A 144,179-nucleotide genomic window follows, 5' to 3' on the forward strand; every position below is an offset into this window, starting at 1 on the left:
AAGAAGGAACTACTGCAAGTGGAGGCAGGAATAGAGGTGCTTGAACGTAGGAGCCGGGAGGTAGAGGGGGGCCCAGTGAGGTGGCAACTGTTAGTGGTACAACAAAATTATGCGGCCCTCTCAATGGATGAGGCCCACCAAGCCTGGCTGGCGATGCGTAGCAGAGTGTATCAATGCGGCCCGGCGGGAGAATCAATTATCGACTCCGCGGCTATTGCCGAAAGCTTGGCTCCTTATTATGCGGAACTTTACGCTTCAAAAGAATGCTGTAATTTATGAATTAGCTGCCGTCATAGGTAAATTTATCGATGATTTACCGTCTAAAGATGTGTTGGTTGAGGTGCGAAAACAATTGGAGCTGCCACTGACAGATGAGGAGTTGGGTACTGCGCTGGGAGAACTCAACCCCGGGAATGCCCGGGACCCAACGGATTCCCCATTGATGGCTCGCTCCCCCGGACTGGAGACATGTGGAGGTGGTGGTATTCCACAAACCAGGTAGGCCCCCAGAGCAGCATGCTTCATACCGTCCCATCTCCCTCTTGAATGTGGAGGCGAAGGTTCTGGCCAAGGCTTTGGCCAACTGTCTTCTGCCCCACATTTCCACTCTGGTGCACCCCGACCAGGCTGGGTTTATGCCCCAGAGGGCGACCAGGTAGGTGGGCACATGTGGCGGCCAGCGGGCAACTGGAGGAGCCAGCTGCACTGTAATTGGCCAATATGAACAGGTGTTTGACTTCCTGAGCTGGGTGTACCTTTTTGCCTTGCTGCGAAGGCTCAACTTCGGCCCGCGCTTTCTTTCCTACCTAACTCTACTATATGCAGACCTGACGGCGTCGGTGCGGGTGGCGGGAGCACTTTCTTCATCCTTCTCTATTAAGCGGGGTACACGGCGGGGCTGCACCCTGTCCGCATACTTATTTGCGCTTGCCATGGAGCCGCTGGCAGCCTGGGGGCGCATTGACGCTCAGATCTGGAGATTTGAATGGGCGCCGGGCCTGTTCGATAGGATTGCATTATACGCGGACAATGTCCTTTTCTTTCTCACGGCTATAGATAGGACGGGGCTGCGGCTATTGCGCATTCTGCAAATCTTTGGGGACACTCCAAGACTCTATATGAACCCTCATAAGTCAACACTATGAATTTTAAGGGATCACACTGGAGTAGGAGCGTGGGAGTCCTCGGTCCAGCTGGCGGCGGGGGAGCTGCAATACCTGGGCATGTTTCTATCAGATATACCAGCAATTTCCTGGGAACGCAATCTGGTCCAAGTGTGGGAACGCACTCGGGAAGATCTTAAGTCCTGGTCCCATATGCCTCTGTCCCTATACGGGATGGTGGTGCTTCCTCTGCTCCTCTACCAATTGCAGAACCATCCATACCAGATCCCACCCGATGGTTTAAGCAAGTGAACGCACCACTGGGTCAGTTCCTGTGGGAGGGGGGAAAGGTGCGGGTGGCCTTGCGCAGATGTTTCCTTTCCACCTACTGTGGAGGGCTGGCGTCCTCGGATGTCCTCTCTTAATATCAAGCTTCACACTTGCTGGTTCTTAATGAGTGGTGGTACGGTGATGAGGGCGGCCCGGCATATGCAGTTGAGCGGCAGCTCATGGAGCGCCATTCCCTACATATGATATTATATTTGTCGCTGCCATCGGTCATGCGAGCAGTTTTTCTGATTTTGAGGCAAGCTCTACGCCACATGGGGTGGTGGAACATTTTGACTCGTGAGACCCCCCCTCTGGGACAATGGGCTTCTGCCTCAGCTAGCGGCCTTACAGAGTTTCCGGGGTTGCAACGCAATAGGTATCTCGGTCCTTGGTGATGTCATAAGGGGCCGGACTCTCAAATCTTTTAAAGACCTGCAGAAGGAATCTTCGATGCCGAAATCCCAGTTTTACCGCTACTGCAATTTAGGCATGCCCTATCCCCTAGTTTAGAGGGCCTGGAGTAACTGCCGGAGTTCAGTCCATTAGCGGTGAAGGTCTTCATGGGAGATCTCACTGACCTGAAGATCTCTCGAATTTACCAATCCCTGGTCAATCACTGCTACCCCACGCTACAGAGGCTTCGGAAAGCTTGGGAGGAGGATGTGGCGCATTGGAGGAGGAGGATTGGACCGAGGCCTTAGCAGCCCCGCGGGGGCGGCAATAGCGATGCGCCTTCGGCTGGTGCAGTTGAAGTACCTACAAAGGGTCTACTTCACCAAAGTGCGTTTGTGGAAGGCAGGGCTGATCGCCTCCTCTATGTGCCTTCGCTGTAATCGGGAGGAGGGCACATTTATTCACACGTTCTGGAACTGTCCGTCTCTTAGTCGCTTTTGGAGTTGGGTATATTCCAGCCTCTCTGAGGTTCTGGGATGGGGGCTCCCCCGCGTGCTGCAGCTTGCCCTACTGCATGTTATGGAGGAGGTAGGGGGTAATAACTATAAGCGACACCTCATGCAATTGGGCTTTACACTGGCAAAAAGGGATATTGCCAGGACATGGAAGGCACCTAGGGCCCCATCGGTGGCTGCATGGAAGAATGGGCTGGACTTCTGTATGGGGCTAGAACAACCCATTTTGATTGCTAGGGGGTGCCCGCGCAAACACTACAAAATTTGGAAACGGTTGGGAGATTATCGGGGTCTGATGTTGGAACCGCCGCCGCCGGTGGTAGAGGCACATTTGTCAGAATTATACATATGCATACTTTTAGACCAGGGGGCAAATTGTGGGAGGGCTCAGAGGGGCTAGCATTTCCTGCTGTGTCTCCAAGTGGTGGACAGGTTTATGTGGAATTGGCGCGATCTGGGGGGTGGAGGGAGGAGGGAGGAGGAGGTAGTTGTTAATATGTGTTTGGTTATTAAATGTCAAAGTCATTATCACTGTATGGTTGAATTGTGCAGTTGTCTCTGGGGTGCAGAGCCCTGCAATATATGTGCAACTTGACAAATAAAATTTGTTTAAAAAAAAAGAAGGCACAAGCTAGTTCAAATGGTCAAGCCAAATAAATATTATAGCACTTAAGGGTGACAAATGAAGGTGGGCTTCTATGCGTCTCAGTCATTGTATGTGGAGATTGTTCAATGTATTACTGATAAAAATTCATATACTTTTACTTTATTGTAATCTTAGGACTTTTGAAAATAAACCAAATAGTCATATGAACAAACGGTCATCAGTGCTGAAATACTTTGACCATTAATTCATACTAATATATTAATTGAGGAAGTTGTGAGATCCTCCAATCTATGCATGTGTAATTAGAAAGTATCTGCTAGTGTACCTGTTTATTTGTAAATATTATGATATATTATTAACCTAGCCATACCGTTCGGTTTAGCTTTAACAGTTTGGACACAAAATGCTTTGAACATCTTTTTAATATTTAATAACTAATAAGGTTCACAATCTGCTACTATTTAGCATGCAGCTTGATTAGAATGTTAATAGTAGTCTGGGTAAAGTCCAGTAGTATTCAAATTGTTTGTATTCACTAAATGTTCTGCATTGTAAATGAAGACTATATGGTTAGCAAATAAGTATTTGCTTAGTATTCTGTTAGTGTTTAAGAAGTATCACTCACATATCATGCCACTATGCAGACTTTTTCAGATCTCCGTGCTCTGTGCGGAGCTCAGAGTGGGAAAAACTCAGTAAAAAAACTCCTCAAGTGCAGCAAAGTTTAGTGCCCAGCTAATAAACATAATTATTTTCTTCATGTTACTTCTCTTGCCCATGTCTGAGCCAAGCAAATTCATAGACGAGACCAGTGTGTCCCTGTGTTTCAAATTTGTGAATGTGATTTAAGGAACATGTTCCATCCAAATCTTAAATTCTGCATAAAAACCTTGCTTAGAGTGATTTTTCAAGAGTGATGCATTGTGTTGCAATATGCCCCACACCTACTTAGTTTTGAAACTCTATCTTGAAGGATTATGCCAGTCATGTAGCCAAGAATATACGATAGCTCTCATTAAAGGCAAGAATATTTGTTTTCTTCATTTTTTTTATTTAGTGCCAAGGGTGCTTAAAATGCATTAAAAAAAACAAAAAATGTACAATGTTTACATTCAGTGGTCTGGGTAAGAACATTCACATTACATTTATTTTAAAGAGTCAGATTTACTTTACAAATAGTAAGCAATTTCATATTCATCATAGCTGTACAATAACTATTTATTAACTGCTTAATATTGCTCAAGTTGTGATGAACTAATGTTTCATGGCTGATATTGGAGAATGATTTGATGTAGGAGCCCCAGACTCGAGGAAGCAGTACTTCATTGTCATTGGAGGTGATTCTAAGCCGTTGAGATGCTGTCGTCATTCTTCGCCAAATCACAAAAGTCGAACCTTCATGTTTCTTTACAGCTGGTGAAGCTTTACTATTCAATGATTTCTAAATGTTCTCTGCAAGTCCTCTGGTGGGATATGGCATTTCAGCACTGAATGCTTCTCAGAAAGGAAATGGCGAGGGATCCTCCATAAATGTTGTCAGTGATATCAATCACAGTGGTCAGAATCAAAAGCTGAAGAGATGGCATTTAGTCTGGAACCTGAAAGTTGAAAGGTACAAGGTCAGATTGGTCAAGTAGGCAATTTCCCATCCTTACAGTCTAGCAAGCAACGTGGAGGTACCATGGGCTCATAAAATATCTTTTGCCTTGTTTTAAACGTTGGCTTGCAAAGAACTTGAATAACTTTAACCAATGTAAAGGGGGAGTTAGCTGGGAAGAGATTGGGCCTCTTTAAACACAACAAGAGGAAAGACAGTTCATAAAAATGTGCTGCCATACAATATTGTACTCCAGTAGCTGCGTCGTCTCTTCTCCAGTGTCACAACCTCTCCCATGCAGGAGCTACTCCACAAAATTCTAACACTCTTGGAAGTCTTTAAACAGCCAGTAGGTGTTTTGTAATCATACAGATTATTTATAACAATTTGACCGCAACCTGATAACCACCAGTCTTAGACTCTAGGGGGCAGATAATGTTACTTACCCATCGGGTCCCCCTTGCATCTGACCTAGATTTGCAGAATTATTTTGCTCTTCTGTGGCAATCCCAAAGCATCCATAGTGGGATGACAGCCAAGCTCTTGGGGGTCCATTCCCACATGATGCACATAATGAATTCATATAAACAAAGTCTTTCTCTTTTAAAAGGTTTTGCACCCAATCTTAATCAACATAAAAGTGTTTCTTTGATGATGAGGACTTGAATGACCCTACCCCAGAATCGCTCCTCCTCAAGCACCAATGGGATTTGAGCCTCAATCTCTCCATGTCGTATGTTGATTACATTTTTCCCCATGACGCTTAAAAACCTTTGTATTTCGTTCTTTTTCTACACAACCAACTGTAATGTAATTTAAAACATTAATCAAAGGTCTTCTATCAGAAGTGGCTCTGGAATTCTGAAACTATGAAGGGGCGATTGTATTTTTGAATATATAGGACAAGAATATTGTGGCACAGTAAAAGAGTGGACAAAATATCGAGGGACAAAATAATGAATGGTAAATGCATAGAGGAACGTATACATTTGCCATTCTTAACACCACATAAATGAAGATATATGTGTATGTTTTTTTGGTACACCGATGTGGAATTAGGTGCAGAAAATCTATACACATACCTTTTGATATTTTGTCTCTCGATTTTTTGTCAATGATATTAGTGCTTCACAATATTGATATTCAGAGACACATTTGGAAGGCCAAATTATGGAACACAGTGAAAATGATGCAGCAAATGTAGTGCATTCTGTGACAATAATATTTTGCTGTTTCATCACACATTAATGCTATTCTCGCAAGATGTTCTGCCTCTCTAGTACCAATTTAACACGGGTGAAACAATCAGGCGAGTAGTTAACGTTTGCCACGGCGCAGCACCATGTGTGATTTTTGATCCTTCTAAAGTAGCAAAACAATTCTTTGTGGAAAACTGCAAAGTGTGTATCATAGGGTGGATTATTTGGCAAGTAAAGCAAACCCATTATTGTATGGAAGAAGCCCCTGGATACCCTCTAGGGTGACAAGCACTGCTCTACAAATCCACCTTACATTTACATTACATTCCAGCGACCTCATTGAATAGTGACGGTTATTTGTGTGATTCTTTCAATTAGATAGTACTCACGCTCTCTCTTTTTGACAGAAAAAAGCATCAAAATCTTACCTCGCTCTATGCAGAAAGTATGAACTCATAAAACCTGAGAGTGCTTTTCATCATTTTGATCATGTTCTCAAGCTGATAGATAGAGAGAATGGAAACAAGAAGGCTATTTAGACATGTAAAACAGTTGATTTATTTTTCTCTAAAATAGCAAACTGTGGGCATTACCAATAACCGGTTGATCCTAGGTAATAGGATAGGATAGTATTTATAAAGCGCACTTATACCAGCTGATGTCAAGGCGCTAAGTGAACAGGGAGAAGTAAGCACCAACAACCTGCTAGGAGGCAAATAAACAGGGGCCTGGTGTACGACCCGGGCATTTAGTGACTCGCAAATTGCTCTCAATTGCGAGTCGCAATTTGTGAGTCGCTAAATGCCATGTACAACAGTGTCAGAGACACTGTTTGTCATTCCCAATGAGGTTGCACATAGCATGCCTCATCAATATTCATGAGGCACTCATAGTTTGCAACCCCAATAGGAATGGCTGGCCTTCTCAGGTATGGCGGCCTGCTCAGCTCAACAGGCCTCCATGCCTGAAACTGCTTTTCAATAAAGCATTTTTTTAATGCAGCCCGTTTTCCTTAAAGGAAAACTGGATGTATTTTAAAAGAACATGTAACGTTTTCATTTTCCCCTGCAATTGCAAAGTGGAAGGGGTCCCCTGGGGACCCATTCCCATTTGAGAGTGTTTTATCACCCTCTTGAAGAGGGTGGTAAATTGTGAGTGTTTTGCAACTGCAATTGCAGTAGCAAAACATTCTTACATAAGGTAGCAAGTCGCAATTAGGAAGGGGCACTCTTGGAATGCCCCTTCCGATAGTGAGTTGTAAATCCTATTTAGCGAGTTGCAAATAAATTGCAACTTGCTAAATAGGGTTTGTACATGGCCCTATTTGTTTTTGCATGCGCAAATGAGTCCATAACCCGTTTGCTCATGCAAAAATGGGTCGTACATCTGGCCCCATTACTTTAAGAGCTTCTTAAAGACCGGAAGTGAGTCTGCCTTGGAAATCGGAAGGCGCAAAGATTTGCAGAGTTTTACGGCTGCCAAAGAGAAGGAGCAGCCACCCCACTTGCACCTGCGAAATCTGGGAGTGACCAATTTTTTAAGAGAAAAAGATTTTTTTATTCTTTGCTCAAAGCCAATGCCAGCCGAATCTTTTGCTTAATTTAGAAGTGGGGCTAAATTTGATCCTAGAGTGAAATGGAATTTTTGAGCCCATAGTTTTTTGCTCGTCCACAAGTAGGATCAACCCTGTGTTTTTTGTTCTTGTCTCGCACAGAAGAGGTTAGTCTAGTAGTCAGAAGGATGATTGTTTTAATTAATCCCTGTTTCCAACAGGAGATAGATTCCACCTCTGTCTGTTTACACTGTGCACTAAAACCAGCTTTGAAATTAAGAGATCAGCTGTAGCTCTCTAAGGGTTCCAGTGGATGAGAGACATATTGAGTTGCTACACCATTCACTCATTGCTAGTATCGTAAAGAATTCCTTTGTTTCTGAGAATGGAGCGCATTTTCCACAGGCAGTTATTCCTGTGATATCTTGCAAATTTACTTTGATTTGTGAAGATAGAATGGAAGAAACATAGTTTGAGAGAGAAGGAACATGAACATGATGGTATGGTATTTTAAAGAAGACTCAAATGTTTCTCAGCTGCTAAGGTGGGGATGTTGAAGACATCCCTGTGTTCCGGTGGTGTTACTTCTTCAAGTAGTTTATATGGATACTGAAAATATAATAAAAAAGATCAGCATTACCAAGACCATTGTCAAAAAATGTAGACTGTCATGAGTTTCACAGAGACGGAAGTCATGTAACGCTGCACATCTCAAGGTACTAAACATTTTAAAAACCATTTGTACAAGTAACTACATGCTATGCTTGCTTACCATTTTGGCATTTCACATCCATAGCACTTTGTGTTTATCACCTTCTAAAGTAGAAGATAGGTGTGAGTGAAATATTTCTATCTGTGAGTAATAGATCAAAGATGCAGAAACAGTGAATAAAGGTGAGCTGGCTATGTACAAGTGTGCTGCTACCAGAAGTGCTCACTCTGCTCTTTACCCAAGAAATCTTGTGTGACTCCTTCTAAACAATACAGTTTCTACCTGAAATGAGGCGCTAGGGGGCGCACAGCGGAATGGCTTGGTGAGACCGCAGCTCCGCCGGACAACCGAAGGAAACGCGGTCTGTGCTCGCCCCGAGGCCTGCAATGTCGCCGACGGAATATGGCCCCGACGTGTGAATACATCAGGATGGTGAAAAAGCGAGTTTGAACTCCAATATCACGAGTGGAGTAGAGAAAACTGCGGACAAAAGAGAGTGGGACTGTGCGGCGATTCAAGATGGCGGTCGCCGCGTCTGCTGCCGACTCGTACAAGCCCAGAACTCAGAAGTAAGCAACGCGGAGACCAGCAACACCGTTAGCGCTGTACGTGTGGGCTGTGACATGCGGGCTGAGACGAGCACCGGAAGGTATGGATTCAGTGCCGGACCGTAAAGGCTGGGGTACGGCTCCTTTAAGCGCCCGGGAATGCACTGAGGCAAAATGGCAGCGCCCGTGTAACCTGTGATCGGCAGGCGAGCATTGCACTTACTATACGACCAACGTGATATGTGGGACTGGGGGAAGACTGCTCACTGTAAACCAACCCTTGGATGTGTAGGCGGCAGTGGCGTCCAGAGCACGCGCGGTGCTTCGCGGCCCAGGAGGCGATACTTCGCCAGGCGCTATGGCAATGAAAGGGCGCGAAAACGCACGGACTGGTCAACCCTGTATGCAAGCGAAGCCTACGGACTAGGACGATTCGCTGTGGTGCCATTGGGAGGATACGGACTTGCAGTGGCTTTTGATGCGCCGTGTCGCTCCATTCATGCACCTGATAAAGCTAACACTGTACTCAGCGTCCAATGATTCATCAGGGCTGAAGGCTGCTAGCCCTTAAACAAACATCGTGGGGATCAGCCATCCTGCTGGGTATTGCAGTGGTGCCCCCCTCAGCCCCATTACAAGATAACACTTTGCACCCCACCAGGCAGCTCAAACCACGCCTCGGTTGGACATCGGGAGCGGCGGTGCTAGGGACCCTGATTTGCACGCGGTGCACATAGTTAAATATCGCTTGGCAGCAACGACGGCGGCATCAACCAGGATCACCAGGTCCTCGCTTCAGGCTGTGGAACCAAGACCACCACTGCCAGTGAAGATGGTTAAGCCAGACAAACAGCAGCAAAAGATTTCATTTGAAAGCAAAAAAGCACCTAAACCCACGGAGCAGATGGCGGACGGCGAGGTGTCGACCGACCTGGCGCCGAGTAACAATATGGAGAAGATACTGCTTTCCATTCAGGCGAACTTACAGGACATTAACGGCAAATTGGACAACTTGACATGCACGATGGACGGCATGTCTGACAAACTGGAAAAACATGGCGAGAGGTTGGAAACGGCCGAAACCAGGATATCAACAGTAGAAGATGAGTCGCGCGCCACGACCAACAAATGCGCCGGCATGGAACGCATGTTGGAAGTGATAAAGGCGAAGGAGGAGGAATTGGAAGCGCGGTCCAGGCGCAATAATGTGTGTATCACTGGCCTTCCTTCCGGAAACAACAAACACCGGTCGCATGGAGGTATACATAGAACAGTGGTGCAAAGATCTCTTCGGTGCAGACGCGCTATCTCCGATCTTCATAGTTGAGAGGGCTCACAGATCCCTCGCGCCTCGTCCACCGCTGGGAGCTCCACCACGGCCCATAGTGGCGAGAATTCTTAATTATCGTGACAGGGACACCATCTTGAGGCTCGCACGTGAGAAGGGAACGATCACCCATCAAGGTAACACTTTAGAATTCTACCCGGACCACACTTTAGCGGTACAGCAAGCAAGGAAAGAATTTGCGTCTGTGAAGGCCAATCTCCGAGATCTCAACATCAGTTACTCCATGTTATACCCGGCAAATTACGTGTGTCTTGGAAAGGTAAAGCTGTACTGCTGTCGACCCCTAAGGCCGCGCAAGAATTTGTGAAAAAGGTGATGAAACAGAATAAACTTAATGCACGAGTGGAACAGAAACCGGATTCCGACTGAGGGGGATGGACAGATGGGCAGTACTCCCGCGAAAATTGTGGTAAGACGATCTCTGATCATTTGTGGTTTGATGTTCCCAATAACTGGTACGGTCATGTTCACGGCGTGCAAACCCCAGGTGGCATCGACTGCCAATTTCCGTGGCCTGCACTAACTGTTTCAAAGGGCTGTCAGATATGCAAACTATTGCTTTGGGTGTAATCGTTGGAGGCCGCTGGGCGTGACAGGACTAGAGACTGGCCCACTGTGTAGCCATGAGAACTGTATCATTGCTACGCTCATTAACAAGGCGTTGTTATGCATTAATCCTAGCCTCCAGAGGGCCCTTTATCGCTATGGGTTGCACATCACTGGCATATCTGCATTACGACCCTAACTTACTTCTGATGTAATGAGGAAGTGCCTTGCTGGCTGATTGTTAGTGCTGGCCAATGGGTCTGCACACGCCCTCTATACTGTCCCGCTCCACTCGGGACTGTGTCACTCTGCATGATAATGTTTCACGCTCCTATGCGTCCTGTAGACCACTGCCCGTTTGACGAAAGGACCAGGGTGAACAATGGCAAAGGAGCACATGACCTGTGATTTGTGGTGCGGCCATTACGGCCTCATGCAGTGTCATAATACGGAAGGTTCGATATGACCGGGTGAGATATATGTGCACACTCTATACCTTGTTATCAGCCTTACACAAAGCCCCCTAAATCGCTGGCATCTTCATGCTGGACTGTCATGCTCTACGAGGTCACTGATGTTACTACTCACAGACTGTATCCAGGTTCCTGTTGGTGGTGGGTGGGATAGGGGCAGCCAGCCATGCCACACATGTGTGAATCGATCGATAAGTGAGTCGTCCGCATCCATTAAGTTGGGTGTTGAGTTGTGCGCCAAGCGGACCTCTGCAAGGGTATCCCCCCACGTAAGTTCTGTTAAGATGGGAATTGTTCTGAAGTTCTCTAGGTTGAAGGGTATGTTTCAGAAGGGCAGATTTGGGTTGCTGGAGTGGGTGGGGGGAGGGGTAGGGGTATTTTTCATGACAATGTCAAGTTCCTGTGTTTTGTATGGCAAGGGGCTAATAGGTCACACGTGACCGCACACATTGCAGTGCGTATGGATTCTGATCATGATTGTAAGTTGTTGCTAGCTTGGACTCAATGGCCTTATCGATGACTCCGGAAGGTAGAGGTACAGGTAGAACACATTTAAATTTCCTCACGTGGAATATCAGAGGCTTTACACAACCAAAGAAAATAAGACAGGTGTTTGCCTACCTAAATAGATGGGACATAGATGTGGCTGTGTTGCAGGAGACACACATCGCACCTAACACACATCAGCACATAGGCAAACGCTGGGCGCAGTCGTCCTACACTGCTACTTACTCCTCTTATTCGAGAGGGGTGAGCACACTGATCCGGAGGGGTGTGAACTTCACAGTACACCAATGGGAGATATGTTATTGTGTCCGGCACATTACGTGGGCAACGACTAACGCTCCTTAACGTGTACGGTCCGAATGTGGATGCACCCGAATTTTTTCAAGAAGTGTGGGGGCATTTACAGACACTCACAAACACACACATCATATGCGGGGGTGACTGGAATGTGGCTATGGTGGATGGTGTAGACCGTTCCTTACACTCCTCGGAACAGCACAAGCAGGCAAGGACGAAACTTGTTCATATGCTGACGGACCTGTCGTTAACAGATCTTTGGAGACACAGACACCCTGACACACCGGGGGCCACACACATTTCAGCGATCCACAATAGTTGGTCACGTTTGGATTACTGGCTGGGCACGGATAGCATTGCACTGTGGGCACAGAACTTGCGCGTCCTACCTAGAACACTGTCAGACCATAACCCTGTATTGTTAAAACTCACGATACCGCATTACGCACCACCCCCGTTTCACTGGAGGTTCAACTCACGTGCTCTAGCTGATAATATTTACGCTAAAACCATCAATAAAGTGATTAGGGAATATTTTCAGATAAATGCACCAGTGGTGGAGGATCCAGGGCTGTTATGGGAGGCATTTAAGGCCACAATACGGGGCGTGTGCATGAGCACTACAATAGGCATATTAAAGGACATTAGGCAACAGATAAAGCGCTGCGAGACGCGAATGAAGGAGCGAGAAATGGCCTTTGAGACCACTCACGATATCACCCTACTGGGGGAACTGCGTCTAATACACACAGAACATCAAACATTTGTTGACGATGAAATAAAGTATATAGATCGAAAACACACGGCTAGATCTTTCGGTGAGGGCGGTAGACCTGGCGGCGTACTGGCAACCAAAATATGCGAGGGCAAGGGACACACGGCTATACTGCGCATCAAGTCTAGGGATGGTACATTACAGACACAAGCCACGGACATTCTGAATGGCTTTGTTGACACTCACGGGGCACTATACAAATCACAACCGATAGCATCGGCGGAGGAGATTTTTAGCTATTTGGAGGATGTGGCAATAGGTTGGCTGTCGGACGGCCAGTGTGGTACTGAAAATTCTGGACCCCGCTATTGTGTGGTACCGAAGCTCTGCATCCGTGTCATAAATATCATCGTACCATGACCGGTAATGATTGGGATACTATACATCAACATTTGCGTCATGATCGAGTGATGCAATCACCCTGAAATCGTAGTTTTCGTCTTTGAACCCTCGGGTTCCATTTTGTGAGCGGCATCCATTTTGTGATTGCCCTTACCTAGTCAAAACGACCAAAGGCCGAATTCGATCTAAAAGGACACGTACACCTTTGCTGACTCCTCTGTGACCTGGGCGAGTTGACTCCACTGCCTCAAGCCAAACCTGTTCGGGCAGTTCCTTTCCCAATGGCCGAACAAGATTAGTATCAAGGCATAACATGTCATAAACCGTTCATCGCATACAAGCTATGTTTTATCTCACACACACCTTTCCCTGTTTCTTCTTTATGACCTGTTTTACAAGGAGGAGGTGCCCGATTTTATTAGGGGTCTGTCGATATCTGATGAAAGTTCTGGGCCTTGCCGGATAATCTATCACGAACTGGACAGACTGAAATGTGGGCTTGTCATCGTGACTCTGCTTTTTCTTTGTAGTGAAAATATGTATATGGTCAAACTGTAAAACAAGGAGTTCTTGCCTGAAGCTCAATATTTTGTATAAAAAGAGAAGGCTGGTTCTGTAAAAACGAGCAGTCTCCTGAGAACATACATGCGCTTCATGCTATTGTACTTCTAGGATACCTGTTACTGGTTGCAGCCAATAAATACGATCTTTGCCATCACCTAGAAGACTGTGTTTCTGTGGTCCAAAACAGGAAGGACTCGAGGTCTTTGGGTGTTTCCCCTGGCACCGCCGGGTCCATAAAAACCCGGTACCTCAGTTGGCACCCAACTCGGGCGGTATCAAGTGGTACCGGTCCAAGCCAGAGGTTCGTGAGGAGCTTCGTGTGAAAATTCCGGAGGACGGCCAGCCACTTCAGCGACCCCTGTATGTCGACGTGGTTCCGAAGGTCTTTGCTGCGAGGTTCCCTGCGTCCCGACGGCTACGAAGGACTGCTGCCCTGACTATCGCCCTGTTTTGGACCCTTGATGATTGGTAGAGCGAAACGATAGACGAGTCTTCTGGTGACGTCATCGATCATCGATACTTCAGTTAAGTATAAGTGGAGCGTCTCCCAGTCCTTAGTTTGGTTCTTTGTTTGGTATCCTTCGGATACGCTTTGATTTGGAACTTGCAAGCGCCAAAGCCGAAGGACTCGTGTATTCACGAGACTATCGTATTCGATAATCCTTTGCAGTTTGAAGCCAGACTAGAGAGCGAAGATGCCTGGTCTTAGCAGACTTGGAAATTTGTTTTGCCTTGGTTGTAGTAGGGACTCCCGATTGGAGGACTCGTGTCCGGTTCCTCCGATTGGAACTCCAACGTATGAGCTCTATGTGAAGCATGGCGTAGGCCCTATCACATATAATGAAGTGTGGATCCGATACACCAGAAACGATGGTGTCTTAAAATGGCCCCAATATGGTAGCTTTGACACAGAGATTTTAGATAATCTGCAGGTAAAACTTTTCAAGAAGAAAGCCCGGCCGGCGATGTTTGATTCCTTTCGCCTATGGCGCAAAGAAGCCAAACAGAAAGAAATGAAATTAGCAAAGAAAAATAAACAAGGTATGTCGATGGTACAAGCTGCCGTGGCGTTCAGGGATAATGAGGAAGAGCAAGAGAGTGAACAAACACTTAGAAGTAGGAAGTTAGCGGTAGACAAGGTCTACCCAGTTTTGCCACGTAAAGGACGAGGATCAAAAGAAGAACTCGATAAAGATCCTTTAATGTCTCATTTACTGAGTTCACCACCGCCTTATGCGCAGAGTGCTACAGCACCCCAACAACCTCCCATTGTTGGTCCACAGGTTCTACCACAAGCACAGCTCCTCTTCAGCTGGTTCCTACTGCTCCGGCGCAGCCCTCTCAAGGGTCGCCGCCTTTGCTACCTACTCCATCTGTTTTTCCTACAACTTCGCCTACTGCTCCAACTGCTTATCCTAATACTTCCTCTATTACTGCCTCCACCTCTGCTTTACATCAGCCTGTCTTTTCCGGCGCTTATGCCTTTCTGTCAGTTTCTCCTTCTGTTCGACAGAGAGTAACAAACACTGTTACTGGCCTTTTCTCACCTTTCTCACCTTTCTTTGGGTCGCCTAATACGACCCCTAACTCAGAACGAAGAAAGTTGCGGAGTCAACTGCCTGACTATCGGGAGAGAGAATTATTGGATGAGTTAGCGCGCAAATGGGTTGTCGATACTGCAAGACATGATGAAGAGTCTATTATAGAAGTCTTCCGCCAATGCGAAGCATCGAAACAGAGATATGTTTTTGAACAAATGTGTGTACTTCTCCGCGAAGATCTGAAGGGAAATGATCCGGAACACGATCTGTCTGAGTTGTACCTTGTGCGGTTCAGGTTCGCGGAGGGCATGATTGTGGGCACCGATGTTGAACAAGCGGTTGCGACATTATTATCCTATAGGAGTAGAGGGGGCACTTCCAGATCACTATCTGAATGTGACGCACCAGGTAGGAAAAAGGCGCGACAGTATCCCATGAGAGAGGTTCCCCCAGTTTGGAGGGAAGGTGACGCAAATGCTAATCCAGCCATTCCGCCGCATTTTCAGCGTGTGTGGGTACATGTTCCTTGGAAGAGATCTGAAGTTTTGGCTCTTAAACAGACATTGCCTGATCCCCGTAAAAATCCTGCAGGATATTATAAGGAGTTATCACAGACTGCGAGCTCCTGCATCATGAATTTAGCCGATATAGACATGTTGTTTGGAAATGTTGTTCCACAGCCTTTATGGGGAAAGATTCGTCATACAGATCATGATCAAGAGTTAGGTGACACATGGGTTAATATTGCAACTGCTGATGCTAGACAAGTTGGTGGTGCTAAACCTGAGCCTTTAGTAGCAGAACTTCCTGGTAGGATTATTACGTATATGAAGACTTTAATGCCCGAATTGCGTGTGAATTGGGACAAGTTGTCTGCGTGCAAGCAGAAGAAAGATGAGACTGTGTCCGACTTTTTCACGCAGTTCGAGGAGACTTTCGTCGATAATAGTGGTCAGGATATGGCTACTGAGGGTGGCCAGAGATTGTTTGTTGACAAATTTGTACATAATTTGCTTCCTGAATTATGTAATAAGTTGAAGGATTCTGAGAGTGCTTGGGCCGTTTCCACATCAGCACAGATTTTAGCTACGGCCGAGTACTATGAAAATCTGCGCAAAGATGAGCTAGAGAAAGCGGATAAAAAGACTAAGGAATTGAAAACTATAGTCCTTCTACAGCAAGCTTATCCACCTAGTACTACTAGTCAGCGTGACTATCAGCAACCCCAGCAGTATTCGAGAAACTCGCAAAGAAACGAGTCTTCTCAACCACGTTTACAGTATGGACCGAATCAGTGTGCGTATTGCAAGGAAGAGGGTCATTTCGAGAGTAGTTGTCCGGTTTTGTTACGACGTATGAATGGTGCTTCTGGTGCAAGAGGTCGAGGTGTTCAACAGGCTCCTAGAGGTAGGGGCCGTGGAAATTTCCCCCAGAATGCTCCTTCTTTCCCGCCTCAGAATTCTATGAATAGTTTTGACCAGCAGAATAACGCGTTCGCCAGGACAGCTCAGTACTATGCTGATGACTACTATGCAGAAAACGATTATGTATGATTGCTAGGACAGCCATGGACAAAGAGAGGGAGTTGTTTCAGTTCCAGTAGATCAGAACGGACCTTATGTTGAGGTGATTACATCAGGTGTGTCAGAGCCTTTTCTGTTAGATACTGGTGCTACAAAGAGTTCTATTATGCACTCAAAACTCCCTGGCGCACCTTTGTCTGGCGAAATGAATGTTTCAGTAGGTTTTTCTGGCGCCCCGGTTAGGAACCGATCTCTAGTCCTATGTCCTTTTCTGTTGGGCCATGTGAATTAGAAGCACCCCTTATTCTCACAACAGGTTGTGGCGAAAACTAGTTGGGATTGGATCTGTTGAAAAGATTGTATGCAACCTTGTACTGTTCTCCTTCGGGAGTACAGCTTACACTGGGTAAGAAAGTGGTTTCTCCAATGTACATGTCAAGGGAAAAGCTCCCAGCAGAATTGTCTTCTCTTCCGGATACACTTTGGGCTACTGGCTCTAATGATGTGGGTCTCTTGGAAATAGCGCCATATGTTATAACATTGAAAACTAATGTTAGAATGCCACGCATTCCCCAATACAAGATCTCTAGTGAAGGTGAAAAAGCGTTGTTAGCGATCACTTATGATCTGATTGAGAAAGATGTCATTGAGGAGACAGCAGGCAACATCAGTAATAGTCCTGTTCTGCCGGTTCTGAAGCGTACTGATCCTTCCCAGCCACCTGTGTACCGATTTGTGATTGATCTTAGAGAGGTCAATAAGATTGTTGTGCCACAATTTCCAGTCGTCCCTGATATCACTGCCCTATTGACTATGATTCCAGCTTCAGCCACTTGGTTCTTGGTGATTGACTTAAAGAATGCTTTCTTCAGCATCCCTATTGCCGAGGAGAGCAGAGATATTTTTGGCTTCAATTTAGGAGGCCGAAGTTTCCGCTTCAAACGCGCTCCTCAGGGCTACTGTGAAAGTCCATCAATATTCAGTCAGGCCTTGAAATCGCAGCTTGACACGATAGTTTTACCCGACGGCGCTACCCTTATTCAGTACGTCGATGATTTGCTAATAGCTGCAGATACTGAGGATGCTTGTAGGGAAGCCTCATTGTCGTTGTTGCGTCATTTATGTGATCTGCACCACAAAGTCTCTCTTTCAAAGTTGCAATATTGTCGACAAGAAGTGACCTACCTAGGTCACCTCTTATCGAAGGAGGGAAGGAAACTGACCCCAGAAAGAATTCAGGCAATTGCAAGATTGAGTGTCCCAAGGACACAGAGAGAAGTGCGTGCTTTCTTGGGCATTACATCATATTGCAGGCAATGGATATTGAATTTCTCCTTATTGGCCAAACCTTTGGTAGCATTAACTCGTAAAGATACACCGAAACCCATTCCGTGGTCTGAAGAGTGTCAGAAAAGTTTTTCCAAATTGCGTGATGCATTGTGTTCGGCTCCTGTGTTGGGTACCCCCGACTACAGTAAGCCTTTTACATTGTATGTCCATGAGAAAGAAGGTTGTGCTTTATCAGTTCTGACACAATCTTTCGGGGACAAACAGCGTCCATGCGCATACTTTTCAGCGACTCTAGATCCGGTAGCTAAGGCATTGCCAAATTGCTTGAGAGCCACTGCGGCAGCAGCTGTCTGTATTCGACAGTCTGCTGGGTTAGTAATGAATAACATGCTAATTGTCATGGTCAAACATGCAGTAGACATTTTGCTAAACAGAACAAGGACACAGCACTTAACTAGTGCTCGATTGTCAAGTTATGAGCTGACACTGTTAGCAAGTCATGTACATATAAAGAGGTGCGACACACTAAACCCAGCCACGTTATTGCCCATTCCAGTAGAGACAGATGAAGTCGAGGAACATGAGTGCTGTTTTAGGACAGAAGAAGAGACAAGAGGGAGAATAGATTTACAGGACACTCCTCTTCCTGAATGTGATGATACCTTATGGGTTGATGGTTCATGTTTCAAGTTGCCGAATGGCGATACGACTGCAGCATATGCTGTAACGACGTTGCATACTATTGTTGAAGCTGCACGTATCCCCCACAATTCCGCGCAAGCAGCACAGTTGATTGCACTTACAAGAGCATGTGTTTTGGCAAAAGGGAAACGAGTGAATGTGTACACGGACAGCCAATACGCCTTTGGCGTGGCTCACAGTTTTGGACGTTTGTGGCGAGAACGTGGGTTCCTGACTTCGCATGATGCTAAGATCCAGCATGGTCAGTTAGTAAATAAGCTTCTCGAGTCACTGACCTTGCCATTACAAGTTGCGATTGTGAAATGCAGTGCACACAAAAAGGTGACGGATGATGTTGGTCGTGGAAATGCATTTGCGGATGAAGTCGCGAAAGAAACTGCAAGGAATGTAATGAGCCGAATGTATGTTGCAGGCCCTGCGAGATGGATTGGTGATGTTGGTATGTGTGAAGATACGATTGAGAGTGTGAAGTCTATCCAAGCCGAAGCCACAGAGAAAGAGGTGAATGAATGGAGAGAAAGTAAGGGTAAATTGGATGCGAATGGTTGTTGGGTCGAATTGTCTGAACATCAGAGATGGTTGTTACCCGATGCGTATGTGCTTGCCGTGGTGACAATGGCTCATGGAATGGCTCACATTAGCGTGAAAGGGATCTGTAAGTTGTTGGCTCCAGTATGGCAAAATGTTGGGATCCCTAAGTGTGCAGAGAATGTGGTCAAGAATTGTATGGTGTGTCTGAAATACAACCCTGGTAGAGGAACCCCAACTCCAGCTGGTCATTTTGCGCCTCCAACGTATCCGTTCGAGGTTTTGCAGCTAGATTTCATCCACATGGAAAGGTGCAACAATCTGAAATACGTACTCGTTGTTGTTTGTGCCTTCTCCAGGTGGGTGGAAGCATATCCCCTTAAGGACATCACTGCCTTAACCACAGCTAAAGCCCTTGTCAAGGAATTCTTCCCTAGGTTTGGAATGCCTAGAATGGTTTGGAGTGATAATGGAAGTGAATTTGTGGGACGAGTGATGAAGAAAGTGTGTGAGGGGCTAGGCATACAACAGAAGTTCCACGATGCAAATCAACCCCAATCAGCTGGACTAGTAGAGTGCTATAATGGCACTTTAAAACTGAAACTGGCCAAGATTCAAGCAAGCACAGGTCTTAAATGGCCTGACGCCCTGCCCTTGGCACTCCTATCCACAAGAATGACTGTTCACTCTAGAGTGGGACTTAGTCCACATGAAATTGTGTTCGGCCGCCCGGCCAACATATGGGGAGTGCCAAGGCCCACCAGGTTCAGTGAAATAGAGCATCCTGTACTGCTTGACTATCTGTATGAATTGACGGCTAAATTGCGTGTTTTACACCAACAGGTCCACGACATCCTACCTCAGGCCTCTGAAGCTCCAGGACACCCTATCGATCCTGGAACCTATGTCCTCGTGAAAAACTTCCAGCGGACAAAGAATGATGAGCCCCGCTGGACCGGTCCCCACCTAGTTCTCCTCTCCACAAGATCGTCGGTTCGAGTGGAAGGAAAGAAAAACTGGATCCACGGGATCCATTGCAAGAGGGTCCCGTTACCTCTGCCTTACGACCAGCGGGTCCAGGAAGGGATTGCTGACTCTGAGACCGAGACTTTGCCTCGCTTCTTGCTCTTTAGTGATGCACAGATAAAAGGAACAAACTCTGTACGCGAAAGTGACGACATTCTGCAAGGATCTGTGCCACCGTCAATGCGATTGGACACTACAGAGCCTGAACTTCTGTTTCAAGACCAAACGGCACCTGGTACCAATCGTTATAATTTGAGGCTGAGACCTATGACTATGGACAAATAAACCTTTTTTACTTTTTATTGTGCAGCTCTCTCATCTAGGAAACTTGCTCCTTTTAGTTTTTTTTGAACCGCCATCCGGTTCTGCTGCTAGGGTCGCGGTTGCCACAGTCTTTGGAGTGCAGCTGGAGACGGTTAGGTCGACAGTTCTGGTCGGTTCAAGAGAGTTACCCTGGACTGACAGAAGCACTCCTTAGCAGAAACAACCTCCCACCGCGGGCAGCAAATTAGGGAGGATGGAGTTTCCCAACATAGAGAGACCTGCCAGATCAACGAACTTTGAAACCAGAATATGCACTGTAATGGCAAAAACACGATTTTTGATAGTATGCATTTTTATGTTGTGTAGTATAATGATGTTTTTAATTGGCTATGCTTTATACACCTTTCGAGTTTCATTTGCACCCACTACACAGCCCATACCTCCTCCTACTGTTTCCTCGCATTCTTTTCACCCCCTGCCCGAACATGAGTCCTCTAGGAGATTAGAATTTATAAATAACTCATTCGTTCAGCTCCTACACCAACACCAGTTTGTAGTGAACACGACAAATTGTTGGGTGTGTGGACTTATGCCGCACACGACAGATAAAGGTATCCCTTATTTTGTCTCGCCATTTAGCTACTATGGTTCTCTGTGGGCATTTCAAACAATGTTCCTATTTGCCCTCGAACCATATTCCTCACGTTCCACAGGAAGCAACTCGAGCAACAAGGCACTAGTTGCGGGAATCAGAAATATGAGTAGAGATATCGACACGTATAGAACGATTCCCAGAGACGAATTGCAGGCTTACAGTAGATGGAATATAACAAACTATGAAATTTCCTTGAGTGAGAGCCAGCGAGCAAAGAAGTCCTCCCCAATCTGGATAGTACCCCATCAGGGTCACCTATGTCTGCAGGGAAATGGCAAAACCCCAGAGCTCAGCTAGGAAAGAGCGTCTGTACCGAAACATATGTTTTCTCGTCTCAGACCTCCCCTTCATTCTTAGCAGCTAAGGGTACATATTTCATCTGCCATGATAGAGCATATACATGGCTGCCCCCTGACTTTTCGGGCACATGTTTTATCTCGTTCCTGCTGCCACCCACCTACACGGCCGCGGCAGATTACCATAGGACAAGGACAGTTAGGGGTGTTGTGAGTAAAGACGACACTGCGGAACAGGAGTTTGGGGATTTCGCAAAAGGTTTTCTGCCATTTTGGGGGCCTATGGTGAACAACCAGAACATTCGCCAATTGACGAGGGTAGTTGAATCCGCCGTGATTGAAACGACTGGTGCCCTTAGTAACTTGACTGCGGAGCTCCAGTCGGACCGCCTTATGACTCTTCCGAACAGGGTTGCCCTAGATGTCATACTTGCAGATCGTGGTGGGGTATGTAAGGTGATCCAATCCAGTTGCTGCATCTTCATCCCAGATAACTCTCCGACAGTATACCAGGCCATCTCCAAATTGCATAAGATCTCTGAGTCCATTCATGTGGACAAAAGAGACTGGTCCTTAATGGGGTGGTTCTGGGAACTGATATCTGCCTGGGGATGGAAGATTCTGATAGTCATTGGGATGGTCTTAGCCGTTCTGTTTATGTTCTGCCTGTGCGTGCAGTGTGCTCCTGCAATATGTGCCCTCTGTGCTACATCATGTGTAAGGAAACCTGTATCAAGAGGTAAACTAAGTAATAGGATGATGCTACAGAAGCATCTCAATGACTTTATGTATACAGACCTAGACTCAGATTAGCATGAGTATAGGTTATTGCCTATATAAGGGCAAAAGAAGGGTCTGTGGTACTGAAAATTCTGGACCCCGCTATTGTGTGGTACCGCAGCTCTGCATCCGTTTCATAAATATCATCGTACCATGACGATTTTGGTATCGGCAGACCGGTAATGATTGGGATACTATACATCAACATTTGCGTCATGATCGAGTGACGCAATCACCCTGAAATCGTAGTTTTTGTCTTTGAACCCTCGGGTTCCATTTTGTGAGCGGCATCCATTTTGTGATTGCCCTTACATAGTCAAAACGACCAAAGGCCGAATTCGATCTAAAAGGACACGTACAACGTACACCTTTGCTGACTCCTCTGTGACCTGGGCGAGTTGACTCCACTGCCTCATGCCAAACCTGTTCGGGCAGTTCCTTAGTATCAAGGCATAACATGTCATAAACCGTTCATCGCATACAAGCTATGTTTTATCTCACACACACCTGTCCCTGTTTCTTCTTTATGACCTGTTTTACAAGGAGGAGGTGCCCGATTTTATTAGGGGTCTGTCGATATCTGATGAAAGTTCTGGGCCTTGCCGGGTAATCTATCACAAACTGGACAGACTGAAATGTGGGCTTGTCATCGTGACTCTGCTTTTTCTTTGTAGTGAAAATATGTATATGGTCAAACTGTAAAACAAGGAATTCTTGCCTGAAGCTCAATATTTTGTATAAAAAGAGAAGGCTGGTTCTGTAAAAACAAGCAGTCTCCTGAGAACATACATGCGCTTCATGTTATTGTACTTCTAGGATAACTGTTACTGGTTGCAGCCAATAAATACGATCTTTGCCATCACCTAGAAGACTCTGTGTTTCTGTGGTCCAAAACAGGAGGGACTCGAGGTCTTTGGGTGTTTCCCCCGGCACCGCCAGGTCCATAAAAACCCGGTACCTCACCAGAGGGAATATTTGGCGTTACCCATTACGGTAGAGGAAGTGACTGACGTGATCAAATCACTTCCGAACGGGAAGGCACCTTGCCCAGACGAGTATACAAATGAATTTTATAAACAATACGTAGATGTGCTTGTGCCTTTTATGGTAGAAATGTACGGTGCAGCTTTCGACCGGGCAGAATTACCCCATACACTTCGGAAGCTGTGATAATCGCCCTTTTAAAACCCTCCAAAGACCCGGAATTGTGCAACTCTTACAGACCGCTATCGCTTATCAATACTGATTCCAAAATACTCGCGAAATTACTGGTGGTTCGGCTGACTCCACTGATGACGAAATTGGTCCTCCCGGACCAGGCAGGGTTTATCCCTACGCGGGCAACATCCCATAACACTAGGACACTGTTTGCCCTCTCGCACTATCTTCAGCCTTCCACGAAGGCAGTGGCAGTCATGCTCAATGCCGCCAAGGCTTTCGATTCTATTGAATGGAGCTATTTGATTGCTATTCTGCAGAGAATGGGCTTCCCCAAACGTTTCGTACAATGGGTATCGTTGATATACACCAATCTGTGCGCCCGAGTTCGAGTGAATGGTTACGTCTCTGACATCTTTAATATAGAACGAGGTACCAGGCAAGGGTGCCCGCTTTCACCCTTGCTCTTCACGCTAGCACTGGAGCCATTGGCCTGCCTGATCAGACAGAAATACAAATCGTCGGCCCTGCAGTTCCCTTCCAGACCACTTCATATCTCGCTGTACGCAGACGATATGTTGTTATACGTTCGCGATCCCAACACACATTTAAATCGGCTGCTGCGAGAGTATATCAAATTCGGGGGACACTCAGGATTGGCCATAAACTGGTCCAAATCCTCCATTATCCCTCTAACGGATACGACGACTCCCTTTGACACTGAATATCCGCTAGAGTGGCAGAAAGATCCCATACGGTATCTGGGTGTGATGTATCATAGAGACCCTGAGGTGATTATCAGGTCGAACTATGGGTCAGCGATCTCCAAATTGGAAGACAAGGTACAGCGTTGGATACAATTGCCACTATCTTTGGCGGATCACATAGCGATCGTGAAAATGAATGTGTTACCTAAACTATTATACCTTTTTAATAACATCCCTATCACACCCCCTGGAGAGGTTTTCCGCCGCATAAAATCACTCGTACTAAAGCTCATATGGGCAGGCAAACAGGCTCGCGTGGATCTAACTCTTCCATATATCCGGGGAGGTTTCGGGGTGCCGGACTTTCTATTGTATTATTTATGTGCCCAGGCCCAATATGCTGCTTATTGGTACCACGAGTTACCGTACATCGCTCATACTGCCATTGAGGAAGGGGACGGGGAACCAATCCCATTGACCGCAATCCTGTCTCATGTCAGACAACCCCTTCATGCTCAAGACATCAACACTATCGACACCACAGTCAAAGCCTGGCAGAAACTCGGGCAACTGGCGCATAAGACCCCGCTATATGCACCTGCAATGCCATTACATCACCATCAGGCGTTGTTGGTCACAGGTGAAAAAGTGGGCATGTCACTATTACAAGTGGGCATAGAAAGAATGGGTGACCTGTTTCATGAGGGCACATTTCTTGACATTGAGGACCTAACATATATTCAAAACAAGTCGCCCATGTTCCACTTCACGCACCTCAGATTGAAACGCGCACTGAAAGAACTTTATCCTACATTCCCCAACGAACCAGATAGTTTAGACACACTACAGCTGCTCATTGAAACCCAAGACTTATCGCACCTAGTATCAAGACTATACTCCACAGCACAGGCTGAGATACCACACACCACTGAGAAGGCTAAAGCACGATGGGACACGGTATTAGAGGATTCACTGACAGACCAAGAATGGCAGCAAACTTGCGCATTAACACAAATCCTCACTCCTAATGGCAACCTCAGAATTATCCATTAAAAGTGTGTACATCAGGCGTACTACACGCCTGCGCGTATGTGTAAATTTGGCCTACAAGTAGAAGACAGGTGTAAGAGATGTGGGGTGGAGGGCGCAGATTTCGCACACTTGGCTTGGTCATGCCTAAAGGTCCAAGACTACTGGGTGGAGGTAACCACAACACTCTCTACTATGATAGGGGTAGAGGTAGAATGCACAATACGGTCCTGCCTGCTAGGAATCGTACCACATCTTAAAGCCGCCAAACGCAAATTTTGTGTGATTTCCCTACTGTTGGCCAAAAGACAGATTGCACAATGCTGGCACAGTAGGAAAGTGCCAAAAGCATCCAGATGGCTACACGACATGTCCAGCTGTAGAGATAAGCTGTTAATATACGAGGAAGAGCTACCGGTGAAATCTAGGCCCAAGAACTTTTGGGACTACTTCACGGATTATATGGGTACACTGGATGTGGACGCGCGTGAGTGATCCATATACATGAGTTACAATGTAAGGGTCGATGTTGTGATGGTTGTGTGCCGTACTGTCCCGTCGGATTGTACATGTCATGAATCATACAGATTACACTGTTGTGACAGCTGGATTGTAATGGTCTCATTTTCAGGTTTCTAAGTAATTGTTTTCTGTTTGTCGTTGGACATCTACAAAAGAACCATAAAACTGTAAGACTTCATGTAATGCATTAAGCCGCCGGACCTAGCGTTGTCGGCTGAAGGGCTGTGTAACTCCTTCATTGGCTTGTCCTATTTCTTACCTCGCAGCCGGCCCCAGGGTTGTAGGCTCCTGGCTGTGTACGATTATCAAATGACAATAAAGGTCTTGCAAAAAAAAAAAGAATACAGTTTCTACCTTATCTGATAAATACCATCATGTCTGCAAAGGGCTCACCTACCATTATATATCACTCTCCTCCCCTACATTGTAAAGAGCATCAGGAAAGAAATTACTGTTGGGCGTGGCCAAGCAGCCTAAAATGGTGGCCGCGTTTTAAGCAAGCTGGTGTCAGCTCTGAGAATCCTGCTGAATCTGACCCTTAGGCGACCTTTTTCGGTCGCAAGCACCCAAACAATGGTCCTTATTTTCACCCCCTTTGACTCACCTGAGCCCATCCAGGGAGCCTGTGATGAGAGAGATAATTTCGGTGATCGACAACATGGGTGTGCATATGACCTGCCGGAAGACTGCCTGCCGGTGGCAAATACCACCTGGAGCTGTGAACCCACAGTGGCGAATACCCCTTTGCATCAACTCCTGGATGAGCGAGGGAGAGAAGACAGCTGATTAGCCGGGGTGTGGGACAAAGCTGTTTTCACTTCCAAGTGGTAGCCCGTAATACCGGAACGGGTAAATTAGAGTGGAGGAGATGGGCTGCCTGGACGAGCCGACTATGGGGCAACCTTTTCTCTGATACAAAAATCCATAAGGTGGCCCGAACCCTTGTCCCCTTTGGCTTACCCAAGTCCATGCTGGGAGCCGGGGACAAGAGAAACGCATTAGTCCATACAACGCCCTGCCGTGAGACTGGCATGCCGGCAATGGACACAACCTGGAGCTGCAATCGCACAGTAGAGACCCACCTTTAACTCAGCATTGACTGTTGGGGCACAGCAAGGCTGAGGAGTCAGTCTCAAGAAGAAGAGAGATAAGGACCCCCTTTCACCTTTAGGCAACCACAAGAGTTTGTGACAGCCCAGCTGAGCTGATGGACAAGGGTAGATGAGACAGACTGAGCAGCATGAGACTCCAGGACTACGATTGCAGCCTGGGTGGGTGGAAACCCACACAAGACATCTCGCCCCAAAGCCAGAAGACCTGCACACAGCTTCCCCCTCAGGAGGTGACCACCCCAGGAGCCCAAAGGGCCTGGGACACTACTACAGAAAACACTGGGCTTTGACGGTCACACAAGTACAGCAATACTCCATCTCCCCATGGTGTCTCAGGAGGATAGAGGGGGTGGCCCCTGTCCTGGACCCTCAAGACATGGCATCATAGAGACAAGCGTAACCAGATGTTCCCTGTATCTCGTGTTAGGGGGGGACCCTCCTGTGCCCTTATGGCTGATGGGCCTGCCAGAGGACACGTAAGACCATCACCTGGAGAAATTCCTCATGGAATAGTACAGACCCTGGATCCTGGATTGTGAGTATTCCCCCTACTTTGTTGTGCAAAGGGCACACAGGGTGCTTGCCCTAAGGCCTCTACCGGGGGGACCTCCTAGAGCCATTGTCATCAGGGTACTGAATTTGTGAACTGATAATCTATCCTGTGGCAGGTACACCAACATCTAGACATCCATTGTATCAACTCCAGGGTTATGCTCTTCTCCGATTACACAACTAAAGTGCAGCTGCTTTGTAAATTATTCCTAGAGGTTAAGTAGAAAGTCAGGGCTGTGGACATTCAATATATACTGATGCAACCTGCCAAACTGAAATGAATGTCTCAGTGGAGAACCATTTTCTTTGAGAGCCCGGAAGAGGCATGGGACTGAGCAGCGGAGAGGAAATAACTGCCCATATAAACATAGGAGCCAATGACATCTCGGGAGACCGTAGGGGGTCAACCATCCCACCCTAGAAGGAAATGCAGCAGACTGATAGGAGGGCAACTCTGGTCACAACCAGAGGACAGACATAGGGCATCCTCTTCATAGAGCTCGGGTGATCACCGGGAAGGGGACCCTACTAGTAGATGATGAGAAGTTATTCAGCGTTATAGAGGGGAAGTTTGGTCCCCTTCCTACCTTTCCTCCATGTATAGCTACAGATTTCTTCTCATTCACTGATGGAGAAGAGACACATTGCCTCCTGAGAGAGGGGCTTGCATGCGGTGAAGCTATACAAGACTATGGTGATTACTTTCTGCCGACTTCCCCCCTCCCACCCCGTCCCACCCCACCGCTGTTACCTGTGCCAGCGAACCCTGAAGTTGGGTACTTTAGGGCTGATTTCAGTTGCAACACTATGCCTCACGCAAGACACATTACACGGCCACGGGCCCTAGGCAAACGGGCTCAACGACTCGCCTTTACCTCTGACAACAACACCATTACAATGGGCTTTGCACAATGCATTTCCGTGGCGGCAATGCCACCACGGAAAGGCATGCGGAGACTCCCTGCGGGGGCCCCTTGCGGGCCCCCGTGGAGTCCGTGGCTTGGGGGGTGCACATGGGGGGAACCATGTGTGTAACATGGCAGGCACCGTGCGGTGCCTGTCATGTTTCGCTTTGCAAAGTACAACGTGCACTTTTACCATTGCGGTGGGCGGAGATTCCTGCTCCGCCCGCCGCAATGGTAAACATACAGGATGCGCCCGCCTGTGTGGCGGGCGCATCCTAATGCCATTGTTGGGACCCCCGCACTGTGAGCAGGCGGTCCACTTCTCCGTTAGGGTGGCGGGCGGCCAAAGCCCGCCCGCCATCCTAATGGACCCCTAAAGGTTTTCTCCATGTACAACAAGGATAAATCCCATATATAGGGGGATCTATTATCTATTATAAGTTATCTATTACAAGGTCTAGTCTTTTAGCAATCTAATGCTGGGCAAGGTCGTATTACAACCATCATATTACAGCGAGTTCATATGGGGACCTAGGGCAACATCCTTTTGCGGATTAACACTGTTTGTGAACAGACCATAGGTTTTGTATATTGTACAGTTCTCTGTAAAAAAAAACGTAGCACTATCATATTGTTCTACAATTTGCACACAATCAAATCTCCTTAGGCCTTAAAGACGGGTGCCCCAAGAGGCAGTTATAGGCCTTTAGTGAGGCACTATACTCTATAACATGAGTTTTCATATATCAAGTAAAGACGAAGTAACAAGGTGCATCATGAGGATAGAAATCCCTCCCGAGCGTGCTGTATTAAGCCTGCCATAAAAAGCACCAAACCCTCATTCTGCTCATCAGATCCCATCCCTCCCAATTTTATAAACAACAAGAAAATTCTCTATAAGTGTTGGACTTGGCCCTTTTTGCAGGGTCATCCCTAAACTTTTTGCCTTCCTCCTCTATTTTTTCTGACCTGTTGTTGGCTGTTTTTTGACTCTGGGCACTTTACCACTGCTTATCAGTGCTAAAGTGCATATGCTCTCCCTATTGTAAATTGATGTATGGATTAGTGATTCCATGATTAGCTGATTTGGTTTACTTATCAGACCCTAGTACAGTGCACTGAGTGTGCCCAGGGCTTGTAAACCAAATGCTGTTAATGGGCTTGCAGCACTGGTTGTGCCACCCACAGAAGCAGCTTGTAAAAGTGTGTCTCAGGTCTGCCATTGCAGAGCCTGTGTGCAGTCTGCTACTGCCATGTTGACTGGGCAAGTGCACCCACTTGCCAGTCCCTAAACCTTCCCTTTTCTTCATATCAGACACCCTTATGGTAGGCCCCAGGGCAGGGTGCATTGTAAGTATAAGTTAGGACAAGCCCTGTTGTGTGTGGCATGTCCTAATAGTGAATTACAGCAATTTTCGTTTTTCACTATTGCAAGGATACCTGTTCTCCATGTGCCAGAATGGGCAGTTAGATTAAACCTCTTATAATTCTAACTGACTCAGATGACATGGTAGAAATTCAAGTTTAGTACGCCTGAACTCAGAATGATAAAGTACATATTTTAGCAAAGTTGGTTTTAACATTCTGTGTTTGAAAATACCACTTTTAGAAAGTAGGTATTTTCTTGTCTAACTACCCAAGCCTGCCTCTACTAGTTTGTGTATTCCTTGTCTGGAGTTTGAGTGACAGGGCTGGGGGATTCCAGGAGACAGGATGAGTCAGCCCAGTGGTGAATATAGAGATCTGCATCTAGATGGGTGGGAGGAGTTGCACTTGGGACCTGAATAGGGCTGTGCCTGCCTTCCACAATGCCGGCTCCACCCCCTGTGGTGCGTCTGATGTCTCTACCCTGCACTGTGAAAAGAGAGAAGGAGTCATGCCAACAGATGCTCCAGGGCTGTGCCTTTCCTCCACAATGCTGGCTCCAACTCCTGTGGGGCGTCTGATGTTTCTGCCCTGCACTGTGAAAGGAGAGAAGGAATCATGTCAACAGAGTGCTCCAGGGCTGTTCCTTTCCTCCGCAATGCTGGCTCCACCTCCTGTGGGGCGTCTGATGTTTCTGCCCTGCACTGTGAAAGGAAAGAAGGAGTCATGTAAATAGAATGCTCCAGAACTGGTTTGGACTAGGCAAAACCCCCTCTGCCCTCAGAGGACAAATAATTTTGGGGTATAAATATTGGGACCCTCATCCCAAGAAATTAGATCACTTTTGGACAACAAGAAAAAACCTTTGCTGAGGAGAGGAACCTGACGAAACTGAGGAAAGATTATCCCTAAGCTGAAGTGCTGCTTGGGGGACTGGCCTACAGTGGTTGCCTGACTGCCAAAGAAAGGTGAGAGGAACTTTGTGTGTACTTTCATCAACTTGTGTAAGGCTCTCCAAGGGCTTGCAACAGAGCTTGCCTCCTGCTGAAGTCTCAGGGACGGCAATTGCAAAAACAACAAGTGATGGACCGAATGTGGATCAATGTCACACATTCACCCCAGTCAAAAGATCTGGGCCCAAATCCATCGTTTTTTTGCACTCCACACCACCCTGGGTTAGACAATGGCGATATGCAAATCAGCTCTGACCCTGTTGCCCCGTGGGAACAGTCCAGTCCGAACTACAAAAGCCATGTCCTTCCCAGAACGGAATCAAGCATCCGAGGAACGGACCGGTTTCGAGGTAACACCTCTCATCAGCCCGGCTAGCTTGACTCCAAGTGGTGTGGAGTGCCTGGGACCCACGTCTGTGCATCCCCAGCGCACTTAGGGCGGCAATTGCAAAAACAACAAGTGATGGACCGAATGTGGATCAATGTCACACATTCACCCCAGTCAAAAGATCTGGGCCCAAATCCATCGTTTTTTTGCACTCCACACCACCCTGGGTTAGACAATGGCGATATGCAAATCAGCTCTGACCCTGTTGCCCCATGGGAACAGTCCAGTCCGAACTACAAAAGCCATGTCCTTCCCAGAACGGAATCAAGCATCCGAGGACCGGACCGGTTTCGAGGTAACACCTCTCATCAGCCCGGCTAGCTTGACTCCAAGTGGTGTGGAGTGCCTGGGACCCACGTCTGGGCATCCCCAGCGCACTTAGGGCGGCAATTGCAAAAACAACAAGTGATGGACCGAATGTGGATCAATGTCACACATTCACCCCAGTCAAAAGATCTGGGCCCAAATCCATCGTTTTTTTGCACTCCACACCACCCTGGGTTAGACAATGGCGATATGCAAATCAGCTCTGACCCTGTTGCCCCATGGGAACAGTCCAGTCCAAACTACAAAAGCCATGTCCTTCCCAGAACGGAATCAAGCATCCGAGGACCGGACCGGTTTCGAGGTAACACCTCTCATCAGCCCGGCTAGCTTGACTCCAAGTGGTGTGGAGTGCCTGGGACCCACGTCTGGGCATCCCCAGCACACTTAGGGCGGCAATTGCAAAAACAACAAGTGATGGACCGAATGTGGATCAATGTCACACATTCACCTGAAGGACTGGGTTATTTAAGACCCAGCGGTGCCAGGGGACAACACCTGAAACCTTCGTGGGTAACCTGCTCCGGCGTACAAATGACAGAGACACGGGACACTTCCTTCGGCGTCAAAGATTCGAGGTTTATTTACTGCAGGGAACACAGAAGTCACAGGAAGTACAACGAGTGTAAGTTCGAGGAGACTGCTTCAAATTGCTACTGTGGATCGCTCCTTTTATACAGATTTCTCCCATAGGGTTACATGGTACACAAAGGTTTACAACTCGGTTCCCGTAATTATCCCCGAGAGGGGTCACTTTGGTCACTTTGATACATTCAAGGTCCGGGGCATAAGTGCGGAAACATTTGGTGGTTCCCAACTGTAAAAACCCATCTTCCCACCATTAATACATTCCAATCGGCAGTAAAACAGATCGAAGAAGGAACAAGGACAGGTGCAGAGGAAGATGGAAACAGTGGGGAGATCGAAAAGGGTGTAAAAGGGGAGGTATCGGGAAACACGAGCTACAGGCATCAAAGGGACGTGTCTAATGAGATGCACGGCTGAGACAATAGACCGGCACGGCAAGATGAGCCTCGAGCGGGGCCATCTGCCTTACAGTATCATCCCCCTCGTCATAAAGACACTTTCAAAGGACATGTGTCTTCCGCGGATGTCTTGGGAATCCCAGGGTCGCGAAACGGACAACGTCCGTTCGCTGGCTACTTGAGGGCAAGAAACAAAATGGATGCCGTATCTAAGATGGAACCCGTGGGTACAGATGAAAAACCCACGTAACAAACGAACGGTTTAGGTTAGCACAGCGAAACTGCGCACACCCACTAAACTCGTCATTTGCGGTTCGTAGATACCAGACTCGACCATATTCGTGCGAGTCGAAAACACCACTTACAATCATCACGGAACCTCAGACGCTCCTTTTGCCGTCATGTAGGCAAGCACTAGTCGGAATCATACTCGATATTCATCAGACCATATAGATGTTGCTGTAACATAGCTCTGTCCAACCGAGCTCCTTTGGTAATAGGCGGCTGTCTTATACACGTCGTAGCACAGAGACCACATAAGGCAGGACCACACTGCACACAAAGGCAACACGTGAACAGGAATGCCACAACAACTCCAATAATCATCAGAATCTTCCAACCCCAAGACGACATCAGGCCCCAAAACCACCCAAGTAGCGTCCAATCCCCTACATCCACGTGTATGGATTCAGAGATCTTATGCAACTTTGAGATGGCTTGATAGACGGTCGGAGCGTTATCTGGAATGAAAATACAGCAGCTCGAATGGATCACCTTACATACCCCACCTCGATCTGCTAAGATCACGTCTAAAACCATACGGTTTTGTAACGTCATAAGCCTATCCGCCTGAAGTTCTGTGGTGATATTACCAAGGGCACTGGCAGTAATATTAGCTGTCGATTCCACCACTCGAGTCAACTGTCTCAGGTTCCTACTATTAACCATAGGCCCCCAAAACGGGAGGAAACCCTTGAAAAAGTCTCCTGCCTCTTGACCGGCAGTGTCCTCTTCGCTAATTACGCCTCTCACAACTCTAGTCTTGTGATAGTCTGCGTCTACAGTGAACGTCGGAGGCAACAGGTTTGCGATAAAACATGAGCCCACAAAGTCGGAGGGCAACCATGCATACGCACGATCATGGCAGACAAAGTATGTACCCTTGGCAGAAACACAGGGGACGAGACCATCGGCAGAATGTAATTCTCGGTGCAAGCACTGTCTCCAAGTCGAGCTTTCGATCTTCGGCCACGACCCATTAGACAAAAATTACCAATGTGGGGTACGACCCATATCGGAGGCGAGCTTTTAAGCTGTTTTTCACTCGTGAGCGCACTATACTCGACCTTACTCAGGACCCTATAGGCTTGTACCTCTTCCTCTGGGATGAGCGACGGCTCATAGATATCTCTATCTAAATCTTCTATCGCTATAGACAAAGGCTTATGATACGAGCCAGGGCCAAAGTGGGGAGAACGTGGCTCTCGACTGGGGTAAGAATCTAGTGCGCTTCGAAACATTGTTTGGAATGCTCGAGCTGAACCCTGGGAACTATACGGTAAGACCAGATATGGAATTCCCTTATCCGTGGTATGTGGCATCAGCCCACACACCCAACAATTAGTAGTATTAACCACTAACTGGTGCTGATGAAGGAGCTGAATAAAGGAATTATTTCGGAATTCTGCACTTCTAGCCTGCTCGTGTTCGGGTAGGATATGGAAAGAATGAGGGGATGCAGTGGAGGTAAGTTTAGGGTCAGAAGTAGGAGTAGGTATGGCAGAAGGTAAGAAGTACGACATCATATAATACACCCCACCCGCCAATAGTGCAGAAACAGTCAAAAGCAATACGAACATTTGAAACATAAAACATTTGGTACGAATAAGTTGTTGCAGTTTGAATCTTTGCGCCTGAGCTTCTTCCAAGTCCATCAGCTTTGAAAACGCCATCCCCTATGACCGTCCGCAACGTTTCTTGACGCACTTCGTTCTGTGTAGCAGTAGTCAATCCCTAGGAGTTCCCAGGAACCGACGGTCTTTAACCTAGCGTCAAGACCTACTAACCAGAAGGAAGTACACGCGCGGCCCTACGGCCTTTATTCACAATGTATATGCAAAATGTCTCAGCTGTGGAAGCAAAAATACATATGGAACGAAACTCAATATATACAAAAATAATTACAATGATACGGGTGTTCAGACTGATCGTGGAAAACGGGAAATGCAATTGTCAAGGGACAAAACGAAATCTTTTTATTTGTACTTAGTGCTGGATCGCAAAAAGTATCGAGTTTTCCCAGGACGTGTATGTTCATCAACCAAAGGATCCGATGAGGGAACAGAGTCCTGCTGATCAGTCGAATGTTCCGGTCTTGAGTCTTTTGGTGGCAAATGTTCAACAATGTCTTTCTGCTGCACTGAGGATTCTCCGACAGGTTGTGAGTCGCTAAAAGGTACAAAAGCCGGCAATCCCTCGGATTCAGCTGAAGCAATGCCCCTCCTCACCCACGAGTCTGCCGGTAAGGGTATAGGAACTTTCTACGTATGGGTGGCCTGCACCCAATTTTTTCGGCCTTCTAAACGGACGGCAGCTCTCGTGGCAAGGAGGACCTGGTAGGGTCCAGTGAAGCGGGGTTCCAAATTCTTCTTACGGGCAAAGTTGCGTGTTACCACCCAGTCTCCGGGCTGGAGCTGGTGGCCTGGACCCTCCGTCTGCGTCGGCAATGCTTCGTAAACCTGTTGGTGAATTAACCTCAGTTTAGCAGTCAGATCATGAAGATAGTCAATCAACATTGGATACTCAAGACTAGAGAACACACCCGGTCTAGGGACCCCCCAGACATTCGCAGGACGACCGAACACTATTTCATAGGGACTAAGCCCTACTCGGGAGTGTACGGTTGCCCTAGTTGATAGTAAAGCTAAGGGTAAAGCGTCAGGCCACGAAAGACCAGTCGTAGCCTGAATCTTCGCTAGCTTTAGTTTAAGGGTGCCGTTATACCCTTCAACCAAACCAGCTGACTGGGGATGATTGGCGCTATGGAATTTTGGATTAATTCCAAGGCCCTTACACACACTCTTCATCACACTCCCCACAAACTCACTTCCGTTATCAGACCATACAATCCGAGGCATTCCATACCGAGGAAAGTATTCCTTCAGTAGGATTTTCGCAGTCGAAAGGGCAGTATTGTCTTTGAGAGGGTAGGCTTCAATCCATCGGGAGAACGCGCAAACCACAACTAAAACATATTTCAGGTTGTTGCATCGCTCCATATGGATGAAGTCTAATTGAATCACCTCAAAAGGACATGAAGGGGGAGCAAAATGGCCAGGAGGTGTTGGGGTTCCCTTACCAGGATTGTACAACATACATACCATACAATTCTTAACCAACCGTTCAGCACATTTCGTGATACCATCATTCTTCCACACATGGGACAGCAACTTACAAATACCTTTCACACTAATATGTGCTAACCCATGCGCCATTGTCACAACAGCTAGCACATACGCATCCGGCAACATCCATCTCTTATGTTCCGACAAATCAACCCAACAACCATTCGCATCCAACTTTCCCGTACTTTCTTTCCACTTCGTCTTTTCAGTCTCGGTGGCCTCATCTTGAATCGCTTTCACACTCTCGATAGTGTCCTCACACATACTAGTCTCTGTAGGCCACTTAACCGAACTTGTCACATACATTCTAGTGCTAAGGTTCCGGGCAGTGTCCTTAGCAATCTCATCCGCAAATGCATTACCACGACCAACATCATCCATCACCTTAGAATGTGCACTACATTTAACAATCGCTACCTGCTTAGGCAACGTAAGTGCATCCAAAAGATCATTCACAAGCTGTCCATGCTGAATCTTCGTACCATGCGACGTCATAAAACCTCTCTCTCTCCACAACCGTCCAAAGTTATGGGCGACGCCAAATGCATATTGGCTGTCGGTAAACACCTTCACACGTTTCCCTTTCGCTAACACACACGCTCTAGTGAGAGCAATCAGTTCTGCAGCCTGGGCAGAGTTCTGATTCAATCTCGCAGCTTCCACAACAGTATTCAAAGTTACAACAGCATACGCAGTAGTCACATCACCATTCGGCTATTTAAAACATGAACCATCCACATACAAAGTTCCATCTGGATTTTCCAAAGGAGTGTTTTTAAGGTCCACTCGACCTTTTGTTTCCTCTTCAGTCCTCAGATAACAGTCATGTTCTGCTATTTCATCTGACTCCGTGCTAATTGGTAACAAAGTCGCCGGGTTCAGAACATTGCAACGTTTTATCTGAATATGACTTGCCAACAGCGTCAACTCGTACCCAGACAACCTCGCACTCGTCAAGTGCTGAGTTTTCGTACGATTCAAAAGAGTGTCGACCGCATGCGGAACCATCACCGTAAGCATATTATCCATGACCAATCCTGCTGATTGTCGGAGGACACCGCAGCTGCCGCTGTTGCTCTCAAGCAACTCGGCAATGCTCTAGCTACCGGGTCCAAGGTCGAGGAAAAATATGCACATGGACGTTGCTTACCACCAAAAGGTTGCGTTAAGACACTCAAAGCACAACCTTCCCTCTCGTGAACATATAATGTAAACGGCTTACTGTAGTCAGGGGTACCTAACACAGGAGCCGAACACAATGAATCACGCAATTCAGAAAAACTCTTCTGACATTCTTCCGTCCATGGTAAAGGAGTTGAAACATCCTTGCACGTAAGAGCCACCAATGGTTTCGCTAGCAATGAAAAATTTGGAATCCATTGCCTGCAATACGACGTGATACCTAGAAAGGCACGCACATCTCTTTGGGTTGTTGGCACAGTCATTCGCGCAATTGCTGCAATTCTCTCTGGGGTCAACCGCCTTCCCTCCTTTGACAATAAGTGACCTAGATAGGTTACTTCTTGACAACAATACTGGAGTTTAGAAGGTGACACCTTGTGATGTAAGTCACAGAGATGTTGCAGCAACGACACCGTAGCAATTTTGCAAATGTCCTGAGTATCTGCAGCCACCAATAAGTCATCGACATATTGGATTAAGGCCGCACCAGCCGGCAACGAAAACGCATCCAGTTGACCCTTCAAGGCTTGACTGTAAATCGATGGACTCTCACAGTAGCCCTGAGGAGCACGTTTAAACCGGAAGCTGCGACCACCAAGAGAGAAACCGAAAAGGTCTCTGCTTTCTTCGGCAATCGGAATGCTAAAGAAAGCATTTTTCAAATCGATCACCGAAAACCAAGATGCAGAAGCTGGAATCAGAGTCAGTAGCGCCGTGATGTCAGGCACAACAGGGAACTGAGGAATCACAATTTTATTTACTTCCCGTAAATCAATAACAAAACGATAAACAGGCGGTTTCGAAGGATCAGTACGTTTTAGAATGGGCAGTACAGGGCTGTTGCACACGTTTCCCCGCGTTTCTTCAATAACATCTTTCTCGATCAGATCATAGATGATCGCTAACAGTGCTCGTTCACCATCAAGAGAGATTCGATACTGGGGAATACGTGGCAATCGTACATTAGATTTCAGCTGAACAACATAAGGGGAGATGTCAAGCAGGCCCACATCATTGGGACCTGTGGCCCACAAAGATGCAGGAAGAGAACTCAATTCCGGTGGAAGCTTATCGAGAGACAAGTACATAGGAGAGACAACCCTCTCACCTAACGTAAGCTTTACACCCGCAGGAGAACAATACAAAGTTGCATACAAACGTTTTAGCAAATCCAGGCCCAAAAGATTTTCACCACAACCAGTAGTTAAAATCAACGGAGCTTGAAGCTCACGAGGCCCAATTGTAAGGGGCAAAGGGCGCGAAACTGGATTGCTAACGGGGGCGCCAGAGAATCCAATGGAAACATTTGTTAAGCCAGACAAAGGTGCGCCAGGGAGTTTCGAATGCATTATGGAACTTTTCGCTGCACCAGTGTCCAACAGAAAAGGCTCAACGACGCCCGATGTAGCAACTGCGATGTAAGGCCCTCTCTGATCAACCGGAACTGATACCACTCCCTCTCCTTGTCTATGGCTGTCCTAGTAATTACTGTCGTCAGTTCCCTGATCGACGTAATAATCATCTACATTGTACTGCGCAGATCGTCCTTGCGATGATCCACGGTGGTCAAAACAGTTATTGGAATTTGATGAGTTATGTGAACGATCATTTTGAACACCACGACCCCTACCACGTGATGTCTGCTGAGAACCACCACGACCTCCTCTAGATGAGTTACCACTGTTACGATCGTTTAGAACAGGACAGTTGAATTTTAAATGACCCTCCTGTCTACAATAGGCACACTGATTGTACCCTAACGAAGATCTTTGGGAAGAGGAGTCATTTCGAGGTTGCGACCTATTCGATTGCGACTGCGATCTATCTTGCTGAGAAGCATTCTGATTCGAACGCGGAGGATAGGCCTGCTGCAACAACACTTTGGTTTTAAGTTCTTTCGTCTTTTTATCAGCGCAGTCGTTCTCTTCTTTTTCTCTGTTTTCGTAATACTGTGCCGTAGCCAATATTTGAGCAGATGTAGAGACGGCCCACGCACTCTCAGAATTTTTTAATTTATTGCTCAAGTCGGGCAATAAGTTAGAGACAAATTTATCCACAAACAACCGTTGACCACCCTCAGTGCCCATATCCTGACCACTATGGTCGATGAATGCCTCCTCAAATCTCGTAAAGAAATCAGAGACACTCTCGTCCTTCTTCTGTTTACAAGCTGACAATTTGTCCCAGTTCACCCTCATAGCTGGCATAAGTGTTTTCATTAGTGTAATTATTCTTTGAGGGAGAGCAGTAATGAGCTGTTCAGGCTTAGCCCCGCCAACTTGTCGTGTATCGTCCGCAGTAAGAGCAGCCCAATCGCCACCTAATTCGTTTGGATGATTTTCCTGACGAATCTTAGCCCATACCGGTTGAGGTACGACATTGCCGAACAGCATATCGATATCGGCAAGATTCATTATCGTAGCGTCTACGAGCTGCGACAATTCTTTATAGTACCCTGCAGGATTCTTGCGAGGGTCAGGCAAAGATTGCTTCACCTGTAAAACTTCTGATCTTTTCCATGGGAGATGTATCCATACTCTCTGGAAATGTGGCAGGACAATAGGAACAGCATTAGCATCACCTGGCATCCACACTGGTGGAACTTCATGCATAGGAAACTGACCAGACGGATCTAACTGTCTCTCAACCTCCTCAACAAACAATGCTTGAGGTATCGGAGAGGGACGGAAAGATAGCAACCGCTCAACAGCGCGTCGAACGTTGGTATCCACTATCATTCCGCTCGAGAACTGAAGCTGTAGATCCGACAAAGCGGTCAACACATCGTCAGATGCATCGGCCGATATCTGGTCGCGCAGAACCTTGCACATTTCTTCGAACACGTACCTCTGTGTCGGTACATTAAATTGACAGAATGTATCAAGTACAGCACGTGGAGGATTTCTAAGAGGGTACGTCATCCAACCCATCGCCATGTTATATAACGCAGCACGTTCCCTGTTACCGGGAAGCTGACTACGTCTTTGAGGACCGTCCGAACCAGCGGACCCAAGAACAGGGCCAAGAGAATTGAAGAAGCTAGCCGCAACCGGAGAGGTACGACATCGAGTAGATGGAGAAGTATAGCATAAGGGATTAACAAGAGAAGAGGTAGAAGCAGAAGAATCAACAGGAGTAAGTAGAGTAGGAGCAGTAGCGGGAGCAGGAGTATGTGGAAGCGGAGGAGCAGTAGGAACAGCAGTAGGCAAAGGAGCGGGAACAGCCGGAAGAACGGGTACAGTTTGAGGAACAGGTTGAGGAACAGGTTGAGGAACAGGTTGAGGAGCAGGTACAGGGGGAACCACAGGAGGCGCGGTACCCTGTACATACGGAGGTGGCGACTTCATAAGATAGGACATTAAAGGATCCTCAACTAATTCTTCCTTGTTATCCGACTCCGTAGGCAAAGCAGGATAGCATTTATCTATGGACATACGCTGTAGCCTATCAAACACTTCCTTTTGCTTATCCTCCTTATCACGCTGAAACTGCTCTGCTTTCTTTACAATGGCAGCAACACCATCTCTCTGATTGCGTTTAGTCTGTCTGATCTCTTTCTGTCGGGCTTCTTTACGCCACAACCGAAAGGCATCAAACATGGCCGGCCTTGACTTTTTCTCAAACAATTTAGCCTCAAGATTATCTAAGATCGGGGTCTCAAAACTACCATGAGGTGGCCAACTAAGGGCACCATCTTTTTTAGTGTAACAAATCCAGTATTCATTGAAAGTAATCGGGCCTAGCCCGTGCTTACTGTAGAGCTCATAAGTGGGAGTTCCAACCGGAGGTATCGGACAAGAGTCCTCCAGTCGGGAATCCGTACCACAACGTCTGAAACAACTAAACAGAGTACTGCGACCAGGCATCTTGCACACTAGCCGAGTTCCACAAACGTCAAGGGTTACGGGATTTACCAAGTCCCTGCAAAGAGCAACAACCCTCGGTCTTTGGCGGCTGCAGTCGTCAAATATCACAACAAAGTACCAAGAACCACAAATGCAATGGAACCATGCAACAACTAAGCAACCACAACCAAGAACTCTGGGAGCGACCCACAAATACTTAACTCAAAGATCGATGGCGTCACCAGGAAGGCCCGTCAATCGTCTCGCTATACCAAGGTCTACGCCAGGCGCCAAAACAGGTCTACAGTCAGGGCAGCAGTCCGTCGCAGCCGTCAGGAGGCGGGAATCTTCGCGGGAAAAGTCTTCGGGCCACTTATTTCGACAACAGGATCGATGAAGCGGAGTGCACCTTCCCTCGGAGATTTCACACGAAGTTCCTCACGATCGTCGGGCTTGGACCGGTACCACTGATGCAGCCCCACGTGGGCGCCAACTGAAGGACTGGGTTATTTAAGACCCAGCGGTGCCAGGGGACAACACCTGAAACCTTCGTGGGTAACCTGCTCCGGCGTACAAATGACAGAGACACGGGACACTTCCTTCGGCGTCAAAGATTCGAGGTTTATTTACTGCAGGGAACACAGAAGTCACAGGAAGTACAACGAGTGTAAGTTCGAGGAGACTGCTTCAAATTGCTACTGTGGATCGCTCCTTTTATACAGATTTCTCCCATAGGGTTACATGGTACACAAAGGTTTACAACTCGGTTCCCGTAATTATCCCCGAGAGGGGTCACTTTGGTCACTTTGATACATTCAAGGTCCGGGGCATAAGTGTGGAAACATTTGGTGGTTCCCAACTGTAAAAACCCATCTTCCCACCATTAATACATTCCAATCGGCAGTAAAACAGATCGAAGAAGGAACAAGGACAGGTGCAGAGGAAGATGGAAACAGTGGGGAGATCGAAAAGGGTGTAAAAGGGGAGGTATCGGGAAACACGAGCTACAGGCATCAAAGGGACGTGTCTAATGAGATGCACGGCTGAGACAATAGACCGGCACGGCAAGATGAGCCTCGAGCGGGGCCATCTGCCTTACAGTATCATCCCCCTCGTCATAAAGACACTTTCAAAGGACATGTGTCTTCCGCGGATGTCTTGGGAATCCCAGAGTCGCGAAACGGACAACGTCCGTTCGCTGGCTACTTGAGGGCAAGAAACAAAATGGATGCCGTATCTAAGATGGAACCCGTGGGTACAGATGAAAAACCCACGTAACAAACGAACGGTTTAGGTTAGCACAGCGAAACTGCGCACACCCACTAAACTCGTCATTTGCGGTTCGTAGATACCAGACTCGACCATATTCGTGCGAGTCGAAAACACCACTTACAATCGTCGCGGAACCTCACACCCTAGTCAAAAGATCTGGGCTCAAATCCATCGTTTTTTTGCACTCCACACCACAGCAGACTTCACCCACTGGCTCCTCAAGAGTTCCCCTGAAGTGCCTGCAGTTGTGTTGGACTTTTTAGGGACTTGCGCGTCGCAAGGAGCTGGTAGCACGACTCAAGATCGAGAAGTGTGTCGCAGAGCTGCCTCTTCACAACATGAGGTGCCTCGCATCGCCAGAGGAGAGTATCGATGTTGCAGCAGACGCCGCCGCCTCACCGGGAAGCGTGTCGTAGGAGTAGAGGATCGACGTTGTATCAGTCGCCGCCGCATCTCCGAGTAGCATGTCGCAGGGCCTGTCGCCGCTCATCGCCGGAGAAGAGGATCGACATTGCAGCAGATGCCGCCGCATTACCGGGAAGCGCGTCGCATCAAGGAGAAAGCACCATCTTTATTTCTTTGCACCGGATATTAGCTGCATTTCCATCGTTGCAACACTTTCGTTGCCCTTCGTGTCGCATCTTAAGGTACATAGACTCAAAGTGTTGCATTTTAAGAACTAAAGAGAACTAAGCTAAAACGACCATCTTAATTTTAGGATTGTGAATTTTTGTTGGTAGTGGTCTTGTGATAAGCCTAAATAAAGAATACTTATTTTTTATATAAAACCTGTGTGGTATCCATCTGTAGTGTTGTCACTTGATTACTGTATGTGTTCACAAATGCTTTACACACTGCCTCTGAGATAAACCTGTCTGCTCGTGCCAAGCTACCAATTGGGTGAGCAGGGGTTATTTTAGGAGTATACCCCCCTTACCCAGACTAGAGGCAAGGGGCCCTATTTGTCACAAGTACCTACCTGGGCCAACTACAGACCCCCAAATCTAACAATAAGAAAGGACATTTTGAGACACACAGCTACGGGGTTTGTTTACTAATTACCTTGTCTCTTACTTATGCCAGAGAAGCCATATGATCCTCAGTTACATCTCTTCCTTCTTAGAATGAGTCAGGAGTCGAAAAAATCATTTGGGGTAAAAAGCGAAAAATCTCCTGTGAGTTAGGGGCTTAGATACTCTTTCACTTTTTTTTTACTTTGTTATTTATTTCCTCAAGAAAGATGTATGGGCCCATTACCCTGCTCAAGGACACTACATAATAATTGAAACAGTGAGATTATTTTTGTCCATTGAAACATCCCAAATAACGAAGATGGTTGAAAATAGTTGAAGAAGATTCATAAATGTGATCAGCATGGATTTCGTTTTTATGGTAATTTGTGTAAATGTGGTTTCTTAGATTCTTCATGGCTTTTTAATGGCTGGCATAAGCGTTTACATAAACAAGGGACAAGTTAGTAGGCTTGAGTGACAAAAAATTCCACAGCGCTCCATGGAGGTCCAGAAGCAGCAGAGTGAGATAAGTCACGCTGCTGATTTTTACCACAAGAAGTAAAACAGCGTGAACAGCACCACAAGCAGAGCAAGAGGAGCAAGCTTCTTTCTGCCAATTGAAAACATGTTTAACTTGAGTGGCAGCTTCCTCAATGCAAGTGGCCGGTTTTTCAACATGAGCAGTAACGATCTGCTGTGACCACCCATGTTGAGGATTCTCGCCAGGAGATAGTCAAGCCTTGGTGAGCCAGGAGAGAGGAAATACTCCACTCCATGCCACTTTGCAGAGTTTTTCAGATCTCCGTGCTCTGTGCGGGGCACAGAGTGGGAAATACTCTGCAAACTCCGGAAGTGCAGCAGAGTTTACTGCCCAGCTAATAAACAGAATTCTTTTCTTCATGTTGCTTCTCTTGCACATGTTTGAACCAAGCAAATTCATAGACAAAGACCAGTGTGTCCCTGTGTTTCAAATTTGGGAATGTGATTTAAGAAACATGTTCCACCCAAATCTTAAATTTTGCATTAAAAAACCTTGCTGAGTGTGCCTTTTCAAGAGTGTTGCAATACGCCCCACACCTACTTAGTTTTAAAACTCTATCTGGAAGGATTATGCCAGTCATGTAGCCAAGAATATATGATAGCTCTCATTAAAGGCAAGAGTATGGATTTTCTTTATTTAATTTATTATGTTCCAAGGGCACCTTAAAATGCATAACAAACAAAAAATGGACAATGTTTACCTTCAGTTAAGTGTGGGTAGGAACATTCACATTACACATATTTTTTGTCTTGAAAATTTGTATTGAGTTTTATAATATAATACAAGTTAATAATAAGGCATCAATAAGTGGTTAATAAATACAATACTAAAAAAAGATATCAATGGAGGTATAACATTTGCTGTTGAATAAAACAAATAAATATGGAATACATAAATAGGTATATAATAAGTGTTTATTTAAATAAATATGTAAAGAAAGGAAATGGTGAGGGATCCTCCATAAATGTGATCAGTGATATCAGTCACAGTGGTCAGAATCGAAAGATGGCATTTCGGCTGGAACCTGAAAGTTGAAAGGTACAAGGTCAGATTGGTAAAGTAGGCAATTGCCCATCCTCACAGTCTAGCAAGCAACGTGGAGGCACCATGAGCTCATAAAATATCTATTGCCTTGCTTTAAATGTTGGCTTGCAAAGATTTAAATAACTTTAAGTAAGGTAAAGGGGGAGTTAGCTGGGAAGAGATTATGCCTCTTTAAACACTACAAGAGGTAAGACAGTTCATAAAAATGTGCTTCCATACAATATTGTACTCCAGTAGCGGCCTCATCTCTTCTCCAGTGTCACAACCTCTCCCACGCAGGAGCTACTCCACAGAATTCTACTACTCTTTGAAGTCTCTAAACAGCCAGTAGGAGTTTTGTACTCATTCAGATTATTTATAACAATCTGACCGCGACCTGATAAACACCAGTCTTGGACTCTAGGGGGCAGATAATGTTACTTACCCATCGGGCCCCCCTTGCATCTGAACTAGATTTGCAGAATTATTTTGCTCTTCTGTGGCAATCCCAAAGCATCCATATAGGGATGACAGTCAAGCTCTTGGGAGCTCTATTCTCACATGATGCATGTAATTAATTCATATAAACAAAGTCTTTCTCTTTTAAAAGGTTTTGCACCCAATCTTAATCAACATAAATGTGTTTCTTATATGATGAGGACTGCTTTGAATGACCCTACCCCAGAAACGCCCCTTCTACAGCACCATTGGGATGTGAGCCTCAGTCTCTCCATGTCGTATGTTGATTTAACTTTTTCCCAAGACTCTTGAAAACCTATGCATTTACTTCTTTTTCTACACACCCAACTGTAATGTAATTTAAAACATTAATCAAATGTCTTCCATCAGAAGTGGTTCTGGAATTCTAAGACTATGAAGGGCCGATTGTATTCTTTAATATCTAGGACAAGAATATTGTGGCTCAGTAAAACAGTGGACAAAATATAGAGAGACAAAATATCGAATGGTAAATGCACAGAGGGATGTATACATTTGCCATTATTAACGCCACATAAATGAAGATATATGTGTATGTTTTTTTTGGTACACAGATGTAGAATTAGGTACAGAAAATCTATGCAAATACCTTTTGACATTTTGTCTCTCGACTTTTTGTCAATGATATTAGTGCCTCACAATATTCATGTTCAGAGACACATTTGGAAGGCCAAATTATGGAACACAGTGAAAATGATGCAACATAATGTAGTGCATTCTGTGATAATACTATTATGCTGTTTCATCACATATTAATGCTGTTCTCACAAGACGTTCTGCCTCTCTAGTACCAATATAACACTTGGGTGAAACAATCAGGTGAGTAGTTAACGTTTGCCACCGCGCAGCACCATGTGTTATATTTGATCCTTCTAAACAAGCCAAACATTTATTTGTGGAAAACTGCAAAGTGTGTATCATAGGATGGATTATTTGGCAAGTAAAGCAAACCCATAATTGGATGGGAGAAACCCCTGGATACCCTCATGGGTGACAAGTACTGCTTTACAAATCCACCTTACATTTACATTACATTCCAGAGACCACATTGATTAGTAACGGTTAGTTGTGTGATTCTTTCAATTGGATAGTACTCACACTCTCTCTCACATTGACAGAAAAAAGCATCAAAATCTTACCTCGCCCTCTGTAGATAGTATGAACTCGCACAACCTGAGAGTGCTGTTCATCATTTTGATCATGTTCTCAAGCTGATAGATAGAGAGAATGGAAACAAGAAGGCTATTTAGACTTGTAAAACTGTTGATATATTTCTCTCTAAAATGGCAAAACTGGTTGATCCTAGGTAATACGATAGGATAGTATTTATAAAAAGCGCACTTATACCAGCTGGTGTCAAGGCGCTAAGTGAACAGGGAGAAGTGACAGCAACAATAACCTGCTAGGAGGCAAATAACCAGGGGCCAGATGTACGACCGGGGCATTTAGTGACTTGCAAATTACGCTCAATTTCGAGTCGCAATTTGCGAGTCGCTAAATGCCATGTACAACAGTGTCAGAGACACTGTTTGTGATTCCCAATGGGGTTGCACAATACATGCCTCATCAGTATTCATGAGGCACTCGCAGTTTGCGACCCCAGTAAGAATGGCTGGCCTTCAAAGGTATGGCGACTTGCTCGACTTAGAAGACCTCCATGTCTGGGACTGCTTTTCAATAAAGCAATTTTTTTTAAATCCAGCCCCTTTTCCTTTTCCTTAAAGGAAAACTGGATGTGTTTACAAATTAACGTTTTTGTTTTCCCCTGCATTTGCAAAGTGGAAGGGTCCCCTGGGGACACCTTCTCATTTGAGAGTGCATTATCACCCTCTTGAAGAGGGCGGTAAATTGTGAGTGTTTTGTGACTGCAATTGCAATCGCAAAACATCCTTACATAGGGTAGCAAATCGCAATTAGGAAGGGACACCCTCGGAATGCCCCATCCTAATTGTGAGTTGCAAATCCTATTTATCAAATTGCAAATAAATTGCTACTTGCTAAATAGGGTTTGTACATGGCCCAATTAGTTTTTGCATGTGCAAACGGGTCGCTAACCCGTTTGTGCATGCAAAAATGGGTCATGCATCTGGTCCCAGGTCTTCAAGAGCTTCCTAAAGACCGGAAGGGAGTCTGCCTTGGATATCAGAAGGGGCAAAGATTTCCAGAGTTTTACGGCTGCCACAGAAACGGAGCGGCCACCCCACTTGCACCTGCGAAATCTGGGAGTGACCAATTTTTTAAGAGAAGATTTTTTTATTCTTTGCTCAAAGCCAATGCCAGATGTTTCCTTTGTCTAGTTTAGAAGTGAGGCAAAATTTGATCCTAGAGTGAAATGGAATTTTTGAGCCCATAAGTTCTTGCTTGTCCACAAGTAGGATCAACCCAGTGTATTGTTTTCTCATCTCTCACAGAAGAGGTTAGTCTAGTAGTCAAGACAATTGTTTTAATTAATCCCTGTTACCAGCAGGAGATAGATTCCAACTCTGTCTGTTTACTCTATGCACTAAAACCGTCTTTGAAATTAAGAAATCAGCTCTAGCTTTCTAAGGGTACCAGTGGCTGAGAGACGGATTGAGTTGCTACACCATTCACTCCTTGCTAGTATCGTAAAGAATTCCTTTGTTTCTGAGAATGGAGTGCATTTTCCACAGGCAGTTATTCCTGTGATATCTTGCAGATTTACTTTGATTTGTGAAGATGGAATGGAAGAAACAGAGTCCGAGAGAGGAGGCACATAAACATGATGTTATGGTATTTTAAAGAAGACTCACATGTTTCTCAGCTGCTAAGGTGGGGATGTTGAAGGCATCTCTGTGTTCCGGTGGTGTTACTTCTTCAAGTAGTTTATATGGATACTGAAAATATAATAAAAAAGATCAGCATTACCAAGACCATTGTCAACAAATGTGGACTGTTATAAGTTTCCAGAGATGGAAGTCATGAAACGCTGCACACCTCAAACAACTAAAAATGGAGAAAAAAAATTGCACAAGTAACTGCATCCTATGCTTGCTTCCTATTTTGGCATTTCACATCCATAGCACCTTGCGTTCATCACCTTTTAAAGTAGAAGATATGTGTGAGTGAAATGTTTCTATTTGTGAGTAATAGATCAAAGATGCAGAAATAGTGAATAATGGTGAGCTGGCAGTGTACAAGTGTACTGCTACTAGAAGTGCTCACTCTGCTCTTTACTCAAGAAATCTTATATGACTCCTAAACAATACATTTTCTACCTTTTTCTACCTTATTGATGAATACCATCCTGGCTCCAAAGGGATCATCTACCATTGACATATCACTCTCCTCAACTACATTGTAAAGAGCATCAGGGAAGAAATTACTGCGGGGGGGTGGCCAAGCACCCTAGGATTGTGGCCACATTTTTAACAAACTGGTGTCTGCTCTGAGAATCGTGCTGAATCCGACCCTTAGGCGACCTTTTTTCGATTGCAAGCACCTGAACAATGGCCCTCATATTCACCCCCTTTGGCCCATCCAGGGAGCCCGGGATGAGAGAGATCATTTTGGTGATCGACAACATGGGTGTGCGTATGGCCTGCCGAGAGATGGCCTGCCGGTGGCAAACTCCACCTGGAGCTGTGAACCCACCGTGGCAAACCCCCCTTTGCATCGATTCCTGGGATGAGCGAGGGAGAGAAGACAGCTGATTAGCCGGGGTGTGGGACAAAGCTGTTTTCACTTCCAAGCGGTAGCTCGTAATAGCGGAACAGGTACCTTAAAGTGGAGGAGATGGGCTGGGCGCTATAAGTAGCCAGGACTGCAACTGCATCCTGGAAGAGCTGACTATGGGGCAACCTTTTCTCTGAGGCAAAAATCCATGAGGCGGCCTCCGCGCTTTTCCCCTTCAGCTTACCCAAGCCGGGGACAAGAGAAACGCATTAGGCAAACAACGCCCTGCCGTGAGACTGGCATGACGCTAACGGACACAACCTGGAGCTGCAATCCCACAGCAGCGACCCACGTTTACTTCAGCATTCACTCTTGGGGCACAGCGAGTCAGAAGAAACAGTCACATGGAGAAGAGAGGTAGGGACCCCCTTTCACCTTTAGGCAGCCACATGGGCTTGTGACAGCCCAGCCAAATTGGCGGACAAGGGTAGATGAGACAGACTGAGCAACATGAGAATCCAGGACTACGATTGCAGCCTGGGTGGGTGGAAACCCGCACATGACGTCTCACCCCAAAGGTAGGAGATGGGCACACAGCTTCCCCCTCAGGAGGTGACCCCCCAGGAGCCCAGAGATCCTGGGAGACTACTACAGCAAACACTTGGACAGTCAAACAAGTACAGTAATACTCCACCTCACTGTGGTGTCTCAAGAGGATAGAGGGCGTGGCCCCTGTCCTGGACCAGCGTAGGCAGATGTTCCCTGTATCAGGTGTAGGGGGTGACCCTCCTCTGCCCTTATGGCTGGTGGGCCTCCCAGAGGGCATGGAAAACCAGCACCCAGAGAAATTCCTCATGGAATACTTCAGACCCTGGATCCTGGATTGTGAGTTTTCCCCCTACTTTGTTCTGGAAAGGGCACACAGGGTGGTTGCCCTAAGGCCTCCGCCGGGGGGGAACCACTAGAGCCATTGTCATCAGGGTACTGAACTTTGTGAACTGATAATATATCCTGTGGCAGGTACGCCAACATCTAGACATCCATTGCACCAACTCCAGGGTTATACTCTTCCCTTATTACACAACTAAAGTGCAGCTCCTTTGTAAATCTTTCTTAGAGATTAAGTAGAAAGTCAGGGCTGTGGACATTCAATATATGCTGATATAACCTGCCAAATTGAAATTAATGTCACAGTGGAGAACCATTTTCTTTGAGAGCCCGGAAGAGGCCTGGGAGTGAGCAGTGGAGAGGAAATAACTGCCCATATAAACAAAGGAGCCAATGACATCTCGGGAGACTGTAGGGGGTCAACCATCCCACCCTAAGAAGAAGTGTAGCAGACTGATAGGAGGGCAACTCTGGTCACAACCAGAGGACAGACGTAGAGCATCCTCCTCAGACAGGAGAATTTTGGTACCCTTCCTTCCTTTCCTCCATGTATAGCTACAAATGTTGTCTCATTCACTTATGGAGAAGAGACACATTGCCTCCAGATAGAGGGGCTTGCTTGGAGCGAAGCTACACAAAACTATGGTGATTACTTTCTGCCGACTTCATCCCTCCCACCCCTTCACACCCCACCGCTGTTACCTGTGCCAGCCGCGCCTGAAGTTGCGTACTATAGGGCTGATTTCGGTTGCAACACTATGCCTCACGCAAGACACATTACACGGCCACGGACCCTAGTCAAACGGGCTCAACGACTCACCAAGACCTTTGACAACAAAACCATCCACTAAAAGCTGTTGTCTTGCAATGTCAGTGGGTTGCTGGATAAAATAAAATGCACAACAATTCTCAATAGGTCCACAAGCTGACCCTGGTGGTTCTATTGTTGCAAGAGACATATTTGCTTGGGAGTAGGGGTTCCTTTTTGGTACAGCATGGCTTTAACTGCGTATATCATGTAGGGTTTACTAGGTGCTCAACAAGAGTTACCTTTCCCCTGATGGTCACACATGCTATCTGAGACACCATGGATAGATATGTGGTGGTTACTCAATTCCTGAATGGCATCCTATGGATGGTAGTGTCTGTGTATATTTCACCGAACCTGCAGGCGACCACAATGAAAGATCTGATGACAGTTATCACCACAGTCTCGGAGTGGGACCTTATTGTAGCAGGCCACTTCAATAATGTCATGCACCCACAACTTGATGTGAAAAGAGAGGCTCAACCCTGGTGCCATGGGTGGAGTCCCTGATGCTTTGCAATCAATCGAAAGCAAAGAACTAGTCAGTATGTATTATTTTCACTGCTGGACTCCGATTTCTCAGAAGGGTACCATCTGACAAGATTACAAGCAGCCTTACCTGTAGGATGCCTGTAGATGATTTCGCAGAGACGTTATGGACCAACTTCCCCAAATTCTAGGCAACACCTAGTGACTGTAAATTCACACAAAGGTAATTAAATAGAAATCAGGGAGGTAGGCCGGATCGTGGACGCTACCTGCTTCCTTGATTGTCGACCTGCGAAGCAATAAGGAGAACTTTTGTAATTACTGATTACTACTCAATCTGTCTAGTCCTAACTGGTTTCTATGAGTGACTATGGGCTTTAACGAGTCCTACCTGCGACTGGTTAAGATTTGGCGTCGCGTCCGTGTTGTCGTCGTGAAGGGAGGGTTAGGCAAGATGTCGAGATGTGTAGAAGATGGCTTGTTCTGCGTTAGTTCTCTGTAAGGGGAATATTCAAAAGGGAATGATGAGTTACTGCTTTACTATAATGTTTGCATTCTTCATACGTCCCTTCAAACTCTCTTTAACTTACTCTGAATTAACACCATGCTGTTCTTCACCTTCACTTCACTAATAAGAATCAAATTAAAACAAAAGACAAGAAAATGGCAAGCAAACTTAAGTATAAAACATCATCAACATTCTCTCTTTGATAATTCTCAAAGTCTCTATTACTTTTCCAAAGTCCTGGTAATTGTTCTTATCCTCGGGATTTCTATAAGTTCTAAGTCTTTCCAGGTAAGTCTTTAGCTTTTTCTGGATGCTTGCTTGCGTGGGGCGCCAATAATCCAAACAGAAAGAAAAGACGGTAACTTAGCTTTAAATGTTATCTTCTTTCTTCCAGGTGCTGTGCGCGGTGAAAGAAGACCTTCAAAAAGACAGCAGACCTTCAAGCTGAACGCTGTCCTATCCGGAATGCAGGCCGTCGTGGAGGGAGCCAAGGAACATCCTTCGGTGAAGCATGGAGACTGAAGGCAAAGCGTCAGTTTGCGCTGGGTGTGGCCTTTTATAGGGGAACCACACCCAGCCACACCCAAGGAAGGTTGACGCATCGCGCGCCAAATCCATGCGTGCCGTTTTTCAGCGTGCGCGCTGAAAACGGCAGCTCCACTCTCAGCTCTCTGTTCCTCCTGCGAGGCGAGTTCAAAACCCTTCCTGCAAAGATATCTACAATACCCTGGCAATCACGCTTCAATACGAGTATTAGGCTTACAACAAGAAACTCGTGCCATGAATCCAACAACCCTTGGTAAAGACAAATAACATTACAGTTAAATACACGAAAGAAAGACCTGAAATAAAGTATAATCAGTTCCTAAGTTCTTGCACAATCACACATTTACTCATTGGCGTGCTGGCTGCACGGGACAGGGGTGGGTTTCAAGAATGGGAAGTCTACATTTGTATGTGTGTGCGTGTATGTTCAGGTGAGGGGGGTGTGCATGTATGTTCAGGTGATGTATGTTCAGATGAGGGGGGTGGAATCATGACAGTACTCCCCTCTCAAGATCCCTCCCAAAACTTGTGGTACAGGTTTTGGTTTATTAGGATAACGTAGATGAAAGTTCTTGATCAATCGAGCAGAATTTTGAACGTTGGAAAGAGGTTCCCACGTCCGCTCTTCGGGGCCATAACCTTTCCAATGTATTAGATAAAAGAGTTTACCTCGGATTCTCTTTGCATCTAAGATCTTGTGAACCTCAAATTCAGGAACACCATCAATAAGGATGGGTGGTGGATTTTTAAGAAACCTAGTCTTAGAATTACAGGGTTTGATCAATGATACGTGAAATACTGGGTGGAACTTATACCTACCAGGTAGGGTGAGTTTGACACTGACAGGATTTATGACTTTTTCTATTACAAAAGGCCCGATATATTTGGGACGTAGTTTTTTGCAAATAGTCATTCTCAAATTTTTTGTAGATAACCAAACTTTATCTCCGATTGAGTATTCTGGTGATGGTTTTCTATGTAGATCTGCTGAACCTTTTTGACTCTCTTTTGCTTGAGCTAAATGAAATTGAGCTTGTTTTTGAACATGGACCAATTTAGTAATGTGTTCCTCTAGTGATGGTATGGCTGATGGGATGCTTGTATTTTCTGGGACATTCTTAGGGTGGAAACCATAAATGCAAAAGAAAGGTGATAGACTAGTGGAAGAATTGTCTAAATTATTGAAAGCGAATTCTAAAACCCACAAGATGTCTGACCACTCTTTTTCGTTCTCTGCTAAAGCACACCTAAGAAACTGTTCTATAGTTTGATTCGTCCTTTCGGTTAAACCGTCAGTCTGAGGGTGATAACCTGAGGACATGCGAATGTCCATGTTCAAAGTCTTTCCTAATTCTTGCCAGAAATGAGAAATAAACTGTGGACCTCTGTCAGAAATAATTACAGAGGGGATCCCATGTAACCTAATGATTTCCTTAGAGAAGGTGTGAGTCAATTCTCTAGCGGTAGGGATGCCTTTTAAAGGAATGAAATGAGCCATGCGAGAGAAATGATCTACCACAGTCAAAATGGTGTTGAAACCCTCTTTGGTCTCTGGAAGCTCCACGATAAAGTCCAGCGATATCGTGTGCCAAGGTTGAGGCGAAATTGGAAGTGGTAGCAAGAATCCACTAGGTGCTTGGTGTTGTGGTTTTTGTTGGATACAAATCACACAAGTTTCTACATAGTTCTTTACATCATTCAACAAGGTTGGCCACCAAAACCTTCTTTTGATTAACTGACTAGTTTTAACAACTCCTGGATGTGCACACATAAGAGGATCATGATGCAATTGTATTACTTTTTTTTGCAATTCTTGCGTTGGTACAACAATTTGCTCATTCAAATACAATAATCCTTCTCTATTTTGCATTAAAGGATACAAAGTTTTCCATTCTTGAAGGGTTTTATCCTGTATTTCTAGTTTAATGTCTTCTATAACATCAGTGACCACCACTCCTACCTTGAAGCAAGTTTCAGGTAATACTGGTTGAATTTCTTGGGGCGAACTCTCCTTCTCTTCAACAGTTCCCAATCGTGACAATGCATCTGCTTTTAAGTTCTCTCTTCCCGGACGATAAGTAATTACAAAATTGTAATCATTAAAAAACATTGTCCATCTAAGCTGTCTAGCTGTGAGAGCTTTTACAGAGCGTAAAAATTGTAAATTCCTGTGGTCAGTATAAATGGTTATTGGATGTCTCGCCCCTAACAAGTAATGGCGCCATTCTTCGAAGACTGCTTTTATGGCTAACAATTCCTTGTCAGCTATGGCGTAATTTTGTTCGGTAAGGGTTAGCTTTCTAGAGTAGTATGCGATCGGGTGCATTTGACCAGTGTCTTTGTGCCTTTGCGATAAAATGCCCCCTATAGCAAACTGTGAAGCATCGGCCTCGACAATAAATGGATTTGAGGGATCAGGGTGCATTAACACAGGAGCTGAAGTGAACTGATTTTTTAGATTTTGAAAAGCTTCTTCAGCCTCAGTATTCCAATCAAATTTTGTGTTCTTCCTCAGTAACTTAGTAATTGGGGTCACAAATTGTGAAAAATTACGTATGAAACGTCTATAAAAGTTTGCGAACCCCAAGAAGCTTTGTACCTGTTTAACTGAAGAAGGGCTGGTCCAATCTAGAACTGCCTGAATCTTCTTAGGATCCATTTCAATACCATCAGGGCTCAGGACATATCCCAAGAAATCCACTTTGGTGGTGTGGAAGACGCTTTTTTCCAGTTTTATGTACAAGGAGTTATCAAGTAGTTTTCGGAGAATGGCTCTTACTTGTTGTACATGTTCTATGGTGTTTTTAGAATAGATGAGTATGTCATCTATGTACACAATGCAACAGATGTCCAAAAATTCCCTCAGAACTTCATTTATGAAAAACTGAAAAGCTGCGGGAGCATTACACAGTCCGAATGGCATGACTTGGTACTCGTATAAACCAAATTTAGTACGAAATGCTGTCTTCCATTCGTCGCCACTGCGGACTCTAACCAAATGATAAGCTCCCCGCAAATCTAACTTAGTGTATATTTTAGCATCTTTTAATTGATCCAGAAGTGTCGGAATCAGAGGGAGAGGGTATCTGTTTTTGATGGTGACATTGTTTAGGGCCCTATAGTCGATGCATGTTCTCAACTCTCCCCCCTTTTTCGGAATAAAAAAGAGGGGGGAGGATACAGGAGATTTCGAATGTCGGATAAACCCATTGGCCAGATATTCGTCCAAATATTCTCTTAAGTGCTCGTTCTCTTTTTCGGTTAGTGCATAAATTCTACTACACGGCAATGTAGCCCCCGGTACCAAATCTATCCGGCAATCGAAATCCCGGTGAGGGGGTAGAGTGTTAGCCTTCTTCTTGTCGAATACGTCATGGAGATCAGAATATTCTTCTGGGATCCCTTCCAATAAGAGTATACTCTTTGTAGTCAAAGGAAAATTATTTCCCAGAATTATCACTTGGGAGTCTGATGCGGTTAAACAGGAAGATACACAATGTTCCGAGTCAAATAACAAAGTTCTTTCTACCCAATCTATTTTAGGGTTATGTTTGACTAACCAAGGTATCCCTAAAATCAGGCGAAACTGAGGAGCATCTATGACGTCAAATGTGATGTTTTCCTTATGTTTTTGTAAACAAGTCATTGATAGTACTTCTGTGTGAAATTGAATTAGTCCTGATGATAATTCCTTACCATCTACAGCCTTAACCACTTCAGGATGTTGTTTGGCTTTAGTTTTGAACTCTAACTTCTGCAGAAACTTAGTATCTATGAAGTTGCCTGTAGCTCCCGAATCAATCAAAGCATCAACTGTCCATTCCTTCCCTTTGTCAGTTTCAGATTGTAGGGTGACTGTAATACTAAGATGATGGGAAGTAAACTCAGGAGTTGTGGAGGCCAAGCTAGATACCTCACTCGACAATCTGACCTCTTGATTAGTCGAGCCGGTTAGTTTTCCGACTGTTGTACTAAAGCCACCTCCGAATTCTTGCTTTTAGGTTTATTTGGGCGTACTGGACATTCTTTAACGAAATGACCAGGTTTGCCACAATATAAACACTGATTCATTTTTCTTCTTTTGTCCTTCTCTTCCTTGCTCAAGGGCCCTTTAATAGTACCTATTTGCATTGGTTCGACTCCTGAATCACCCTTTGATGAACCTTCAGATCTCACAGAGTTGAACCTTTCCTTAAAAGTGAAGACCTTGACTTCTGTTTTACCTTTTTCTCCTCTACGTTCTAAGAGTCTATGATTAAGCTTTACTACTAAATCTATAAAGTCTTCGATGGTGTCTGGTGGATCTAGGATCTGAGTAACCATATCCTTTAACTCATCTCTAAGCCCTTTGTAAAAAAGGGAAACTCTTTTTTCCTCTGGCCAGCGAGCCTCAATGACTAGTCTATTGAACTGAGAAATGTAATGTAACAAGTCCGAAGACCCTTGTTTAAGATGCAATAATTCATGGTCTGCGGACTGGACAAAAACGTGTTTAGCAAATAACTTTTTCATAGTATTCTTAAAGAGTCTAAGGTTATATAACATCGGGTCATCGCGTTCTACAATCGGCACAGACCAAAGGGCTGCATCCCCCCCTAGATATGACAAAATAAAGGCTACCTTAGAGGAATCATCAGGGAAGGCAGCGGGCTTAGCGATGAAATGCAAATGACATTGATTTAAAAAGATCGAAAACTTATTACTATCTCCCAAAAATCGTTCAGGAGGTGCTAAGGGCACTGTAATAGGAGTAACTACCTGAATCTGAGTAGGAGCAGAGGAAGAACTGGGGCCTGAATGTAAGGTCTGAAGTCCTGGCTGAAATGAGGCTGGTTTCAGAACCGGTTTTTGAGTTGAGGGATACCCCCACTGACTAGAAGCAGCTTGCATATTGCTCTGAATGTCTGTGATATCTCTACGGAGGGCAGCGTTGTCGGCTTGAATAGCCGTTAACACATTTGCAATATCTTGCAAAGAACTTGTGATAGAAGGATCCATAACGTCTGGGCGAAAATATCGTCGTGGGCTTTGCCTTCTGACAAGATTACAAGCAGCCTTACCTGTAGGATGCCTGTAGATGATTTCGCAGAGACGTTATGGACCAACTTCCCCAAATTCTAGGCAACACCTAGTGACTGTAAATTCACACAAAGGTAATTAAATAGAAATCAGGGAGGTAGGCCGGATCGTGGACGCTACCTGCTTCCTTGATTGTCGACCTGCGAAGCAATAAGGAGAACTTTTGTAATTACTGATTACTACTCAATCTGTCTAGTCCTAACTGGTTTCTATGAGTGACTATGGGCTTTAACGAGTCCTACCTGCGACTGGTTAAGATTTGGCGTCGCGTCCGTGTTGTCGTCGTGAAGGGAGGGTTAGGCAAGATGTCGAGATGTGTAGAAGATGGCTTGTTCTGCGTTAGTTCTCTGTAAGGGGAATATTCAAAAGGGAATGATGAGTTACTGCTTTACTATAATGTTTGCATTCTTCATACGTCCCTTCAAACTCTCTTTAACTTACTCTGAATTAACACCATGCTGTTCTTCACCTTCACTTCACTAATAAGAATCAAATTAAAACAAAAGACAAGAAAATGGCAAGCAAACTTAAGTATAAAACATCATCAACATTCTCTCTTTGATAATTCTCAAAGTCTCTATTACTTTTCCAAAGTCCTGGTAATTGTTCTTATCCTCGGGATTTCTATAAGTTCTAAGTCTTTCCAGGTAAGTCTTTAGCTTTTTCTGGATGCTTGCTTGCGTGGGGCGCCAATAATCCAAACAGAAAGAAAAGACGGTAACTTAGCTTTAAATGTTATCTTCTTTCTTCCAGGTGCTGTGCGCGGTGAAAGAAGACCTTCAAAAAGACAGCAGACCTTCAAGCTGAACGCTGTCCTATCCGGAATGCAGGCCGTCGTGGAGGGAGCCAAGGAACATCCTTCGGTGAAGCATGGAGACTGAAGGCAAAGCGTCAGTTTGCGCTGGGTGTGGCCTTTTATAGGGGAACCACACCCAGCCACACCCAAGGAAGGTTGACGCATCGCGCGCCAAATCCATGCGTGCCGTTTTTCAGCGTGCGCGCTGAAAACGGCAGCTCCACTCTCAGCTCTCTGTTCCTCCTGCGAGGCGAGTTCAAAACCCTTCCTGCAAAGATATCTACAATACCCTGGCAATCACGCTTCAATACGAGTATTAGGCTTACAACAAGAAACTCGTGCCATGAATCCAACAACCCTTGGTAAAGACAAATAACATTACAGTTAAATACACGAAAGAAAGACCTGAAATAAAGTATAATCAGTTCCTAAGTTCTTGCACAATCACACATTTACTCATTGGCGTGCTGGCTGCACGGGACAGGGGTGGGTTTCAAGAATGGGAAGTCTACATTTGTATGTGTGTGCGTGTATGTTCAGGTGAGGGGGGTGTGCATGTATGTTCAGGTGATGTATGTTCAGATGAGGGGGGTGGAATCATGACACCATCGGACCACTGACCGATTTAACTAATTGGGGATGCCTAGGTCTAATACGCACTGAAACCTTCAGGTTGGGTGACTGAAGTATGTTAGATTTTTGGAACACATGAAGGTAAAGATATAACTTTACCTCAGAACAAACTCCACAACAGATGTCTCCCCAATCACATTGTGGGAGGGAAGGAAAGCAGTTCTTCAGGGGAACACAATAGCAGACCCTGCATGGGCAGCAGTGTCCGATTCTCAAAAACAGCGAGAATATGGGAACATTGCTACACAGGTATGCAACCAACTCTGGCAGACAGGTTTGTCCCATAGACACGGGGCCCGACGGTGAGGTGACAAATGTTGCTGAGGCAATCGGCAATGACTGCACACATTACTATGAGAAACTTTACCAATCAAACACGTCGGGCACGTGGAGCAACAACACCCCATAGCTGCGGACCTGATCATGCTGCAGGACTTGGATGCACCTCTGTCGAAGGAGGAATTATTTTCAGCCTTGCAGGAGATGCATTCTGAGAAGGTGCCCGGTTCAAGTGCAGAAAAGGTTACACCAACACTACTCTCTCACTTCTTTACAATGGTCGAAGCTGCAGGTACAGCTATGATAATTCGGGGGCCTCAGTTGTAGTTTTCCCCAAACCATATAGGCCACCTTCAGACTGTGCATTTTACAGCCTGATTCCCCTAAGTAATATTTAAACCAAAATATTTGCAACGGCCGTAGCACCAGGGTACTGAAACAGGTGAGATTCCTAGTGATGCAACTGGACTTAGAGAAGGCCTTCGACTCAATTGAATGTCCTTTCCTCCACGCATCATGGAAAAGATTAATTTTGGCCCTAAAGTCCTTCAGTCTGTAAAGATGTTATACACAGTGCCATGTGATAGGGTCAGAGTGAACACCATTTACTCACAACAGTTCCAGCTAGGCAGAGGCCACTGGCAGGGCCACCTGCTGTCTACTCTCCTGTTCGCTCTTGTGATTGAAGCACTGGCCAAATAGATCGGGGGATGCGCAGGTTTGGGGCTTGAGGTGGGGTGTAGAATTAGGGTACTGCATCTCTTTGTATGTGGTATGAGGTCCTCCTTTATATTCAGCACCTAAACCAACTGATCCTACAGCTGATTTGCATTCTAGAAATCTACAAAGAAGAAACAGGCCTGAGGCTGAACTGGGGGAAATCAGTCATAATCCCTGTGGTGGCCATTCCTCCAGAGTTACTTCCAGGTGATCTGGAGCATTTAAATAGTTGATGTTTGACCTGTCAGCCCGAGGGTGGTCTTCCCCAATCTTTTTGCCTCCACATTTGGCTGAATCTATTGTTGGTCCTAAGACTCTGAGCGCTTTACCACTCTGAATCAGTGCTAAAGAGCATGTGCTTCTTCCTTAAACATGTGTATAATTGGTGTATACTTAATTGACCTGTTTATTTAACTTGCAAGTCCCTTGTAAGGTGGTATATCATATACCCAGGGCCTGTAAATGTAGTGCTACTAGTGGGCTGCAGCTCTGATCGTGCGACCAACAGAAGAAGCCTTTCAAACCTCTCTCAGGCCTGCAACTGCAGTGCCTGTGTTTGCAGTTTAATGCTACTTTGATTTGGCATTTAGAACTACTTACTAAGCCTTAAACTCCCCCTTTATTACTTATAAGTCACCCCTAAGGTAGGCCCTATGTAGCCCTAAGGGCACAGTGTATGCAAGTAAAACGTAGGACATGTACTTTTCTGTTTTGCGTGTCCTGATAGTGACAAACAGCATATTTCACTTTTCACTACAATGAGGCTTTTTTGTGTTTCGTATGTTTGGAATGGTAGTGATAAATCCTACTTACTGGTGAAGTTGAATTTAACATTGCTATTTTAGAAATGCCGCTATGCTTTAAGAAAGTATGCAAAAGAAACAATTGCTGGACAGAATGCTGGACAATGCAAACATTCACCCCCGGTCACAAGGATCTGGGTTTAATCTATCATTCTTTTGCTTACCACACCACCCCAGTTTGGACCCAGCCATATGCAAATCAGTCTTGACCCTGTTCCTTATGGGAGCAGTCCAGCCTGAACTGCCAAGCCAGGTTCAAGACTGATTTGCATGTAGCTGGGTCTGAACTGAAGTGGCGAAGTGAGCTAAAGAATGATGATGCATTCATCCCAATCTGTGACAGGGGGTGAGTGTCTGAAAAGTGTCAGCGCTCCGTACATCATTTCCTTGTGTTTGCTTTGTTCACAATAAGAAAGTAGACATTTATCTGCACATACTGCGTTGTGTGCCTGACAGCCCATCTCCAATAATTGGAGTAAGTGACAGCTCCACTTTTTGCATTCCCTCTTGACAGCCACAACCCAGAAAAGATAGGTGTGTCTGAGTAGCCATCAACATGCATTTGTATTCTGATGGCCTTACCTGGGCAGAGTGCAACAGAGGGTCTAACACTTTACTTGAATAGGCAGTGGCCTGTCCCCACACAAAGGACTGATTATCCCCTATAGATAGCCTGGAGGACAGGACTGGGCTGAAAGAGGAAGCTGTGCACTTCAGAGAGCTGCTTTGAATTCACCAACCAGCATCAAAGGCACTTTTGGCTATAAGTCTGGGTCTCTGACCAACACACCCCACTCAAAATCAGGCACTTCTGGATCTTGAACTGAATCTATGTCAGAAGGACTGCTGTTCTGCTTAAATGACTTATCTTTGGCTTGCAGGCTTGGAAGGCCTGCTTTTCTCTGGTTTTTCTCTGCTGTCTGCTTTTCTCTGACTGCCCTGAAGGAGAGCTGGGCTCTGCCTATCCTCCAAGTGATCTCCAAGGGCTTGTTGGCTGGCCTCCTATTGCATGAGACTGAGGGACATCAAAGTCTCTATCCCTGCTCCAGTACCTGAACTCACTGGAAGTGGCCCAGACACTTGCAGCATGGAATTTGATGAATGTTATGTCTGTGTTTAACAGAACTGGCGCATCAACTAGTTGCAGGAGTAAAATGGGCACAGTGCATCAGAACTAGTGCTTTGCCCTCAGAGATCGGTACATTAGACTGCGTATCGCCTCGGCAGCAGCTTGGTAAAATCGATGCATCCCCTCAACTGTGTCGCAGAATCAAATGTGGCACATCACTCAACACATCTACCAGCCGTTTTCAGAACTGACGTATCGCCTTCACTACGTGGAGCAGATCAACACATCTCACTGTTTAGGACCAGGAAAGGTACTTTTTTCACTTCTTCCTGCTGGTGTTCTGAAGCTGGCCTGCGCTTCCACGCGTTTGGCCTGAACTTTGACCCGATACAGCGCAACCTGAAGTAACCTTTTTAGAGCTGCTTGCTTCTAGGTGTTTTAATGCATTTATTCATTTAAAAATGCTATATATCTTAACTTCTATACATTGGATTGTTGTCATTTTAGGCTTGTTTTGGTTATAATATAATTGTCTATTATTTTCTAAACCTGTCTAGAGTCTTGTTGTGGTGTATTCATTGTGTTACTGTGCATGTGTGTGTGTTGCACACATACTTTGCACATTGTCTCTTTGGATACCCCTGACGGTTCTGTGCCAAGCTGAGCACAGGTTATCTTTTAATGTGTATCTTGCTTATCCTGACCAGGATTATGGCTTCTGCTTGGACAGGGTGTGTACCTGTGCCAACCAGAAAGCCAATTTCAAACACTAGGGCATGCTCTTATCAAGAGACCCAGAGGAACGCTGGGGCAGGAATATAACCCCTTTGACATGCAAAATTAAGGGACATATGGCAAGATGGAACTCTCTCCCTCTGATCATGATGGGGTCTATAGCCCTCTTCAAAATTGTGGCCTGGTCACAGCTGTTGTATGTTTTGCAACACTACCCCCACAAAATCCCTAGCCTTTTGTTTACAACCCTAGAGGCCAACTTCAATAGCAACAAGTAGCGAGGATCATTGCTGTGAATCTCCCATAAGAACTGCATACAATCCCCTTATGATGGTTGACTAGGGGCAGTAGACATCAGACTGTATTACTTTACTGGGCTGCCCAGCTGCCCAGCTGGTTGTGGTTATTGATTGGATATTTGGTGCACGGGGACCCACTACGAGACGCACATGGACTTTACCAGGCAAGCACCAGGGTTTTGGCTGTATGGGGAGTCCCTCCTACCCACTCCCCCGGCCATTCCAGCCATTCCAGTGATTAGCTGGAAAGAGGCATTGCAATGGATATGAAAGTGGAGGGTGCCCACTAGGAAGAAGCCTTTGTGGAAGGGTACATGGCTATGGAAAACAGTAGGGCTCAAGTACACTGAAATAAGTTGGGGATCTCAAAATTGGGAGACGTCTGGCAGACACACCATATGATGTTCTCTGACCATCTCAAAGCTGAATGCCATTTACACAGAACTTATTCCCGGGTTGGGACAGGTAAGGGGACAAAAATTGATGGTTGGGATCAGTTGTTTTTTGGCTAAACATCACATAGCGGGCCATTGAGGATCCGGGGGGCCCTCCCAATCTCAAAGTGGCTAAGAGGGATGGATTTCTTCTTTTCAGCTGAGGAAGCAGTGAATAGGTCCAGAGGGGGACCACAAAAGTATGATAACATCTGGGGACAGTAAAAAGCACTTCACAAAATACCCAGAGCGGCCCACCCATAGGAAGTTGTTGGGGGAAAAGCACACAGTTGACTGGGGCACAGACCCATCTATAGTGCACCGGACTGGTTGCAGTGGACTTGACTGTGGTCTTCTTCATGGTATTTTGGAACTAAATGGGATATTAAGAAAGGGGAGAATCAGGTGGATGGCGAAGCAGTGTCACAGTATTGTGATCTTAAAATTGTTGAAAACTAAGTAAAATAATTTTTTTAAAGAAATAAATTACTATCCAGCTACAGGAAATACAACAAGAATTATCTCTTGTGCAATAGCTACTCTCGAATCAGGGTGAAATGCAGCAATGAATCTCCACCAATCTGTTCACATCACAGTCAAAGCTGACCCTGCAGATGTGCCGGCTGAATTTCTTCACAACTTTTGGTATTATTGACCCAAGTCCTACAAACTAGCATGGGATTTTCAGGAGGGAAGAAATACCTCAATATGGTTGGCTGTATGTCTGCCAGGTCAGTAGAGTACATGCCACCACTGTCCTGTCCAAACGGAGTACACTATTTGATGGTCTGGCCCATCCATCAACACTACAATATTTATGAAGTTCAGATTATAGAAATATCTATGCATACATACATGCAATATCAGTGTAGAGTGTTAGGTTACCTAGGAAGAGGTGGGACTGCTGTTGTGACTGATGTATTCTAAGAGAATCATATTATATGTTTCTAGATTGACAACTATTGGTTAAGGTAGGCACCTCACTTCGACCTTTGTAGGTGCTGTTGCATTTCTCTAAACTCTTCATCTAGTCTGAGCCTTTCATTGTCTTGTTTTATTAGCCACTGATCATCTACATTATCCCTTTCATAACCCTCAGCCAATGCACAGAGACCTTCACAGTTATTGGATTGCATAATTTAACAAGCATTTGCAATACATTCAGACTCAGATTTTTGATATTTAGAGGAATTGACATACATGACAATGCCTTTTACCTATATATTTTGGTTTGGAGTGAAGTGGATGTATGTGGTGTAGAGTGGAAATATGTGGGCTGTATTGGGCATTGTTAGTTTTGAAATTGTGTTGTGTATTTGTGAAAGGGAATGTTGTGGCATGGTGAATAGATAGGGATGAGAGCTGCACAGAATAGATAGAAAAGAAGATCGAAAGGAATAGGTAGTTTGTGCAGGAAGTGGTGATTAATATTGAGATAGGGTAGCAAAAAGAAGGGGACAGCAGGCCACAGATGCATACAGTGGGACCACGTGTGTAAGCAGAAGACACCCAAAGAAGAGGAGGAGAGGATGGGTTTGAGGGATTGAAACTTTGAAAAGGCACGAGAAAGAAACTGTGCTTCAAGACCTGAAGAGAACCATATGAGAGAGGCGGTAAGAGTGTGTGAGGGAGCGAGAGAGAGGGGTGAGAGAGAATACAAGTGAGAGAGAGAGAGAGAAAAAGGCATGAGTGGAAGAGGCACCCATGGGGGAGAAGCGAGAGGTGGACCAGTACAGAGCGTGAGGAGGTACAGGAAGGTAGCGTGTGTGAGCAGGCAGTATAGAGAGGAGAAAGTGTATGTGAGGGAGGGATGAGAGCCGAGGGCAGTGGTATTGCAAGATGAGAGCGGGTACTGTGAGTCTGAGGGAGAGATGAGAGGGGCTGTGGGTATGTGGAAGAGAGATGACAGGTTTGGTGGTAGTGCAAGTGTTGGATTGGAATTGTTTGTTGTGGAATTGTGTGGCGTAGTGTGAAGTTGTGTAGTGGAAATATGTGGCATGGTGTGCTGTGGAATTATGCGGATAGAATTTAAGAGTGACAAAGGTTTCAGAAAATGGGAAGCCCATGGGCAGGCTGAAGCCCATGTAGTAGATGCAGTATTTCTTGGTTTGAGACAGCTCATGTGCGCTGTCTAGAGCCAAGACCTAAAAACATGACTTAATCTAACTGTGTAATTTACCATCAGAGAGATACCTGAATAGCGGTGCAAGGCTTTGCCTGTACCAATGCATATATGTTTTCTTCGCATTCTCAGAGTGAGGCATAGAGCAAGATAGACTGACCAAGCAGACACTGTGGTTTATGAGTCAGTGGGAGCAGTATGCCTGACAACAAAAATGGCTGCGTGTGTTTTGGCCACGGTATAGGGGTAGTGGACAAATTTGTAGATGCAGAAATAAATGTGCAATATGGCATCCTCCCCTTGGGAGTATGCACACAAAGTAGCACACATGTGTACAAATGTAATCCTAGGAAAATCACATGTACATGCAAATATGGTGTAATCCAATATAATAAAAGAAACATATGTAACAGGTTTCTTCAAATTAGATGAGTGTAAAATGACTCCGATGGTTCTCAAAATGTTCATAGTGTAGTACTTTACAATCTGCCACTCTTTTCGATCACATACCAACCTTACGACCCACAGTTACGTTCTGAGAAAAGTAGGCGTTGTTCCTATTTTATTGAAGAGGTGGCACACGGATTGAGAGGTTGCTTCAGTGTGGCCCACACTGCAGTGAAAGGCCCCTCCTGCAGAGAGCCCAGGTAGGCAGTGGCAAGGGACACATAAGCTTTTGCATTTTCAAATCCACTGGAGTGTGAGAGGGTACCTAGCCCCAGGAGTTAGAAAGAGAGAGCAATAATAAGGGCACGTTATACAAATGAAAAAGCCCAATAGGGACCCATCTCAGCACCTGTTTTTTAGTACTGCTGGTGCACCGTCAAGACCCAGCCCACTTAAAGCCCTGGGACTACGTGATATTTATTTATGCCTAGGTTGTTAAAATAGTTTCTTCAAGACATGTGGCAGTGCTATGAAACTATGGTCACAAGAGTTATAAATGAAAAAGTAAATTATTATTATTACGGTGTTCACACTGTTAAACATGAACATGTGCGCAGAGTCAGAAAAATGAGACCAGAAAGAAAGTACACAAGTAAACTGAATTTTTCTGCAGGGTGAGGACGAAACATGCAGAGAAGACTGCAGCCCTCTGCATCATTTACCCCAAGAATCCTCATATGACTTGCAGCCCCTCTCAGTGCCTTCTAAGATCTCACTGCAGGCTTGCTTCTAATGAGATCTGATTGAGCACTCCTATTTGATTTTAACAACTTGGAAGCAGTGTTTTAGCCAACACAGCATTGGGTACTGTCAGAAGTATGCTATCCCTACAGAAATCAGTTTTTAAAACGACAGGCTGCGTGCTGTTGCAATTCCAATTTTGTCGTCAAATCGCTTAGATCAATAAAACAGCGGTTATGAAGGGGCACATGCTGAACAATGGAAACGCCACAAATGTAAAAAAGAAAAAACCTGAGTCAGTAATTTGTCGGGATAAAAGCACAAGACAATAATAAAGAAAAAGCATTTTCAAGATCCACGAGATAGAAGCGTCTGCACTCACTGTGTACAACAGTATTATGCAATGAAAAAATGAGTCCAGACATGAGTATCTAAAATGGCAGCTGTTAAAGACCTCTGACCTCCAGGTCAGGGAAACTGCTCTCCCCTAGCCCAGCTCCGTCTGTTGCCTTTTCCCCTCTGTGCCTTTCTGTGCCTTTTTTCTCTCTGTACCTTTATTTCGCCTCGTTTTGTCTTTTTTCTCTCTGTGCCTTTATTGTGTGCTTTTTCTCTTTCTTCTCTTTGTGCCTTGTTTTCTCTTTTTCCCTACTTGTGCCTTTATTGTGTCTTTTTTCCCTTTCTGTGTCTTATTTTCAAAGCCCGGTTTTCTGCTTCGCTACCTTTCCCGCCCTTGCTGCTCCCGCCGCCCCTCCCTCCTGCATCGTTCCGCTCTCACCTCCCAGCTTCTCTCCCTCCCCGACCCCTACTTAATGGTGGCTGCTGTGCAGCCACACAGCAGCCATGCAGCAGGAAAGCTGTTGGGGCGCAATGGCACACCAAAGGCAAGTCTGTCTGCGACTGGGCCGCGACCAGCACCAGGGACCCTGGTCCACTTACCCCTGCTGCTACGACTCAGCAACCCTCCATGTACTCAATCCTCGACCCCGGAAGAAACAACAATTGCCAGCTGTCAATGGCGAACACCACCCAAGGCCAGTTTTCCTGCTGACACTGCTGCTGCACCTTCGCCTACCACTAGACCCCCACTGCTACCGCCAACCCACCGTATGCCAGTGCACCCATTCCCCTGAGCTGCATACTCCTCAACATACACTCCCTGCACAGACATGCAGTAGAAATCTGGGACTTCCTCAGTGGAACCTAGGCACCGCTACTACACCTACAACCAGTAATGCCAAACAGCCTACCATCACCGCATGGACCCCTGTCACCACAGAAGACACAGCTAAAACCATGAGAAGCATACACTCAGGAGCCCCCACTGACCCCTGCCCGACATACATCTTCCACAGAGCCGCCTCCCCTATAGCACCCTCAAAACAGGCATGTTTCCCGGTGACTGGAAACACACAGATGTCAAGATCCTCCTCAAGAAGCCCTCCGCAGAGCTGACAACCTCCAGAACTATAGATCCATCGTTCTCCTCCCCTTCGCAGCCAAAGTCACCGAGAAGATCGTCAACAACCATCTCACAAACTTTATAGAATCCAACTTGATCCTCTACACTTCCCAATTTGTATTATGTAGTAACCTTAGCACTGAGATTGCCCTTATAGCCACCACGGGCAACATCCGCACCCTCCTCGACCAGGGACACACGACTGCCCTCATCCTAGTAGATCTATCAGCAGCCTTCGACACCGTCTCCCACTGTGCATTAACCGCCAGTCTCTTCGACGCCGGAATTCAGGGGAATGGATCCGTTCCTTTCCCACCTCTCTCCTCCCCTTCGCAGCCAAAGTCAAACAGAAGATCGTCAACAACCAGCTCACAAACTTTATAGAATCCAACTCGATCCTCTACACTTCCTAATCTGTATTCCGTAGCACCCTCAGCACGAGACTACCCAACTAGCCGCCACGGGCGACATCCTCACCCTCCTCGACCAAGGACACATGGCTGCCCTCATCCCACTAGACCTATCAGCAGCCTTCGACACCGTCTCCCACCGTGCACTAACCGCCAGACTCTGCGACGCCGGCATTCAGGGGAATGGATCCATTCCTTTCTCACCGGCCGAACTCAAATAATCAGACTCCCGCCCTTCCTCTCTGAACCAACAGAGATCAACTGCGGAGTACCCCAAGGATCCTCTAACAGCCCCACGCTCCTAAACATCTGCATGGTCCTTCTTGCCACCATTGTCAGAAAACACAGACTCAGGATAGTATTCCACGCTTCCGACACCCAGCTCATTTTCTCATTCAATGATGAACCAGAAAATCACCAGACACAGCTTACAGGAAGGAATAAAAGATGTCACATCCTGGATGAGCAGCAGCTACCTGAAGCTCAACTCAGAGAAAACGGAAGTCCTCATCCTTGGATACACCCTCTTCCCATAGGACAACACCCAGTGGTCCACCGCCCTCAGCAACCCTCTGACACCCATGGACCAAGCTAGCAACCTCAGCATCACACTCGCCTCCTCCCTCACCCCAAACCGACAGATCAACGCCATATCCTGCGCATCCTCCGCAGGACCTTCAAATGGACCCCCCTGAATCCAGAAAGACCATTGCCTACACACTCATAACCAGCAGACTGGACTACGGGAATGCCCTCTATGCCGGAATCAACAAATGTCTACTCCTCAAACTCCAGACAATCTAGAATGCTGCAGCCAGACTTGTCCTAGGCATCCCATGTCAAGATCACATTACCCATCACCCACAAGAGCTCCACTGGCTCCCCGTTGAAAAGAGAGTGACCTTCAAGCTCCTCACTCACGACTACAAATCCCTCCATAACACCGAACCCCAATACCTTAAAAAAAGAATCTCCTTCTACGCACCCAAGAGAAGCCTCCTCTCCACCGACCTTGACTTGGCCAAAATCCTACGCATCCACAGAACAGGAGGGAGAGCCTTCTACGCACCCAAGACACCCAAGAAATCCCACACATCCACAGAGCGGGAGGGAGAGCCTTCTCCTGCATTGCAGCCAAGACGTGGAACAATCTCCCCCTCAGCATTAGACGAACTCCCACACTGCAAGCATTAAGGAAGAGCCTCAAAGCCCGGCACTTCAGATGAGACGAAGCTGCTTTAACACCCCCCCTCCAACCCTATCAGTGCCTTGAGACCCTCACGGGTGAGTAGGGAGCTTCACAAACCCCTGATTGATTGATTAATTAAAAGAGTTAAGTAAATTGGCTAGTGCTCTTGGGAGGGTTCAACACAGGATGAGGCATGAAGAGTTCATGCAATGAATGAATGGAGTTTTAAAACTGAACAGTGACGATTGTAGCAGCAAATAGGAACCCTAAGGGCAGGTTGAAGCCCATACAGTAGATACAGCAGTGTTGGGTCAAGACAGCGCATGCGTGCCGTCTAGAGCCGAGACCTAAAAAGCAACCACTATTGTAAGTTAAGTGCTTTGCCAGAAATTGGATCTTTGAATTGTCTGAAAAAGTAAAATCATCCATCTAGTGCTGACTTCATGCAGCTTCTGGGTAGTGCTAAACTTCAAACTAAAACCCACACTTTGGATATTGATCCATCACACTTAATGACAATTGTAAAATTAGCCAGCTAGTTTTTTTCATTTAAAGGCTGGTAGCTCATAGGTGTCCTGCCTTATCAAACAATGGGGCATATTATAAAGAACCTCGTTAAAATGATTGCTGTTTTAGCTAAAACAGCGATAATGGCTTGATAATATGCATTATAGAATTCCAATAGAAGCCAAGGTTAGATGTGCAGGACACATCTAACCTGGGCTTTGTTTGGAATTCTATAATGCTTATTAGCAAGCCCAATATCGCAGTTTCCTGTCGCTAAAACAGCGATAATGATAACGAGGTTCTTGCTAATATGCCCCAATGTTTTGTCATTGCCATTGGCACATTTGTTGGAGTGCATCTTCCACTTGTCCAGGTACGTACTGTACTGTGAAAGAAGTGAGGGATGTGTAATGGCTGTTGGTTATGATAAAGTTTAAACACAACTCTTTTTCTGTGCTAGACAGCTGGGGAGACAGAGGTAAGACAGACCATTCACTCAAAGGCTGAATTAGGAGTCAAATACCTTTTTAGTAGCACTAGCTCCTGAACACGTCTGCTCAAAAGATACTTGTCCCCTGCCACGGGTATCTCGGTTAAAATTTTGAAATTAAATATTAAATTAAAAGAAATACAAAAAGAACAGTGAGAAACTGATATTTCAAATTTAAATGCCATATAAGAAATTGATGTTAGAGGATCTGACTCTTGATGTAAGGTACACGAACCGCAAATCCTATGCCTAACGATAACGCTATCCTCATCAATTGCCCATTACTCTTATGCAATGTAACCCAAACACAAAACCCCTAACACTAGCAGCATAATTTACACCTACATTCCATACACCTAAACCTAGTTCAATCCTGCAAAGTATCCTTAACCTTAAAAAAATCATTTACCAATACCCTGTATCAAACCCATACTTCATCTCTAGCCATAAAGGTATCCCTAAGACTAACATTAAACAACAACTGTTCCATAATTGGCACAATATACACAACCTGGAGTCTATCACTACACCTAACTTTAATGTGTCCCATTGATGGAGCTGGGATTCGCGTGCAAGCGCCCTGCTCTCATACAAAACCCTTGCCTAAATCGTATAATCATATTAACACTATTGTTCGTCATTTATTGAGTGTTTTCCCAAACACGCGGGTGTCCCCAGGATGCTTGCTTGTATGTCTTTTCTCATACTAACGAAGCTTGCACTAAAATCGGCTGCTTCGCTGAAATTCAGTCTGCGCATGCGTCGGTCATACTCATGTGATGTGACGCACTCGCATTCTGGAGGGAAGTTGTGCTCATGCGCACTGTTGCAAACATGGCCGCTTGTCTCTCACCATGCTCTCCGCTTGCTACCGCTGCTTTAGCCTATCTGTCTTTCCGCACTAAACAATAATGCTATAGTCATTATAAAATAAGGGTTGGTTAGTATTTTATCATGGTATACAGTGTAATCATTTTGTATGTGATTTTAATTCATTCTCGCTTACTTTTCATGTACCGCGTCTCTGGGGCTGGGAAAATCGGGAGCAGAGCCATACTTGAGGCTCTGCTGGGCACCGACACATGACCAGGGAAAAACTCTACTGCGCAGATGCCGAGACAAGCCAGCTGGCTCCTGAAGCACAATGCGCCTGGGAACATCTCTGGGAAGACTAGATCTTACCTTGGAAGAAGCAATACTGTTGCTACCTATTGTGAACTTTTTCTATACTGCTGTATTCTATGCATGGGAACGTGAACCCAAGGGGCGGGTAGGAAAATTTTAATATTTGGATGAGAAAGTTGAATTCTAGGAGGTGGTAATGACAGCACCACCTCTCCTGACCAATCATAATGTGGGAAACTGTCACTTGCAACATTAGTGGGTGGTCTAAGGGCCCCCAAAACAGTATAATTGCCCTAGTTTAGCTTAGGAAAATTGTCCGACTTGTCCGAGTAGCAGACCTGTCACTGACCCTATGAACTCTATAGGTGCTCAATCTGAAGTGCTGCGGAGCACTCTGTCCATACTTTCCACAAACTCCTAAGGGGTGGAAATAATCCTAAGTGCTGGCGAAGCACTTTGCTGGGGAATTCGAAAACCCAATCGGGGTTACTGGCGGATTACTTGCAGAAAGGGGTAACGCTGGCGTTGCTTCCGAAGCTGTGGGTGTTGGTCGTACCTTGGTGAGCCCAGTCCTGATCCCAAATCCTGAGGGGTATCCTGTCCTTACTGTCTGTGAGCTGTACCTGCTCGCATTCTGGCATTCCTTCCTGAGGGTCCTTGTCCCCGTCCTTCCAACTGACCCGTGGCCAGGGTTAGTCTTCTCTCAGACCTAGGTAAATATTAACCTGTGGGTTTGCGTCTCTCTCTCTCTCTCTCTCTCTCTCTCGTCTTCTCTCTCTATATTTTCTTAATAAAGCACTCTTGCCTGTGATATTGCTCTATCACCTTGAGAACGAGTTATATGCAATTGTTTTAGAATTGTTCCACTTCTCTCCCCTCCCTTAGAAAATTACCAACTGTTATATTGTATTAGTATGTTCCAATTTTTCCCTTACCTTTAGCATGATTGCGGTGAACATAGTAAGAATAGTTTAAATCACTTAGGTTAAGTACATGTTCTAGGTCCCATCCACATCCTATGTTCTAGTATAAAGTTGCAGTGACTAGTTTTGTTCTAAAAATTCTTACCTTCTTAGTCTTCCCATATACTCGAATGGTCTTAGCATTAATCTATAGCTATTTTATGGTGTTGATTTTGATATTAGACGCATTATTCTGCCTATCACTTATTGCCTTGACATATTCTCTTTAAGCTTTATATAAAGTTTTGAACTTCCCTCAGGTGTCTGTGGTCATTTTACAGAAAATTGTGGAAAAGTATTTTACTGTTCATAAAAAGTATTTGATCCTAGGCCTGTCTGCTATTTCCCTTATAGCTCCAGATCCGTCATAAGAATTATGCCTGTGGTAAGTCAGGTACATGGTATGCAGAGGTGAAACCAAACCTTAATTACTCATAGCAGCGTGCAGGAGGAGAAATCAAATAGTACTCTCCTGGTTCACCCAAATTATTAGTGTGGTATTTACGCCAGGGCCCAGTGCGTGTAAAGAATTGGTAACCCAGGTGACCCGGGAGAACTGCGCGCTCTATCAGTAATTTTCTGGTAACCAGAGGATGGTTTGGACTAATTAGATTAGGTAGACAGGATAGGTCATAAACAAACCGTGAAAATAAAATGTGCTGCTGATTTTCTATTGTATTGGTTTTTTTTTGCATTGCTGCTATAAATGTTATATTAACCATTGTTTGTGAATGTTCAGTGTAGTCCGAATCCCCGGGGAAGTATTTAGCTAACGGTGAGCAGAATCCGGTTAGCTGTGGAAGTCACTAGGTTTGAGGTATTAGTGCAGGGTTAAGGATAACTGGAAGCACTAATTAGGACCTTTGTTTCTGGAGTGAATGATAGCTACGAGCCCTTTATAAAACTTTCATTGCGATATCACCTAGTAAGGGTCGCATACGGAAGGAGTAGTAGGGTCTCCGAGGCTTGTCTGGTAAGTAAGATAGTTCGCTGGTGAAATCCTGGCTCAGTACATATCCCCGACTAAGGTGGATGAGTCAGAAGAATAACGGGTTCTATGTTACTAGTGTGAAGGGACAGGCAAAGAAGTCTATCCAGAGTGAATGAAAAGTAGACAGAAGTGGTTTACTAGTAGTGAAAGAAAAGTCTTTTCTCTCTTTAGAACACTCAGACATAGTGGCAAACGTTGTGTGTTGTTGACTAAAACGTGCACTTGCACTTTAGAGAGAGTAAAAAGTTTCCGTTACCTTGTGAAGGAGGGAGTCAGTCGGAGAGCTGCTCTGACGTCACTCCGTGCCGCGCTGGCATTGGTCAAGACAGCGGGTGTGTGGGGGAGCTGAATTTGTAAAGGAGGGGTGAGTGCCGAAGCGTGAGACTTTGTCTTGCGAAAAGGCCGCGCACCCATTGGTTAAGGGTGTTTGTATTCTCTGACCTGATTGGGTAGGGTGAAATATAAGTCGCGCTAGCATTGGAAGCACAAAGGTAAACAAAATTAATCAAGCCGAGTTAGAAGCGAGTCTGGAGAGTTGTATGTGGTATCCAGATTTCATACCGAATCCAAAGTACCTAGGATTTCATAAGGAGCAGCTTATACGAGGTAGACCGCACATGATGTATGGAGTAAAGAGGAAACTGTCCTTCTCTGATAAAAGAAAGAATTTTTTCAAAACTGACAAGCCCATTAGAACGAGGGAAGGCGTGTTTATTCCCCCGCCAAATACCCCTGCCTCCTTCATGCTGTTTGATAAAGGGTACCACACTTGTGTCTGGTTAGAAAATTGGGCAAAGTATACTGTAGATGACGGAGTCCTAGCATTTCCTGTTGAAGGCACATTTAATGGTCGGATTCTGTTTAATCTAAGGACCCGCATGAATGAATTACACCCTAGACCTAGGTTGACACAGTACGAAGCCCTGGAGGAATGGGAGATTGAGGCTGCAGAGCGAGATAAACCCCGGATGGATAAGGGAGTGAGCAAATGGTATCCGAGGGTTCAAGCGCAGACCAAAGAGCAGAAAATGAAACAGTGGAGGCAATCTATGTTGACTGAAGGATTATTTCCTATGATGGGGGTATTAGAAGGGAGAAAAGGAAAATGTAAAGAAAAGACCCATCACTTGATGCCCGTAGGGGACTCAGAAGATGAGCACCTGGAAGATTTGTTAATGAAAAATCCACCTCCCTATGTTGCAGAGTCAGAGCCTGTGCATTCTCCAAATCCCTTTGCAAAATATCCCCGATGTGGGAGGGATAGTGATACAGATGGAACAGGTACCGACAGTAAAGCCAGTGAGGGGGATGGGTTTTGCAGACCTAGATCCACGGTTCCCAATTATCAGCCGTTTGGAGAAGGTCCACCCCGATTGGTCACTCCAACTGCCCCGAGTATTTATCCTCCCTTGGTACCTCAGGTATTGCATGACAATTCTGCAGAAAAGGTGTTGCGGGAAAAAGAGAAAGAAGCCCTGGCTAGACAGCGAGAGGATTTAGTTCGAACCATTGCCCAGATACATCCCCATCCTGATTCTCTGACTATTCCAGTAACTATTGGTCCAGCTATTCCACTGTATAGAAACGACCTGGCTAGTCCCCATCCTCCCGTTATCACCCCAATATTGCCTACTCCTAGCGTCCCGTCCCCGAGGAAAGAAGTATTCATAGATGAGGATCAGGAAAGTGAGTGTGAATCTGTGGTTCTGATGGATTTGCCCATAAGAGAGCCTAGAACTAGTACATCGGGGGCAAGAAGCCAGACAAGACCAAAGGAAGTGTTGATTGAAGGTGCATCTGGGGTTAGGAGTGCCACCGTAGTTTCCCCAGAAGAATTGGACAGATGGACAAAGGAGCTAGAAAAGGAGACCACTCCCCAACCTAAAGCATTAGAAATATATAAATTAAGGATAGAAATAGAAGAAATGATGGCAGGGAATGTAGGAGTAGAGCGCCTAAGCTCGTACAGTGAAGAAGAGTTACTGTTCATCAGCAAAAACCTTACCCGGAGTGCTAGGTTGCCCCATGAAAGGATAATGGATACAGCCACAGAAATGGGAATTGATGTTAGTCGCTCCAAAATTCTTCAGAAACCCTACAGAGTAGATTTTTCAGATAAGGATTTAGAAAGCCTGAATGTGATGGGAAAACAGATCCAGATAAAGGAATTGTTGAAGCTCTTGCAGAAATGGGGCGAGGTGGGAAAATGGAGAACCCGGTGGGCAAAGAAAATGGAAGACAGCAGGGCTAAGTCTCAGGCTTCAGAATTCGTGTTAAAAGAAGTAACACCAACAGAAAAATTGTGCCCCATGAGAGAGGTCCCGGGAGGAAAATATGTCCATGTCCCTTGGTCCAGACAGGATATAGTGTCATTTACAAATGACTTCCCGAAATTACGTGAGAAGCCAGTTGACTGGTACAGGCAGGTAGAACGCTTCATAAAAGTTCAGAAATGCCTCTTGAAAGACCTGGATGGGTTTTTCGACATTGTGGTCCCTGTAGATTTGTGGACCGACTGTAAAATTGAAATTGATTGGCCCAGTGAGGAATTCCCCAGAGATGAGAAAACAGGAGCTCCTGCACCTGAAGTAATGAGGAAGTATGAGCAAGTCATACAATACCTCAAGAAAAAGGTGCCAGCAAAGGAGACGGATTGGACCCGAATAGATAGAACCACCCAAGAACGTGATGAAACGGTGCATTCATTTTATGAAAGATTACTGCAGGTATTCAAAACTTACAGTGGTATCGATAATGTAGACATGAAAGACATGACCCATTTCAGTTATAGATTTGTGCTAGGATTAAGGCCTGAAATATCCCAATGGATTCGAGATAATAAAATCAGTTGGCAGGGAAAGCCCATAGATGATGTCCTGAAATATGCAAAATACTGCGAAGATGAAATCGAAAATAAAAAGAAAGCCCTCAAGGAGAAAGTAATGTGGGCACAGGTGAAATTAGCCGAACAGCAGGAAAAACAGTTAAGTAAATTGACTTCTAGTAATAATGCTCAGAATGCCATTGCTGGGGGAGGAGGAAAGCCCCGAGCTAAAATGAGTCGGGAAGAAGCCATGAAAAAGTTTCTGTGCCATGGGTGCGGCCGGATAGGGCATTGGCGAGACGAGTGTCCACACCTGCAGGCCGGTAATGCCCCTGTAAATGGTTTAAATCCACAGGTGCCGAAAGAGGGGACAAGAAAGAACCAGCAACAGGTAAAATTACCTCCCGTACCTCGCGCTCCTAGACAGAATTTTAAGAGTCAGGGTCAGCAGAATGAGAGGGCGGAAGTATGGGAAGTTGAGAGTGAAAGAAACGCAATCATTCGACAGTACTTGCTAAATGATACCTTCCTCTGTGAAGATCAAGATTGACGGGGCCTGAGAGGGGAGGATGAGGAGTGCGTGCTTGGCGCCTCCTTACCGGTAGACCAGACTGGACCATACATTGAAGGAAAGGTTGAGGGAAAAGACGTCACCTTTCTGTTGGACACTGGTGCTACCAGATCTACTGTAAGAACAGTGGATGTTCCTAACCTACCCCTCTCGGGAGAAGCGATCCAAGTAGTGGGCGTCTCAAATCAAATAATAAGTATTCCAGTAACTGAACCAATGGAAGTTTCTATAGGAAATTTCAAAGAAATGCACAGATTTGTAGTCTGTGATTCTAGTCCTGTGAACCTGCTAGGACGTGATTTGTTGTGCAAGATGAATTGTACCATCTATTGCACACCAAAGGGCGTCGAAATTCAGACACCCGATGAAGATGGTTTGTACAAGCTAATGTTAGTCAGACAAGATTCTGATATCAAGCCTTTAACAGTTGAAGATTTACCTGAAGAGCTCCAGTTAAGAGTGGTTCCAGAAGTGTGGGATTTCACAGGAAAGGATGTAGGTTTAATGGCAAATGTGGACCCAGTTAAGATAGCAATAAAAACAAATGCTGTATACCCCAAAACCAGACAGTACAAAATGAGTGCAGAAGTAAAAGCTGGAGTAGCGACTGAAATTACCCGGCTACTCGAAGCAGAGATAATAGAGGAAGTAATGAGCAGTCCCTGTAATTCACCAATCATTGGGATCAAAAAGCCTAGTGGAAAGTACCGGGTGGTGCAGGATTTACGCAAGGTAAACCAAATTGTTGTGCCTTGCTGCCCTGTTGTGCCCAACCCTGCCGTGATACTATATCAGATTCCCTGGAATGCAGAATGGTTCACTGTCATCGACCTGTGCCATGCATTCTTCTCCATCCCATTGCATCCAGAAAGCAAGTTCCTTTTCAGTTTTGAATTTGACAGCCATATCTATGTCTGGAATCGTGTCCCACAGGGGTACACCGAAAGTCCATCGATTTTCAACCAGATATTAAAAAAGTGCCTTGAATCCCTAGTGCTGCCAAGAGAGTCTGTTTTGGTACAGTACATAGATGACCTGTTAGTGGCATCTAAAACCCAAAATGACTGCGTCACTGACACCATTGCCTTGTTGAATCACCTAGGAAAGGGAGGACATAAAGTGTCACCTGACAAGTTACAATTTTGTAAAAATTCAGTGAAGTATCTGGGGCACCAGATCGAAACAGGAATCAGGAAAGTTACTACCGAAAGAATCAAAATAATTAAAGCAATGGAACTGCCCAGAACTCAGAAAGAGGTGAGAATGTTCTTGGGAGTTGTGGGTTACTGCAGACAATGGATTGTAGGATTCGCAGCTCTAGCCAGACCCTTGATAAAAATGACAAAGAAAGGCGTAGAAGACCCCGTCAGTTGGGACAGTGAGAGCATGAACGCTTGGGTAACTTTGAGAAACTGTCTATGTTCTGCTCCTGCATTGGGTATGCCTGACTACACCAAGCCCTTTGAGCTATTCTGTGACACAAGAGAGAATTGTGCTCTTTCAGTCCTGACCCAGGAGCACGGACTAATTAGACGACCAGTGGCCTATTTTTCGGCCACCCTAGATCCGGTGGCTGCTGGATTACCTGGATGCTTGAAAGCAGTTGCTGCTACTTGCGTCAGTCTGGAACAGAGTGAGAACATTGTCATGGGACATCACGTCACTGTATATGTTCCTCATTCTGTTGTCATCCTACTGACTAGAACTAAGACCCAGTACCTCACACCTAGTCGGCTGACTAAGTATGAGAGAATTTTGATTGGTGCCGAAAATGTCACTATTTCCCGGTGCAATGTCCTAAACCCTGCGACATTGTTACCTATCCCTCTGGATGTAGAAATTGAAGAGGAAGGGGAACATAATTGCATCGATCTAACTGAGTTCAGTACCAAGCCCCGTCCTGACATCCGTGAAATAGCGTTACTTGATGGGGATAAAACAATGTTCGTGGATGGCTCGTGCTTAAGACATGAGAGTGGGAGCCTGAGTGCTGCCTATGCTGTGGTTACATTGACAAAAACCATAGAAGCATCTTACATGAGCGAGGTGAAATCTGCACAAGTGGCAGAGCTCATCGCGTTAACCAGAGCATGTAAGAGGGGTAAGAACAAGAGAATAACTGTTTACACAGACAGCCAGTATTGTTTTGGGGTTGTTCATGACTTCGGCCAATTGTGGCTGCAAAGAGAATTCATGACGTCCTCAGGCACCCCTATCAGAAATGGAAAGGTGGTGCATAACTTACTGGAAGCTATCCAATTGCCCAAAGAATTGGCTGTGGTCAAGTGTGCGGCTCACAAATCTGGAAATGATGATGTGACTGCCGGTAATAGGTACGCTGACCAAATTGCACAGTTTTGTGCCCGATACCATATGTCACTCCAAATTGCGTTGTGGGATGGAACCAGCTGCCAACTTATGTTGTTTGAGAATGTGTCGACGTGGGAAGAATTAAAGGATTTGCAACAGGCAGTAGACAGACAAGAGAAAGGAAGGTGGGCAGAAGAGGGATGCAAGCTGAGAGATGATGGTGTGGCGGTAAACTCGACTGAGGTGCCTGTATTGCCTGACAGCCTGATAGACCCCATGGTCAGAATGATACATGAGCCAACACATATGGGAAGGGACGCAATGTGTCGGGTGTTTGACAAGGTGTTCTGTAATTCAAAGTTCAGGAACCAGGCGGAAAAGCTTTGCCAGAGGTGCCTAGTGTGTCAACAGTTCAATGCAGGAAAGAAGACTGTGGTAGAACAGAGTAATGTAGGAAAGGCAATAGGTCCCTTTGTCAGAATGCAGGCAGACTTCATAACAATGCCTAAATGTAAAGGGTATAGATATATTCTAGTCATAGTTTGCCTATTCTCCAGATGGGTGGAAGCATATCCAGCGAAGAAAAATGATGCTCTCACCACAGCCAAGTTATTGCTCAGGGAGTTGATACCTAGGTATGGAATCCCAGAGACAATCGAAACGGACCAAGGTGGGCATTTTGCCAACGATGTCCTAGAAGAACTCTGTAAAGCCTTCAAAATGAAGCAAAGACTGCACTGTGCCTACCGTCCAGAGGCTTCTGGGGTAGTAGAGCAAATAAATGGCACCCTGAAATCCAGACTGGCCAAAATGTGTGATTCCACAAAGATGAACTGGATAGAGGCTTTACCCCTTGTGCTGATGAGTCTGAGAAGTATCCCGAACAGAAAAACTGGCCTAAGTCCCCATGAAGTGTTGATGGGAAGAGTGATGCGACAGGCTTGGGTGCCCGGACACAAACTGCTAAGCATTTCTGATGATATGGTATTAGAATACTGCAAGCAGCTGGGTGACCAAGTGCGTTCTCTCTCTCAGCAGATCGGAGAGACTGAAGACGAGTGGCCAAAGACTCCGGCACATAAACTGCAACCAGGAGATTGGGTGGCGTTAAAGAAACACACCCGGAGCAGTTGCCTGAAACCAAGGTGGGGAAAGCCACGACAAGTGATCCTCGTCACTACAACTGCTGTAAAGTGCGCTGGTGTACCGAAGTGGATCCACGCCAGCCACACAAAGCGGGTATCTGGAGAAAACGCGACTGGAGCTGAAGGCAGCTCAGCTGAAGAAGCTTCCGAGGAGGAGAGTCCGGAGCTAGCTGACATTGAACTGCCGAGCACAAGTCGAGACGTTGAATGGTACCCCGCCGACGACCAGGTTCATGACCCAATACGAACCAGGAACTATTCCTATTTAGACAGTGAGTGGGATAGTCCAGGTGAGTTAGAAATAGAGGAAGAAGGTCAGGTCAACGAAAACCACAACACACCTGATCAGGACGTAGGCCAAGTAGGGTCAGATCAAGGCATCGAAACTCCTCCTGATACTCCAGAAATTGGAGAGGGACAGTTAGAAATTAGAGCTGACGTTCATGCAGAAGAAAACGAAGAGATCAAAGAGCATGAACAGGAACAGATAGAATTAGATCAAAGTGCTCAGACAACGGAAACAACCATAACCAGAAATAAAAAGCGAGTACGATTTGAATCTGAGCAGGGACAGACTAGGGACCAGGCAGAAGAAATAGACGAAAGACCTGGAACAAGTCAGACAGGCAGGAAAACAGAGGTGCCACATCAAAAAGTAAAAAGAGTGCACGAAGAAGGCCAAGTTTCCTCAACAACTGGGAGGCACGGAGGCAGAAGTGCACCCCGATACGTCAAGAGACTGAGGCTCAGACTAAAGACAGTCGAAGAAAAACTGAAAGACAGAAAAAGGGCTGAAATTGAAAGAAAGGCAGCCCAAGGCAAATCGCTAAGAAAGAGCGACAGACTAAAGAAACAGAACCGACTGTATCGGAGCCCTGAGTGGACTTACTTTGTGTTGGAGGAAATAGATGAACCACACCACAGTGGCAACAGTGACGAAGAGTCCATCGCTGATCGGAGTTCTGACGAAGACCCTCCTTGAGAGAGCCCCGGAGTGAGCCTTTTGTGCAAAGAAACAAAGAGGGGTAGCAAAAGCCACCTGTAAGCTAAATATGTCTGATCCGAATGTCTCTGGGAGATCCCGGTGTGGGTGTCTTAAAACCTGTTGTAAAATATGCGTGTGTAGTGTAGCAATGTTAATAGTAATGTGGATAGGACTAACAGTTTTTCTACCTTTTATGATAAGCAAAAATCCCAACTTGTCCCCTACTGAACCCGAAGCAGTGGACGTAGGGGTTGTACAGACTGCAGAAACACCACGAAGCCTAGAAAGACGCGACAAACGAGTAGGACTGACACACACCCGACCTAATTTAGAAGCATCAGATGAGGATGGACTACACTTTCACAGAATGAGAAACAAGACGCATCTAAATGTTTTTGCTAACTTGTTAGTGCATTATGTAGAAGCTATGGAAATAGAGGACTGTTATGTCTGCATGAAGCTACCAACTTCAGTGGCTGAAGGTGTGACATATCACCATCTACCTTTAACCTATGGAATTTCCTGTAGTATATTAGCTAGCTTGTTTTATAGGAGCACTTTGCAGTACTATTATTCAAATGCCGACGTAGTATTTTCTGAGCTTCCTATTAGAGGACACCTGAACCGTGTACATATTAAAAGTGATGTGACCCGTTATATGGGAGAATATTTTCTGACTATAGGTAACATAGATTTAGATGAAGCAAGACAAGCTAACCTGACCTGTTCTCTACAAGAGCAGGAAAAGATGTTCATAAAGATGGCAGACAGAAGAAGAGAAAAGTTTCAGAAAAAGGCAAATGACGAAAAGGATAGAGTCCCTAGGTGGGCTGAGCACTTGGATAACACCTCGCAAGGCGAAGCTAGTCCTGCCTTGTTGCTGGATTTTGAACGAAAGGGGAAACTTTGTATCCATAGGGAAAAGACAGAGTACTATAACAATGTATTCATCGGTTCCAGCGAGTGTGAACATAATTACAAGGTAATTGGAGGTTGGGGTTTCAAAAATGGGTCAGAACCTGTGTTCCCCGGAATATATTATATATGTGGGAACAAGGCTTATTTCAAATTGCCGGATCACTGGTATGGAAGCTGCTACTTTGGCATTGTTTTCCCGAAAATATACCATGTGAATAATGCAGCTGGAAGCGATGAAGAGACTAATGGCTTAGTGCGTAGTAAACGTGAAAGTGTAGGTGAAATTATAGGTGATATTTTTAGTGCACTGATACCTGGAATGGGGGTAGTTCTGAACACCCATAGAATCTGCAAATTGTCTACAGTAGTGGACCGGTTATCAACGGACACTGCTGCTGGATTCCTGATGGTCAACACCGAAATGGTTGCGATCAGATCAATGGTTTTGCAAAACCGTCTTGCCCTTGACACCCTATTAGCAAAAGAGGGCGGAGTCTGTAGAATGCTGAAAGCGCAACATTGTTGCACCTACATTCCTGATAAAAGTATCGAACTAAAACAATATGTGAAAAACATAACTAATTTGGAAAAAGAACTTAAACCATTGGAGGTTGACAGTGCCTGGACGAGACTGACTGGAGGTCTCTCCTCTATAGGTAGTTGGTTTACTAACCTAGGTAGAAGTCTTTTGTGGAAAATACTGATGCCAATAGTTATAATAGGTGTAGTTGTATTGATCATTTTTATCTGCTGCAAATGCCAGAAGTGCAAAAAGAAATATACTGTAAATAAGAGGGGGGTAAAAAGAAATATTGATGATTTAGAATTAGAGGAGTTAAAAAGTGAAATTTACAAAAAGGTGAAAAATCACCACTCTCATAGAGAAGCTGCAAGAAAACTCAACGATAAATTTGTTGAAATCCAGATGAGTGATATGGATGAATGAGAAAAGTTGGCATCTGTTTCCTTCTATGTGGTGATGATAGTAAATATCATCAAAGAGGGGATTGATGGAGCTGGGATTCGCGTGCAAGCGCCCTGCTCTCATACAAAACCCTTGCCTAAATCGTATAATCATATTAACACTATTGTTCGTCATTTATTGAATGTTTTCCCAAACACGCGGGTGTCCCCAGGATGCTTGCTTGTATGTCTTTTCTCATACTAACGAAGCTTGCACTAAAATCGGCTGCTTCGCTGAAATTCAGTCTGCGCATGCGTCGGTCATACTCATGTGATGTGACGCACTCGCATTCTGGAGGGAAGTTGTGCTCATGCGCACTGTTGCAAACATGGCCGCTTGTCTCTCACCATGCTCTCAGCTTGCTACCGCTGCTTTAGCCTATCTGTCTTTCCGCACTAAACAATAATGCTATAGTCATTATAAAATAAGGGTTGGTTAGTATTTTATCATGGTATACAGTGTAATCATTTTGTATGTGATTTTAATTCATTCTCGCTTACTTTTCATGTACTGCGTCTCTGGGGCTGGGAAAATCGGGAGCAGAGCCATACTTGAGGCTCTGCTGGGCACCGACACATGACCAGGGAAAAACTCTACTGTGCAGATGCCGAGACAAGCCAGCTGGCTCCTGAAGCACAATGCGCCTGGGAACATCTCTGGGAAGACTAGATCTTACCTTGGAAGAAGCAATACTGTTGCTACCTATTGTGAACTTTTTCTATACTGCTGTATTCTATGCATGGGAACGTGAACCCAAGGGGCGGGTAGGAAAATTTTAATATTTGGATGAGAAAGTTGAATTCTAGGAGGTGGTAATGACCGCACCACCTCTCCTGACCAATCATAATGTGGGAAACTGTCACTTGCAACATTAGTGGGTGGTCTAAGGGCCCCCAAAACAGTATAATTGCCCTAGTTTAGCTTAGGAAAATTGTCCGACTTGTCCGAGTAGCAGACCTGTCACTGACCCTACGAACTCTATAGGTGCTCAATCTGAAGTGCTGCGGAGCACTCTGTCCATACTTTCCACAAACTCCTAAGGGGTGGAAATAATCCTAAGTGCTGGCGAAGCACTTTGCTGGGGAATTCGAAAACCCAATCGGGGTTACTGGCGGATTACTTGCAGAAAGGGGTAACGCTGGCGTTGCTTCCGAAGCTGTGGGTGTTGGTCGTACCTTGGTGAGCCCAGTCCTGATCCCAAATCCTGAGGGGTATCCTGTCCTTACTGTCCGTGAGCTGTACCTGCTCGCATTCTGGCATTCCTTCCTGAGGGTCCTTGTCCCCGTCCTTCCAACTGACCCGTGGCCAGGGTTAGTCTTCTCTCAGACCTAGGTAAATATTAACCTGTGGGTTTGCGTCTCTCTCTCTCTCTCTCTCTCTCTCGTCTTCTCTCTCTCTATTTTCTTAATAAAGCACTCTTGCCTGTGATATTGCTCTATCACCTTGAGAACGAGTTATATGCAATTGTTTTAGAATTGTTCCACTTCTCTCCCCTCCCTTAGAAAATTACCAACTGTTATATTGTATTAGTATGTTCCAATTTTTCTCTTACCTTTAGCATGATTGCGGTGAACATAGTAAGAATAGTTTAAATCACTTAGGTTAAGTACATGTTCTAGGTCCCATCCACATCCTATGTTCTAGTATAAAGTTGCAGTGACTAGTTTTGTTCTAAAAATTCTTACCTTCTTAGTCTTCCCATATACTCGAATGGTCTTAGCATTAATCTATAGCTATTTTATGGTGTTGATTTTGATATTAGACGCATTATTCTGCCTATCACTTATTGCCTTGACATATTCTCTTTAAGCTTTATATAAAGTTTTGAACTTCCCTCAGGTGTCTGTGGTCATTTTACAGAAAATTGTGGAAAAGTATTTTACTGTTCATAAAAAGTATTTGATCTTAGGCCTGTCTGCTATTTCCCTTATAGCTCCAGATCCGTCATAAGAATTATGCCTGTGGTAAGTCAGGTACATGGTATGCAGAGGTGAAACCAAACCTTAATTACTCATAGCAGCGTGCAGGAGGAGAAATCAAATAGTACTCTCCTGGTTCAGCCAAATTATTAGTGTGGTATTTACGCCAGGGCCCAGTGCGTGTAAAGAATTGGTAACCCAGGTGACCCGGGAGAACTGCGCGCTCTATCACCATTACTCCTACTGTAACTCTTATTCACACACACACACACATTCTGGTATTAACACTACAGTCAACACTAAGGGGAGCGCCCTAAGTGTTGACTGTAGTGTTTACACTACAGTCAACACTGAGGGAAGCACAAATTGTACCATGATACAGAGGAGAAAACTTATCTGGGTCATGATGCAGTGTCTGGCCATACCCTTTTCCCTGCCAGACTTTTTTAAATGACCTCCTCTACAATTTATCACATGTTCCTAATGTTCCTTTTTGTAAATTTTGCATTCCATCCCATTTATTACACTTCATCCCGCCTGAGCTGGAAAGAACGACTCAAGATGGAGAGTAATGCCCCAGCTGGAGAGTACGGCCCCAGCTGGAGTGTAAGGCCTGGGTGTGTAGAGTTTGGCACAGGGGCGGAGATTCCGGCCCGACTGCAAACGTATAGATACGACTCATAAATGACCTCTTTGAAAACCAAAAGTCGTAAATAACTTCTGTGAATACCAAAAGTCGTAAAGTTAGACTTTTGTCTCAGATTGCCTTTGCTATTCGGCCCCAGGATGTCCTGAATGTAGCACAACACACCAGGGCCAGTGAAGGTTGCCTCCTGGCTTTGGCCAGTCACTATTTCAACTGGAGTTATGAACAGAGCCCCTCCCCTTTCCTCAATGTAACTGTATTGTGTATCCTGTGGATACAGAGCCCAGCCTTTAGCCAGGCTTGTTGTATGATCCTGAGTACTCCGCCACCTCGGAGTGCAGGGACCGGTCTTAGACCCTGTCTTGTATTGATTCCTAAATGCGAGTCGCCTTGGAGGGCAGCCTTTCCCTCTGTGCTCTATCACTTCTGAAGTCATGAGTAATGCAAAGGAGGAAGTAAAGGTTGAATGTTCTTGTTGTTTATAGTGAATTTAAGACATTGTTGCATTTGGTATCATAAGCCCATTCAAAAGAAATATTTAAATTTCTTTTGTTTTCGGTGTTGTAGACCACCTACCCCTTTAGACATATTTTTGCTTTTCTTTCTTGTAAACTGTTATCTAATTGCAAATTACACTTTTATAGATGTGAATCGCCACTGCTGAGGAAAGTTGGAAATATGAGACAAAAAGAGATGCATGGTTCTTACCAGGTCAATAGCAAAAAGATAGCCTTTGTACTCTTCAATCACCCGACGGCTTTCAAATGGATGAGTCTTGGCACATGTTTCAAATCCAATTATTATATCCTGCAAAGAATGAAAGAAAACTCACAGCATTAGGGAAACATTAACCAAACACAGGCATTTAGGAATAGAGATTCAATACTAGAAAGAAATTATAATGATACGGTTCTTGATTGGACCTCCAGTGTTTACAACTGGCAATCACAAATGGTTCTCCACTAGTAAAGCAAATATATTCAGTTTCCAGAAAGCATGATTTAAGGATACCCCCTATACAACTATGCTGGAGTGTCCTTACCATGCTACTGAAGAAACATCTATGGACAATAAGATGAGAGTTCAGTCACTATTTGTGTTCTGTAACTTGGTTCTTTCTGGTTTTCACCTAAAGAAACTGCAAGGACTTTTTAGTACACAAGCATTTGGGAAGAAGGAGTGCACTTTCTTTAGAAGGAATGCTTATCCTCTCTTCCTCAAGGGTACTGTGCAGGGATTATACCAGATTCTGCTCTGTCCTTCATTCCTTGAGAAATCGCCCCCCTCTGACAACAGGTAGAAACAGACAGCTCTGTTATCTATTTAGGCCTCTATGAAAGCTTCACAAAGCTTTAGATCTTCATCCCATTTATCTGCTGCATTGATTAAGCTTTATTTTTATAATTAATTCACTTGTGTCCATCAAGACGGATCACCTAAAGAGGCAAAAATAATCCCTGATGAAATGCAGCAGTAGTAACCTGAACAAAGGCGCTACACTTCTAGTTTCAGCTAGCTTAGTCTTTATCCGCTCTGCGGAGGGTTTCCACTCTGATATGATTTGGCTATCCATGGGGTAGATATCACACTTTTGGGTGACAGGATGCGCTGAGTGAGGAAGGTGTTTCCTGTCATCATTAATTTACCATAAAGCTCCTTTAATGAAGTTACAATCCAGAACAATATAACCCAGATGCTCTTCAGTCCTGTAAGACTCCATGTGTTTGTTCTGGTCATACAGTGTCAAATTTTACCTAAGGGGAATAGAAATACACTTGATACTTACTGCATGGTGAGGAGTTGTAATAAACTTAGTAGAATTGAACATCTTTCGAAGGTAACGTAAGATCAGCGCAGTATCATCGCATGCGGCGAGGCACTTCCCGAGGCACCGGAAAATAAAACCCTAATATGGGAGTAAATTAAAGACAGTCTGAGTTAAGAATGAAAAGAAACTCCTGCCCACTCTATGAGAGTAATTCTTATAGAGGAGTATTCATCTTTGATTCACTCTACACATGTCTTCAACTCACACTATGAAACAGCTCTTAATGAGTTGAGCGAAATGTTTGTTATGTTATGTCATGTTATATCTCTGGACATTGTAGAGATTTGGATATGGCCATGAATATGACTCAAAACAATGAAGAGGGAGGACTGGGAGCCAGTAAAGGCCCAGTACCTATGCTCCAAAACTGCTAATCCAAAAAGCAGTGGAGGTACTGTTCCTTTCAGAAAGCAAAGAAGAAAGAAAGGCTGACAAAGAAGGGAGAATCCCTTTGATTATATTTTGGTGCCATCACACATCCATGAAGATGTACTATATCATCATAGGACGTGCTCCTAATAGGGCTGGTGCTGCTGTGCCCCACGAAGGGTCGCTTTAGCAAAGACCTTTTTTAGTTTTGCTATTTGATGACATGTGCCAGTGTGATGGCATTTTGAATTTGTGGGGTGGAGTGAATGGGTATAGTGAAATGAAGGGAGACTAAAACTGTCTAAGAGATACCATGCAGGACTTTAATGTGATGGTTCCCTCAGCAAGATTGAAAAACATAATTTGGTAGGGGCTACTACAGGGACGTGATGTATCCAAGTAGCCTAAATCTGTAAGTGTGGTCAGGTCAACATGTTTCACGCATGATGGCCCAAAAAGGATCCAAAGTGCTTCTTCAGAAATTAAAAAGGGGGATAACCCTACCCCACACCTAAGACGTAATATGCAGTGTAGGTATTACCCTAGAAGAAAACTTCTTGTTCAAAAATTTTAAAATTGATCATCCAACCTAGCAACTAAATTAGAAAATAAAGAAAACACACTGTAAACAAATTTATTTCATGTATGGCAAATAACTCATGTAGTCCTGTTAAACTTTTCAGAAGGGAGCAATGGTGTATTTTCTGCCTCTCCATGAACATCAAAGGTCTGAATGATGAAATCCCTCGGTGCATGGTGTAATTCCCAGGTCAGTCTCCTGTTAAATCAGATACTTCCTTACAATGGATTTGATGACATTCCGTCATACAGGGGATCTGATCTACCATTTCACCATTGAGACCATGTAACATACCTGCTTTAGAGTCTCATATACCACAAAAAGCAGTGCTTATGATAAGCCTTTTGCGACTTGCCATGGGTATCTTCTTCATTACTACAAATGTTTCTGTGGAAACAATGAGGTGGTACCCTCCATAAGAAAACATTTAACTGTGTTAGTCTACTGTTTTAGACGCCGCTTTACTAATATAATTGATGACTTTGGGCCAGCCCACATTTAACCGCACCACACACTCCAGGATGGCCACCACTGAAGGATGATACTTCTGCTACACCAGCACATGAGGGTCTCACTCCTATGACTTCCAGCACACCCCTTCTCTTCTCTCTTATCCTCATTAGCCATTTGCCCAACAGTGCTCTCCAAGCAAGCAAATCCATTGGCAGTAGACCACTTAGCCGCCCGTGTTACTTATTAAATGTGACCGCCCATATTTACAACATGAACATAGACGCCAATATGCCTAGAATAGTCCATGAGGGATGGCAAGCACTTATGTGCACCTGACTTGCTTCCTGTCACTATATATGCGTGACCACTTAGGTGCCCCATACATTTCTCTTACCATCACCTTCCATTAAGAAAACCTTCAACTGTCTTAGTTTTCTGCTTAGATGCCACCTTTCAAAAACCATGGTTGACTTTGGGTCGGCCAGCATTTCAGCACTACACACTCTGAGATGGCCGCCAATGAGGGATGATACCTTTGTTACACCAGCACGTGAGGGGCTTGCTCCTACTGGCTCAAGGTTACCCCTCCTCTCCTCATTGGCCATTTGGTCATCACTTCTTCCCGCAAATGCACACACCACACCTGTAAAAATCACTCCAATTACCTGCACCTTAAAGCAGAGGAGAATAGACTCTTGTGCTCTCCGTGCAGAAACCATGTGAGTATGGTTGCTTCTCTAAAATACTCCCTATCATTTCTCTTTCCACAGTTAGCACTTGAGTGCTACTCTCTGCTTTTGAACTATGGGGCATAATACATTGTATCAAAGTGTAAGACCCTGCACTCACACCTGAAGACAACCAATCACTCATGAAGCGATGTGGAACACCACCAGAGATTGGTTTTATGTTGTCTGTTCCACGTATGTCCACTTGCTTTATCTGTTATATTGTAAGTACAAGTGTGTTTTTCACATTTTTCACATTGTGGTGACTGATCAGCACCAATATTAGCATGAACATTTGTACCTTTGGAGACAATGTGATACAGTGAGCTGGAAAAGCGATTCCAGTGAATCATTGGACCATATATACAAAACATTTGCTTACTGTGTGTTTTTTTTATATTCTCATTTATTTTCTAGATTGGATGATCAATTTTTAACTTGTTGAACCGGGTATTTTCTTTTGAGGGAATACCTATACTGGATGTCACGTCTTAGGTGTGTGAAAGGGTTATCCACCCATTTTTTAGGTACTGAAGAAGCATTGTGGATCCTTTTTAGGCCATTCGGCGGGAAATATACCGACCTGCCCACACTTTAGGCTACTTGGGTACATCACCCTACTAAATTATGTTTTTTAATCCTTGCAAGGGACCCATCGCATTAAAGTCCAGTTTGGTATCTCTTAGATAGTTTTAGTCTCCCTTCCCTTCACTTTATACTTTCACTCCACCCCTCACATTCAAAATGCCCTCACACAGACACTTTTCATCAGACAGCAAAAATAAAAAGATCCCCGCTAAAACGACTCTTTGTGGGGCCCATAGAGCATTGCAGTGCTGGCCTTACAAGGAGCACGCCCACTATGAAGCATGACATCCTCATTGATGTGTGAGGGCACCAAGAAATAATGCTTAGGGTTCCCCCTTCTTGTCTGCCTTTCTTTCATCCTTGCTTTTCAATAGGAACAATACCTCCACTGATTTTTGCATGAATATGACCTTACATCCACTGAATGGGGAGTGGCTCTAACATGAAGAATACCTATTGGCTAAAGAAGGTCCATTAGGGCAAGGAGTATAGTCCTGGTATGTGGTGTCTCCTAACGAGTCAGGTGGAGAGGAATTACCTCATGGTGTTTATCTCCATCTGAATCTAAAAAGGTTGGCTTTTCCAGGGAGTTGGAGAACCATACCTGATTTTCCCGACTGACTAATTCCAGTGCTGTGCACCCATAGTATACAAATGTAGTTTACCAATCACAGTGCGATTGGAATACAAAGTTCTATCCTTCTCTGACTTTGTGTTAAACTGCCTTTCCAAATGACCCTTGAGAGCACTAACCTCCTTATTCTCATGATGGGCAAAACTGTCAATCTGTGCGGTGAGTTCTTCCATAAAAAAGGCATGCCATTTTCTGTATGGTGCTTGCTTCAGGATAGTCCCCAGGAACTAAAAAGAAAACAGTGAGAGACTTTAATGCAGTAATATAAACATAAATGCAGTATCCACAGCTGATGTTTGCAGTGACTTTGAGAAGATAAGGGTAAACAAACTTCAGCTGACAACAACCACAGTAATGATGAAATAATGTGTTGACAGAAGAACCAGAGAACACATAGAGCAGCACGTAAATAGTGTGGTGTGAAATCAGTGGTCAGAAGAAACAGGAGGCCTTTACAGTGGCAGTGATTTACACAGAAACATGCGCACCAAAAGCATGCTGCCTGCAAATTATTGTGAAAAGAGTTACAGTGCAGCCATCCAGACAGAAAACACATGGGGATTTTGCAGCTATATCATATACTTAGGAGCAGAATGCAAACCTCTAGGGGCTGGTTTACAAGCCCCTTGAGCCACTTTTAACATTTGAAAAGTGACGCAAAAGTGGCGGACGGGGTTGTAAATCTGCTCCATATACTCTTAGATCACCAGAGTTAGGGCTGAATGAAAATTTAGTGTTAATAAGGGTGAAGACTGAACACAAGGAAAAGAAAATTACCTCACAGGAGCACAATAAAAGCAAAGTGAAGTGTGATGACCTGGCAAACAATACACTGTTACAAAGGAACCAAGTAGGAGTGCGATAACCAAGGATTGAATAGAGACAGTTATAACCTGACCATTACAAGGTTAAACTAGAACAGTGACAGATTTACAATTCAGATGAATATGGGGAGCACTGATCACATGCCAAACTGATTGCAGAATATAAACATTCTGATGATGTGAAAAGCAGTTGGCAGACCCGGAAGAGTGATATTGTGACAATCCAGGGAAAGAAGAATGTTGTGCTAGTTTGACTATCCTGGGGACAAAAAGAGTCAGAGGACCTGATTTCCAACACGGGGCTACATTTCTAACCCTGTGTAAAAACAATCAGATTGATTTAATGCAATAATCACTGCAGTGCCTGTAATTTATGTAGGTAAAACATGGAGATAAAATCTGATACATGCAGGACTATCTGCAGTAAGCACGTAATTCCAAGGTTCTGAATGTGAATATGGCCAATGAGGTTTTAAATGGTTCTGGTAAATATTGCATTCTAGGAAAAAGTTGTGTACCGAGATTGGCTTCTCCCTCACCGTGCCCATTCACAATCCAGAGAAACAATAGGCATATGGTGAACATATTGCAACCACATAGCAGAACAGCACTATGATGGGGTGAATTTAATATCTGCATTCATTCACTCTAAATGAGTGAATATGAAAGACAATGCGTTAAGAGCCATGTGTGACATTCATTAGCAATTAATCCTTACTGAAACAAGCGCGCATTTCCACTGTTCCAAGTCAAAGTTTCTTTCAGTTGCAGCTGAAATAGCAGTTGGGAAAAAAGAAAATATGTAAGTAAAAGTGAACAGCAGGCAACATTTCAAATGCCACGGGCTTAAATACCAAGCACTAGCAGAAGTAGAGTCACACAATTCAAAGTGTGCAAAATCTGGCTGTTGGCTCAGCATGTCCTGGGATTTGAATTCAATGTCATCAGTTGTTCATGTGCCCTTGATGTCACTCTTACATCCTTATATCTGGTTGTAATTTTAGGTTTATATATTTTGGTTTCCTTTCTTATATAACCGAAAGGCTGCCACACCACTTGTTTGCAGAAGATCTATTTTTACAGAGCTTTAGCCTGTAAGCATTTGGCTGTCAGATGCAGCCTTGATCACATAGGGGATGGCCGTCGTGGTTCAGAGATAAAAAGTGCATACCTGCTCTAAAATTACATACATATAGAAAAATACTCCTTTATTATAACCAAGACCAAAATGATTATAACATTTCATAGTTAATCTAAGCAAAATTATAATTTGTAATGAAATCTTTCTTAAAAACACATTAAAACACTTCTGCATGATATCTGGTATACACAGGCTGAAATATAAGTCTTCTGTTTAAGACAATAAGGATGTCTAACCTAACAGAAATACGTATCAATTTATACATTAACAACGTAATATCACCAACTCTTTTAAATGTTCCTTACTGTGAAATTCTCACATAGTAGGATTCAGTTATGCAATATTTAAAACATTAATTTTAGCTGCAACATATGGTTGACCAGAGACCTAATATTTTCTTTCATATTTATTGCTGTGAAATGCCCTGTTCAGCCTTACTCATCATACTAACAATGCAATGCCCAAATAGGCTAATCTAACCACCATGTACCCTGACTAATACCTGCTTCCAATACAAAAGCAGAGAACGTGTTTGGTGTTAATAAATGTGGTTTGCAAAGTCTCTTATGTATTGACGCCACCTGGGTTCTTTGTTTCAAGCTCAATACATTACAAGAATTGGTATTGCTGTGCTGTTCAAATAAAACACAATTAAAATAAAAGACGTTGCAGAAATGGGAAGTGAAATAATAATCATGAAGACTTTGCATACATTGAAGAAGTATTTTTTCTATGTTTATGGAATTTTTAGCACAGATACACTGAATCAAGATGCAGCTTCCTCATGTGATCAAGGCTGCGTCTGACAACTGAAGAGCGTCATGGCAGAAAGGCTGTAATTAAGTGATTTTTGGCAAACCGATGTTGTTAACAGCCTTTCTGTTATGTAAGGAAGAAACCCAGAACTTGAAAGAGGTTTCTGTTGATGCCACATTCGCTTTGGAGTACGGCCAGCTACAAACAAAACTGTGTGCATTTTAAATAATTGTCTTGCTTACTTATACAGGCTTTAAGTCAGACCTCCTCATCTGTTGATCTATTGTTTCATATCATTCACATTCTCTTCTGCCCCCGACAGCATTCATCATGGGCCAAATCAGCCTTAAGCTAACTTCACTGTAAGTGATGGCATTATGCTTTTTCAATCAATCAATCAATACACTTGTAGAGTGCGCGACTCACCCGTGAAGGTCACAAGGAGCACATCCACAAAGTATTTTTCTTTAGTTCCAGGGACTACTATGGGAATGTGGGCTTTTTGAGTACCTGGCATCTCCTCCCACAGTAAAGGCTTACAAAAACAAGCGTGGACAAAGCCTAAAAACTAGCAGCCAACACCAGGCTTAATAGCTTTGTCAATGCTTGTTTGAAATACCATTAATGCTTGTTTAAATTGGGTGCTCAATGGCTTGTGCTTTAGGAACTCACCTTCCAAATATGTTATCAGCGGGGGGATCTTCATTCTGATGAGCCTCGCTAAAAATGGGTAGTTTGCAGGAATCAGGCGCTCGAGAAGAGCCAAGACAGCGGTTCCCTTTTCGACATCCCAGCGAGGATGTGAAGAAATGACCTGAAAACCCACAACAAAGAATTCAGCAAGAGAATACTCACTGGTCTTTAAAGCATCTGGAAATGCTACCTTGTTTTCTATACAGTACTTAATACCGCATTTTGGCTGTTTCTGTGTGATATAAATAGTATGTATTACTGATAACCAATTGACTAGAAATAAAACCATCAAGTTCAAAAGGATAAAAGCCGAGTTGAATGCAAGCTCTTCATGGGCAGGTTGCATAGAAATGCCAGCAAAGAACTTGAGGAGAGGGATCTGTTGGAAAATGGTGGGGGTGGATACTCACAAGCAATCTTATGAAGAGGCTGTGTATTGGAATTCCTTTAGCTGTTTAGATACAAAAGAAAGAAGACATGTCATACTCAGTCCATAAAATACTGAGCAACACTTGCCAAAGGAAGACATATGGCTGACAAACACACTTAAGACACTCAGTAGTATCTGCAAAGAATAGGATGGGGTGATGGGTGGTATTTCAATAAGGCACTAGAGGTCATGAGGATGCTTTAATGTCCCTGCAGATACTGACAAAGACAACCCCACCACAAAGGTTGCTGCTAGTGGTATACAGTACCTCAATGGTCTGTGCTACAATGCTCCACCTCCCTACCCCAACAATCGCTGTCAAGGAATGACAGCCGCAGAAGGTGCTACCTAAGCTGTCATGCAGTGGTCCTGCTTCAGCTGTCATTGAGTGACAGAAGACTACAGTGGGACAAGAGTGGATGCAACTGGAGCCGTGGACACGCCCTACATATTGAATGGACCATGCTAAAGAGGAGTCATTCTGCGACAGCGGAAATCCCAAAAGAAATAGGACACCAGAACATGTTCTTGCATATCCATTTTCTAATAATGTTAACCACCTGGGGAGCAGGCTATAATGAATACATAATTGCCTGTTCTGTTCTGCTTAGGACCCTTTACATGAGTGACAAAGAAATAGACTATGATACCATCTGCCCAGGTTACTTGTACTTTATCAACATATTCATTGGAAATTTGAGTGGGGACTGCTAATTGGAGCTCTGGAAATGTAGTTTTCAATTACAGGTTCTCACCACATGATGCAAATCTACTTCTTGACCTTGGAGTCAGTCCAAATAATTATTTTCACTTACCCTCATTGAGTAGGCCTCCCTGTCTATCAGGTCCATATGTCAAGTGAGAGCCAATAACTAGCAATTTAGTCTGGATCTGAAGTCCAAAATAATGAACCAGAAACATTGAAGAGACAAATATCATAACCAAAAGTAACTCCATAGAGAAATAAAATACATCTATTTTGCGGCTGACTAAAGTAAAAGCGTATAAATAGGTACCATACCCAGAAAGGTCTGATCACCATACCAGAGATAGGTAACTCCATGGAGAGCAAGAATACTCCAAGGTTTGAAGAGGACCATTAGAGGCCTGAGAAGTCTCACAGAGTGTGGAAACCTGAGACAGTCAGCACATTGCATTTAAGTGGTGAGGGTAATAACCAGATGAAGAGCTGAAACCAACAGAAAGTAACTTTATGGCTGACAAACTACAATAAGTATATAGAGAACAAGGCGGCGGACCCTCCCATATCACCGGGCACATTATCTTTAAGCGACCAGGGGAGGCATCTATGCTAGTCACAGATAGAAGTACAAAAGGGGGTGGTAATGGACGGAGCATCTGAACCAATCAAACACTCACACCCAGTCAAAAGATCTGGGTTTAATCCATCACCGTTATTTAGCCCACTCTGCCACCCCAGTTCAGACATGGCTATATGCAAATCAGTCTGACCCTGTGCCTCATGGGAACAGTCCAGTCCAAACTGCCAAGCCATGCCTTCCCTGGACCGGAAACAAGCTTCCGAGGACCGGTTTCTGGCATTCCAGCCGTCTTCAGCCCGGCTTGCTTGAATCCAGTGGCAAAGTGAGCAAGGGACTCACGTCTGAGCATACCCTGCCACACTTATGGCGGCCAAAAGCAGTACAAAAGGGGGTGGTAATGGACGGAGCATCTAAACCAATCAAACACTCACACCCAGTCAAAAGATCTGGGTTTAATCCATCACCATTCTTTAGCCCACTCTGCCCCCCCAGTTCAGACATGGCTATATGCAAATTAGTCTGACCCTGTGCCTCATGGGAACAGTCCAGCCCAAACTGCCAAGCCAGGCCTTCCCTGGACCGGAAACAAGCTTCCGAGGACCGGTTTCTGGCATTCCAGCCGTCTTCAGCCCGGCTTGATTGAATCCAGTGGCAAAGTGAGCAAGGGACTCACGTCTGAGCATACCCTGCCACACTTTTGGCCGCCACAGGACACCTTACACTTTGTCTTCTTATGTAAATATTTTCCCCACCCCAGGAGATTGATTCTTAGGCTCCTTTTAAAAGCCATGAAATTTAGACAAGCCTGGGTTGTAGTAATGCATTTGCAGCTTTTGCCTAACAACCATACCCTTTTTGTTGCCACAAATTTCCTGAGGGATTCTTTTAGATCAAGAAGCTCAAGATGCGACTGATGTCAGCTTGGACCATGCAAATTTGCACAGTATCTCTTTTAATGTAATGAAGTTCTTCTTATAGTTATATTTTATATTTTTTCGAATCTTTTATGGATGTGACTACTTCCGAATGAAGATTTATTATTATATAGAAAGCAGCAACATCAACACAGATACATATATCACTAAAGTGAGAGCAAACACTGTTATTGAAAGAATGACACCCACATACTATAGTAAATTAACCAAACTCCTGAGCTAATGGACTGGTTCTTCACCTCATGCCAGATCATTACTAAATATGAGGGAATCTGGGGAGAGGAGGAGGAAGCATTAACCACCTTCAATGGTAGATCCCACGGCATCAATGAGTAGGATGTTTAAGACTCACCACATTCCTTAAAGTTGATGCTTGCTTTCTTATCTACAACAAGTACCATCTGGCACAGTGCTGGCACAGATGAAGTATAGCCCTCTTCCAGCATGTAGAGCAAAATCTCTTTCCAAAAGTCCTGCAAGAATGAGTGGTGAACGTGTTATTTGTATCATTAGCATTTAATAAGCCTTTATTCCCACAGATAAACAATCATGGCTGGTGGGAGGGTTTTTGGCATTTTATTTAGTTCATAGGGCATTTTGCAAGCTCCCATATCCAAGAGATGGGGCTATATTTGATTCATCCCCTTGCTGATACAATTCCTCGCTGATGGGGTCCAAGGCAGATGCCTAGTATTACACTGATGTAGCACTTACCGTGTTTAATGCTACAATCTGGGATTCTGCATCCAATCAAAATGAACCCATTATGTGCAGAGAATGTGTGAAACATGTTACTTTCCAAAAACCCTACAAGTGAGCTGAAGTTTGCAAATTAGCTCATTATCTGTTGGAATCTTCATAGAATCATCTTTAGGAATGTGCCAGAATACGAAAAGCAATGGCTGGGAATGAACAACCATGTTGATATGAAATATTGGTGCCTGATGTATCATGGGGCAGGTAGCAAATAGGAGATGCAAATTGAGAAGCAAAGTTATGCAATATAACCGGTGTACCATTAAGTCTCATTTCAGTCTATTTAGAAGAAGCTGCAAACCCTTCTGCCTCATTCTAATGAATGAGGTAGGATTCAATTGGTGCTCTTGTACAAATGCTCCAAACCCTGGGAAGTTCTGCATGGGACAGCAGACCTCCATTCCTCCATCAGAGGACACAACTTTTACATCGTATCTCGAACCACTGTGTGCATTAACAATGTGATCCAACTCACTAATGCATCTTTACAATGTATTCCTTTACCACACAGGTAGTTGCGATGCCTCGCCTAAAGGAAAGCGTTGTTGGACTAATTTTGGACTTTAAGGCCAACACTTTCCCTACTGTTGCACATAATGGAGTTGGAATAGTACATTTTACTATTCCAAAGTCCAGCGCTTTCCCTAAGGCGATTCATTGTAACGACTTCTCTGGTAAAGGAATGCGTTTCAAACATGCAATCGTGGTTCAGAACACGTTGTTAAGGCAGGTGTGATAAATGCCTGCATGGTTCCAACATACAACCCTGCAGCAGAGGGAGCTTTACAAAAATGTGCTTGTATGTGAGCCGGAGGATAATGAAGATCACCCGGGAATTTAGGAGTCTTTGGACATTCTGCAAGTTATATTTTCTATACACCTAGTTAAATAACCCACCTTGTTTCACATCCCCCTCGCTTACCTCATCAGTATTTCTATGGTGTAATGCAATTGTATTGAGGAGCTGAGAGATTTGGATGAGGATGGTCTCTTCCTCAACATCAGATTCATCATCCAGGTGACTAGCGATCTGTGGAAATGTGGAAAAGAAAGCAAAGTAAAATACGATGTATTTGCACATAATTTTAATTGTGTTTTCTCTCCTTATGGAGGGACAAGAGATTTGAGAGTTAAAACATCACAACTTTCTAATCAAGGTTGTCAAGCACAAAGAGAACCTCTTGACAAATCCAAATGTGAAAGCAAAACTACTAACCTCAAACATGTAAATAGAAATGTACAAATGCGGTTATGCTCTCATGCTCCGCTCTGTTGAGTATAAAAGTACCCAGCCATTAGGCGTGGGAGGGTATAGCATTCATATACTGTCAAAATACCGGTGGACTCACTTATAATATATAAGGTTCTGATACATGGGACACTACCCCTGAGAAATTGCGCCTCTGGCACCACACAGTAGTATCTCGTGCTCACCACACAGATTTGCCCTTCCCCTATGACTTGATGAGGAAGTATGTGATACCTTATGGGACTTAATACACTCAATAAAGACTAAAGAATACCAGGAACCACGTTTATGGTAGGCAGTTTTGATATGAAATACTGATTTGAAGTATGTTCATGCTACTTTGCGCTGGATTTGGTGGTTTGCCATGTTAGGCATTTAAACTGTAAAGTGGGGTGTGCAACAGAAAATAACCCACTAGATAAAGCACTGTCAGTGAAAAGCCCAGCTTATCAGTGCAGTAGCTGAATGCCCATGTGCCTTCCCCAATCACCCCAGAAATAGCCCAGTTAGCCTTGGTAAAGTCTAAGGGGTAGTTGGATCTCATAGGCTGGATTGTGTGGTTGGCCTCTGTACTGCCTGTGAGCACTGATGTTGAGCCAGCCCCATTCCCAAAGTGTCTGAGCATTTTATTTCTTTGCGCTTAAGCCAGTCAACATGTGCATCAGGTTAACTAAGATGGGATCTAGGTGTACAAGCATCATTCTTACAGTGCGATGCAACACAAGGACAGGCATCTGAATTGTCCCCAGCATCAGACCTTGTTAGAATAAAATTGTTTTTGCTGTTTTGATTATGCACTTATTCATGTAAAAATTTGCATTTGCGGCACCATTTTATCTTTGGCCACCATTTTGAATCATGACCAAAACTGACCCTTGCCTTTCCAAAAAATGGCTTTTCATAGGTTTTGTTTTTTTAAGGTTGGGCCTTGCTTAACTGTCAGTCAACATGAGCTTTATTCGACAGATGTCACAAAAGCAATTCACATAAAAACGATTTTTCAAGTTATAAAAAAAATACAATAAATTGAAAATTTCAATAAAAAGAGAGAATCAAACACATTAAAAGAGCATATACTATATGTTGATAGACAAAATTAATGCTACTAATTGATAGATAGTTTAAAAAAGTGTCCAAGCATTAAAATATAGCATATTATTATTATTATCGGTAGGAGACTTCATTTACAGAGGTACAAAAGGAGCCTAGATCTAATTGTCCACATCCATCTCAAAAACGTTTCCACTGATACTGCGCACTGGACTGATGGATCAGAACACAATATTCTCATTGCTACACTTAACAAGTGAGTACCCATGTTCCTACAAATGGGTGTCAGCCAGGCTTTGCGGGTAGCAGCGTACGCCGGACAGACAAACAGCACATGCGCGTATGATTCTTCAGTGTCAGTGCAGTTTAAACATTTGTCATCGGCCGCAGTGGACCATGCAGCTGTAAAGGACTTCAAAGGTAAGCAGCCTGCTCTAAACTGAAAACACAGTTTGCGATCTAGCGGCTTAGTACTAATTACGTCACAGTAAAACATGGATTTGGTTTAATTTGTTAGAACTTCCCTGTTAGAGAGGTGGCATCGCTCATTCTATTTGCTTCTTGCACCATCGGTTCCCAGTACTTTTGCTTAATTAAATGTTTTGGTGGGAACCCAGTAGCACTAGGATCATCCCACAGTGATGGCATACCCATGCTAATTAGTAATGATCTGATGTTGCATAGCCAGCCAATCTTGTGGAAGTGATCTGCCTCCATTATATCTTTAAGACCGTCTGCAAAGATGGCCAATTCTGGGGTACGCCAGATTCTACGCCAGAAGAGAATAGGGCATAGCCTTGCAAGGTCTACTATGGCTTTTCTGCCTAAATCATAGGGGTACTTTGATGTAGGCTTGTTATCCCACTCAGGAACTTATTCTCGGAGAAAGCTAGAGGATGCATTTTCTCTAAGCCCCATAATATAGATGTGCAGTGCCGGGGTAAAGGGGCTTAGTCAGTGATGTCTTATGTTCCTTTTTTTCATGGCTCCGGCCAACTGCATGTGCTTTAAGGCCATGGTGTCAATATGCGGCCTCCAGCTAAGTCGTTTATGCAGGGTGATGCCTAGATAAGTAATGCATCAACCTGATCCACGGGTTGCCCATCCATTACCCCCCATTAAATGACCTATGCGGTTTAAAGGTCATGAACTTTTATTTGAACTATTGACTGTTAGGCCAGGCAATAAGCAAAATTCTTCAAAATGCAAAAGAGAATGCTGTAGCCCACTCAGTGTTTTAGACAATATAAGCGTATCGTCCGCAAACATTATTATGGGAATTTTTGTGCCTGCTAAAACTGGAGCATCTGTGGAAAAGGAAGCTAAAAAGCTAATAATACCATTAATAAGGAGTGAGAATAACGTAGGTGCTAAAACGCAACCCTGACGTACTCCCATCTTTACCGGGAACTGGTCAGTCTTGTTTCCTGGCGCCCCCCAACAAATGTGGTCATAGTTGTATTCGTAGAGGCGCACAATTAGGAAAAGTAGGTCGGGGGCAAGCCGAGTTCCTGCAGTACCCTCCACAGTTTGGGCCGTGATATCAAGTCAAAAGCAGACTTAAGATCAACAAAGGCTGCATAAAGGCTACCTTTTCCAAGTGTTACTGTCCACCGATAAATTTTTATTAATCGGAATACTTTATAAATAGTGCTCATATTAGCCCAGAAGAGGACTCAAAATGTCATTATCATCAATACAGGTTTTAATTTTTGCCAAGATAAGTTGAGCTACGACTTTCTGGATTGAGTTTAACAGGCTTATTTGCCTGTAGTTCCCGGGTAAGGATGTATCTCCTTTTTTTATAAATCGGGATGATTTCCGCCCCTCTCCAGGTATCCGGGATCAGAGCTCCATGAGCAATTGCATTTGCTAAAAACATTATGTTTTGATTCCATTGTCTTTATCCTGGAGAAAAATATCTGCGGGGACCTTGACTATGCCTGGCGCTCTCCCAATGGTAACAGTGCTCAGCGCCATTGTCACATCAGCTAAGTTGAAGACAGTATCCGATGATTTAAAATAAACCCAAGAAGGGTCATAATCCATTTTATTATTAGATGCATATTGATCTGAAAAAACTTAACCTACAGAGCAGGCTCCACATGATTTTGCAGTGATTACATGTGCTTCCTGCACCCCATTTTATCAGGCTCCAAAAGTGGTGCATGTTCCTCTCCTTACAAGCTTCAATAAGGTCCCGCCATCTTTCACAGTGATCAAAAAGGACATGGTACGTTTGCTGTTCTGGAGGGATTGGGGAGAGCATAAGCAACTGTGGCCTACTCTCACAGGGACACTGACAAAGCCAAGTGTGCTGCAGCCTTCAGGCACCATGCCACCTCCCATTGCCCATGCTTTCACACCATCACCTGCAGCCCCACAAACACTGGTGAAGGGCACTGATCCAAAACTCATTCCCGTCCCCTAGTCAGATGACAGGTGTTTCTACAGCGACTAGAGATATGATCAAAGTGTAAGCGTCCATAGGACTTGAGAAGGTCCAAGAAAAGAGAAGAGGCAAAAGACGTGCCCAATACAAAATCACTCATTGGATCTGTGGAGGAAGAGGAGGGCAAATAATTAGAATGAGAATAACTAAAGGATATTATTGGACCCTTTTCTGATGTGCGTTGTTCACAAAATTAAACAATTTTTCACACCACAAGAGCTTGATGAAAGCCATCAAAGGATCAGAAGGGCCACAGTCCTACTCAAACCAGTGGCAATGACTCTTATTTGGGGACACTGACTGCACTTGTGTTTGACATCAAAACTCGGACCCCACAATAGTAAGGGTACACTGTGTTAATCGTTTCGCAATAATTGAAAAACCATGGATAGGGTATACTTTGGCTGTCTTAGTTTTAAACCTATAATAACTGATAAACCCTCACCAGTTTAAACTTATAAACACTGAAAAAACACCTGCGTACCACTAATTAAATGCCATTCAAAGAAAGGAAAAGGAGAGTGAAAGAGTCATTTTTTCCTCAGGGGGCCTATACAATATAACTTTGTTATATAAGGTGGCAGCAAGAAAGACTGGGCTAACATTATTCTGCTTGAGTTTTGCTGTTGAGGGATGTCACTGAAATAATGTTTTTTCTTCCTTTTGCTTTTTGAAGTTTTGTGGTCTTTGGTCTAAAGATGCAGAGTTTAGAAGCATGTTTTAGGTCGTGTTTAATAATTTGATAAACTGTAGAGAATCAGGAAATATCAAAATCATATTTGATATTTTGGCTGTGTTTGATTCTTTCACTGATAGGTAAAATGGCTGGTTTCATACAAATCTGTCCCAAAATGTGCCATCACATTTATCCACAGAGAATGGGTAAAAGCCCTTGATAGATCAGCCCCAAGTTTCTAGTGAGTCAGTATTGATAGTAGGTGAATTGACAACACCACAGGCTTTAAACATTCAATGCAATGTATAATGACAAGTATATGTGAAAAAAGTGCTATCGCCAAGCATCTGGGATAGTGGTGAAAACATGACAGGATGAAACATGGATCGCAGTGTCACTCGGTATGCCGCTGCAAAATGTTTCTTTCTAAATTCAACAAAGATTGGAGTGATTTTGATTGTACTTGCAGTGATTCAGCTACATATATAAAAAAGCTGTGTAATGACCTTTCAAAATTGATACCTGTAAGAGATCCTTTCCACTTGTTAGATGGTATGCTAAAAGCATCTTTACAATCTTCAGAGTTAATGAAGAATGCTATTGACTTTTTAGTCCATCCTAGTGCACTGTTTTGTTGTGCGAGGGGACTAAAACACAAATATTTCTCATTTTGTGCTTTGTGTGGCATCAAAGAAAAAGTCATCCCACTGTGAACTGTGTCACTTAGCTGATGGTTCTTGGACCAAGGGGCTGTGAAATGCTATAGTACCCATGTGGAAACCGTTTACAACATGTTTGCTGAATGATGATGCCAAAGGCAAGAAATGTGAGGATATTTGTTCGCAAATTACTAGTGATGTGAAAAGAAGTACACTCTACTAAAGTCTTAGATGTTTACAGGAAAACATAACTTCTGTAGTGGACATAAAAAAAACTAGAGGCGGAAAACACCCTGGTCTGCCAAGTGTTCTGCATACTTGGTGTAAATGTGAAACATCGTCTTGAGAGTTGTCTGGGTGACACCTTAAATTGACTTTGGCACTGCAACATGTTCCATGTTAGAGTGCTTGCCATATGGTAAACAAATCAGTGTTGAAGAGCAATTCAGGAACTTTTATTTTACAATGTACGAGAAACGGCTTGACATAGAAATGTCCCTTCATCAACCATGGCATTTGAAGTCAATGAATCCTCACTGTGGTACACTGTGCAAGTTCTAGTTCCCTTCAGTAAAGGGGAATTTTCTCAGTAGTTTCAAAAGTGCTGCTTTATTTTTGACCACTTCAATAACTCGGAGGACAGAATCGCCCAGTTCAAAGCAAATGCTGCAGAACCTGTCCAGAGAATTGCAATCTTCAAGGGCACAGTGTAGGTATAGAAAGCTATGTCAGTGGCCAGCGTTAGCAAATAGTGTACTGGCTGTCTTGTCATTGCCCATTTCAAGTGCCAATGTTGAGAGGGCCTTTTCACAGAAAAAAGGGACATGGGAAGGAAAAAGCGAGCGCACATGACCAAAGACTCATTGAAGTCTCTGGTCTATGGTGTACTACAATACGTTTGATTTGCAAAAATGTATTTGGACCTCATATACACTGTACATACACTGTCTATATACCATGCATTATCAGTGTAGAAAGCAAGCAATAATAAAAGCAAAATGTTCCATACACACCAGAAAAACACTGATTCTGTTGCTTTTCATGGCGCGAAAAAGTTGTAACCCCTGACACCACTGATTAGGTCTCGATGAGTCAGCGCGCATGCGCTGTCCATATAGTAGCGGCTTTGGGAAGTGCTCCCAAAGCAGCCACCAGCTTGCTAGAATGCGCACAAGCATGCGGCCTGCTGCGCGCGCATCCCTTACGTGTTTTGGCACGTCATCGCAATCACTTTCGTTTTCACAACGATCGCGATGACCCACTTTAGGTTGCTGTGCTTCATGTTTAAACATCATTTGCACCTACAATGCTTTTTCGGCCACCACCTACGTGCTTTTTACAAAATGTCCTTTAGATGTTTAGCATGCGCGCGGGCACTCTCCCACCCCTCCCTCTCGTTTACTTCTTGCCTCGTGCGCGCACCACTCGTGTGCTGCTGAAGCTTGTATTTTTTTCTGTTTCTTTCACTATTATACTTTCAATGTTCATCTATAATGAAACCAAGTGAGATACATGTGGCGTCTCTGTTTCTTCCAGCATGCAGCTGTATGCTCTCTGTTATGTGCCGGGCAGATTCTAAAGCAAATGGTAGAATACAAATGCATGGTTTTGTTTAGTTCCGGTTGTTTCTAGTTTTCTTACATTCTTTGGCGAGAAGGCCCTGTGGGAGTCCACGCTCAGTCTGCACCACAAGGAAGCTGTGATGGAGGTTAGGCTCCACCTAGTGGAGGTAGCGAGCAGAGAGAACCTGCCTATCAATTCGAGCATTGGTATGTTTGGATTATTCAGTGCTGCATTTGACTGGGTAAACGTGGTCGCTCGCCGCTTAACGTATGTCTTGTAAAAGACTGGCAATAGATATTTACTCTAGCTGTGCAGGATGTGTGACTGTAGATTTGTAATGTGTTTGCTAGGCTGGTAAGCCCTGGAAGTAATTAAATATTGGATCCCACAGAGCTTCCAAACAAGCCCAAGCAAATGAGTACTGGGGTACCAGTCTGTCAAATCGCGTCTTTGCACCTTTCTAGGATTTTGAAGTGCTTTATAGGTGCAACGCCAACTTCTGATCTACAAAAGTTTAACAGATAAACCATATTGTTTTCCGTATCCCCATAGTCTCTATTTTTCCCGTTATTGTTAAAAGTAAACAAAAGCATTGTTAAAGCAGTGCAGCTCACAAGCCACTGTTGTTCCTCACTAGTAGTCCATTTTGTTTAGCATACTCGGTGCTCCAGGCAAAGAAGGAAAGCCGTCTATTTTAATGGCCTTTCCTTGATTTATTGCGCCACCTAGTCCTAATACCCTAACATTGCTGCCTCATTTCGCCTTATGCGAGTCATGGTCCTGCTGCATGGAACTTTATGTAATATTAAAACCGCACTATCTGCCCATTTATCATGAACAACTGATGAAAAGTGTGGGCACACATCTTCTTTTACATGGAAGTGCGAGATAGTTGTTTCGGAGCTGGGCCGGTGCTGCTACCCTGCTGCAGGACTCCATAAATCATAATAATTCCGACACATTTGCCCAGTCCTATCTCGTCCCTTACCAGTCCTGGTGTAGCCACAGATGGCTTTAAGCTGCTAGCGTTCTGTGAGGAACTCTGCAGCCCACCTCTGCCAATTCTTTCCACCATTATGCTCCATTATGCTCAATAAATTAACACATTTACTCCCTTTGGAAACCCTTTTATCAGTAGTTCTTAAACATCCTAATCGGAAAGGATGGTTTAGGAGCTCATTGCGAGTGGCCTGCTGGGGATGTGATATTTATGGCATTCTTTTACATCTAACACCACGGGGATCGGAAATTAAAAGGTGCCATCATTTTTGCCTGTTACAAGTGGTGCCCTTTAAAAGAGGGCATAACAGGGATATTGGTGATTTGCACAGCAGAATTTACATTTACTCCTACTTACCGGGTGTTTTGCTTGGGAAATTGTGGAGATATGAGATTTTCTAGGAAAGCTGTAATTTTGATCATTGTATAAACCATTGAGAAGGGATTTTAAAACAAGCATTGGCATAGCCAATAGGTATTTCCTCTGGGACCTTATAAGTGTTTAGCCATGCAACACTTGCTGTTGCACCAGGATATTGTGCTGGATAACTAAACACTTATAAGGTCCCAAAGGTCCCAAAGGCGAGCTCTATTGACTATGCCAATGCTTGTTTTTTAAAGGTATTGAAATAACTTGAAAACATTGAAAAAAAACACGAGAATGGACCACAAATAGAAACTGAAAACAGGAAAGCCTAGGTATACTGAAAGGATGACTGTCCAAGTGAAGCTACAAGTAAATATACTGGAAAGCACTTGAGTGGCTTGGTTCACGTCATGGGCACCCTGAAAGAACAAGACATAAAGAAATGGCATATACAGTGTTGACACTGGTAGTCAGCAGCTGAATTTCAGGTTCAAATGTAATCCGCCAGATGGAGCAAGGGAGACCCATACGGTTGAGGGAGGGTGAAAGACGCACTGGAATGCAAGTGGGGAACATCAGGCTCAAATGGAGAACATGGAATGGTAAGTGGGCCTATGTGAACTAAATAGAGGTACATAAGGTCTATATTCCACCACCAGGGGCAAATATGGAACACTGCAGATCTGTATTACGTGGCAAACAAGCTACATTGGGGCAGAAGGGGGCTAAAAGGTCCACTTATTTCTTTTAAGCTGACTACGGTTGCTGTTCCCCTAACACATTCACCCACCCAAATATGTACATCTGCCACTTACCTGTTCTTCAATGATGAGACTGTTTTTCCTAAGCACATATTCCATCAAAGCTCTTCCATTCATATCATAATATCCTTTGGTTGTTAAATTGGATATTAAACTTAAAGTGGCAAGAATAACCTGTGATGAAGCAAAAAATGGTTAGTGAGAAACCCTTTTGATGTATAAATAAAACCAAATCCCACATTCTGGTGAGGGAGCAGCACGGGAGTGTGAGAAAACCATACAATCTCTCCTTCCTTTTTGTTCATAGAGGAAATAGAAATACACTTGTATGTGTGGAAAGCTAGTACCTGGATATAGCCTTTGAAAAAATATTGGAAAATGGTTATTAAGACACTCTGAGAATAAAACTTGAATCAATTTAATTAAACTGTTTTTACAGAATGTCTGACCAAAGCGTGATTGAGGGAATATTCAAACATTCCAGGTGGTGTACGCCTTCTATAGGTGATTGGAACTTGGTAAAAGATTGAAAGATACATTGCAAAAGATGTCTAGGTAGGTTACAACTAGCAAAGAAGCTCTCAGGACCTTGTATTGATTACAAAAATGCAAATGAGAAATCAGTAGGCTGTAGATTCCAATAATGTGGAAATGAAAAAAACCTAGAGTAGTCTGTGGGAAGAATGATGGCCACTGTCTAACTCAACCTGCAGGATTTAGCAGACCTACACTATACTATATATTGGGTCTGAAAATGAGTTGACACAGAGAAGGACAGGAAAACTTGGATATGTCCACTTGAACAGGGAAACAGTAGACACAAGACACTGAGGAGACACACATGGATGGAGGTTGCATGACCCAACACCTGCACGAAAGACCATCCTTAGAAAAATACAACAGACTGTGGTATACGCACCACTGCAATGAGTCCACGTAAGTAGAGAATACTGCACTATTCAAAAAGTGCATAACTTAAATTAGATTGCGTTGCTAATTATGAAACTGCTTGACCACAGAATGCTGCACACATAATAACTTGATGGTACCTTGTGATTGTCATCCTCAAGCACGTGACGGACAGCATCCAGATAAGAGGCACCTTCTGAATCTATGAAATGAAGCCATACATCAAATGTTCATAACACATAGATATTGTCTTTGTCTAGTACGATCAGGAATAATAGATAAGTAGATGAAGCTTCCATTATTACATGTGCCTACCTACCTGAGGGTCCTGTCAAGTCTTGGTGTGTGTGTCTGTGACTGTGAGCCTCACGGGCCTATCAATGTCTTCCTGTTCTACTGTGCATGTCTGTGCCATCATGTACCACTGAGTGGGTCTGTGTCTTCCTGCCCCATATTTTATGTCCCTTTTTGTTCCTCACCGAAGTCTATGTCAGGATCTCTTTCCACAGTGTCCCTGTCCCATTATTGGCTCACAGTGGGAACAATTTATCAAAAAGACAGATGTGGAAATGTTTGACCACTACTTTATTTCTTCACCACGACTCATGTTAACGATGGGAGGATTTATTCTTAAATTACAGTGCTCTACCAGGAACTGTTGGCAGTCAGTGTAGCTGAGGAATATGAAATTGAGGTGATTTGCTCATAGCTGCACCATGTTGGTTAAGTAAGAGGGTAAGTTGGAATTATAACTTAGGGCTCCACATTCCATGAAAAGCATTCAGTCCTTTAACTATCTTCCATGTCTATTGAAATCACATGCTGCCACCCACCCACTGAGAGGCTTACCAGTTTCAGCAAGAAGCTTGCAGAGCAGCTTTATTGTTGTGGCACGGGACTCTGCACCCATATGGATCAAGCTACTTCCAAAATAATTAAGGACCTCACTAGAGCTAGAATGGGCTGCAAGAGTAAAGTGAAGAGAAAAATAGACATACATGAAAAATGACATACAATAAAATCATGCACGGAGGAACTAAACGCAGGGGAGCAGGTCATCAAGGCCAAATGTAAGGAAATTTTCAACGCATATCCAGGAGGTACAATATCAATAGTTTACAACATTTAATGATGATCGGTGGAGCACATGGTACTCATGTGACTACTATAGCTGTATATAGTAAATTGTACAACGTGTTCTAATAGAAAGCTAACAAATGCACTGGGAAGGGAGGTAATTACTGAAGCAACAATAGCTTTTAAGAAGATCAAGTGATGTGCAGAGCAGTGGACAGAAATTAATGTTTCGGAGGACCCGATCACTGGTAAAGACCGTCATATACTTGCTGTATCACATATATACATTTATGACCAACTCACCCAGTGACAGGATAATGGCCGTGGACACCTTGACTGACTCTTCCCTTTCATCTGAACCTCCACGGTAGGGTGCGCAGATCTGTCAATAACAAAGCCATATTAAACAATAATGGAAGCTAGGCTATTTGAAAGCCAACCCTATACATCTGGAAAGCAAATTCCATTCAGTGGGGAAATGACGGCATAAGAGTTTGTCAGGATTTGTGGGGCCATGATGGTGGAATTGCAAATTCTCAGTTGCCATTCTAAGATTAACGCCTTAGTTTCCTATGGTTTCTGCATAGTTTGGAGACTGAAGTCTCACAACATTGCAGCAGGCAGTCGTACTGAATGCTATTTAACACAGTTGGCACTAGTGACAGCGTCTGCTGTTCAAGGAAATCAAGACAGAGGCTGTTGTTGCACTTCAACTTAGTTTATCTCCAGGGACTGTAAGTGCGTTCCCCCTTTGCATCTCACAGTGTCTGGCTAGCAAGGTGGGTTGCATGCTTTTCAGAGCGGGCCTCTTTTGTGCACTTTTCCTCCCTTTTGTGTCCCCAGTTTCTGGTTGGCAGAGTAGTGAGCGAGTGTTTCTGTTGGTGCCTGCATTAGGGTCTTTTTCAGGTCTCACCGCCACTCGCTGCTTCTGCCGTACTGCTAGCAATAATTTCTTTTTTTTTGTTCTTTGCTTGCATTCAGTTCTCGCAGATTGGTCCCCATCAGAGCTGCATGTCTTTTTGGTTCCTGTTCATTGCAAATTCCGCACACCAGCATTGCTATTTAGAATTTCATGCCATGGTCGTCAAGTTGTGTATTTCCTTTTTTAGGTCTTGTGACATAGGCAGCGCATGTGCTGCTCTTGTCTTACGAATCTTCTTGGAATTGATACAATTCCAAAAGCCTCGTCTTAGCTCCACCTTCAGCTTTGATTCGTGCGCGACGTTTGGCATCACAAATTATGCCGATAGCAGTGCAATGATTGCATGCAAGGCATGTAAATCGCTGCTTGTTGCCATCCTGTCTCCTTTTAGCCATGCCTAGCGGGATTGGATCTCTTACCCGTGGCGTGACACAGTAGATATATTATCAGCTTGCCACACTTTTTTTGTAAGCTTCTTTATTCTCTGCCGCCATGACGGTAAGCGTATGCTTCTCATAATTATTTATTTTGTTCATTGCAGCACTTTTTTTTGTAAGCTTGTTTTATGTAGTAGCTATTAAGTGACACATACTTTTGTAGAAGGGAATACTGAATATTACTTTAAGGGTGATTTGTCATCAATTATTCTGGCTGAACGTGCCACACCTGAACCGGTCATTTAAGGAGTTGTGACACTGGTCTTCGACTCCAGCCATTCTGATGACTGGTTGGTGCCATAATTGCGGGTGAGCAGCCGCACGGAAGATGACTATGTAGGTCTGTTAGTAGGGAAGAGCATGATAATGGGAGACAACAGTTACAACGCGGTCTTTACACCGCGATATGTTTACAACGCGGTCATTACAACGCAAGTCGTTACAACGACTTGCGCTGGATGGCGCTATATAGTAAGGAATAGTATGATTTACTATTCCAATACCTTCCCTACTGTTACGTAGCTGGAGTTGGAATAGTAAATCATACTATTCCTAAGTCCCTCGCCTCTAGCGCAAGTCGTTCTAACAACTTGCATTGTAATGACCGCGTTGTGAACGTATCGCGGTGTAAAGACCGCGTTGTAAGGTCATACATTCCATGATAACAGCAGGTATGTTTTGACATGAGCACGACATCTTTGTAAGTCATCTTTGAACACGTGTGAAACCTAAAGCAGCATCTTGTAGGTGATTGGATGAAACCGAAACAGTAATGGATAGAGCGACTCCACTGAACAGTGGCATTTCCTTCTAGAGACAATTGGTAAAACCCTATGATACTCGTGGTTCGAGGTTCATTGCAGGGAACTTGATTCTAGGAGTTTGACATCATGGGATTTTGACAACTTGGCTTGTAGGTATGCTGCTTGCAGGTTAAAGTCCGAGACGGGGACAAGGATTGTGACACAATAGGAGATCTAGAGAATGACAAGACAGGTACATGCATTGAAAGTTGGTATGTCTGGGACGCATGAAGATGCTCTTTAAGCCTGAAGGATATTTCACAATAGCCTTGGCTATTCGTCTGAAAAGGCGAGACCTGTGACTTCAGATGTTAGAAGCAAAACCCAGCTAAGATGCGTTCTACCCCGATTGATGCCTGACAACATCCGGGTATGGTGTGCGACAAGGTGGGTTATGAAGAATGACACGCAGTGTATGAGGGTTATATGTATTGTTATGGGTGGAGGAAGAGAGACTAGGGCATGAGGACTTTGACATGGCGTAAGGGAGACGGCTTGATGCATGATAACAACTGCTAGTAGCGGAACACCTGCACATTGAGGCTTGCTACCGGGAAGACACAGCGTGACACATGAAAATACTGAACAACTTTAAGTGGGTGATAAGCATGACACTAGTAGGAAGGGGTTAGGAACATTGCATATGTTGAAGTGAGGCGGAATCGCCACTACAATTAAGTGGTGTTTAAACTTTTGACATCTGTAAACAGAAACCGACTGAATCACTACTAGAAGCTGGACCCTGCCTGAGCACAATTGCTTCGATTCAAACATCTAAACAATACAGGAAAATAAAGAAACAAGTGTACATCAAAAAAAATACACAACATATGCAATTATTTCACTCACAAATAAAAAACTATGAAAAAGTTGACATTTTAATTGGAAGGTTGGAACTTTTCAAAATGTGTTTTTATTTCTCAGATTCAAAACAATATGCTAGACTGTTGCAAATCACTTTCTTTTTTGTTCCTACTGCTGGCGTTTTTCGTGTCTAGCAGTGCTCCAGTTGAGGCCACCATTTGTCCAACTGGATTCTAGTTGCTGTTCTTGTGCTGCTCCCACGAATCGTGCTAACAGTACCAACTTAATTTTTAGACTCCCAGTTGCAAATTCCTACTAATTTATAGAACATTAATACATTTTCGATGTTTAGCTAGGTTTGCTTAATTAATTTGCTATTTGATTTGATTTTCTATTGTGGGCAGCCTGAGTAGGTGTTGCAGAATCCAGGTTAAGAACCACTGCACTAGATGGTAGAATCTATATTACCAGGCTGGAGGCATGGCTTTGAAGAGCAATTTTCATGTAACATGAGCCAGGTTGCCACCACGTCGATAGTTACTCCGGAGACCGAGAGCATATAATTAATTAATAGATGTGAAGACCTAGAAAATAGGTCCAGACAGGCAATCTAAGAGGCTGTAATATGGAAAAGGAAAGGGAGAAGAAGGAGAATATGTGGTGGAGTGCTTGAACAGCTCTTTAGACTTCCCTATAGGGATTGAAAGAGACCACAAAGGGGGAGAAAGAGCTATATGACAAAGTTAGACCTCAGGACATTGTGGCAAAGATCTTCTTGTGTTTGCCAAGATACCACATACCATCTGAATATATTAATTCTTGCAGAGAGGAGCAAACAGAAGACCATTCAAAGAGGAACCTGTAAAGGGATGGTTTTCCAAGACTTGATACACGACTCTCGGAACAAGTAGACTGTTTATGGGATAGCATGGTTTTGTCTAAATATAAATAAATCTAAAACACTTGCACTGATGCCTGCACAAACAGAAGTGAAGGGATTTAAAAAATAACTTCCATTACACTAAATATTAAAGACTTTGCATCACTCCATCACTGCCAAAGATGGTCCCTGATAAATGGTTAGCATTAGTAAAAGATATTAAGCAGGATCTGAGTAAATGTAGTATGCTCCCAGTCTCTTGGAAAGTACTCATAGCAGCAATAAAAAAAACAAGCATTGAAAATGCATAGGTCTTGCTTTTGATTAAGTTAAAGGCATTAGCTTTGCTAATGCTATTGTATAGCAAAGCGAATGGCTTTAACTTGATTTTGAATTATGCCTTTGGATTGTTTGAACTTATTTGTAGGGTAGTTTCTGTACATATTGACTTTAGGAATCCCAGCTGGATAAATAATGAATTTACTTTGATCGATGACATTAATCAGATGTATATGATATATACTATTTATCATTATTTATATAAGTATATGTTATATAGTAAAGTCTAGTTGGACAATTGACCCTCAGAGATAATCATTGTTAGTGATTATATATTTGTTTGTAAACCATTGTTATTGGGCAAATCTTTTCTTTTTCATGTCTCCATCCTTGGTGTACCTCCCTGTGTCCCTTCCCTTGTCAGGCCACTCTGTTGCTACCTATTATCAGAGCCAGAGTTGCTGAGAGGTAGACTTATGGGTGGTTCCTGCTGATGACCTCTCAACGCTGAAAGATCTGACAGAGGTATTTGCATTGTATTCTTTCTTTGCATCCTTGAAGCAAATTGGTTCATGTAGGCTCTTTATGGGTGATCATTTAATATTTTATACAAGCGAGTTCCCAAATGTTCCCCTCTAAAAATACTCTTACTATAAATTGGATTAATGCAGGACCCTCTTTGTTAGGAAATGTCAGTTGTCTCCTGCTGAAATACTTTGCATGTCCTCATGTATATACTTACCAGGTGATGCAGAGCCGTAAGCACGGTTGGCACAGTTTCCTTCAGTGCTCTGCAACTCTTGGTAACAGCTGCCTTCATGCATAACTCAAGGGTCTGCAAGGAGATAAGTCAATTGAGATGAGGCCAAAGGGCAAAATTGAGGACATGGTGAGGGTCAATGGTAAATGACAAACATCAAATTATACATTCTGTATGAATGCTAGAGTGAGTTTGTGTGTGAACAAGCTCTCTTATGTACTAATTCTAAATACACATGACCACAAGTATTTTTTAAAAGGTGACCATTAATATGTCTAATTGTTTCTTCATTGATGGCTCTGTTTTTTGACTCACAGTGCCTCACACAGGAGTACCCTTTTATAATTAATGTCTGTCAGCAATCAAGATCTCTAATGTCCATAGGGATTTCTGTAGAGGTTACCTAATGGAGTCAGATTTTGGATTATAGACCTTCAAGGAACCACAAGAGGACACATGCAGCATTTAACTGGTGTAACTGTAATAAATGATGGATGGAATGCTGAATGATTCAAACATTCTCCCCCAGTCAAGAGATATGGTTTAAATCCATCATTCTTTTGCCCACTATGCCACCAGAGTTTGGACGCAGCCTTATGCAAATCAGTCTTGACACTGTGTCTCATGGGAACAGTCCAGAGAAAATCGCCAAACCAGGTCCTCCCTGGACCAGAAACAAGCATCCTGGGACCGGTTTCAGGTTATGTCACCCTTTATCAGCCAGGCTAGCTTCAATACAGTGGCACAGTGAGCAAGGGACCCATGTCTGTGAATGTCCTTCCCACTTAGGGTGAAAAGTGTAACTGCAACAAATGATGGACGGAATGCTGAATGATTCAAACACACTCCCCAAGTCAAGAGATCTGGGTTAAATCCATTGTTCTTTTGCCCACTGCTGCACCCCAGTTTGGACCCACCCATATGCAATCAGCCTTGACCTTGTGCCTCATGGGAACAGTCCAGAACAAACTGCCAAGCCAGGTCTCCCTGGACAAGAAACAAGCATCCTGGGACCAGTTTTATTTCACCCTTCATCAGCCAGGCTAGCTTGAATCCAGTGGCACACTGAGCAAGGGGCCCACGTCTGGCGCATACTCATCCCACTTAGGGCGATAAGTGTAACTGCAACAAAGGATGGACGGAATGCTGAATGATTCAAACATTCTCCCCCAGTCAAGAGATCTGGGTTTCCTTTGCGTATGTCACCCCAAGTTGGAAGGGTATGCCCAGACGTTGGTCCCTAACTCACTACACCACTGGATTCAAGCTAGCTTGGCTGATGAAGGGTGATGCCCTGAAACCGGTCCCAGGATGCTTGTTTCCGGTCCACGGAGGACCTGGCTTGGCAGTTTGAGCTGGATGGTTCTCACAAGGAACAGGGTCAAGACTGATTTGCATATGGCTGTGTCGCAACTGGGGTGGTGCGGTGAGCAAAAGAATGATAGATTTAACCCAAATCCTTGTGACAGGGGGTGAATGTTTGCATTGTCCAGCATTTCGTCCATCAATTGTTCCTTTACATATGTTGCCCTAAGTGGGTGGGTCCCATGCTCACTACACCACTGGATTCAAGCTAGCCTGGCTGATGCAGGGTGATGCTCTGAAACCAGTCCAAGGATGATTGTTTCCAGTCCATGGAGGACCTGGCATGGCAGTTTGGGCTGGAAGTTCCCACAAGGAACTGGGTCAAGACTGATTTGCATATGGATGGGTCCAAACTGGGGTAGTTTGTTAGCAAAAGAATGATGGATTTGACACAGATTGTTGTGACTTGGGGTGAATGTTTGCATTGTCCACCATTCTATCCATCAATTGTTCCTTTTGCATATGTCGTCCTGAGTAGTACGGGTATGCCCAGATGTGGGTCCCGTGTGCACTACACCACTGGATTCAAGCTAGCCTGGAGGATGAAGGGAGATGCCCTGAAACCGGTCCCAGGATGCTTGTTTCTGGTCCAGGGAAGACCTGGCTTGGCAGTTCGTGTTGGACTGTTCCCTCAAGGAACTTGGTCAAGACTGATTTGCATATGGCTGGGTCCAAATTGAGGTGGTGTGGTGAGCAAAGGAATGATGGATTTAACCCAGATCTTTGTGACTTGGGGTTACTGTTTGCATTGTCCAGCATTCCGTCAATCAATTGCTCCTTTGCATATGTCACCCCAAGTGGGAAGGGTATGCCCAGACATGGGTCTCGTGCTCATTACACCACTGGATTCAAGCTAGCCTGGCTGATGAAGGGTGATGTCCTGAAACGGGTCCCAGGATGCTTGTTTCTAGTCCATGGGAAGAAAGGCTTTGCAGTTCAGGCTGGATGGTTCCCATAAGGAACAGGGTGAAGACTGATTTGCTTAAGGCTGGGTCCACACTGGGGTGGTGTGGTGAGCAATAGAATGATGGATTTAACCCAGATCCCTGTAACTGGGCTTGAAGGTTTCCATTGCCCAGCAGCCCGCTCATCAATTGTTCCTTTGCAAATGTCGCCCTAAGTGGGAAGGGTATGCCCAGACGTGGGCGCCGTGCTCAATTCACCACTGGATTCAAGCTAGCCTGGCTGATGAAGGGTGATGCCCTGAAACTGGTCCTAGGATGCTTGCTTCCAGTCCAGGGAGGACCAGGCTTGGTAGCTCAGGCTGGACTGTTCCCACAAGGAACAGGTCTAAGACTGAATTGCATATGGCTGGGTCCAAACTGAGGTGGTGTGGTGAACAAAAGAATGATGGATTTAACCCAGGTCTTTGTGACTGTGGGTGAATGTTTGGATTGTCCAGAATTCTGTCCATCAATTGTTTCTTTTGCATTTAACTGGGGCATGCCCTAACGCATGTAGCCTAGAATCACTTCTTGTCATTGTGGGCCCTGTATTCCTAACCACAGTTGCTGAAGGCCCTCGTTTTGGTTGTCCTAGTTCTCTTGGTGATTCTAGTTCTCTGGGTTGTCTGCTATGCCTGCTTCTTATGGCACTCTTGTCTAGATCCTCTTGGCCATTTTAGTCCCTCCCCCCAGTCATGGTCTTCTTGTTCCTCATCCTCCTGCTGGTCTTGATGGTACTAACTAGTTTTGTTGCTCTCCCTTTCCTTTTTCAAATCCTTATTCTGCATTTGCTACACCCATCCCTAGTCCTCCTAATGCTTGTTCTCACGATTCTCTTGTTGCTTGTATCCTGGTCCTCCAGGTCATGGTCCACTGATTTTCTTGGTGGACCTGGTAATCCTAGTGCTCCTAGTCTTCTCGGCTGCCCTGGTCCCTCTGCTCCTCCTGGTCATTCTCCTCATCCTGGTCTTCCACCAGCAGGTTTTCCTCTTCATGCTCCTGGTTTACCAGCTCTTCCTTTTCCTAGTTCTCCTAATTTCATGTTGGTTTTCAAGCTATCCTTTTTTCTAGATCTCTTCCTCCTGATTATCTTCTTAATCTTCTTTACCCTGTCCCACCTCGTAGTTTTCCTCAAACTCATACTTCTGGTCTTCATCCACATATTCTTGGTCCTGATCTTCTGGGTATTGATAATTGGTCATAAGTGGCCCTCATCCTCCTGAGACCCTTGTCCTGTTGGTAAATATTATCTTTACCATGGTGCTTCTTGCTGTGTCCCTCCTTGTTGTTCTTCTGGCGATCTTGCCCTGGTGTTCTTGGAACTTTTCATCCTTCTGTTCCCAGTCCTGCTGGTCCTCATGATCTTGCTTGTCCTTGTGTTTATGGTCCAGCTAGTCTTGGTCATCCTCTTCCTAGTCCTTTGGATCCTCTAGTGCCATTCCTCCTAGCGGTCCTGATGTTGACCCTCATGGTGATCATGGCGGTGACTGCTGTTCTGTTCCTCCTGGCCTCCTCTTTCTCCTTCTCTTCCTAATTCTCCTCCTTTTTCTGTTCCTGCTCCTCCTGGTTTTCCTCCTTATTCTCCTAGTCCTCTTGGAAGTCCTTTTCCCAGTCCTCCTGGTCTTGATCCTCTTGGTTTCCCTAGTACTTGGACAAGGTATTGGCCCCCTGTTGGTCAAGTGACCCAAATCCTTCTGGTGGTCCTGGAGTTCATAAACTTCTTAGTGGTCCTGGACCCCCTTCAACTCCTCTAGTCATCCTCATGGCCATCTTCCTTCTCCTCATCCTGTGTGTGGTCTTTGTAGTGGTCTAAGTCCTCCTTGTGGATCTGGCCGTCTTCTTCCTTCTTGTTCTTGTGTCCTAGTCCTCCTGATGCCCCTCGTTTTCCACTTGACAATCATTCTCCTCCTCTTTGGCCTCCTGGTTCTGGTATTCCTCATTCTAATTCTCCTCCTGGTTTTACTGATCCTTCCCTTTGTCTTGGGCATGCTGGTCCTCATGTCCTTGTGGCCTCAGTCATTCTAGCAGACTTGGTCTTTGGTGCCTGATCCTCCAGGTCTTTTTCATGGCCCTACTGATATTGCTTTCTCTTCCTTCTTTTGGACATCCAGTTCCTAACCCTACTGGTGGACCTGGTCATTCGCCTCCTCCTCCATTCAGTTGTACTGGCCCTTTTTCTGGTCCTTTGTGAGATTCTTGTACCCTTGTCCTCCTCGTCTGTGTAACCTCTTCACCCCTTAGTTCTCCCTCTTCATCCCACAGGTCCTCTGGGTATCTGCCTGATTCTGCAAGTGCTTCACCAATATATCCTCATCCAAAGTCAACCAGATACAGCCTCCAGTCAGAGGACACACTGAGATTGAGAATATTTAGATGGACACCATTGAAAGGAAATTAGCCCCTTGTTTACATTTAGACAGTAAAATACAGTCATAATTTGGATGTTCCCCTAAACCCTGGACCTAGGTGCCACTACACCTGTTTCAGTATTAGCATTAGTGGATAAGGGATTTTTCAATGTCCCTCTTGCAGCCCTGCACATTGTGAACCAAGGGAGTGCAGATGTGCCTAATAGGGGGAGGGGTTGCTTAGAAGAGACACAGAGGTGACTTAGAGGCAGTAGCTGCAGCACATAAGATGGGTGACTGAAAGTAGATTTAGGAACACATTTAGGTTCACAGATGTTAATGAGGAGAATGATCACCTGCAGTGAAGGCTCAGAAGACTCATCAGGGGAACAGCCTCAAATGTGCATGGCCAGTAGGGTTTACACCAAAATGTTGTCATTTGTTTTTGGTTTGTAGCTGGCTTTCAAATTTTCATTCTAAGTGGAGGCTTTCAAAAGAAGGCCCATAAGGAAATCGTAACACCCTGTCCTTTGAACTGTAAGAGCTCAGACCAGGCAGAAACTGAATCACTTTGGACCTCAACATTAATCTTCTAGTCTCAAGGCTCATAAAAGTATATTTCTGTGCAAATGAAAATTGGCAGATTCAAGAAGTAATGATTCCAATAGCGAGTCCACCAAGGTCTGTCTCTCTTGCTTTTCCAGCAAATATAATTCACACCCCAGTAACTGTAGACTATTTAATTTGCAAAAATATTTTTTAAGTTCACATCGCAACCACAAATAGTATTCAATAATGCAAACACATTATTGATTTCCAACATGGTACATTTCAAGGGCTCCTCTTAAGACTGCTTTGTTTTACCTGTTTGGTCACCAGGAGTGTAATGCAAAGTCATTGTGATCTTTAGTGAAGGTCATTTATACATTTACTTGGACTGTCTAACTTTTATTTCAAAGGGTGTATGCAGCCCCTCAGACTAGAGAAGATACAATGGCACACAGTTTGTTCTAAGAGGTCTTCTTCTTCAACCAACTTTATTTCGTTTCAAGAAACCATAAAAGTGCACAGGACAAAAGCAATATAAATACATAAAAGCACAATAGATACGAATTACAGGTCATAGCAGTGTAATATATAAAACAATTACATTAATAATACATTGATTGTGAAAATGCTAAAACAATACTAAGACGAAAGCCGAAGGGACAAAAACCTCAGAAAAAAGTTCTAGGAAGTGGGCTCATTAGGGGTCGCCTATGTTACCTGTGTTATCTATATTATTGTCTAGTATGAGGAGGTCAAAAATATTCACTAAAATAGGTGGGATACTAATGAGCCCTGCAATGATTGAAATAATATAATTTTTAAGCAATAAAACATAAATGGATGTCATTATACTGATACATTTCACCTAGCTGCTCGTCCTAATATAATGATAGGAGACTTATATTCGATTTTGCGATACAATCATACAAGTACATAAGAGAATCCATCACAGTAAAAAAAAGTATATGAATAGATTCATATGGCATACAATACAAGTGGTATTGTCCCCTATCGTACCACTTTATGAACCCCTCATATGAAACATTGATACTTTATAATATATTAATTGTGAATTTAGAAGTTGTAAAACAAAAAAGTTGCCCTGTCCCAATCAAAGGAACCAATTAAAAGAAGTGGATTTGAAAATTTGTGATGGAGATGTTCAAACATAGGACATATCATCACGATGTGTAAAATATCACTTTTAAAAGACAAATTACAGGAACAAAATGGAGAATCGGTATACTTAAACCATTTTTCCTCTGGATTTAACAACTGATGAAACAGACCCAGCCTAAAAAAGTTAAAAGACAGTACTGGTGAACAGGCATCCCATAGAGTAAGTATGACTGGAACTGTCTTAAACATGATAATTTTTTTAAATAATGGTTTGGCCAGTGATAGAGCTTCTCTCTCAGCAGCCTGGAACTAACTGTCTGTTGGACTCCTCCCTGCGGTCATGTGCATTCTTGTCAGCAAGCGAGTGAGGCTGCGGTGTTGGAGAGTGGAACGGCCGTTTGGAAGTGACATTGCTGGATTTGCCTCATTGTAGCCGTAGCCGTAACCGTAACTCCTCTGCCACTCCTCTGAGGGCTGTGTTGGGCGCTCCCACTGCTGGTGCTGCTCCTTCAAGAACCAGGCGGTGTGTGCCACGGTTGCTCACGGCCTTTTGCAGCCTCTTGCAGCAGCAATTGCAGTTGCAGCTGAAGTGATATGAGCCAAGAGCCCTTGTGCCGGCAAAGAACACGGAGCATCAATGTCATCTGGAGGTGAGGAGAAGAGAGAGGGGTGAGCTAAGCTGAGGGGAGAGCCATGGTCAAGTACTTACTTTCGCTTAGTTGCGGCCCCCTCTTGAATCCCACTTGACCCTCTTGACTCTGCCCAGCCCCTCTTCAAACCCTGAAGGCCCTATTGCTCTTTCTCGTCCTGCTGCCTCAACTCTTAACGAATTCCTGCCTGGGGACCCGTGCAGAGGAGTAAACGGTAGTCAGGAGGACTAAGCCCCCTGAAATCCAGAGATGCAGCATCAGCCACAGTAGAGCAGCCGTCAGGCTAATTAGACGGGTCGCGGGACCAGCAGGTTGGGAAGCCAAGCACAAGCACAGCCACCATTAGTAGGTGGCTGCTAAGTGAGAGACCCGGTAGCCAGCAGAAGCGGCCCGAACAGGACCGGGTGCAGCTTGCAAGCGAACTGCATTGTCCCCACATGTTGGCCCCGATTGCCTCCCACTTCTCCTCTTGCATTCAGGAGCAGCATCGCAGAAACAGAAAGGAGAGCAGATTAGCAGCAGAGAATAAAACAAGGGCAAAGCGGTGTACAAAGACAACCAGAGATGGTAGCAGCCCTGTGGGGTTAAGAGTTCTTTCTTGTCCTGTCGCTGGGGGTTGAGAGACTCGGGCCCACGGCTTCTTACTGCACCTAGTCCAAGAGGGGTTCCAGTAGGTGTTTCTCAGTGCACTTAGTGGTGGCTGACCAGCTGTCCTCTGCTCTCAGCGTCTATTCCTCCTTGCTGGTGAAACTGTCTGGCACACTAAGATGCAACTAGAGCCAAGAAGCAGATCCACTGGAAGTGAAACTGTGAGAAGTTTGCCTGGCATATGCTGTCCACTATTCTAGTGGGCACCTTGCACCAGTCCAAACGACCCTTATTGATGGTAGGTTTAAAGATAACCTATATAGAAAGCTATCCTAGTGGTAGCTGTGGAGAGCAACCTTCAGGCTAAGTCTTGAAGGTATGTAAAGCAGCTTGTTTTGCCAGTCTATAATCTCATGAATGACCAATTGAAAGGAGAACCACACTAGGTATATATATAGCATATATGTATTTATTCTAAACACATCCCTCTAGTCTCTTTATGAGGCTAGAGGCGAAAGTACATTTGGTAAACTTATTTAGCACACAGTAAATTAGCACACTATATGATTAGCCCTAGGGGCGTAATAAACCATATACTAAGAAAGTAGTATAAGAACTACAATAGACATAGAGACAAGGCCTAGGGCCTGTAAAACCGCTGGGGCAACCAGGAACCATCCAAGGAAGTGACAGAGATGACCCACGGGGCACACGTGCAGTGTCTAAACACAGCCGAGAATCACCATTGACTTCTATGGAGAAAGTTGAGGTTAGAATTTTAAAGATTAGGGACACTTAGAAGTGGACTTGGAGCAAACCCATTTAGAACTAGGCAGTTCTAGAGTCAATACCCACGGGAGCACCCGAGTACTCGAGTTACATCACCCGTGGAAGCCGGGTGCATAGGTGTCTTTTTGTGTCAGGTTTCGTCGTCGTTTTCTATGGTGAGCTGCGGAAAAGAGCTGCAGCGACCAAGTAGAAAGTGTCCGGATGGATCCAAGGGTGGATCAGAGAGATGAAGAACCTGAAAGCAGAGAGGACAGAGTCTGGGTTACTAGACAGTGACCAGGAAGGCGATGAGCAGATGCCTACCGATGTTCGGTGATTTCAGGTGCAGAAGGTGAAGCTTGACTCTTCAGCAATGAGGACCAGGATGCCTCAACAACAATAAGGAGCTGGATTTGAGCAGTGCCATGAGGGATGTCGAGTGCTGTGGTGTCGGTATCTGGATTGGACCCAACAAGCCTTGGCAACAGCAACCCATGTAGAAAGCAAATAAATTGGCTTCGGTGCAGACCAGAAAGGTCTGAGGGACTCACATTTTGGAGGGGAGTCGGGGCACATCTGGAGCAATCAGGGAAGCCCAAGAAACAAAAGAGTTACCTTCATGGGGACCCACCAGTCGACGGCCCAGGGATCGCAAAGGGGGCTCAAGCAGAAATGTTTGAAGCGGGCTCACGGAACACTAGAGGAGTGTAGGCCCACAATCTTCAGTGCAAATGGTGCTCGGGGCTTGGACTATAATTAGCCCAATGCACAACTTTGGGAAAGCTTGGTAAGTTGATGCACTAGCAAATGTGCATAGTGTCCAGGAGTTCCGATTTCAAGTCACTTGTGAGGGCTGCGGGTCTCAGCTTTGCTGGGATCTCATGTCGGCCTCGGGGAAGATTGGAAGTCATTGTCCTGTGTTGCAAATCTGTCGGGATCCGGCGGGAGCCTTGGAAATGCAGACCCGCAAGATGCTTCTTTGGTGCCGGTTTGAACAGGGGAGTCACTCCTTGACCACAAGGGAGATCCTTCAGTCTTCTAGTCGAAATAGAATGTCAAAGTTCCAGGATATATGTTGTAGAGTTTCGTCCAGGTATAATCCAAAGTATTAAGGACTGGGTTCCTATACTTATTCTAAGTTTAGTGGTTGGACTTACTCTAGGGTCCCAACTACTGGAGGACCCAGGGAGGGGGTGGTTACACCCCTTTCCCCTTGTCCATTTTCGCGCCAGAGCAGGGGCTGAGTGCCCCTGCAACTGGTTTGAACTTGGCTATGCACAGGGACACCAAGTGTGTCCGCAGCACTGTCTGAAAAGCATTCTATAAATGCACCCACCCAGCCCCAATACACTAAAGCCTACCTGGGAGGTGGTTACACCTCCCTGTGACAGGAAACCCATTGCCCAGGCCTTCCCTGCTGGAGTTTGGTCCAGCAGCAGGAGGTCAGGCCCGTGTCTGTGGCTGCAGCATCCATTTTGTGATGCTGGGGTTCTTTTAAACTATTACCAGTTAGGTAAGTGTGTACATGTCTTCTCCCTCTAGAAGGGTGGAATTCTACCCCCGCTGCCAGGACTGGTGGGGTGTAGGATTCCAAAGTGTTTGACACCAAACACATGTTTCCATACAGCTGTTCCAAAGTTAGCATTTACCGCGAGGTTATAATGCATTTAAGAGTATATGGTCTGGCCGCATCACTGAACAGCATCAGAGAATAGATTCCGAAAGGTGCAGAGTGGCTCAGCTCATACTTGGGCACCCTCTCACACAAAACCAAGCACTCTGCCTTCAGGATTGATAAGGCCTGCCAAGGAGTGACTTATAGGTTTATAGGTGGCAGTGTAGTAGTAGTAGTAGAAAAGCTTTATTCGATTTCACAAAATATAAAATCATAAAAGCGACAATTCATTTGTTAAGTCAAACATTCCAATGAATTACAGATGAGAACAGTAAATAGGTTCATAATAGTTTTAAGAGCTAATTAAACTATTCCTTTTCCTCAAGATACTTTTTAAAAAACCTGTCATTGTTCCAACACAGTATGTATCATTTAAAGATTGTAGAAACAATAGAGCCGGGCGACATTGATGCCATGAACCTTGTTTTTTTTAAAACGGTTTGATCCATCTTGTCCTTTCTGTTGAATAAAATTTACCAAAACATATTACATGCAGAGTAGATTGGTCTGATATATTATCGCACGGGCATTTGCAGAGCATTCTGGACCAATCGTTTACTTTAGAAAATGTAGTTAAGCGAAAGAAATAGTAGAATCTAAATCTTGTCAGGATATACCTATCATAGCCCTCCTGACACTAAACCAAATAGGGTTGAATTGAGGCCGAGACCAGGGTGAGTTGGTGTTGTAATACCGTTTTTTTATTTAATTCCACTCCTAGCCTTAATGTTTCTAGATGGTTCCAGCAAAGTGACTTTAAATCTTTCCTCGTTATGTTGTTTAGGGAGTCTGGCTTATGGTAAAACTCTGGTGTCCCCAAGTCAATTGTAAACTTGCGAATATAACACAACCATGGAATGTTGGCGGCCTGATCCAAACCCAAGGAATCTTTATTTATATCTCTATTTAAAACTAGGACAGGTGAGGTCCAGGCTCTGTGCTATAACAGTATTGGTTGCATGCTTATCAAGTCGCTGACATGGCCGTGCCCAGTTCAGAATGACAATTAAAAACAGGAGTACATTGAGGAATAGCTAAAAAAAATCTTAAAAAAGCATTTTCTACTTTTTGAATGGATGAGCTATCACAGGCTCCCCAAACGCCTGCTCCATAAATAGCTGTGCTCATGCACTTAGCCTGATAGATTTTTAGCAGGATTTCTGGGGGCCTTTTCCCCATTTTTCTTGCAAATATCATGACTGCTGCCATTGCTCTTTTAAACGACAATGTCCTGCTTCTAATAGCTGGTCCCCAGGATCCCAATTCTTCTAAAATTATGCCTAAATAGGAGAATGTTTTAGTGGGTGCAAATTTTTCATTCCCGGCAAACAGGGCGCAGGATCTATCCTTGCCCCTCCCACAGGTCATAACAAACTTTTTTTAACATTAAGTTTCAAGCCCCTATTATCCATAAAGTTTATATAGGTGTCTAGTGCCGTCTGATGGCCAATTTGTGTTCTCGCCATTAAGACGGCATTGTCGGCATACAGGAGTGAAACCATCTGTTTATGGTTAACCTGGGGTGAGTCTCGTACTTTGGCCACCAGTTCTTTTTCCAAATCGTTGGTATATAAGGTAAAAAGAAAAGGGGCGAGTACGCAGCCTTGTCTGTCGCCTCTCCTCACATGAAAAGGCTTGGTACATTTACCTTTTAAACCAAATCTCACCTTGGCTGTAGCACCTGCATAGAGTTGTTTTAAAAATAATATAAGTACCTCATCCACCTTCATGTCTGATAAAATCTGCCATAAACGACTATGGATTACGCAGTCAAAAGCAGCGCTTAAGTCGACAAACGCTGAGTATAATTTGCCTCCCTTAGCCTGAGTATATTTTCCATGTAAAATGGAAAAATTTAGCACCTGCTCTATAGTGCCCCGCCCCTCCCTAAACCCGTATTGTACTGGACTTAATACGTTAGTATCTTCTGCCCATTGTTGGAGGCTGCTCAAAATAACCCTGCCAGTAACTTTCATAAAGGAGTCAAGCAGGGATATAGGACAATAACAGGAAGGATTATCCTGGTCCCCCTTTTTAAATATAGGGATAATTACTGATTCGGACCAGGTTTTAATGAAGCCCAACTTGCAACTTGATTCAAGAACTCGGGTTAATAGTGGGGACCAAAGTTCAACTGAGTACTTTAATAAGTCGATCGGGGTGCCGTCGGGGCCCGGCGCTTTACCTCCCTTACTTTGTTTTATGGCTTCTAATATTTCCTTGTTACTGATATTAATTTTAATTTGTGCACATTTTTCTGGACCCTCCTGGGTTGCGATCCCTGTGTATGCAATTTTATCAGTCCTCCCAGGATTATATACTTCTGCGAAGAAGTCTACCCATAGATCTTCTGATATAGCCACCTCAATTCTCGCCCCATCCCCGTGCTAAAAAACGATGCCTTAACTGCTCCCCAAAAGAGTGAGCTATCCTTCTTTAACGAAGCATCATATAGATTGGTCCAAGCCAGCTTGCATCTCTTTCTTGCTAAATAGTATTCCTTCCTGCAACTCCTAACTTCTTCAGAATCCCTCCAGGTACTATGTGAGGCCTTTTTATGTTGGGAGTAGGCCCTTGTACAGTCAGAGTCGAACCATCCATTCTTGTTGGATTTAAAATCTCTGTTGGGGCGCTGTAGGATTTTTTGGATTATCCTTGTAATATCGGCAAAAGAACCCAGTATGTCTAAGTGTGATGCCTCTTCCTGCAGACACTTTAAAATTGGAGTTATGGCCTCCATGATTATTTTCTTATTAGTGACCTCAGGGTCGCTCTTAGCCCATTGAAGGGAATACCCATTTTGTCTATACAATATGCACCCTTGAGTCCAGGCTAAGCTCTCTACCAGCGAGCTTGCCTTTTTATGAGGGAATAAGATGTTAATACTGAGCGGGAGATGGTCACTGATCCCAACTGTATGGGTAGCGAAATCCGCTACCCAGGTTGCGTAGCTGTTTGAACAAACAATGAATCGATCAGGGTACTGAGTCCTCTCCCTACAAATGTTGGACTAAAATCAACAGTTAGAGAAACCTAGGTTATGTGTTGCCATGACTTCGTTAAAGCTGTCGCCCCCATTAGTGTGGATAAAGTGGGGCTGGTGGTCATCATCATCAACCTCACAATCGCCACATCCGCTCAAGAAATGTTGGCAGAGGTTGTGATGAAAATCGCTGCCCTATATGAGGATGCAATCCTTCCCTGAGTTATCGCTCACACTCTTAAGGTCCTCGTTGAGTCACGGAGCATATCACAAACCTGGCCCTTATCCAGATTATTATACATGTTAATGATTGTTAACTCAACCAGTGAGGACATTTTGATGACAATAATTTCGTAATAACTGGACGCTTTCACCATTTTTATCCCAACTGCCCCCAAAAGATTTGTGACATACACACAGATCCCCCCTTTATTCCTTCCATGACTTGAGTAACCCGCAGGAACATGAAACGTTTTAAAACCGCTAAGATGAATTTCCTCCAAAGACCATGTCTCCTGCAGGCAAAGGATGTCAACATTTTTTATGAAATCTACCCAAATTGGGTTAATAGTCTTGGAACGAAGACCCGAAATATCCTTAAGCGGGTGAGATGTGAAGAGACTGGACAATACAGAGTTCTCAGAGACGGTGAGCGGTGGGGGCGGGTGGGGTGGGTAGGGGGAAGGGGACAGTACAGCTAGAGAAGAACGCGGATTGTTCGTGTGACACGACACATAAAACACCAAACACAGACATAAAATTTGTCACACTGAACGTCAGGGGTATGCATACAGCTACAAAACTTTACTCTGTCTACGCCTATGTTAAGAGGCAACAGACCCAAGTGGCCCTCCTACAGGAGAATGAAAGGGTTATTACTGGACGCACAGCTATTTAATAAAGTTTCAAATCTGTGTGGTGCTCCAGAGAATCGCCCTCTGGCTGGGGGCGTGGTAGATACAATAGGGTAGCACTCTCAAAATTGAGAAATGTCCTCCGGGCTCCTCAAATGTCCTTATATAAAGGTTTCATTTATGATTCACATAAAGTAAACGAAAAAGTTCATATTTTGTAATGCTCGTATTTTTAATCTTGTATTCTTAATGCATCTTGTTGTATTCACAAGTGTATATTCAATGGTAACATCCAAGTTGGAAAAATGCACTCAAACCATCCCAATGCATTTCGGCATTTCACACATGCCTTCTTCTGGGGATATATATTCTGTCAACAAAGAGAAACATTGATGTACTAGGGGTCTGAATGGCTAAAACAAACTAGTTAAATGCGAGACTCCGTGAAAAGAAAATCATGCTGGTGGACGATTGGTGAGAAAGTGTGGCTCCTATCGGTGCTCAGCCCCATGAAACTTTGCAAAGGCGGCGTGTAATATACGATAAAAAATGGCTGTTTGGAGCGAAAAGCCTGGTGTAGAATAATATACAATGAACCCAAAGTGCTCTGGTGAAAGTATAAACAAAGGTGAATGCAGGCGCATGCTGATTAATCTCAAGAGAAAGTAATAATTACACGAAAACAAGTGCGGTTTACCGTGGCATGCATGGACGGGTTTAATCGTGGATGTTACTGTTCTCGACCGGGTTTGGGCGTGACTAATCCCCGGATGTAGTTAAAACCCAAGAGGTTGCGGGGCAACGTCTGGCGCCTAGTTAAAGGTACAGGGTGTCTATTGTGTAACGCTCGTGAGTAACTTAAAAAACTCGAAGAGTGTAATGAGAAGAGATAAAAGATAAAAATAACGAAAGGAAGTGGAGGTGATGTCATAAATATAACAGGATATGTCGGATTAAGCAAAATGTAACAAACTCTAAACAGTTAGGTGGTTTACTGAACAGTACCGAATGTTCTCGGATCTGCTGATGAATTGCCACATTGTATAACAAATAATATAACATAAAATCTAACATAAAATCAACAATGCTAATTCTCATCATAGCTAACAGGATAAAGTATAACCATAGAGTAAGAGAGCTAGTCACTACTCGCATTCTGGGAGCTGTTAACTTGAACACAGCGTTTTACAAATAACATAAGTATTCCACGCGGTCATTAAGACCATGTGGCTTCATGCTGGATAGTGTGAAAATCCAATAGTTCTCTCTCCTTAGCAGTTCAATATGATTGTCTTTGCCTTCTTGTTTGGTAACTGTTTCCAAAGCGCAATATCGTATTTGACTAATGCCGTGACCTGCTTCTAGGAAATGCTGAGCGACAGATGATTTGGCTTGTTTGGTTCTAATGTTGGACTTATGTTCATTAAGTCGTATTTTTAGTTTTCTCTACAGGAGACACATCTGACAGAACAGGAAGTAGGCCGCCTGCACAAAAAATGGCGGGCATACTCTTGTGCCACTGTGTACTCCGCCTTCACCAGAGGTACACTTATATGGATAAGACCAGGGGTGCCCTTTAAGGAACAAACTCAACACATAGATAGGGAAGGGTGATATGTAATCATGACAGGGCTATTAGAGGGTCAACCTATACTCATAGGATGTATATACGCCCCCAATGTGGAACAAGACCAGTATTGGGACAAACTTACAAAAGTGCTAGCTCACTACACAGCCATCCCATGGCTCCTAGGGGGAGACTACAACTGCGTACTAGATTTACACCTAGATAGATCACATCCCCTACCACTATACTCGCCTGCGCATAAACAAACTGACCGCTTCCGTAGATGGGTAGAGCACTGGACACTAGTGGATGCCTGGAGGGCGCGGAACCCAGATGCCAGGATGTACTCCTTTCACTCCATCCCTCACAACTTGCGAGCTAGACATAATAGGTTCCTGTGCTCCACAGACCTCTTACCCAAGATGCAATACGCTTACTATATGGGAAGGATAGTGTCGGACCATGATGCACACATAGGGACCCTTAGATGGAGACCGCCCCAACCCCCAGTCCCAACATGGAAACTGCCCCAAGACTGTCTCACTGATCAGGCCTTTCGCCACATCCATGGGGAATATATCCAGGAACATTTTCTACGGAACGCTGGCTCGGCCTCCTCCAGGGCAATAGAGTAGGATGCATATAAGGTCAGCGCCAGAGGACAATGTATCCAACAGGTGGTGGGGGTACGGAGAACACTAGAACAGACACTAAACGGAGCGGAGAAAACATTGGCAGACATGTCCCGAGACACGGACCAGGGGATGGCCACACTAGCGCAGCTCTCAGTGGCAAAACTCTTACACGCAGAGGCGCTACGAGACCTACGCAAATACAACTTCGGCGCATATGCAACCAGGGCACACAGGGAGGGCAATAGAATGGGAGCGTTACTGGCATGGGTAGTCAAACAGGAAATGGCGTCACATCCCATCACAGAGCTCACAGTCAGGAATGGGCACCTAAAACACTCCCAAATCGACATCTTGCACATAGTTCAGGACTATTATACAGAAGTATACCGTGCCCCGACACCGAAGACACCAAGTGAGCTGGCACAATTTATGGACCCATCGCCTATGCCCACAATCTCCCTGGCAGATAGGAATGATTTAGACAGCAAAATTACACCCTCCGACATAAAGCATGCAATCGGGCCGTTAGCAAAGAAAAAAGCGCCGGGTATGGACGGATTCCCACTAGAGTACTAAAGCACGTTTGCTGCCCAGATAGTGCCCCACCTAGCATCCACATACGACGACACCCTAACCAGAGGCATTTTACCGGAGTCGTTCTGCGAATCGGTGTTGGTGACATTTCCGAAACCCCATAGAGACCCAACACTCCCGGCCTCTTACAGGCCGATAACACTTCTGAACGCAGACTGCAAGATCCTGGGAAAGCTGTTGGCCAATCGCTACAGTCAAATTCTCCCAGCCTTGGTACATCCTGACCAATGCGGCTTCGTGCCACGATTTAATACTTCGCATAATTTACGTAGACTGTTTCATATACAGGACAGGGTAAAAGACAGATTCCCACTTGCGGCGTGCCTGATCCTTGATTTAGAAAAGGCATTTAACACACTGACATGGCCCCCTCTGTTTGAAGTCCCTTGGAAAATAAATATTGGCCCAACACTGATGGCATACACAAAGCTCCTATACAGAGGCGTCACCTCTAGGGGGAGAGTCAGCAAACTTATCTCAGCCCCATTCCCAGTGGAGAGGGGGACTAGACGGGGTGCCCCCTCTCCCCCCTCCTTTTTGCACTGGCAGTGGAACCCCTGGCCATACGATTACGACGAGAGGGGGAAGCATGGGGTATCCCGATAGCGGAAACACTACACTGCGTATCGCTATACGCAGATGATCTGCTGATATACGTTCAGGACGTAACAGGCAGCTTCACCTCAATATGGGCAGCTTTACAGGAATTTGGAGAGACCTCGGGTCTCAAAGTCAACTGGGGAAAATAAACAGTTTACCCACTCGGTCCGCAATTGGCGCCACAGAACATAGAGATAGGCACACAGACATTGAAGTGGAGCGAAGCGACCCCGGATATCTGGGAGTACGCCTATATCACTCCCTGGAGGACCTCTATGAAGGTAACCATTGCGAAGTGTTAGCAGGCCTACGATCAGCGGTGGGCTTCTGGAAGACACTACCCCTGGCACCTATTGGTGGGTAGCTATAGCTAAAATGATTATGGTTCCCAGAATGCTATATTACTTCACAAATCTTGCAGTGATCCCACCTCGTTCCTCCCATGATGCGAGTGCACAGAATGTTGAAATGGCGGCTGCTATACTCCCCACTGCTTCCCTTGGTGGGCCTCCCCCGAAAGGAAGACTACTACACCGCGAGAGCCCTGCAGGTATGGACCGATCACAACGTGACGGAAGTAGAAGCTCTGTTCCACGAAGGGCAACTAAAAACATATGAGCAAATGGTTGAATGGTACGACCTCCCGCAGGGGCAATTCTTAACACAAAGGCAACTCTTGGATAGTGGTCGCTAATGCTGGGACCTACGAGATGGGGAACCCCCAACACACCCGGTACTGCACACGATATTACGAATGGGGGCAGGCAGACACCTGGTAACATGGCATTACAAAGCGATCGGGGAATTGACCAATGTCTCCCTGGACAGATTGAGACATTCGTGGGAGGACGAAGTGGGTCGAGCCCTCCACGACAAAGAATGGTCCCTGGCCTCAGAATACCCTAAAAAGGTTTACAGGAATACACGTTTCAAATCATACAGTTTAATATCCTGACACTAGAGGCGGACTTCAGACACATGTTCTGGGACTGCCCATCCATACAAGGCAATGGGGACAAAATACATTGCACACTACAAACAATAGTCAACCTGCCACACATTGCCACATAGGAGGAGTGTGCCTTTGGAATTTACCGAAAACAAGTCTGATAAGCTGCAGTGGCGATTCGCATCCCTAGCTATCCTCCTAGCAAAAAGAAACATAGCCATGCACTGGAGAGCCCCTACAGGACCCCCAAAAGCAGCTTGGGTGGGAGCGGTGGCGGGCTCTCTGAACAATCGTGGAGTGTAGGCACACAATCTTTGGTGCAGATGGTCTCGGTATTGTACTATAATTAGCCCAATGCGCAACTTCGGGAAAGCTCGAGAAGTCGATGCATTAGCAAATGCGCATGGTGTCCAGGAGTTCCGGTTCCACGTCACTCGTGAGGGCTGCGGGTCTCAGCTTTGCTGTGATCTCGTGTTGGCTTTGGAGAAGTCTGCAACTCTATGTCTTGTGTCGCAAATCCATCGGGATCCAGCGGAAGCCTAGGAAATGCAGACTGGCAAGATGCTTCTTTGGTGCTTGATTGAACAGGGGAGTCACTCCTTGACCCCCAAGGGAGATCTGTCTGTCTTCTAGTCGAAATAGAATGTCGAATTTCCAGGATATATGTTGCAGAATTTCGTCCAGATATAATCTAAAGTCTTAAGGACTGGTTTCCTAATCTCATACTATGTTTAGGGGTTGGACTTACTCTAGGGGCCCACCTATGGGAGGACCCAGGGAGGGGGTGGTAACACCCCTTTCCCTTTGTCCAGTTGCGCATCAGAGCAGGGGCTGAGTGCCCCTGCAACCGGTTTGAACTGGGGTATGCACAGGGACACCAAGTGTGCCCCCAGCACTGTCTGAAAAGCATTCTATGAATGCACCCATCCAGCCCCAATACTCTACAGCCTGTCTGGATGGTGGTTACACCTCCCTGTGACAGGAAACCTATTGTCTAGGCCTCCCATGCCGGGGTTTCATCCAGCAGCAGGAGGTTAGACCCGTGTCTGTGGCTGCAGCATCCGTTTTGTGATACTGGGGCTCTTTTAAACCATTACCGGTTAGGTAAGTGTGTACATGTCTTCTCCCTCTAGAAGGGTGGAATTCTACCCCCGCCACCAGGACCGGGGGGGGTGAGGGGGGGGGGGTAGGATTCCAAAGTGTTTGACACATGTTTCCATGCAGCCATTTCAAAGTTAGCATTTACCGCAAGGATATAATGAGCTTAAGAATATATGGTCATGCTGCATCACAGAACAGCCTCAGAGAATAGATTCAGAAAGCTGCAGAGTGGCTCATCTCATGGTTGGGCACCTTTTCACACAAAACCAAGCACTATGCCTTCAGGATTGATAAGGCCTGCCATAGGAGTGACTTATAGCTTTATATGTGTCAGTGATTGAAGGTAGATATAGCTAACCTATATCCTAGCAAGGGGTGCAAGCGCCACCTTACCCAGGCTGCAGTAGTAGACCTATGGTGCCATTTTGGAAGGCTTCCCAGAAGTGGCATAGTACATGCCTCAGCCTCTGGTAGGCCTCTTGGGTACATATGCCCTTGGTGCCTAGGTACCACATACTAGGGACTCACAAGGGTAAACAAGTAACCAATCTGGAGTGTACCTAAAGTACATGAAATCAAGTTAGAGAGGAAGCAGCTGGGCTGGGGTCCTGAATAGCAGGGTCCCAGCTAGACTTAAGTAGAAAAACTGTGAAACACCAGCAAAAAGTGCCATAGTAAGCAGATCCTACTCTCCTACAGAAACGAGTAAACATAACCTGATTAAGGCAAATACGAAAACTCAACAGGAACTCAAGGAAGGTAACAACCTTAAAAAAATATGTGATCTGGCAAGGTCAGGAAGGACCAGGCGACAAACCAGGAGCCCACAAAAAAGGAACTAAAGGAAAACAAAACACTAGGGAAGCGTCCAAAACAACCGGCGCTAGTACTACATGAAGGAGTCCATTGATCTCACCAATAGCCACTATGTTTGGAAGATCGACTAAGAGCACTCAGGCAATACGAAACACCTCATATTTCAGTTGCTCAAGGACCCGGGTTTAGTAATCTTTGCAGCAACAGGAGATACTCCAGGTTTAGTGACTCCCCATTTGCTGCCACTCAGTCCAATTATAACAAGAGATAACATCTCAACAACAACAGCTCTTGTACACACAGACTGCAAAGAAAACAATATAAGGGGAACCCATGTCCAGCCACTTAGGCTAATAAAAACTGAAGGAGACAATATCCCAGTAAGTCTAGTCACTAAACAAGAGAAACAAGCACAAGACATCCCACCTGGGGCACTCTCTAGGACTCCCAGAGCTCACTGTAATTGCCAGTTTAGGTACAAATTTTCCACTCAGACCTAAGGAAAATGCCAGACAAATTCCCCTAACAGACAGCGGGGCAAGGACCACGACACAGATTCCGATGGAACTCATACCCCTGTTGCTGCAAGCATCAACAGAAACTCTGATTATGCAGTCAGACAGGCTTGACATTCAAATAGACCCAATAAACTTTATTGCATCTTACATTGCAGGTATAAAGTCAAAACCATCCATTGACTCCACCCAGCCCACTTCATGTGCATGCGGCCCAATACTAGATAAGGTAAGCTTTCTACCAGCTTTAATGGAACAGATTCTTTGTCTTAACAAACACATGGTTCACTTTAACCCCCATCCGGAGAGTATCATTACAGATCATACCGATTCAACTTCAAACAAGCAGCCTCATAAGTAGTGCCAGTCTCCGCACTTGGAATTAATAGCACAACCCAGTCTTCTACCACAGAAACTGGTGAATATGCAAATGCGGAGCAATTAACAAAACTATTGCTATATCCAGGTCAACCAAACACACTGTTGCAATCCAGAAGGCAAAAAAAGAGAGTAAGGAAAGCAAGAAATAGAATAAAGGAACATCCTACTGAAAAGCTTCACCAAACTATACCCAATCTTTACTACATCATGTCAAACTAAAAACTTAGATGAGAGTCTATCGTCATCAACACTTGCAAATCCCCCGCTAATCCAAACTAATTCAATTAAAGAGACCGGAGGAATGAATACAGAAGGCTCTGGGTCTCTTAAAAACAAAACCACTGATACCACTGTCTCGGTTTATGCTATAACCCCAGGAGGAAATGGAAATACACAAGTCAGTTGACAGAGCTGGTTTGTGTGCATCAGAACTCAAGAGGCGAACAGACAGAGAAGGATCCAAAAAAAGGGGAAACCAAGCTCCTTTAAACTTGCATCTCTGATCAACCGCACACTCACTGCCTCCAGTTCAGAATCTTTTACCCAGAATAACAGTAGGTCCTAAACCTGTCAACTAATCAACGACGATACACTGGGCTCCCAGCAGCAGGAAATAAATAATAATACAGACCCACCAGAGATTTCCGGAATCATTGCCGTAAGCCAAGAAACGATAAAGGGAACCCAGCTATCACAAGTACCACTACGATATCATATTGCAAGCCAGATAAACCCTGTATCAAAGGAGAGTACACTTAAGGAAAGCTTAAGGGACATAACTGAGCTCAACAGCCCAATTTAGCAGATAATATGGACTCCAGAATATAATTTACAAGGCAGCCATGATATCTTGAACAGAAGTAAGATACTAAGGCTCATGGCTGTAATCCCGGAACCTAAAACTGATACATACAACTTAAGATTCTGGCAGTCCAGTTCCTTACAGCAGACCGAAAAGACTCTAGGGAACAAACATTAACTACATGGCAATCAGCAGAAATTGCTCAGCTAATAATAAACAGCTCCCAACAATATGCGGACTGCGGTATAAAACTATCTATACCAACAAGCCCTTGCTACCCCTCTCCACTGATTGATAATCACTTACATCAACCTAAACAAGATCTCAACAATCTTCTGGTTACTAAACAAGTTTATTCCATACTGCAGAGCGCTAAGGGACGCAGCAGTTCACATGCAACATTGGACAGAATAGCCATAGATCGTCACTCAGTAAACAACTGAAGCTTAAATGAATGACACTGGCTTCCGGGTACACTAGCCCCCCAGTAACAGAGAATGACAAAGAACAAACAAAACTAGAAATCCTTACGAGAACGAGATTCACATTCTATCCTGGAATATAGCTGGGGCAAATACATTTCTTGAAGAAGGTCTTCCACTACAAGAGTGGGTCTTCTGTGACATAATTAACCTTACAGGAGACATAGGCATTGGAAGACCTTCCTATAGTTGGATTTGCTCATTACACAGTGGTGGCAGAAAAATGCAAACAACATGGCTGGGCAATGGGGTCCTGACAGTTTGCATTTGCTCTAAACTTTACCTCTTAATAGTTGAATTCTCCAGATTAGAGTATTCAACATATTAAACTTACATACCATTGCTTGGGAAAAAGACATCAGTAATATTGATCAACTACTACACGCAGCCGAATGTCCCCTCCAAAAAGAACAACAACGCACTTTTACTTAAAACCATCGCGGAATAACATTGGGCTGAACCAGCATGGGATATAGTTCTAACTGGGGATTTCAACTAAACTTGTTCCACACATCTGAAGAAGATGAAATTCTGGGATCTGACAATATTTTCTGGAGCGTACTGCAACAGCTCTCAAATAGACCGACTCAACAGGACAAAATCAGCGACAGCTGGTAAAAGCTCTAGAATACCAGGGAATGTGTGTGATTAATGGAAGATCGGAAGAAGATACCCCACCCAAATACACATACCACGGCCCAATGTCACAGCCGACACTAGATTAAACGATCATAACGCTACCATTAACGCCACTTCTTACTCATTATTATATTGAATACACCACACTGAGCGACCATTCAATTCAGCACATTGTTTTTAACTTGAACTTGACACGATTTCAAGCCTCTACATCTCAGTAAGGCAACTTGAACACAATAAAACTAAAATGCCTCACCTTGTCAAGTGGAAGCAATCAGCTGCAATTTACAACAGCGAAAGTGCAACTCGGTGAGTCTACTCAAGCAACTGTAAGGATTAAACCTTGTCACAAGATACCATACTTCAACCCACATAAAGGATTAACAAGTGAGGTACAACAATTAAGAAGAGACTTAAATAAAACACTAAGGAAGCTACAAACAAAAAACAGTAATGCCCTGCATGGGAAGCATTATAAGAGCAGAGAAAACATTATTAAAAAAGCTATGGGGGTACAAAAGATCAAAAGCGGATAACTTCTGGGTAAAACTATTACACAACACAAGAAATCATAACTCAAACAAATGTTGGCAAACAATAAACGAATTGAATCGGCCAAGGAACACTCTAACATAAAATATGCAGGAACAGGAATGGACAAACTATATAAATCAGAAATTTGGAATACAGCACCATATTTCCCAACGGACACAGACAGTGCAGGTTCACATAAGTCATCCACAGCAACCAGGTGCTGACAACCAACCACCTTTGCATATGCCATAAACAAGATCTTTGGCAAAATAACGGAATCTAATACAAACAAGTCCCCTTACACAGCAGATGCAATAAAAAGTATAAAAAAACAAAGCAAAAGAGATGAAGCAATGGGGCACAATGGTGTCCCGTAAGCCTTTGTTAAACATGACCCAGCTTTCTGGAGCTCAACACTAGAGAACCTTTTTTTTAGGCTGAGCTCCTAAACCAAATTCCAGAGAGCTGGCAAGGATCTATTTTTACACCAATATACAAAGAAGGAGAACAAACAAACCCATCCAACTATAGGCTAATAGTACTGCTGGATGTCGAATCAAATTACCTTGCCTCCCTGATCCTGGGAGATCTGATTAATTGGTCTAACAAACTCAATCTGATTCCTGCAAATCAACCAGGCTTTAGAGAAGGGATAGGAACTATATCTAACATTTTATCCATCTCCCTAATTGCAGAGAAATGCAAGACAAAACAAACAGAATCTGCATGTCGTTTTTATTGATCGAAAAGCTGCATTTGATAGCGTGGACCGGAATCTTCTGTGGACTAAACTGAGAGCATGGAACATTCTAGAAAGAATTCTGAACGGACTAAATGTTATTTTATACTGATACATGGGTAAGAGTATAACTCGGGGACAGTTCAAGAGTCTCAAGAAAAATATATATGAACAAAGGCCTGATGCAGGGATATGTGCTGGCCCCACATCTATTTAATCTTTTCATATCTGATCTGTCAATAAACCTTAATGCAATTAACTCTCATTCCCCATATCTTGGCACCTTAGCCCTATCACACCTTGCTCACGCTGATGATATTGTGTTAGTCAGCTTAACCAAGATTGGCCTAACCAGAATATTAACTGAACTTGCACAATTTCTTTTTTATTTTTTTTTTATTTTCAAACAACCTTTATTGTTTTCTTTCAATGGATGTACACAGCCTGTAGCCTACAACCCAGGGGGGCCGGCGGCAGAGTATCTGGAATCCAAAACAAGAAACTTTACAGTAGCATGACACAGCCATTTAGCCGACAACCCTGGGGTTCGGCGGCAAACTGTTCATTCAGAAATCAAGTCTCTGCTGCCAGTGCAAAAGTAATGGGGCATCCCTACCCCTCTGTTAACACCTTGGCTGCTATGGATTTCACCTCCTGTGCTGTTACTCCAGATTTACCATTGTTCATGACGAGCTCAGCTCGTCATAAGCACAGCTCCACTGTGCCTCATGACGAGCTCAGCTCGTCATGAGCAGGGAAGGGGTTAATCTTGTGTCACACTGAACTTATCCCCCAGTGCGTATGTATCTAGCCCCACTAGGTGCTATTGCATTCATGTTATGTTACCGTCTAGAGAAAACCATGTAGCATGTATTAACTATCCCCTCCCCCCCAACTGCCCTGCGCTAACCTACTCCCTTCCCTGTGGACTTTCCATCTAGGATTGGAGTCCAAGTGCCCCCAGATATCCCTGTGTTGGCTTGGTAATCAAGTAGCATTCTCACTTATGTCTGCAGCCGGACAGTGCCGCACAGTGTAGCACGAGCCAACTCATGTCTCTTAAATGTGATCATGACCTGTTGGTCTCTGTCTGCCTCTCCGAGTTGCTGAAAACCGCCACCCCCTATCTGCGAATTTCTCCCATGTGTCGCCTCAAGTACGTTACCCCGTAGCGTTGGTGTGTTGTGCATCCCCTGTGTGTGTAAGTACATCAGGACTCTGTCCTTCCCCGTTCTGGGCAATACCTGCATCATCGTTTGTATCCCCAGCCTTAAAGTGCGTCAGATACAGGCCCCAGAAGTTCTTGGGTTGGGACATGGGGAGGAGAAGGTCGCTATAAAGCTCAGATTGTGTACAGCAATACAGCATGTCATTAGCCCATCTTTTGGCTGTTGGTAGTGGCCCCCTCATCCAGCACCTCGCCACAACTCTCCTGGCTATTAACATGCCCATATCTGTGAGTCGTCTGACTGCTACCGGCAAGCCTCTGGAATATCCTAGCAGCGCAAGCGCCGGGTCTGGGGTCAGCTGAAGGTCCAGGATCGTGTTTATGGCTGTGAAGATATAGACCCAATATTGCAGTACCCCTGGGCAATACCACGCTAGGTGCATAAAATCTGCAACCGGCTCATGGCATCTTTCACATTCAGCAGATTGTCTCAGGCCATATCTGTGTAGATGCTCCGGGTGTAATAAACCCTCTGGAGAAACTTGAAATGCGCCAACCTATGCCTACCATTCAGCGACACCTTCTTAGTGTTCGCACAGCAGTACCTCCACATGTCATCATTGATTTCGACTTGCAGGTCAGTTTGCCATGCCGTTCTCGCTTTCGTGAATTGAGACCCTTTGTGCTCCAGAGCAAGTTTATACAGCTTAGTGATCAAATTCCTGGGGGTCTCAGCTCTGATCACACATGTGAGTTCTGGGACCTCCGGCGGTTCCGCCGTGTCAGGGCCTAACAGGTCCGTTAATGCACTATGCACCCTATGTTATTGGAAGCGGTATAGCAGGGGTACTTCACCTCCCTCCATTGTTATTTGCTCGCTTATTTTCACTGTCCCATCCGTGAATAAGTCTCCCGCCATCTTGATGTGCAGTTTGCTTAACGCTTGCACCACGCCTTTTTCTCTCCCCGGCGCTATCCACAAGGCACACTCAATGGGCATGCTAGGAGAATATAAAAGCGCGCACCTCAGAGCCTGCAAAAGAGAGTACCATGCATGATTGGTAGCTGCAATGGAGTCCAAGACACCCGTTCTTCGATCTACTGGTCTGAAGACTGTGGCTGGGAGTGGCAGAGGGTCCGCAAAGAGCCTTTCCATGCGGAGGTGGGGGATCCTTGCATCTCCGTGGATCCACGTGTGAAGGTGGGATGCCTGTGCCACTCTGTAATATAGTTCTAGATCAGGGACACCCAGTCCGCCATGTCGCACGGCAGCGTAAGCAGAGTCCACTTCGCTCTGGGTTGTTTGTCTCCCCACGCTAGCTTAATCATGAGTTGTATCATGGTCTGGAAGAAGGTTTTAGAGAGTACCATTGGAATGGCGCTAAACAAGAAGAGGAATCTGGGGAGGACCACCATTTTCATGATGGCTATACGTCCTAGGATGGAGAGCGGGAGCTTGCACCACGCTTCTACATCGTCCTCCAGCCTACCATATGCCACCCCATAGTTTTCTCGTAGTAATATTTCTGAATCTATGTGCAGCTTGACTCCTAAGTATCGAAACAGGTCTGTGGACCACTGCAATGGATATTCCATGTCAACCCTATAGGTCACTGGGGTGAGGGGAAATGCTACTGATTTCGTCCAATTGACTCTAAGACCCGATAGAGCTCCAAAATGTACCACGTCTCTCAACATTGATAACAAATTATTTTCTGGGTCACGAACATACAGCTGTGTGTTGTCTGCGTATGTCGACACAACTATCTTATATGTTGGAAAGCTGACTCCTTCATTCCCATGGTATTCCCGGAGCGCACAGGCAAGAGGCTCTGCCACCAGCTTATATAACAGGGGAGACAATGGGCAGCCCTGCCTAGTACCCCTGCTAATAGGGAGCGAGTCTGTCACCAGATCCCCCAGTCGGAGCCTGGCCGTTGGTTTGTGATATAGAGCGCCTAGCATTTGGAGAAATGGCTCGCCCAGTCCCATTCGTCGCAGTACTCTACTTAAAAATGGCCACTCGACGGAGTCGAAGGCCTTCTCCATGTCGAGAAAGACCGCGATGGCCTCAGTGTCCTGCCTGATGTGTTGCATAGTATCTAGCACTGTTCGAATATTATAGGTCAAATTTCTCTCCGATATGAAACCCGCCTGCTCCGGTGCGACCAGCTCGGGGGCCAGAAGTGCGAGGCGAGTAGCCACTACCTTCGCATATAGCTTAGCTTCAACATTTAATAACGAAAGTGGCCTATAGGAGCTGCACTCATTGGGAGCTTTTCCGGGTTAAAGAATTGTGACTATTAGAGCTTCTCTCATTGATCGTGGCATGCTCCCCTCCACGCAGATGTCATCAAACAGTGTGGACAAGTGCAGGATTATTTTCTCCTGGAATGCTTTATAAAATCCCACTGTGAGTCCATCCGCTCCCGGAGCACTGCCAGAGCGCATACCCGACAGGGCCTCAACTATTTCATCTTTGTCTATGGGCTGCATGAGGAACTCCAGGTGCGCGTTAGTAAGCATGGGCAATGATATGTGTTCAAGATAGTCTGAGATTTCATCCAATAGGTCTCCGCCTCAGGAGGAGTACAGGTCAGTATAATAGTTCCTAAACTCAGTAGCTATCTCCCTCTCGTCTGTAATTACTTTACCATCTGTCGTCTTCAACTCCGAAATCTGAGACCTCCCCCTGTTGCCCTTCTGTATTCTGGCTAGGAGTGAGCTAGGTCGGTCTCCCTCTCCATACGTTCGTGCTGTGGCATATTTGCCCATATGTTGTACCTCTCTGTCCGCCTCCTTGTTGTATTCGATTATAAGTGCTTTAATTTCCTCAACTATCGCTAAGTCCGTGGTGTTCCTTTGTCGTTCCTCCAATATAGCTAGTTTCTTTTCCAACAATGACAGTCTTTGCCGGATGGATTTAAGGACGCTCGAGTGCTTGGGCATAGGTATGCCCCTAATGTATACTTTAAAGGCCTCCCAGATTGATTGGAAATTGTCTACAGACCCTATGTTAGCTTCAAAAAAGACATTGATCTCTTCTGCAAGCTCACCTCGGAACTGTGGGTCTAGAAGCGAAAACGGGGGTAAGCGCCATGTGAACGGGGGAAATGCCTTTTTAGGGGACTCCAACTCCAGCAGAAGCGGAGAGTGTTCTGAGAGAGTGCGCGCCAGAACTGTGCAAGCACTGACGCGCCGCAGCAAACAGGAACTTGCCAGCCAGTAGTCTATTCGCGTGTGAATGTCATGGTAGCCAGAGTAGTGCGTAAATCCACCCTGTGATTTGTGTTTATACCTCCATACATCTTCCACGTCATGGCTAATCATTTCAGCTTGCATCGCCTGCGCTGCAGCAGAAGGTCTACGTGGTGGGCCAGCTGATCTCTCCAGAGCCGGGTCTAGTATTAAGTTTAAATCTCCCCCCCACAGCGACTGCGACGTGGGAAAGGTGCGAGCCACACTGGCCAAGTTACGGTAGAACTCAGTAGTTAGGGCCATACACATTAATGACTAGTAAATCCAGTCCCATCCCTGTACACCGTGTGATCACATAACGGCCCTCCCTGTCTGCTTGTAGTGGCTTCAGTGTCAGCTTCGATCTAGGGTTGACCCAGGTTAACACTCCCATGGAGTGCGACGTGAATCCTGCCGCCGCTATACAACCTACTAGACCTCTGCTCTGTAACATCTTGCTTGTGAGTGGTAGGTGTGTCTCTTGGGAGAGTGCTAAGTCTATCCTCTGTCGCTGCAAGTAGCTGACTACCTTCCTAAGCTTCCGATAGTCATTGAGGCCACGTACGTTCCACGTAAGAGCCCGAAGCCTAGTAGGTAAGTCGTGTGTGTTCGAGTTAAGTGCACCCAACATCAGGTCGATCGAAGTGTGAGTTGAGTGGCAGACAGTGTCGTGAGACCCCAACAAGGAATTTGCTATCTGTCAGGAGCGCGTGTAACATAGGTGGCAGAGAGATGCTTAAGCCCAGTGCAGGCAGTGTGCGCAAACAATAAATTCCCCCTCAAAATAACAATAACCAGCAGTAACCTCCCCCCTCCCACAGCAGACCTCCCAAAACCTGATCTTGCCGAACCCTATCCCATCCCCCCTCCCTCTCTTTCCCTCCCCAACCGGTTCCAACTCCTGAGAGTCAAATAAGAGCATTAAGTGCTGGGGCCGAGGTTGCCATGTTGTCAGCAAACAGTGCTAAGTCGCACTACGCCGGAGACATGAAACCCACTGCCCACAACGGTGTTAATCACACATCAGCAGTTCTAGGGGGGAACTGGTCACTCACACTTAGAGTAGGTGAGTGCAAAGAAAAATCTGCAAGCATAGTGCAACAACCCCCATCCTTGTGAGTAATCATAGCAAAACTACAGCATAATATTGCATTTCAGACCCCATATCAACAGTGCGTAGCCTGTGCGCATAGAGCACTTCCCGGACCCTTAATCTCTTGTGACTGCTGCTGTAAATTCACTTGTAACGTTAGTCTCTCCACAGCAGCTTTGAAATCTGCGCAGTCCTTCATGCAAAATCCCCCCTCCCCTCAATCCCTGGCAGTCTGGAATTGCTCCTCCATGAGGCACTACCCCTGTACCTCACCGTAACACAGGAACAGTTGTAAGCGGCGAATCACTCCTGCTCGTCCAGTTGACTGCTCCCTTCAGCCTTGCTGCTAGGTACGTCAGCAGCCTTGCGATTTTCCCTCGACCAACCTTTTAGAGCCTGCTGCAGGGCGTGTGGGTCCGTAAACAGGTGAGAGTGCTATTACTATTGACCCTTAGCTTCGCCGGGTACAACATCGCGTAGTCCAAGCCTAAGTCATGTTTCCCGTCTGTGTTGTTTCCGGAAGACCCGTGATCCGTAGGTTACAGCGTCGAGACCACGCCTCCAAGTCCTCAGTCTTGTCCTGCAGGGCCTCCATCAATGATTCAATTTTTTGATGCCCGGTGTTCAGCTCCATGTGCGCTTCCTCCACTTCAGTTAGCCTCC

The 144,179-nt window shown here is 44.8% G+C and overlaps 1 protein-coding gene across 1 annotated transcript; it reads right to left on the reverse strand.

The window, feature by feature from the left end:
- Positions 1–44,250: 44,250 nt before the first annotated feature.
- Positions 44,251–108,769, reverse strand: LOC147749191 (maestro heat-like repeat-containing protein family member 1). Its single transcript, XM_086936547.1, has 14 exons — positions 108,709–108,769; positions 108,000–108,061; positions 107,005–107,124; positions 98,097–98,204; positions 96,771–96,891; positions 94,181–94,221; positions 93,750–93,891; positions 91,899–91,951; positions 90,476–90,583; positions 86,963–87,082; positions 85,885–85,983; positions 47,564–47,647; positions 45,932–46,003; positions 44,251–44,295 (listed from the first exon to the last, which is right to left on the reverse strand). The coding sequence occupies exons 1-14, from the start codon at positions 108,767–108,769 to the stop codon at positions 44,251–44,253; spliced, it is 1,236 nt and encodes a 411-aa protein (XP_086792673.1).
- Positions 108,770–144,179: the final 35,410 nt, after the last annotated feature.

The sequence above is a fragment of the Lissotriton vulgaris genome, chromosome 1_1 (assembly GCF_964263255.1).
Source record: "Lissotriton vulgaris chromosome 1_1, aLisVul1.2, whole genome shotgun sequence".
Taxonomy (NCBI): domain Eukaryota; kingdom Metazoa; phylum Chordata; class Amphibia; order Caudata; family Salamandridae; genus Lissotriton; species Lissotriton vulgaris.

Bases quoted from the DNA above. Each gene is read 5' to 3' on its own strand.
- LOC147749191 (XM_086936547.1), bottom strand. From the start codon at position 108,769: ATGGGTGCAGAGTCCCGTGCCACAACAATAAAGCTGCTCTGCAAGCTT. The intron at 96,892-98,096 runs GTAAGCGAGGGG...TCATTCTTGCAG, and splicing joins ACCATAGAAATACTGATGAG to GACTTTTGGAAAGAGATTTT. The intron at 90,584-91,898 runs GTAAGGATTAAT...TTTTCTTTTTAG, and splicing joins GGAAATGCGCGCTTGTTTCA to TTCCTGGGGACTATCCTGAA.